This window comes from Seriola aureovittata, chromosome 11, assembly GCF_021018895.1.
Source record: "Seriola aureovittata isolate HTS-2021-v1 ecotype China chromosome 11, ASM2101889v1, whole genome shotgun sequence".
Classification (NCBI taxonomy): domain Eukaryota; kingdom Metazoa; phylum Chordata; class Actinopteri; order Carangiformes; family Carangidae; genus Seriola; species Seriola aureovittata.
The window spans coordinates 13,727,812-13,849,707 of record NC_079374.1 but is presented as its reverse complement, the minus strand read 5'-3'; the positions used below and the strand labels follow the sequence as shown (position 1 = coordinate 13,849,707).

General features: G+C 39.6%; 8 protein-coding genes across 10 annotated transcripts; 2 read left to right on the top strand and 6 right to left on the bottom strand.

The window, feature by feature from the left end:
• Positions 1–379: 379 nt before the first annotated feature.
• sp3a (sp3a transcription factor) lies at positions 380–8,935 on the bottom strand. 3 transcript variants are annotated; one of them, XM_056390023.1, is made up of 7 exons: positions 8,769–8,935; positions 8,306–8,403; positions 7,819–7,914; positions 4,897–6,148; positions 3,473–3,659; positions 3,160–3,356; positions 380–2,363 (listed from the first exon to the last, which is right to left on the bottom strand). In XM_056390023.1, the coding sequence occupies exons 1-7, from the start codon at positions 8,773–8,775 to the stop codon at positions 2,071–2,073; spliced, it is 2,130 nt and encodes a 709-aa protein (XP_056245998.1). In that variant the 5' UTR covers positions 8,776–8,935; the 3' UTR covers positions 380–2,070. The 3 variants fall into 3 exon arrangements, with proteins under 3 accessions (XP_056245998.1, XP_056245999.1, XP_056246000.1); XM_056390024.1 differs by having other exon boundaries at positions 7,819–7,905; XM_056390025.1 differs by lacking the exon at positions 7,819–7,914.
• Positions 8,936–14,224: 5,289 nt separating this feature from the next.
• LOC130177066 (obg-like ATPase 1) lies at positions 14,225–57,119 on the bottom strand. Its single transcript, XM_056388482.1, has 11 exons — positions 56,953–57,119; positions 56,743–56,834; positions 51,674–51,817; positions 50,202–50,329; positions 37,417–37,592; positions 33,642–33,722; positions 33,174–33,271; positions 22,092–22,232; positions 21,446–21,542; positions 16,948–17,070; positions 14,225–14,719 (listed from the first exon to the last, which is right to left on the bottom strand). Exons 1-11 carry the CDS (start codon positions 56,965–56,967, stop codon positions 14,618–14,620), a joined length of 1,197 nt encoding a protein of 398 aa, XP_056244457.1. The 5' UTR covers positions 56,968–57,119; the 3' UTR covers positions 14,225–14,617.
• A 3,124-nt stretch (positions 57,120–60,243) lies between these two features.
• On the top strand, positions 60,244–63,882 carry sp9 (sp9 transcription factor). Its single transcript, XM_056388480.1, has 2 exons — positions 60,244–60,600; positions 61,193–63,882. The coding sequence occupies exons 1-2, from the start codon at positions 60,580–60,582 to the stop codon at positions 62,489–62,491; spliced, it is 1,320 nt and encodes a 439-aa protein (XP_056244455.1). The 5' UTR covers positions 60,244–60,579; the 3' UTR covers positions 62,492–63,882.
• An 806-nt stretch (positions 63,883–64,688) lies between these two features.
• cir1 (corepressor interacting with RBPJ, CIR1) lies at positions 64,689–70,591 on the bottom strand. The gene is made up of 10 exons (XM_056388479.1): positions 70,347–70,591; positions 69,236–69,330; positions 69,009–69,082; positions 68,858–68,871; positions 68,700–68,752; positions 68,554–68,602; positions 67,940–68,060; positions 66,807–66,913; positions 66,413–66,498; positions 64,689–65,894 (listed from the first exon to the last, which is right to left on the bottom strand). The coding sequence occupies exons 1-10, from the start codon at positions 70,416–70,418 to the stop codon at positions 65,192–65,194; spliced, it is 1,374 nt and encodes a 457-aa protein (XP_056244454.1). The 5' UTR covers positions 70,419–70,591; the 3' UTR covers positions 64,689–65,191.
• Positions 70,592–71,025: 434 nt separating this feature from the next.
• scrn3 (secernin 3) lies at positions 71,026–74,361 on the top strand. The gene is made up of 8 exons (XM_056388481.1): positions 71,026–71,157; positions 71,415–71,584; positions 71,714–71,895; positions 72,108–72,307; positions 72,950–73,162; positions 73,267–73,429; positions 73,534–73,714; positions 73,833–74,361. The coding sequence occupies exons 2-8, from the start codon at positions 71,429–71,431 to the stop codon at positions 73,992–73,994; spliced, it is 1,257 nt and encodes a 418-aa protein (XP_056244456.1). The 5' UTR covers positions 71,026–71,157; positions 71,415–71,428; the 3' UTR covers positions 73,995–74,361.
• On the bottom strand, positions 74,334–83,347 carry gpr155a (G protein-coupled receptor 155a). Its single transcript, XM_056388478.1, has 16 exons — positions 83,046–83,347; positions 82,320–82,835; positions 81,226–81,625; positions 80,690–80,858; positions 80,435–80,590; positions 79,684–79,767; positions 79,441–79,561; positions 79,228–79,312; positions 78,825–78,915; positions 78,506–78,713; positions 77,531–77,620; positions 77,244–77,374; positions 76,725–76,820; positions 76,576–76,640; positions 76,328–76,465; positions 74,334–76,165 (listed from the first exon to the last, which is right to left on the bottom strand). Exons 2-16 carry the CDS (start codon positions 82,753–82,755, stop codon positions 75,970–75,972), a joined length of 2,466 nt encoding a protein of 821 aa, XP_056244453.1. The 5' UTR covers positions 82,756–82,835; positions 83,046–83,347; the 3' UTR covers positions 74,334–75,969.
• A 1,565-nt stretch (positions 83,348–84,912) lies between these two features.
• On the bottom strand, positions 84,913–92,806 carry LOC130178023 (acetylcholine receptor subunit alpha-like). Its single transcript, XM_056390096.1, has 9 exons — positions 92,609–92,806; positions 91,303–91,445; positions 91,169–91,213; positions 90,478–90,587; positions 89,838–90,033; positions 88,830–89,067; positions 86,176–86,399; positions 85,688–85,924; positions 84,913–85,596 (listed from the first exon to the last, which is right to left on the bottom strand). The coding sequence occupies exons 1-9, from the start codon at positions 92,649–92,651 to the stop codon at positions 85,468–85,470; spliced, it is 1,365 nt and encodes a 454-aa protein (XP_056246071.1). The 5' UTR covers positions 92,652–92,806; the 3' UTR covers positions 84,913–85,467.
• A 4,941-nt stretch (positions 92,807–97,747) lies between these two features.
• Positions 97,748–108,103, bottom strand: chn1 (chimerin 1). The gene is made up of 7 exons (XM_056390098.1): positions 107,429–108,103; positions 105,994–106,078; positions 102,766–102,939; positions 100,959–101,036; positions 100,096–100,233; positions 99,400–99,505; positions 97,748–98,637 (listed from the first exon to the last, which is right to left on the bottom strand). The coding sequence occupies exons 1-7, from the start codon at positions 107,678–107,680 to the stop codon at positions 98,466–98,468; spliced, it is 1,005 nt and encodes a 334-aa protein (XP_056246073.1). The 5' UTR covers positions 107,681–108,103; the 3' UTR covers positions 97,748–98,465.
• Between the last annotated feature and the right edge of the window lie 13,793 nt (positions 108,104–121,896).

Genomic DNA, 121,896 nt, shown 5'->3' with positions numbered 1-121,896 from the left:
TGTGACATTAACTTGTGGTTAATTGAGGGTTCACCTGCCTCTTGTTGGCCTCGGTGACTTCTGTCTTCATCTTAGCAGCAGCTATGAGGGGAAGGTCAAGGGGTCAAACATACCTCTCGTCCTGCTCCCTTGGCTGTAGTGACATCTACTGGACTACTAACCTAGAGTGTAAGCCCTGTGGGGGGAGAATGGAGCTCCTGGCTGCATGACATCTTCGAAAAGAAACAAAACAAAAGATTTCAAGCGCATGGAAAAATTCAAACTAGTCTTACATTTCGTGATTTTAGTTTGCAATATCGAGTTGCCCTCAGAAAGCAGAAACGGTACAACCAAGATATATTAAAAGAATTTTAAAATTAAACAAAAAAATCAAAGGAAATTGAAGTGTAACAGAAAAGTTTATATTGGTGTTATATTGACATATTTATACAGAAGATTTAATTGAAGATAAAACTTCAGTGTTTAGTATATAATACGAAGACGATGTTTGAGTGTTTCAAAAGCATCTTGTTATTTGACTTAAAGACTTAAGCATAATCTCCTGAAGAGGATCATGTGGCAAAGGGTGGAAAAATTCTGTTCAGTTTGCATGTGTATTTATGTAACAATTTAACAGTTGATGGGAGGGGGGTAAAAAAACCCAAAATAAAACAAAAACAAAAATTAACATGGAACAGGCAAATGCAACATACAGTAAAATTAAAAGAATCAACACAAAGACAGAAACATTGTACATTTACTGACAATGCATACAAAGCAGGGTCCTGGGAAGAATACAAAACATTTTTTATACAAAAGGATTAACAACAAACAAGATGAAAGTGATGAGAACAGTGCTGTTAAAAGAGTACCGCTTTTGGTAATAGACAGATTTTTCAACTGCATGACAGGACTGATGGAGCAAAATACTGGTGAAGGATTCTGCAAAGCTGTTTCCATAACAGGGGTTGTCCTTATCATAAAAAAGACATAGTAAGATTAAACAAGCATAGGTAACGGGGTGACAGCTTAATTCACCTCAGCTTTTGGTCCATCAAATTACATTTCTTCACAACACCCCACCATGGTCCAAGAAGCTACAGGGGTGATTTACCTTACTCATATCACACAGTCACAAGTCACCCTGAGTTTGTTGTCAAATTTGGCAATTACCTTCAAAAAATGGCTTTTCTCTTCATATTACAAGACATGTTTTGTTTTTGTTTTCGTTTTGAAGTCTTCCAAAACATGTTTAACAAAAACACATGTGAATCACATATAATGGAGCCATATGAAATTTTGGACTTTTAATATCACAAATGCATTTTCTATGTAAAGTCTGATATAAATAGCAGTTCAGTCAAAATATTTAATAAGCAAATAATGTGTATCATATCAACAGTATATGTTCAAGAGGAATTACAATAAAAAATTTTGATTGTTTTTCATTTTCACCTGCAAAATGTATTCGGTGTGAGCAACGTCTTTTTTTAAAATAAACGGGGGAAGCAGGTCTTGCTAATTTGCAAACTGACTGACTGACTGCAAGTAGAACAGTGGAAGAAAAGGAATACACATAACATTAAGAAATTTGGACATAAGCAATAACGTTACTTCAGCTGGATAAAATGATCTCTGGTGTGAGATTTAGTCTTTGCCGACAGTAAATATGGAACAAACCTTGCTGACCAAGGACATCATCAGAGTATACCATCAACAAAAGACGAGGAGAGAATCGCTCAACTTACCAATAATTTTTCATGAAAAACACATTATTAACAAATTAAAGTAGATTTAAAACAAAATGGCATCCTACACTTGCAACTACACAATATTGTACAAAATAAGGCATTTCCTTGTGTGTTTACTGCAATGTCTTTTTCCACCTTTATCTTCTTTTAGTCTCCAACACTAGTTTTTCTTCAGTAAAAACTGAGTATGGACATGGACTGACTATTTCTGTGTTAAAATATATATATATATGTATATATATATATTTATAATTTTAGTTTTTCTTCAAAACTTGAATAAAAATGCAGGTAGGAGTATACAGTATGAGAGAGTTTGCAGAAGTTCATGTGTGAGTGTAAATTACTCCATGACTTCACTGGCCGCTACTGTGGTGACGAGCTGGAGAGGGATCTCTGCATTGGCCAGGATGTCCTGGGCGGTGCTGGAGCCCTGCTGGATGTTGGTGAGGATGAGGGTGGTCCCGCCTGCCGTGGTGATGATACTGTCTGAGGACCCTGCGGATTCCATCGAGGCCACCACTGAGCTGCCAGAGTTCACACCTTTTTTGTTCTGATGAGTTTTAATGTGCTTCGCCAGGTGGTCGCTCCGCATGAAGCGCTTGGAACATTCGGGGCAAACAAACTTCTTCTCTCCTGCCAGAGAGAAAATATAGTTTGAAAGATAGTTTGATGCTGAATACATATGGGGAGGGTCAAAAACATGTCATCTATCTGGAGGATATGCTTCACAGGTAGGGAGATAAGTTTAAGACAGTGGCGCAAAAGTTCAATGTGCTTGTTTCAAGAATAAAATGAGAGAAAATGAATGTTACATAAAATAATAAAAAGGCAGAACTGTCACTGAACTCTAAAAAATAAATTTTTATGACTGTTTGTGTGGTGTTGCTGAATTCTGTATGACCTACAGCCAAAGTTAAATCACTGCATTAGTTGTCGAATGCCAACATGTTCCAAAAACAACAATAAATAAATTTGCTGCGTGTTTGACCTCATGGCTAAAGATTGTAATTACAAAGGGATATTCTATAAAATTCAAAACAGATCAGGCGAGCTGATAGAGGGCTGTGCCCAGACTCAACAGAGAGCCATGGGATAAAAATAAAAGTGAAAGGTACAGCTCACTACTAGCATCTCTTGAAATGTTTTTGTTATACAATCTCATGTTAACAAATCTTGAAAATGACGGTGCAGAACAAGCTGTTTTAACTGGAAAATTACCACTAAGTCTGTGAATTCTGGATGTTTTTCACAACGGTCTTCAATCGTAACCTGACATTTTACATGGAAATCCAGAGGGGGTGGGGAGGTGGGGGCAAACGCTGTTATTTCTTACATGACTCACACTTTGCAGGGCACAAATTAACACATTTTACTGATTTTACTGATGTTTTCCTGATGTGCAAACATTGAGGGAGCAAAAAAAGGGCACCTGTGTGTGTTCTCCTGTGTCTCTGCAGCTCATCGCTGCGTGTGAACCTCTTCCCACAGAACATCCAGCTGCAAACAAAAGGTCGCTCCCCTGAATGCCAGCGCAGGTGTGCTCGCAGGTGCGATGTCTTTCCATATACTTTCCCACAGCCCGCGATGTGGCAGATGTGCTGCTTTTTTTTCCCCATGCTGGATCCTCTGAGAAACACATGCACTGACAGTTAGGGTCCCAATATGTTTTATTTCCTGTGCAAAGGTCAGAGCTTGTTACATGTGGAGATTTTAGGAGAAAACAATCAGTCATGCTTACTCACCTCCCTCCTGACTCTTTACAGTTGGGGCAAGTACATGCCACTCTGCGCAGCCTCTTGCCCTCCTGGCCCAACTGATCCTCCTCATCCACCAGCCTGACGCGAAGGTGGGAAAGATCGCTTGTGTTCAAGGTGGAGTCGGTGCTCAGCTGCCAGTCTCCAGAGTCTGGCTCTTCCTTTATCTGAATGTCTGAAATTAATGTGTACGTTAATAGCAACACAAACTCTGGTAATTACATACCAAAAAGCCTGAACAGTGAGAGGTGTTTCATAATTGTGTGTGATAGACAGCCTGGCAGCAAATTTCACAAGTAAGACTCCATATTACGCACAGTGATAAAATAATTAGTTGATTGACATAAAATGTATCAGTGACAATTTCGATAATTAATTAAATGTACCCTGTGGACTTTTCAGGCCATGTGAGTGGCAGAAATTTATGAATGGACTTTGCTACAATCAAAAACTTCATTATAATGTTTTGATAGGTGTAATTACTCAAACTTTTAAGATATACACACAAACTACAATGAAAAGTCTAAGTGCTTAGGCAAATTATCAACTAAAGAAAAAACCAAGTCTTTGCTTTTAACAGCTTTTCAAATGTGGCTTTGTTCTTCTTCTCCTTTGCATGAAACTGTAAATTCAGAAACTTTGTGTTTTTTTCTTTTTTTACTGCTGGACAGGCAAATTAAGCAACTGTTGATCTGCATTTGTCATTACTTTATAGACTAAACTATGGACCGTTTTCACAGCAGACATTCTGACTTGTCATAGTAGGAAAAGCACAGGTGTAATTAATAACATTAAAACATTAAGAACGGCTCCGCTCTGTTCAAGTGTCTCATTAAGCCATGACAGTGTGACTGTGAGCCAGCATGAACGATACCAGGACCCTGAAACTGAAGCAGATAAATGGAATTCAGGCATCATTTATTTTATTATTTACAATTGAGATTTTCCTACTGTGACATGTTAAAATGTCTTCTGTGAAAAAGGTCTATTAATTGATAAACTGAAAAAGAGTTAAATTAATTTACAATGACTATAACTTAAATTCTTACCTGTAGTAATGATGATTTTAAAAAGACAAAAAAAAAATTTCATTTGATCAGACCATCAGTACTCAGATGTCACTATGGATTGTGCGCTTTGAGCAGCACAAACACATTTCCATTCACTTTCATTGTATTAGTGCAATAATGACAATAATTAAGTAGGGAAAACACTTTTTAAGACATTAAAGACAGAAGTGGCAGGGTTTTTTAATGAAATGTAAGAAAATAAACATTAAGTAGACCTATGCTCATGTTAAAGATGTGCACACCCACACATCTTTGAGAGGAGACGCTGTGAGTGAAAACACCTGTATGAGTTTCAGGCTGTCTCCTGTGTATATTCTGATAATAAAAAAAGAGCTACTCTACCTCCAGGGGTGTCTGTGTCTCCTTCCTGTTGGGCCACTGAGTTGACTGTCACTGTCTGCAGGTTGGGGATCTGCCCTGTGCTGATGCTGACCGGATTGGAACCAAGTGACAGGGTTTGGACTGGAGCCAGGGTTATCTGCTGGGGTGGTGTGGTGGGCAGCTGGAGGTTCTGCAGGTTCTGCACTCCCTGCACCTGAAAGGTCTGCCACTGTATCTGACCCGAGGGTGTGACTGTCTGGGCTTGGATGATGAAGGTTCCCGGGTTGATCAGCTGCACGTTTTGCAGGCTCTGCCCGCCTGTCGCCACTGAGTGCATCACCTGACCATTGGTGGTCTGAACAGGCACCTGCTGTAGCTGGATGATGGGCGTGGCTGAGGACACCTGGATGCTCTGCTCCTGATTTTGATGGATGAAGCCTTCTTGGAGACCAGAACTTGAGTCAGGTTGTTCTGTAGCCACTGACGACAATGATGAATCTTGTGTCAGCAGACCTGATTCATTTGATGGAACGTGCAGCTGAGAGGAAGACGTCGGCACGAAAATCTCAGGATTTGCATTTGAGTCATTGACTGGTATTGTTTGTGAGAGGTGATCATCTGTCTTCACATGACTCTCTGAGCCATCCACAGGCTGATTTGCCATAATTAGCTGGCCATCAGCAGTGACCCCTGTTGCTATAGTCTGAGCTCCAGACAGCCCCAGGGAGTCCAAGTCCACACTGTTAATAGGAACAAAAGTAATGTTCCCAGGCAGACCCACAGGCACATTAGTAACAACCTGACCCTGGTTGTTGAAGGTGGAGCTGCCAATAGAAACCCCCTGGATCTGCTGGACATTACCAGTCTGTGATATGAGGTTCTGGTTGTTATTAAGGATGTTTGCAGTTGATGTGACACTGAGACTCTGGCTACCATCAGGCATGATCTGAATATGCCCCGTGGCATCTTGAGTCAGAGTCGCTCCTTCCACGCCGGACGTGGAGAAGCTCAGCTGTCCATCTGCTGTCTGAATCTGAGGGATTACTTGGTACTGAATGTTAGGCACTGTATTGGCATTGGAGGCGGCTGTTCCCGACGTCACAAAGATTGGCTGACTTTGTAAGCTCTGGAGAGGAAGAATGTATTGTCCATTTGATGTTAATATTCCTTGACTTTGGATCTGTATCATTCCAGATTCATCCTTTGCTGCTGTTGTGGGTGTTAAAACCTCCCATTTATCAGTCCCAGTAAGATGAGTAGATGGATCAGATGTCTGAGAAAGAAAATGATTGACATTAAAAAAATGATCAAGCACCTGTTGTTAATGAAATAAGATGAATGCATAGCAGTTGCTCAGAGGTCTAGTTAAAGTCTGCTTTTTAAATTTAAAGAAAAGTTGAGTTTGCATCTGGCCCGATATTTTGATGGAATAAAAGGTGCTAGCAGCTCACACTGTCAGCATCAGAAATGTTAGGAGCAAAATTATTTGGGTCAGTAGATGCTGAGAGGGCAACAAATGTAGATTTTGGTTTCCTGTGAATCTATGACTATGTTCTTTCAGTCTTTTAGTTCTAGCATGCTTAAGGTTGACACCGATTTATTATGAATCATAAAGAGTTGTAAACCTTAAGCCACAACTGATGTCTGACAGTAACAGCTCAGTAATTGGACAGTGTCAGTGGCCTGTCATTCTGCAGTGCATCATCAGTGCTATACAGACACACAAGGGAAATTTTATGGCCTGCAGGAGCTTATGCTACACCTAAGTGCGCATAAAGGTTTTATTTATCTTCTCTGGTTGTCAAAAACAGCTTTTCAGGCATTTTCAGTGCATTTGTTTGTTCCATGCCAGATTTTGAATGACAGCATTCTTATCAGTGAAAATTAACCAGAGCATCTGGGTAAACACACAAGGGTTTGTATCGATAGCCAGATAAAAAACTCTGAGTTTATTATATACTCTTCACTGCCATTCTACCACAGCTGCAATTAAGTGTTCATTTACTATAAATACAAACTCACCTCCACGGCAGCTGCTTTAAAGTGATCACCTTAAAGTGGTTCTCCTTGCTTCTTGTTTTTTGTCAGAGAGAGGTAGATTTTCAGCAGCATTTTGGTTGAATTAGATTTTGATGAAATATTGAGCAATACTATGCACTCAGTACATCCATTAAACAGAACCAATTGGAAATGAAACCAAAACACAACAGGGCAATTTTCTCTGATAAAAAATGAAAACCAAAGTTTGCCAGCAGAAAATATTAAACTATGTATGTTTTTCTCCCATCTCACATACTGCAAACTTACTCTTCAAGAATAAAACAAACTTAAATAACAAAAAATGCTGTATGTGCTGTTATATATGCAATTTTGATTGTTATTAAAACGTATCACTACTGAAGATTATCTTCAGCAAAAACTTCAATTGAGCTCTATCTAAAATAACAGAAACAGTCAAATTAACTCTTGATCTACATCAACTTAATTTTCCCTGATGCATTTGTGGTTCATGGTTGATGTTGCTGTTATCAGTGCATGTAACAGAATAAGCTTGAAGCATTAGAAGGAGTTACCAGCAGGGTAAAATACAAATATGGAAGGTCTAGCTACTTTACTTTTCCACTGATAAATGTATCTGAATTCAATCTGTCATATGCAGGGGCCAGTAGGTTTAGCCCTAGCACATGTAGTACTTTAAGGACTTGTCACATGACCAAAAGGGTATGGGTGCCCTTACTGAGTCTGTTCCAATACTGAAAATGGTAAAAACATTCCAGAAGTAGATTAGTTATCCTCCTGTGTTGATGCCAAAATGCAGTGGCTGCAATACCACGAAAGCAAGTGCAAACTTAGATACACTCCCACCACCAATTTTGTTCAACTGTGATTGAAGGCTTCACTTCTGCTGTAGCTGTGTCGGATCTAGCAGAGGTGCCGACTTACCACATCAGCGGCAGCACCTCTGTCCACCTCTGACGACGGTGACCCAACCTTAGTGCAGGTGGTTGCTAGCAGGTCGAGGGGTGATGGCTGAGTGTCCTACCCACAACGGGCGAATTTAAAAGGAAGAAAGTGGGTGGCCATTAGTCTGGGCCACATATAGAAAGTGACTCATTGCTAAATAGCAAAGTCTGAAGTTTGGAGGTTAAAGGACTTTCTTGTCCTGTGTTGAGCCCCCCAGGCAGCACCCAGGATAACAGTCTGGTAATATTTAGGGCTGGTAGGAGTTTTACAATATCTCATATCAAACCCAGCAAATGAGGCAGGATTTGAAAGCAGCCTGAAAGGAAGTGTTGCCTGTGAGGTTCAAGTCAGGGTACAATACCCCCTGCAAGTTTGAAATGTGTGAACTTCAGTAAGCGCCACTCAGTTACTGAAAACACAGCAGCTACGTATAAAAAGAGTCATAATCCTTAGGGTGAAACCTTACCTGGCTGCCCCTGCCTCCCTCCTGCTGCAGAAAGCCGCTTTGACTGCTGTCCACGTCCAAGGCAGCCATATCCCCTGGTTTCATTGGTTGTTCTGGGGCTGTGTAGTGAAAAGCATATAGCTTACATAGTGGGAGCAGCCGAAGCTAACGTTAGCTAAACAAACCAGATACTCATATAACATCTGTAACGTTGCTATAACGTCAATACAGTAGCTAACAATACAGTCACAACCACATAGAGAAAACAGCGACGTAGCGATAATTAGTTTAAGGAGTGCAGATTTTACTGATGTGTCCTAGACAAGCTAACCTAGTTAGCTGCTACTGCTAACTTAGCCGGCGGTGATTAGCGTTATCACCGACAGGCATCCCTGTTAGCCTGCTAGCGAGCTAATGTAGCCATAGAATGCCTAAGGTAGCTTGTTAGCCTCTGAGAGTGAAGAGTAAGACAGATGTTACATACCAGTCATTGCGTGACTTGTCGTGAAACGGAGTCCTGATAGTCACAAGCCACCGGACATGATCAGCAAATTATAGTTATTGTATACGCGTAGCAATAAGGTGATAACTGTCAGATTTCTTTGTATTTTGATTGACGGGCGGTGGGTTACACAAAGGGTGGGGCCTGCACTGTTGACTGGGAGTGTTTGCGTCACATACAGGAAATCCCGCCGTTCTTCATCAATGTGATTGGTTATTCGCTTTGCACACCGTGTTATTACTTGTCAGTCGACATGTCAGTCATCCTTTGTTGGACTCTTCCTGTTTATTATGCATTTTCAGTTTTACAGTATTGGCGTTGATAATAATGGGGGTTGTCGTTACCAGTGAATCAGACCTGTGTAGTGAGAAACTGCTTGTAGCCTTTGTATTGTGCAAAAATAACAAGTAAAGGCCATCTTGACACAGAGCTGCAGTCACATTAACTGCCAAATAAATACATGGGATTCATCCACAGCATGTAACCCAGGAGCACTGTGACCAACAGTAATCACAAGTCCACTAAATGTCCTGTCAGATGTCACATAAAGACCTTTGCCAAGAAATACTATTTAAAGGGTCCCACACCTTTAAAAGTGCTATATGTAGGTTTTCTGTGCCATTAAACGTGGTTTCTTGCTGGGAGCAGATGGTGGTTGTGATAATGGTCGCTTGCCAAGAGCTTCAGTAGAAGAAAAAACGAGATAGAAATAGAAGCAAAACAAGAGATCACTTTGACATATTTTTCCACTGCCGGAGACAGCTCTTGGCAAGTACAGGAATAAAGTTTGATGCTGAACTTGCAACGTTTCTTCTAGACTGGTAAGTAAACAGCTGTTATGCTAATGTTGGCTATGTAGCAATAGCAAAACTTACAAAGAGTTCCTTTGACATATACACCATGAACCTGCATCCATCTCCTCATAGGCTGTTACCATTTACACCACATATTGCAATTTATAAGTTATATGCTTAAAGGTATTGCAATATTGATCAGTAAAGCACAATTGCATATGATCCTGAAATGCATATGAGGAATTTAAGTATTTAGAAACAGCATGCTATAGCACCTGGTTATTACTTTTTGGGGATGTGATTTAAGGTGAAACATAACACAAGGTAATCTAATTTCCAAGCAGACTATATTTTATAGTAAACAAAGAAATTAATTTATTTGGCCGATATCAATCCAGTGGATTAGATCAACGTATGCCCCATTTTTAAGTTTATAAAAACAGATTTACTGTGCCATGATGCCATTTATCCTCGCTTACATGTGTTTTTGAAAACTAACCGTGGTCTTACTTGTGAATTAGAAAGTCATCAGCAATTGAGTTTTAAGATGTCTTTTGCCATGATTGCTTGAACAAAAACACACTATCAAGACACAATCTGAGTTTGCATTCGACTGGATTTCTTCCCCTCCGTCTGATTGTGCACATTACAACATTGTGAAAGTGCATTGAAATGAGAACCTGCATGCTATTGTACCTGCTCTGTGCCTGTGATGCTATCAGGACCCCACTTCTGAGTATTATTTGTGGTGTGTCAGTTCCTCACAGCGCGCGACCGCAGTGAGGCTATTTCTCTCAACCTTCAATTCAAACTTGGCCCATTACAGCCAGACTACAAAAGCACTTTCCGTGCACTCAGGAGCTCACGGCAGTGAATGGTGGATATTTCCAATCACTCTGCTGTCAATCCAAGTGTCAGGTAAACACAGGCCAATGGAAACAGCTTTAGAAAAACCTTGCGTCTGTCTTACTCCAGGAGTCCTTGGAAACATATCAACAGTTTCTACAAAGACCTCCAAGTTAAAGGGAAAAGTCAAATATCCTAAAAGCAATACAGATGCAACGCCCTGGCCGACACAGTGGCCTACACGACAAATATAAATGCTGTGGTGTTTGTCTTCAGACCTGTGAGTGTTGTCTCCAGCTAGAGCTGCAAACAAAGGAAATGAGACCGTATTGACAGACCTTGTATTCACCTCATGAGAGGAATCTGTGAAGTCTGTCGAGCAATTACCCAGTGGGAGTTTCAGTACATCTATAAGGATTCAGTGTGATAGATATAACTGTAAATAGGGGCATCTATGACCTTCTCACTGCATGTACACAGACCTTCTAGCTTGCAGTATTCTTTTCGTATTATGGTGGGGAAATACGATACAAAAATATGCCCTAATAACATCTGCATGAAATTATGGAAGAGAAATTTTAAGCAAAACATTTCATATTCAATGCAAAAGCCTCTTCTCAATATCCTCTAGGAGTGGACATTGTTGTTGTTGTGGAATAGTGCAGAAATGTGAATGATAAGAGAAGTAACTGAGTGAGTCCACAATGGCTCTGAGTGTTTCAGATTAACATACTGACAGTTGTTTTCATGAAGGCCAGTCCCAGAGAGAGTGACCCCACGGAGAGAAACTGCCCTGCTGGAGGCACCTTGTGGGACACTGTAAATGGGACCTGAGAGAGAAAATTGAAACTGGTGCTGCATGGGGAAGTGTGGATGGAATATCAAATGTGTATTTTAGTCAACTCTGAAGCACTTGAGACAGGAACGATCATACTGTTCTTTGTCTGAGGTGCTGAGAATTAACCATTGTACAAACAGATGGAAGTCACAGCCAGGTTCATGGAAGTTTTTTTAATTGTATTTACTGTGGAAGTTTAAATATTTAATATGAGTATAGGGATGCATTCTGAATCACAATCATCATTAAAACTAATGAAACTGTGTTTATATTAATATTAATACACAATGTTTATGCTATGCTATATGCAATGCACATGTACAGTAAGTATAGTAAGATGAGTCAGTATTTCTGGGTTATTGCATAGGAGTTGTTTTTGGACCACATGGGTGATTTAACTGTTTATTGTTTACTATAATGGCATGTGTAAAGAAACATTTAGAAACATTTCAATGCTTAAAACATATTTTGCTGCACATTTTGCGAATTCAAAATACTGAACCTATTTCGACAAATGCTATAATGGCACAAAAAATTTTTTTTTGCAGCGCTAACTGAAAAAGAATAGCTAAATTTGTCAGCCTGAAGTTATGATTTATACGCTGCTTTGCAGACTCCTCTGAGTTGTTTAAAGGGTTTTTTCTTCCAACATTTTGCTGGCAATGTTTTATCACTCACAAAGACAGCAACAAATCAAAGCACAAAGTTGTGTCATTACAGCAGAAACACGAATGAGGGGGGAAATCGTTGCATAAACCCTCATACGTGAACATGAAGTGTTGTTTTAGTCAAATCATGATTCTATATTGATTTCTTGTCTGTTCTTTGTACAGTATATAGCACAAGTGTCAGACAGAGAAGTCACACAATGGCAATAATTACAGCATGGCAACACTTTTATTGTCATCCAAAATAGAGATAATTTCCTCTCTGTAATAATATGATACAATACATTTATAATAACCATTGAATTTCCCAACACTATCCCTCGTGCATATTTACTTTCTCTGAAAAATGCCTCAGTTATTTATATGTTTATTTGTTATAACTCAACTGTTCTTTTTTTGTGTGATTTTTCAAAGGCCTTTGGTGTGCATGTGATTTACAACAGCAGGCCGTGGTCTGTTTTGCTGGGTGTGTTTTTCAAGGCAAGCTTTCCACTCAGTGCCCTTCTTGGTTTGATGCTGCTGTGGTTTGCCTCGGGCCAGAGTGGCACCGCTTGATTGATGGTGCTGACAGAACATTTGTACCAACAGAGAATCTGTCACATTCCTGGACTCGTTTTATTCCTCAAAGAGGTTCTACCAGTTACACTGCTTTTACAATCCACCTAAGTCACATGATAATGTTTATGAATACTTTGATGCTAATTTGTTTTCATTAGTAACCACAGGTTATGTTTGCATGTATGCTCTGAAATGTGTTCCATGATGTCTGGACAGGAAGGACACCCAATGAGTGTGTAAGTCATTCAATCCTGCCTCTCCTGTGACAGAAAAATTATTGGTATCAAACCCTGAAACAGCCTGTTGAGGACGCACTCGCCGAAAAAGAGACTTTGTTATGGTGTTTTGTTTCTATACAACATCTGCGTGATTCTAAATAGCTTTATTACTCACTCTGAAAAGATTTATTGTCACTTTATGAAAAACAAAATACTCCACGACCCAGACCACTGGGAACCACTCGTCAATCTCTGAGCCTCAAGACTACAACAGATAGATAATCTTTTAGGGTTTAGGTTGGCCAACACCACCACCGCCCCGAGAAGAATGCAAAAACAGTTTTGTCTCAAGCCCCCATTGTGCTCTCCAGAGGATTTGTATGGTTTCACTTAGAAAACAGACAGCTGAAAACAGCCTGTTGTTGTACAGACGACAGTATAGGGTGTAAATGTTGGTAGCAATGACTTGATATGCTGCATGAAATTTGTGTGAGTGATTAAAATCAGTGGTTAATGCTAAAACTACCAAGCAAAGTAAGCTTAATGTTATTTGATACACATGTCGTCCGTCTTTCATTCCATCTAACCACAATAAACACTATCCTATATTTTGCCACTGATCTCAAACCTTAAAGACTATAATCCACCTTATTTCCATGACAAACACTGTGCTTTGTAGTGCTAGCACAGGCTCGGCTCCATAAAACATCCTATCCAAAACTTGGATATGCAATACTATCTCTGTAAAATGACCATTTTTATTCAATTTTTTTGTTCCCATCAAAAGGCCATTTTGTTCTCTGCAGTCTTAATGGTTACAAGATATTCAGCAAAGCACTGCTGATCTACAGCTCTTTGTTGGGACTCCCACGGAGAATACAATCTTACTTTGAAGCACTGCGGCTGCAGCCATACAATTCCATCAGCATAAACGCTTCACAAACACTTACACACAAAGTATAGGGGCAAGAAAAACACTACTTCTGACAACAGGAATCGTTTTCTGGTTGTGCTTGTGGATTGTGTCAACTTCTATTTTCATACTATACAGAATATCATAAAATGTGGACTTTTTTTGTGAAAAGATGGTTTGAATTAATATTTCTTTTCTTTTTTTTGTAGGTGTGTATTTGCTTTCATGGTTGAGGGATGGGAAAACTGTAAACATAACAAAGAGGCCATTTTTGTCAATATTTGAAGATTATAGGGACAATGGAGGAGAGAACACATATTCATTAATCATAAATGAAACATAAATTGTAAATGAAAGGTTAACTTAGTCACTTTGCAAATAATAATTTAAACTGACCAATTCTCTTGGCCGAAACACCTGCATCCTGCTTGTGCCCTTCTAAAAATCATCATCACTTAACAGATTTAATTATAATTGTCCCCTCTCTGCTACAGTCAATGTCAGCTGTGTCTTTTAATTCTCTAATCAGTGGTCGGCAGGACCGCTATCACCATCCCCATGCAGCTTCCCACTCAATACAGACATCCCAAAACACACACAGACTGGTTTTTTTCAAATGTTTTATTGAGTGTAGACATCTGGGCTACTGTAAAACATGCATTATCTGCAGAAGGGGGAGAGGAGCAGGTGGCATTGTCCCCGCTGTCAGCTGTGTCAGTGCTGGCACCCGTGATGGAGATTAATGAAGTATCTGGAGAGTAATATGCTCCTTCAAATGCTGCTACAATTTGGAGTGGGGGCCGATCCTGATCTTAAATAGCAAAGCTGTCAGAGTTTACTGAACCTGTGCTTTGGCACATGAAGGTGGGGGGATCCTACAGGACAGAAAACAAAAAGTGAGAAAGTGGCAGTGTGTATCAGCCAAAAAAAAAAAAAAGAAAAAAAAAGAAGGGTAACAATACAGTCATTTATGTAAACAAACAGATTGTTCTTGTGTCACTTTTTCTTTTGTGCATTTGGTGTGTTAAATTTGAAAAAGATGATGTCTCCATCCTCAGCAACATAGTTTCTTCCCTGTTGTCTGTATTTCCCAGCTGCCTGTAATATAACAAAGAAAACAAAACAAATTAAAATAAAAAATAACAATCAAAAAACAAACCAAACATTGTATAAGGCTCAGGTTATAGACTGTTACATACTCTAGCTGTTCAGTAAATGGCATCATAGACAGTATAGAGCCCGTAATAACATTATATTGTAAATAAAAATAGAAAATAATAGCACAGGATAAATATCCAATTGCCTTCACTAACTTTACTCCAACTGCAAATGTCATTTTCTCTTTTCTTATCATGTCATTCTCAACACACACACACACACACACACACACACACACACACACACACACACACACACACACACACACACACACACACACACACACACACACACACACACACACACACACACACACACACACACACACACACACACACACACTTCCATGTTTTGTTCAAGGGGTGCCTGAATTCCCACTGAGAGAATAATCCTCTCTTCTGCCCATTTCAGTTTCATGTACACAAGCACAAAATGTTAATAAGTCTTTGATTACAGCACTATCAAACTTGTCAAGGAAACAAAATAAGTTCTAACATTTCTTTTGTATACAGTAAGTGTTTGTTCTCCTTCCCGGCAAACTCAAAATAATTGACTTGAAGTGCTAATACGGACAGGTTTATGCATTCTGGTTCTGCACAGCGCACAATTAATTAGAAGAATCAATGTCCCTTTAAAGGCTCAGGAGACCATTTAATCCAAGCTCAATACCACCAGAAACACTGGATGGAGAGGGAGACAGGGAAAAAAAAAAAATCAATGGCTATTTGTGATTCCTGAGTATGTATTAAACCAGACATGTCTAACTGGTTCATTTGCACTTGAAAGCAGCCATCTGGAGCAGCAAGCTTGGCTTAAGCAGATATGATTACTAATAATGTGATATCCTCGTACACTGGCCCTATTCAGACAGCCTATTCCCACAACTGGCATTAAATAGCATAGACCTTAATGCCACAGTCAGAAACGCTCCATGTTCTTATGAGGCTAAAAAAGGGATTAGTAAAAGAGCAAGCAGTAAGGACCTGACACTCAGATCTCAACCTCGGATAACAATAGTGAAGCCCCCCCAGAGACCGACACATTTCACCCTCTGTTTGCAGCTTATGAGGGGTGTGGACAATACACTGCTGCTGCATTAAATATTAAATGCTTATTAAAAAAAAAAAAAAATGGACCTGAATAGTAAAGAGATTTGAATGTTTTCATAGTGCTTCCTTTCCACGCTGGTCCCCGCAGGTCTCTGTGTGTCACCATGATTACATTAGTTGAGTCTGTAAGTGGGCACATGGAGTTGATGGTGGTGATATTGGGATTGTAACAGCATGGTTTACAGCTGCGGCTCATAAAATGTCACACATAACAAGGTTAACCTCTGCTTTAATTCAGTTAATTGAGAATTAAATTCAAAAATGTCTCTATACAGAAAATACATTATTATTATTAATTATTAAAAAAAGTGAAACGAATTCTACAGTGTTGATTAACTGATTATTTACTCAGTACCTTTAATTACAGTTTATCGATATGACACTAAATTGATGCCAAACCTAAAACAATGCTCGTGGCAGGAAAGAAAGAAAAGCATTTTGAAGCATTTCGCAAAGTACCTGTGTAGCTGGCGCCCAGTTATTGTCTTCACAAATTCACCATGAAATCAGTTATTACATTTGACAGGAGTGTGCACATGAACAACCCCCAGCCCAGTTAAAAGGTCAAAACAAACACTGGCCATCATAAAAATAAGATATGCAAGTCACATTTGTGCGTTACCCATCCATGAAACAGTCCTTATTTGAGGAATTTCACACTTTATTTAACTTGCCGCTTTATATCACTGTCACATGCCTGCAGTGGCTTGGGGATTTGGCAACAGAGAGCTCTAAGCTAACAGCGCACTCTATAGATCTGATAAATGCCTGGTGAGGTGAAGAAGTGCTACCTCTGAGCGACTGTGCTAAGCCACGAGCAAGAACTACCATCAGCCAGTTAAGACACATTGTGATAAAGATATGCACAGCTGGAGCAGAATGGCAGTGTTTAGAGCCAGAATCAGCTGGCTTGTCAGGAGTGGTGCTGGAGTGTGTGCAGTAATTTCTTCCCCTGAGTAAAGGTGAAGAGCAGTTTGCAGTAGGAGCTGTGTGGTGACTGTCAGCTCCACTGATCACAGGAGACTTTCCCTCATCTCCTCTGGCACCCTGACTGCTCACCTTGACAGCGCTCTCGCTGCCTTCCTCTTTAAAATCCTGGAATTTCATTACTTCCGCCATAATGAAGCCCTTCTCAAAGTCTGTGTGGATCTTCCCCGCAGCCTGTGGAGCCTTAGTTCCTTTCTGTCACGAGGAAGGAAAAGAGAGGACAAATGAATTGTTTTGGAGAAGATGGATTACAGCATGCGAGCGACATGGTGTTTGATAGGGTGATAGCGTTGTGAGCATCACTCTGGGGTGTTTTCAGTCGGGGTATTCTTGCCTCAGTCCTGATTTCTGGATAGCTTTCCACTCGGCTGTGCCCTGCTAGGGCGGCCTGGACACCGATAAGGACCCAGCACTGCTATCAATGCCTTCTGATTCCCATTCCGTGGTGGTATTGATTTCTGTCCAAGCAATCTTGCCTCATTGTGGGTCGCTGCTCGGCTCTCTGGTCATGACAGCAAGAGGACCTGGTGTTGCAGTGAGAGGCCAGGGTGGTGTAGACCTCACTGCATCAGGCCTTACTACTGTGATACTCCAGAGTTTGGTAATTCAAATCCAAACATTTAATAATATTTCACTGTTGTAGATGCAGGGCTGTGAACAGTTTTTGATGTCTTTAAATTGACTTGAAATAGACAGTGATGATTTTATCTTCAAAACATACATTATAATATGCCCCTGCAGTTATTTCAATCCAATTTGAAAAAGCACAAAATAACAATTTAATAGTTTTATAAATTCTTTGTGCCCGGAATCCTCTTTAACACTCCAAGACACAACTGGTGACTGATGAAATGTGCAATTTATATGCACTGAAATAATGCTGGGCGGAAATGACAAATGACCCAAATAAGTGACGTGGCTGCTGTGTATCATTATGACTCCTGCCTGTCGACCTGCTCGCTCTCTCTCTGCTCCGCAGCGCTGTGCTCAGGAACTGTTGAGCAGTTTTAATTATGTATATAATCAGGTTGGGGTCAACATATTTCATGCCAAAAGAATGATGCGTATTTAATGACTCTAATACATTACCATCTCTTTGCAATCTCATTGACGGAGTGCTTGTGAGTTTAACTACCATTAATCAGCATCAAGGTTTGTCTATCTGGAGAAAAATAGATTAAGGGAGGGATTTTTTTCATATGGCGCATTACAAGGGATCCACATTGTCCTAGTTAAGAGCTATGCAGAACAGGCTGATAGATAATGGTCACCTCGAGGCTGCCTAATAAAGCATGTTAAAGGACTTAGGAACACGACATTACTGAGTGTAGTTTTTACAATGCAAGATGTATTGGCTTAATATAGTTACTCACTGATGCTTACCTGACTAAATGCCCCTCACACACAATCAAGGCTGGCTGTAATCAGTTATGCTGAGGAGGACAGGCGTGTTTTTGAGGATGCCTTTGAAGTGTTTCGAGACTTTTTTTGTAAACAGCGAGGACATCAGTCATGCTGAGACGAGTGTGCGTCTAAACACGGTGATGTCATCTGACTTCACTGTTATGTGTCCTGTGTTAAAGTGGAGGGAGTGAGCTCACCTTCCCCTCTGGCCTGGACACAGTATGAGAGCCCTAATAAAAATATTTACCAATGTCTGTGTTTGCATGTGTTTCATATCATCTACAACAATACATTTAATATTAATATAGAATAATATGTAATAAGACTTGCCCTTATTTAGAGGTTTGGTATTCTTATTACATGCAGCCGTATAACTTTCTTTTCTAGTCAGTGGCAAAAGAATCAGGACAGTTATTGTATTTTTGTACACTGATATAAAATTTGCATTTCTGATCAAAATGTGAATATTTGTCTGAAGCATCAACATGGGGCATCCTGTTGGCAGGCGGTCTGAGACTCATACAGTACACCTGCAATGCCATGTGTTCATATCCGACCGGGGGGTTTGTTACATGTTATTCCCTTCGCTCTCGCTTCCTTAACTTGCTGCTTTCTCATCTTTGTCAACCACCTTATAAAAGCAAAACACCCTGAAATAATCTTCAAAAAGAACACACAGCATGGGTTTCTGAGCTTGTATGTGTCGTAAACACAACACAGAAATATCAGAAGCTGTGGTAAATCTCCGTATCATCTGTACATGTCCTCCTCTGAGGTAACTGGTTAAGTCTTAAATGCATCTACTGTATATCAACCACATCTCAAAAAACATTTTTGACTGGTGCTTTGTTTTTGTGAGACATCCGTGGATCTCTAGTCAGTGTTTGTAATCCAGCCAGTGCTGTTCACCATAGCCTCCTTTAAACAACAGTTTATACAATGCTTCAGGAAAATGAAATGAAATTATTGAGCACAAGTTTTGTTTTGGTGGTGAATTATTAACATTTTTGGCTGCACACAAGACCAGGGTCTGGATGCTCATTCAGTACTAATGCTATTTATTCCAGTTGGTACTCACTTTCCACAGCCAAGCAAAAAGATTGGAAATGTCATGTAAGGAACATCATGAAATGTTTGTAAATGTGCTTAATTTTGTGAGACTTTGCTGACCGATGTGAGAGTGTCAGATCAAAGTTCATCACAGAGGATTTATTATTTGCTACTGAATATAAATTAAAATAAATTGAATTTGAAACGTCAGTCTTAATTCTGTTTAGCACATCAAGAACAATAAGATCCATATATCTGTAGATATTTTAAAACCTGATGCTTGTTCCTCACTTTGGAAGAGAATAAAAAGAAGACAGGTCGAGACCTTAAAAAGATCACTATAGGCTCTTTAACCTCTCAAAATAACCAAAAAAAAACCAGCTGCGTCATGTCAGAGATCTATCATGCACAATACGAACACAGCTTCTCATGTACAATCAGTTGGCAGGTTATTAGGTACATGTGGGTAACTTTAATGCAGGGTAATGCAACAGTCCTGCAATAACTCCTTCTTCATGAAGGTTATAATCTTCAGTTTGTGTGTGTGTGTGTGTGTGTGTGTGTGTGTGTGTCTGTGTGTGTGTGTGTGTGTGTGTGTGTGTGTGTGTGTGTGTGTGTGTGATCATTACGATGTTCTTTGGGGTGCTGTTGAACTGTATTGCAGTTTTTCTGTTTATGTTATTTACCCTATCCTCATTGATATAGATGGGGTGGACAAAATAATAGAAACACTTCAGTCAGTATAACTCAATACAGTCCAACAACACCCCAAACTGAAGCCCATACAATGACCATACAGTATAATCAACACCTCTCTAGACAGTGTAAACACAAACTAAACATTATAGCCCTCATGAAGGACGCTTTACTGCAGAAGTGCTTTATCAGACTGTGTTAGTTTCAGCTAGGTTTACCTAATACACTACCTACTAAGTGTATGTCCTTTGAGTTAATAAGTATTTTCAATTTTAGAGAATTTTAAAGCAATAATGTAAAGTAATAATGGTCTGAATTGTAATTCACTCCATGAGATGTTTCTGTCATTATTGCTTTCAAAGAAAGATCATTTATAGCAGTCTATTCAACGAAGATATTGAATATATCTCATAAGAGAAGCTTGAAAATTTCTTGACTATTTGTCACTAAAATGAAAACACTGCAGAGGAGCACATTCAGGGAACAAAACCTCATTGATCTGCTTAGGGGTAAGTTCTTTGAAAATTGCTTTTTGGAATTGTCCTCCAGGTTATGTTTATGGGACTGAAAGCATTCTGCATTATAAAAGTTTGATTTAAAATTGCAATCCCTTGAAATATCTGAGGGGATGGAAGAGTAGATATGATTAAGTAAAACAGGATGCAACCAAAAATATTTCATTTTTAAAAAGTTTTCCAAAAAGTTACTTTGCTGTATTAAAACCACCTACATGGATTTATGATATGTAACTCCTGACTGCTCAAATACCTTATTATATCTGCACTTAATTCTTCCATTTGCTCAAGAAAAAAAACCCCCACAATAACAGCATGCAAAGCCAACATCTGTATTGATGTAAGTCCTGCGATCCCGTTGCACAAAGCTCTTGGCGGGCCGGGCTCAGTAAACTGAGACACACAGGGAGGGAGGAGCCCCCAGCAAGGCCCACAAACAGTCGAATGAAAAGCGACATCAATTTTGGCACAGACAACCTCCGTCACACAGATTAGGCAGGCACAATGCACAGGCTCCTTATCTCCAGCGGCAGGAGGAGGGCAGGCAGATCTGCACAGGATGGAAACATTCTCATGGACGTAATGGGCAAAATCAATTGTTGCCCTCCTCAATCAATGTAGCCCCCACTTTCACTGTTCAGCAGCTCACCAGTAATTGAAGTTATCCTTGGCCTGTAATGACTAGCTAAAGCACAACCATGACAAGTTGAAACCAAGTTGAAAGTGTGTGATATCAGTGAGGGTGCCAGCAGAGTGGAACGCGGGACACTGTGTGTATTCCTTTGTGTGTGTGTGTGTGTGTGTGTGTGTGTGTGTGTGTGTGTGTGTGTGTGTGTGTGTGTGTGTACATGTGGTACACACCCTCACACTCTCATGTATGTGCACAGCAGGCAGCTGGCTCTTACCCGAATGGTCCATGCACGGACCTCATCTGGTCCAGCGGTGAAGAAGTACTCCAGCTGCAGGGCTGCGTAGCCTGTCTTGATGATCTTGCTCAGGGCGCTGGTGGAGAGAAATTTCAGCTTGAATCAAGGGGTCTGAACTGTTTAAGTATTCTTTATCGCCACTGATGCCTAGACAAAGTTCACTTCGGTGGCAAGGCCCCATTCATTCCAATATAAACTCATTAAGTGAATAAGATGGGTCACTTCGTTTCACATAAGACATTCAACTCTCCAATGGTTTCTTTGATTAATTAGAAAGCCTGTAGACTCATTTAGCATTTTTAAGAATTCAACCCGATGCCTCGTTCTGCGCTGAGAGAAAAAAAAAAAATCTGCTGTCACAATTTTTCTCTCCATAGAGGTTTTCACACAAGAACAATAAACCCAAAATGCCCAAGTTATAATTATACCTACAGATGACAGATGACAGTTAAAAACTTAATTTAGAGGAAAACCCTTTGACTGAGTTGTTCAGTAAGAAGAGGGATCCTTTGCTTTATAATGGTAATTACTCTGCCATTTATTATTCTATCAGCACATGCAATTAAAGGAGTGCATGGAGGACACAGCTGATAATAAAGTGTGGGGAGACTGAATGCTAATTAACCTCTGCGTCTTGTGCTCCGTGCAGTACTTCTGCCTCTCCTCTTCACTCATGTCCTGTAGCTGGCTCTCCAGGCCGCCGCTGAAGGGGATGACCGAGGCTCCGGGGTCGTGACTGTCCACCCACTCCTTGATTTTCACCAGCCTGGTTAAAAAAAAAAAAAAAAAAAAAAAAAAAAGAGCAGCCACAAAACTAGTTGGAGGACTTGATTAACACAAAAGTATTTGTTATCTGCTGGTGCTTGCATATTCATGAGAGCAGCTGAACATATGAGTGTTTGCAGGAGACTGCGCTCCAAAGGTGGCATTTCTTTCACAGAGTTTGACTTTCTTTCCATAAAAGTTTCCAACTGAACGTTTGATTTGACATGTTCTCAGATTTAATGTGGCCTTCAAGCATTTACAGCCTTTACTGAAGTAAAAGTTACAATATAACAATGTAAAAATACTTACAAGTAATACAAGTAAATATTGTGCATTTAGGACTTACTTAAGTAAAAGTACAGTATCATTAGCCAAATGTAGTAAACGTATCAAAAGTAAAAGTTCTCATTATGCAAAATAGGAATAGTCATTATTACTGATGCATTAATGTGTAAATAGCAGTTTACTGTTGCGTTGGACAAAATGGAAGCAATTCAAACCACTTTATGTGCTGTTAGATCATTTAATCTGCAAAAATGACACTTTGAAAGTCCTTTGACTGAAAAAAAATCTGGCCCTGCAGTAAAAATATTTAAAGCTGTTTTAGTTTAAATCACCCTGTCTAACAAATGTTGTAGAAAGAAGTGCCTGCATCTTGAAACAAGAAACAATAAGGCAGGTTGCTGCACAAGAATTATGGAAAATGAATTACGCCTTTGAAAAACAAAGGTTGGAATATCTTTAGTGAACCTGCAGATTACAAAAAAGGCTTTAAGGACAGAATTACAGACTGAAATGTCTTGACAGGAAGACAATGCATTGTTTTTTAGAGGCTGATCATATTTTATTGCATGAAAAATAACTGTAACTGTTAGATAAATGTAGTGGAGTAAAAAAGTACAAAATTTCTCCCCGATATGTAGAAATATGAAATGGAAATACTTAAACACAAGTGCATCAGAATTTTACTAAAGTAAACTAAGTTGCTTCCCACGATAGTTGACACACACACACACACACACATACACACACACACACACACACACACACACACACACACACACACACACACACACACACACACACACACACACACACACACACACACACACACACACACACACACACACACACACGCTGCTGTTTTGCCTAATTTTGACTATAAAAGACAAAGAAAGCCGTTCACCTGCTGTGTGTCCAACATTTACTGTAAGGCCAGGAGGGAGCAGAACAGCTAACCACTAAGTCTTACCTTACTTATAAATGTCGTTCTCTTAACCGCCTGAGTTTTTTTTCTCTTCTTTTTGTCTTCCAGTCCAGCAGGACACCTGACATTGCAGGACAAAGATATCCTTACACTTAATGGTAACTCTCAGTCAGAACAATATGAGGAGGTTATGGGCAATTATGAGATTAGCCCTACAAGCTCTCAGGCTGGGATTGGACAGATCTCAAAGAACAGCATCACACAAATCCATTTTCACACGGTGGCCCTGACAGAGCTCCTAGGCTGGATTGATTCAAAGGGGTCCCTGTCATTATCTGTAATCCTAGTTTCCTGTTTAAAGCCCATAACAATCAAAGATTGGGAGGGACCCGACAACCTCAATACCACATCTATTCCAATAACAATGTCACCGCTTTATCACCTACAGCACCATATCACTGCTCCTACCTAATGATTATCAATATACAATATATGACAGGCTGGGAAGAGCAGTTTTGCTTTTGATTGGATGTTTTTTTTTTTTCCTCCAACAAGCTGCAATAACACTACAGGGTAAATTCGAAATGCCTCATATGCCAGTTTGTCTGTCTGTTCAGATGCACATCTATTAAGAGCCGTAACCTCATATTTCCCTTTCTGTTCGCACTATATATGCCGAGTTGATGTTTGACTGCCACTGCAATAAGGTGGTAGCCGACGTCTCTCCAACAAAGGACGGAAAAATAAAACACATTTAGTCAAACCCAAAAAACCTGAAAACACTGGAGATGGCAGGCGCTCCAAGAGGGGAAAAAATCCAATCTGAGATAATAACAGCTGTAGTTTGTCACTTTTAGCAGCACAGCTGTCTATTTGGTGGCACGTTATTTGCATTCCTCAGGTATTGCGTTCCCTACAGGCGGCTGAATAATGATTCACAAATCACTCTCTCCACACCAGTCAAGGGCTGTGATCCTTTGAATAGACCATTGTACCTGAGACTGTAATTGGTGAAGACTTGACAGAGCTGAGCCAAGCCAGCCAAGTAACAAAGAGGCTCTCGGTAGAAGGCTGAGGGATGATTTTAATAATGTGAAGCCGAGACGGAGAACGTGAGCTGCAAATGAGCACGGGGGTCTCCGGGTCCTTGCACTGAGTGACACAGGACCAGACAAACACCTTGCCACAGGAACATGAAACACCCCCTTCTCGCAACTCCAGAAACAAAGCACTGTCAATTAAGAGCTTTGATGCTCCATCAACATGACTCCCAAAACCAATTCTGTCAACTTCACCGCTGCCACCGTGCAATTTGTATTTATGTCCTTTCCAATTATTTGCGTGAAATTTTGTTGTAAATTGGGGGAAATGTTTATGTAAAACAAGCCACGGATATTTTTCTTTTGTCTTGTTGTTATCTTTCTGTCATTCGTGAAAGTCTGAATTATGAAGGGTATTCATGTAAATCTGTATTCAAGACAAAATAAAAGTGTTGTTTTCTATACATCAAGGCCCATTCACAATTAAGTCTGCGCAATTTCAGACACAAGCTCGACTTAGTTTTTTAATGGCGGGTGTACTGGCTGTTTCTTCTCTGCTTATTAGCCACATCTTTTAAAAGAAAACTGAAATTCTATAGTAAAAACATTAAATAAAAATGTTTTTTTTTTTTAAATGTTTTACAAGTCTAAGCTACAAAAAAAAAAGCCAGTAAGAAGTGTGTGTGTGTGTGTGTGTGTGTGTGTGTGTGTGTGTGTGTGTGTGTGTGTGTGCGTGTCTGTCTGTGCCTTGTCAGTCTCCCATTATGTCCCAGCATTGAATGCCATCTCTCAGTGCTCGGTTAATAGAAAGATTCAGCACTTTCTGGTCTTGATATCCCTCTCTGAACAAATGATGCCTGAAATTTTTATTCTTTTTATAATGGAATTCCAATGGCCTTTGCTGCAAATCAAGTGGAAATTTTTGCATATCAAGTGGGAAAAATTAAATGTTAACCACGTTTTAATGTGATTAAGGGTGACAGGGACATTATTTCTGCTAATCATTCACCAGCTTGAAGGCTCAAACAAGGCTAAGGAACAAACCATGTTTGTGCTTTTCCTGCTGCTCTCGATTCAAAGAAAGAAAAATAGCTTTTGTCTGACTTTTATAACTATAAAAAAAAAGGTATGTATTATTTATTCTAGTTTATGCTTACAAATAAAAACAGGTCAATACGAAAGCAACACCGGGCAAGTCTTTGTATATCTGTTTATCTTACATCGAGAAAAAACAGCTGTCATGTTATTTGTCTAATCTTTAGATTTGATGCCTGTTGTATTTACAATAAATCTAATTTAAAGCACAAAATAAAAATCAAAACAACTGGAGCTTCCACAACAGACTGGCTCTGAATGGAGATGTCCCTCAGGGGGGCCACCCTCCGGAGCTAGTCTATTTGTCTTTTTGTGTGGGAATCCTGGGGGGGGGGTAATTCCTGTGTTTCCACATGCCTGGGGCTTCCCTGGGCTTTGTCAGAGCTTTGATCTGCTTAAATGGCTCAGGAGGGGAAAACAATGGGAGCTTCTAAAGTACAGGGGCAGCTACCTGAGACAATGACCTGGGCCTGTGTCTGACATACATTCATACAGGTTGGCTTTATTATGAGTGCTTAGCCAGTTAAGCCTGTAAAAGGTGGGCCAACACCTCCAGTCTGAGTGTTCCTTTCAGACGCAATTGAACGCTGATGGAGCTGAAGAGTAATCCACTACCTACGGTACAGCAACCAGATGCGTTACTGAGCCATTCCACATATCTTGGCAGCTGCTGGCTTGCATGCCGGGCACAGACTCATCAAGTAATAAACCCAGGGTCCCCTCTGTTTTGCTGGTCCCAGGTTGCAGGAACGAGCATCCTAGGGGGTTAGGATGCTGTGGCACACAGCGCACACTAACCCCCTCCTCTTTCCTTCCTCTGTGAAGGGAGACAGAAATGAGAGGTATGAGCTCATGTTGGCTTTTGAGGCTGGGAAGTCGGAGGCTCTGTGGGAAGCTTTTCATCCTCCCAGTGGTGAGCTCCTGAGCGACAAGAGTGCAGACGCTCTCTGCTCCCTGCGGCCGTGGCCGGATGGAAAGGCATTACACATCAGCCTCTGAGGAGGGAGATCTGACACACGCTCACACACACGCACGCATGCACACAAACGCACACACACACGCACACAAACGCACACACACACACGCACACACGCACTATCACCAATATTGTCAACTTCTTTCAGCCTTCAAAGCAATCATGAGCTGAAGGAAACAGAACGTGGTGCAGGCACAATGGGAGCAGCTTTAATTAAGGGCATCATCTCACATCATACCTCAAACAAACCTCGAGGGTGTGCTGGTAACAAGCTTTTTTGAACAACTTTCTTTTCTTTGATAACTACACCCATTAAATTTTTAAAGACAAATCTTGTGACTTTAAATGTTTGCACATGATAGATAAAAACCCCTAACAAACCATCATTCCCGGTTTTGTCTTTACGATGGTTGTTGAGAACACACTATCAAAACCGAAGCTATGGCCTTGTTTAAGTGTATTTGTGTGTGTGTGTGTGTGTGTGTGTGTGTGGGGGGGGGGGGGGGGGGGGGGGGGGGGCAAACATCTGAAATACAGTAACCTGGAGGAGTACATTCTACATCACCCAAAATAATTCTCTATATGGGGTATCCATGCTGTCATTCATGGCAGTTGACTGGGCGAGAGAAAATAGGGGGGCTGGGGTAGAGTGGGGGGAGTCATCACGATGTGACAATTGTGACAAGAGCAGGCAAAGTGTAGCGCCAAAGAACGCCACACGGATTTCTCCATCTCTTCTTTTTTTTCCAGGATGACAGCTTAATGTCTACCACATGCAATATTTATTCTCATCGTGTGTCAGACTGTCTAGCTGTCCTAGGGAGTACAAAGAATGCCACTTATTAGAATAAAAGCAGAAGGAAGGTAATCAAGGACATATGTAACATCAGCCAATCATGCCCCCTTCCAATCTGGCATCTTTTTTTTTTTTTTTTCTCTCCCCCATTCACAACAGTTCAACAATAATCCTCATAATAAGCATTCAGGAGCTGTATGTGGCAACACTAAATTCATTTATTTGTCTCATTATAGCTGCCAAGGCTGCAGGCTACTTACTGTGGCATGTGTGTTCAGTCTTAACCTTATCACAAAGATAATAAAAAGCACAGCTCAACAAAGCCAAAGCTATCAAAATGTATCATTAGACAGACTCGAAACTCGCAGACATTTCTTTTTATGTCTGCGATGCCAAACTACAGGTTTTACAGGGGAACAGTTCCCAGGGCGCCCCCAGAAGAAAGCGTGCATATGTTGTGCTGCTACAGAGGTGTCTCCATACATTGTGAACTGCAGGAGACTCACTCAGCATCGGTGTCCTTGGGCTTGGGCCTGATAAATGAGGGAGAAGTGAAAACCTGTATTGGATTTTGTGGAGCAAACTGATTTCTTGCAGGGCCATTAAAGAAGTATCTGTTAGTCTCAAGTTTAGGGTCTGTCTCATTAGTTACAACAACAGTGCTACGTCTTCACAACCAGGACACACCAAAGACAACTGGGTGACACGTGACATGTCAACAGTGTCCTTTCATTACCTGGACTCAGGACAGTCAATAACCAGGCAAACTGTACCGACAGGACTTTATTAGCACCATCTGTTTCAGTTTTAAAATACAACCTCTCCTGTTGTTTTCTCTCATTGAAAGCTAGCTAAAGGCATCCATTAGACCGACTGCAGGCAGTAGGGTACACATCTTACCATGGGAAAGTGTTTCTCAGGATCTCACACTGCACGAGGAGAGAGTGGACGACTGTGCACAAAATATAAAGGAGCGAGTGATCGTATATCTCCCACACGGCTTTGAAAAATGAACTCTAACTCCCCAGATAGTAGTTCCTAAAAACTTGGATGGAGCCAGTGGTTTTGCACTCAATAAAGTTTCAGTTGTGTTTATGGGAATTATGGTTTGGAGTAGCTGAAGTGGGCTGCAGTGACTGCTTTCATGGAGTGGCTTTCAGTGAATCATAATAGTCACCCCCTCCTCCCTCCTTCATCCCAGTTTTTCCTCTGTCTGTAACTCTTGATGGATACTCAGAAATGGCTGGCTGTTTGTCAAAAAAAAAAAAAAAAAAAAAAAAGCATGCTTAACTTATTACAGGGATTCTTCAAAACCCTGAAAAAATAAAATGGAAAGAAGAAAAGAAAATGCGTTTAACAAAATAAAAGTCAACATTGAAGCTGTGCAGATGAGGGATCTTTTCTCCATATGTTCTGTTTGAAGAAAGCTTGGGAGAAATAGGTGTAAACTCTCAAGAGAGAGGGTCCACAAGTGACAGTGCTCCCGTCTGGGCTTCCTTTACTTTAATTGTCAAAGCTCCTCCTACAGGCCAACTATAGTAACTATCAGGCATTTTCCTGCCTCTCTCCTCCTTCTTCAACTGTGGTTGGATTTCTTTTGACTTAGCAGCACCGATGTCACCTCATGTTTCCACTGCATTAGTCTCTACAGTGACACCTCTCCAGAGCTGAAGGATACGGCTGCTTTTGTCCATATTTTTCTTATTTAAAAAAAATTAACTGACCAAGTTCAACCCCAGCAATGAGTTAGTCTCTTAATACTTCCCACCCACCTGTTCCAATTCAAGGGATAAATCTTTAAAAAAAAATGTATTACAAACATTTAGTTTAATTAAAGAGTAAACAGTGTATTTGTTGAAGACTATTTTCAGCAACAGATTGATACACATTTTGTCTGCTAGTGAGTATTTATAGCAGCAAGACAGTGTATGTGGGATTGACTCAAAATAAACTACATTGTTCATGTTCACTGCAATAAAGGAACAAGCCGCTCACTGCATCTGCGTGGCTCATGTGTTTTTACTAGTTTTCCGACAACAATGGAGCTCTGAGGCACAGAGGAATAAACTACATCATGCTCCGGGTACACAAACAACATTGTAGGATCAATTCATTGTTGGTTTTGGTCTTGTTGTGGATTTGTTGACAATAGAAAAAATACTGAATATTTCCAGCTTTATACTTTAACTTCTAACAAATGAAGAGATAGTGAGTCAGTGTCTTGCTCAACGACACTTCAATAAAGTTGTTTGCTGAAATCAGACTGGGACTTGTAGAATAAAGATATGTTTGCTGAAGCACTGAGACAGAACCACTTGTCCATAAACAGGCAGCCTTTTTTTTATAGTTATATAAAATGGCTGATGAGATTATAAGCATGACATGAGATTTTTTTGAATTACACCATGCCAGACAAATGTCGGGAATAAAAGTAGAGATCATGCCTTTGTGGTTCGGAAAAAAAACAACAAAAAATTAAAAATTAAAATGTTGACTAGCTGTAGAATGTAAATGTTGTTTTGGTTTTCCTGGCATATACCAAGACAGAGGGACCTGATGTAACACAGGTACGAGGCAAATAATGTTCAAAGAGATGAAGTATTAAATAAGTTCCAATAACAAGACTCAAGGAAAGTCAGACTGAAGAAGGAAGCATATACATAAATACACACACACACACACACACACACACACACACACACACATATATATATATATATATATATATATATATATACACACAGTTAATAAAAGCTTCAAGCAATGGTACCCTGCAGTTCTAACACTCACCAGGAGAACCCACACCAGAGAGGCACTCACAGACAGGTCACGCTTGCTAGTTTCCTTAAAGGTCAACTCATCTACTTAAGAGGCACCAATTTACTTTAATGCACATTGTCCAAAAGAAGAAGAAAAAAAAATAGGGAAAAAAAACACAAGAAAGAAAAACATCACTGCATATCTGGAGTATTCTCAACTGTGTCTCTTGCCTTTATAAAATATGACTTAGTTTGCTGAGGAGGATTAAATAAATATCCGATATCAAATTTATTAGAAGGAATGAAAATCGTTAACGATGATCATGCCTCATGTTTAATAAAAAAAATATGTTAACTTACAAGTGCAAACATACTAATACTGGACAGGTTGCAGCCACCACAGCATCAACAGTGCTCTAATGACCCTCTCTAACATACAAACCACGGATACGTGACGCAGAGAAAAAGTCTTCCAGGCAGCTCGCTGACGCCGAGCAAAGAGGAGAAAGCCTCTTGATAAACTCTTGTAGATGCCATTCCCTATCACGCAATGCCTCTCAGTCATAAACACATGACAAATGCGGCCTTAATCATTTTTTACGAGCGGGGATGTGCAGGGGGCAGTGCATGGCTAGAGGGGAGAGGGGAGCGGTGAGCAGCAGGCGGCCCCCTCTGCTCAGAGGAGAGGGCTGTGTGGTAAAGTCTCCTCTGGAACATCACTCGGCCAGCGAGCCTTTGATCTCCACACCGCAATTACGCCAGCATCCAAATGAGCATGGAGTCGCCTCTGAAACAGACTTCAAACATGCACATGTACGCATTCTCATACACATACACATACACTGTATAGGATTGGAGCCATGTGCTCCTCTCAACAGTAAATGATGTACTGTCTCCAGCAGAGAACCTGGGGATGAAAGGAGGCCTTGCTCCTCGTCTGATCCCTCCATTAATGATGGCTTGCTAAAGCTAATACTGTGTATTCTTGTCTAAACAAGGGCAGCTTGGTATGTGGTTCCCATACTCCAAACAGGATGATCTTGGTTAACAATGAACTGTTTTTGGAGGCTCAAAAGGTCTGATAAAACTACTGTAATTGCCCATGTGTGTCCAAAAAACGGTGCAATATTCAATAGTATTCTCCTAACTGTCTCTACAACCTGCTATTAAGTATCGGTAATAATAACAAACAATTAAATAATGTTTGGTGGAGCATGTTGCTAAAATAAATCACATCAAGCTAAGGCCTGACTGGCAGCGTGCACACAACAAAACACAGCAAATATAAAACAGTGCTTTAGAAATCGCAGGTACTGAACCTGTGAAATGGCCTGAATGGGTGTCCTGAGAGACACTGATAAAATTGGCTTATTTGCCTCATTCTAGGAGTCGCCTTCTTTTCCTCCACACATTAAACCTGAGATTGCAATTTGTCTTGCTGTTTGCTTTGAATAGTCCTTAACCGTATCATCATCTCAACTGTGCTGGTGGAAAAACACGGGAGCATGGCGACAGCCAAATGGCAGTCTGGCGTCTCTGCTGCAGACTAGCTGCCATTAGGGCTGAGAGCAGCATTTATTGTACAATTAGGGCCAACTAGATCTACCTGTAATCATCTCCATACAGGTGTGAGCTCCTCTCTGGACAAGGGAAGTGACTCATCACTTGTCAAACATCAACACTTTGATGTCGGCATTGTTCACCGTGGAGCCCTCAGGACACCTGAGCACTACAGTTTGCCTGTTTAAAACACACAAAGATTTATTGCGTTTTACCCACTTAAAGAACACACACACACACAAACACACACACACTTATACACACACACACACAACACGAAAAAAAAAGCTCTCTTCCTACTGATGACGGATGTTCCACATACCATGAATCATTTGATTTATGAGTTCTCCTCCTCCTCCTTCCCCTGTCTGACAGTCTTACTTTCGTGTCAGGAACATTTTAACAAACAGTCACAGGTAAACAACTTCCCTTGTAATACAATGCTGCCAAGTAAAGCACTAAAAACAAATTTTGTAAGAACTGACACTACAAGCCTAGAGGGCAATTGGAAAAGTGCGATAACAATCCACAAGTTGGTGTTATTGACAAAACGGCTGTAGTGTGGCAAAGTAGCCCTTTCAGCTATAATGGATGTCTAACACCAGCCTTCTAGATCATCTCTCACTGTGGCCAGATGACAACATTACTATAAAAAGTGTTTGTAACAGAGCAGAGGATCGTAGAGCTGTAAACACAGTGAAGAAGTTTATATTAGTGCATTAAAGGTCATCCTCAGTCAGTTCACATTATAAATAGTGTTGCCCCTGCAAAGTAAAAAGTACAAAACCCTGTATATTAGTGTTGAAAAGCAAAACACACATGCATTTGCCATTTTTCTTCTACGCACCTAATACACATAAAGTTGTCACTGTGATCTGTGGGAATTTCATGGCTGTAAAGTGAAGCTTGTAATGCTACTTGAGCAACAGCAAGTGATGACAAATATTTGGAGCAAAGTTATTCGCCGTCTCCAGATGATATTAATTATTTGTTTGGTTTTGAATGTACATATGGGTTTTTTTGTTTTTTTTTGTCACTCTCTTTGATATTATATGGAAATGAGAAATTCTGATGGATAATTGAGACCATATGCCAGTATGTGCTTAATGAAGTGGAGGATGGTTGGGGTTTGCAGAGCTGGATGTCGTGTTAGAGCTTACTTAGTGTCACCTCCAGGCAGATCCTCTCAGAAAGATATGACTGTTTCTGTCAGCAGGAGACCACAGTCAGTGGATCAACAAGGCTAACTCTCACTCACACACACACACACACACACACACACACACACACACACACACACACACACGCGCGCACACACGCACTTCCATCCCACACCTCAGCACATGCATACCCAGACACATGCACACACACGCTTTTTATAGCTGAAATGCAGTTTCAATCAAGGTTAGTAGAAATCAACGTCACCCTGTACACGAGTAGAAGAAAAGCTCTTTGGTGTTGATTAATTAGTGCAATGAGTTGAGTCCAGTCCGTCTTCGAAGCACTTACCATTTGTTCTTTCTCCTGATGTAGTCTTTCTCAGAGAGGTTAACAAGGTAAATCATTGGTTTGGATGTCAAGAACAAGTATTTGTTCAACACTTCGATCTGTGATAAAGACAGACAAGGCAAGTATTGAGAATCCAAACTTTCCAAAGTGAGGACAGCACAGACAGAGATAAGTCAAGCCAAAACAAAATGAGGGTCTGGTGTATTAGCCTCTGTGGGAAGCGACTATAAAGCCTTTAAATCAAGATCAGCATGGCCGGATGTCATTCAATTGCACGAACGTTATGTCAAAATACAACCAACTAAATAATGTACATTATATTAACTTGTGATTTGCATGAAAGACATGTTGCTTGAGAAAAAAAAAAAAAATAAAGGCAAGGAAACTGCAGTTGTACTTTTAGATGAGATGAAAAGATTCACAAGGTAAATCCCATTAATATATTGGACTGTAACATCAAAGGCTTACCTCCTTGTCGTTCCAATCATGGTAGTAGCGGACATTTTTCTTTTCATCCACCACCCAGCTCTTGATTTTGCACATAACGTCCTGTTTGGGGTTAAAAGAGAATGAACAAGAAGCCATTAAAGGAGATGAAAAAGAATATAAACCCAGCAGGGTATGGGGTAATTATTTCCTAAATGCATGGCATCCTGATGCCAAAATGAACAATGGCTGTGCTCGCATTCAAGCAGGAGTGGCCTGGCTTTGACGGGGATGGCATGCACAAGACCCCCTTCCCTCCTTTAAATCATGACAAAATGCCTTCTGGGGTGTCTCGCTTAGAGTCACAGTTTTATACATCAATATTCCATCGGGACCATTTAATGAAAGGGATAGAGAGAGGAGACAAAATTGGAAAGAGCAGGAAACTAATTGGAAGTTGGTTAGTTAGGTGTAAATTATTGGTCCTTCCTCAGGCACTTTGCAGAATGCAGTCATACTGAATAAGTACTAGTGAGGTACAGAACAAATTATTAACTGTTTCCTCTGGAGAAAATATTGAGCATTTCCAGCTATGTATGCCACATTCATTACTGAGGTACTTGTGGGTTGAGACCACAGGCAAGACTGGGTCTTGACAGGATCTGGAAGCGGAAAAGGGTGGGAAAATGGGAGGGAGGTAGTTATAAAATTTGTAATAAAGAAATTGAGCCTATTATTGTTGATCCAGCCCCACAGAAATTAGCGGAACACATTCTTTTTGTTCCTGTCAACTTGACCTCCCCCTTCATATAAAAACTCCCCCACCCCCTGCAACACTCCCCCTACCTCCTTTTCCCTCCCCAAACCCTTGCAGCACTTCACAATCACACTCCCTTTTGAAAGAACTGAGGAAAAAATCCTGCCAGAGCCTCAATTACACAATGGCAGAAAAAGCTCCACACACTGACCCCCAGCCAGCTGCATTCACTCTCTGCACATCTCTCTCCACAGGAATTCTAAAGGCCTTTTAGTCAGGCAGCCAGAGTGCAGCCAGCGGGAGAGAGCGCAGGAAGAGCTGCATACACTCCGCCCGCGCCAGCCCAAGTCTTCACAGAGAGATTAATCATCTGTGAAATGGAAACAGCAAACGGCCGGTGACACAGGCTGAACCCGCTCCAGGTTTCCCTCATCAGCTCGCAGCCGCCGTGCAGTGTTCCTCTAACAGGCAGGTGTTAATAAAAGGCATATAGGTCCCACAGGGGTCAAACACATACGCCTGCCACCATGAAGCGCCACTGGTGGCCCGGCTTCTTATTATTGTTTTGTAAGGATAGGGATTTTGAGGATTCATATGGACAAAGGCGATGAAACATTGTTCTTGTAAACACAGCACCAGCAAAATGGATTTAAATCTTTATAACAATGCATACATATGAGCATTGTGCTCCTGCATGCAAATAAATACAGCCACAATGAAATTATATTAGGTAACTCTTTCAGAATGATAGCAGAATGTTACTACAATATGGTATTTTACAATAAATTCAAAATTCCTGATTTGGTTGTTTTTTCCTCACAAAATCACATTTTCTTTAACACCATATTTTCAGCTGTGAGCTCATTCTGCAGCAGCTAGCGCATAAAAACTGAACCAATATCACCTTATTACGTTTTTTCTTTTGTATTCATTTTGCCCCCTATCTATCGGATAACCTCAGATATCCTTTTTAGCTTACAATGTTAATGCTCCCCTTATGTGTTTTGTCTCGCTCCAACATCCTGTTTCAGCAGGAAGTACATTAAAACAAGCTTCCCTAAAAACACTTTGTGTTTCATTTGTGTCACAAAGGACAAATATTCAACATTATTCTTTTTTGAGAGCATGCTCGATGTATCACACTATACTGCGTAATTATAAAGTATAATTATTCCATATAAGTATGGAATACTGTTTCTGTATCTTGCATGACAATGTGCAGTGCATTTCCTACGCTGCTTACATTTCTCTAAACTTTCATCACTGGACTTGATGAGAACAAACACAAGCAAAAATGCAAAAGTGCATTTACTCAGAGTCCTTCATTTAATTGAGTTGCATTTTTTTAAGCATACAGTATTTTTAGCAACACAGTGACCTGTGGTTTTGACATGATATTATTCTTATTTGATTTTCACTGTCACGACATAACACAACATGCATGTTTAAACCTCATTTTGGATTTTCAGTATAGATTAATGTAAACTACTAAACTGGTTCTGTTTAGTGTTGAAAGTTGTGTCATCTCAAATTATATCAGATTTACTAATGTGATAATAATCAGATATCTAAATGGTAAATTATTACATTTTAATGTAATTTTTAAAAAATTTACTACAAGCAGAATAAAAGCAGTTTTTGCTCATGAAATTTCAGTTCTACATAAAAATCTGTGTATGAGTGTGACAATTGAAATTAGATCTTATTTCAGATGACTCAGTAGCGGGAAAAATCTATGGCAGTGATCACCATCTAAATAGTTGCACAGAATTTCCCTTTTATTTCATAGCATCCTGTGGCTCAATGAAAGAAAGTACAAACACTATTGTTTCTTTAAAACTGTACATTTTTAGATGCAGGGTTGATGCACATGTCTGCATATAGATGCTGACAATGTGTATATATGTGTCTGCGTACAGCTGAGCATGTCAAACTCCAGACTCAGCCTGTGAGACAATCATACACCCCCCCCCCCCCCCTGCCCGCCCCAATCTAAAAGCTTGGTGCAGCCTTTGAGAAGCACCATTCTTTGCCATCTAAAGAGGTCTTCTATAGATTGTCACTTGCCGACGTGTGCACAACCTTTGACAAGTAATGTAGATCATTTTTATTCATTGCCTAAAATTGTTAGCAATTATGTGCGTAAGCGGCCACCTGCCTAGCCTGAATGGCTCCTGTCTGTGGGGCTACAGGGGTGTGGGGAAGTGCTGTTGGCTGCAAGGGTGTGTGTGTGTGTGTGGGGGGGGGGGTTAGTCTGAGGGGAACCAACCAGGCAAGGGGCCTCTGCAGCAGGTGAAATAGCCCCTCTCGTTAGCGTAATGAGTGGTCAGAGCCTCGGTGTGTTGGGGCCTGAAATTGGGCATGCCGCTCCAAGGGAAAGGCCAGATCCCCTCGCGTGCTGGCCTATCTTATCCTGCTCCGATGATGGAAGGGCATCAGGAGACATTTACAGCCAAATCGTTGCTAAAGTTGGGTGCTAAGCCTCATTACCTTAACAATATGACCACCTGAATGTGTGTGCATCCACATGCATTTTGATCTGACATCGAGGATATGGATTTCTTTTTTCTGATCTTACCCTGCATTTTGCCCTGCACCTCGGTACATATAACTGAGAATCTCCTGTCAAAGAATATTCTAAACATTTACGGTATTCATAGCGAGGTATATGGCATATGTGTCACCCACTGTATGGCCTTATACAATTTCCAAGCTGCTGTAGGTGTATAAGCATGAGCAAGAGCTGTGCCATGATTTGAGTATTACTTTAGATGAAAAGAGCTGTGTGGAAACACTTTCATTAGCCCAGTGCTGTGACCCAGGGTCAGCAGCTGAATAAGTAACTCTCTATTAATGATTTCTACAGCAGAAAACCCCTGACCCCTGATCACTTTCAATCTCAGAAAGGAAAAAAAAATGGGGCAGGGGGAGGGGTGAGACCTATTGGAGGGAGATTAAAAAAAAAATACTTTTTTTTCTTCTTGGCCATGTGTGTGGGAGGGTTATTATTTGTGCCTTGCTGTGAGGGAGAGCAAAGGGCCTGCTGGGACATTGACTCACATATTCTGGTTTGAGTTTCTTGTCACCGCCTCTAATGGCCGTCTTCTCCAGCTTGTCAATAACAGGGCCGATCATCTCCTCATCCTTCAGCCTCAGCTCCTCATGGATGATCTCCATATCCCTCACTGGGTCCACCGTCCCCTCAACATGGATGATATCCTCATCCTCAAAAGCGCCTGCAGCGATGGGAGACAAACACACAGAGAAAAACATCAGTATAGAATTTTTTTTTCTTCTTTTTCAGCAACAACACTGCTTTACATGAACATATATAGTACAAGCAACCGAATCAATGTCATTGACTTCTTGGGATCGAATGTGAAACGGTGATTAGATTTAGCCCAGAAAATCGTTAGCTTTTGCAGAGAATGTGGGAAAAATAAACATCCACATGAAAAATCACAGTGGGAGTCACAGGAAAATCAAAAGAAAAATAATAAAATAATTAGGAATATATTTTCAGTGTGCAAGTGTCAGAACTGTGAGAAACCATCTTATAGTGTGAAAGTCTCACCAAAATTGGCTTGAAGTGCAACAACCTGCATGAGGTAGAGAGTGTCTGGTCGTGCATTTTCTACCCTACTGTCTTAAAACTATTAGCTATTAAGTAAGCTAAAAATATGACAAATAAACAAAAGTGAGTGAAAAGTGATCTAACAAAAAAAAAAAAAATCAACAATTACAAAGAAAGAGAACAGTCTTCCCCTAATCATTTGTGTCATAGCTGTGGCTGCGCTGGTGATTAGGTAATGAGGCTCTCAGACCATTTAGCCAACGGCAGCTCTCAGGACTCCCTCTGATTCTCCAGCAGTGCTCAGGGCTGAGGGGGGCGGCGGGTGGGGGGGAGGGGGGTGGGGGGTGGGGGGGGACATCTGTCACACGAGAGTGACAGCCATTCACATTACCGCTGGCAACTGTAGTGGACTGTTCTCCTGAATGTTATTCCAATACATTCTTTAAATTTACAACCCACACAATATGTGATCTGTTTGTTTTATAATATGACTCCTTAAGTAAAAGTAGAAATGATGCAACATAAAAATAATCCAATACAGACTGTAAGTACACGCCCTGCAATAAAAATGTCACTTAAGATAAAGCATTGTTAGCAAAATGGGCTTAATGTATCAGAAGTAAAAGTACTCATTATGCTGTTATATATTGATTACTATTATTATTACTGGTGCAAATAAGTTACTACCATCTTGTAGCTGAAGAAATGGAGCTAGTTTGAACTTTATGGTGTGAAAAGCAGTTAGTTAATCTACTACAGCACATCATTATTTTATTTAAGTCTGTTATTTACAGTATTCTGTATGTACACTTAATCTGTAAAGTGTCTTGTAAATAAATGAATAACTAATTAATGTAGAGGAATAAAAAGTACAATATTTTCCTCTAAAGTGTAGAGGAGTAGAAGAGTGCAAAATGGAGATACACAAGCAAACTACAAGCACCTCAAATGTGTACTTAAGTACAGTGTTTGAGTAAATTTATTATGTTATATACCATGGGATTTGGAATATACCAGCACACTCTTTCATAAATCAGTCAACAACAGCGACTTGTGAAGTATCACACTGTGGCATAATGGGAATACCATGTCATTCAACAGGGAAGCGGATGTCAGGCGAATGATGACTTGGCTTTAAGTATTGCTGTGTTGAGGGACACTATGTTTGGAATGTACATGTTTGAGTCACTAAATGTTATCAACAATCTATATTCACGTGTTGACACCTGAGGAGGACTGCAGACAGGTGAGGCCCTGCGAGATAATAACGTCACTGCAGTGATTCACATTACTCATCACGAGGCTGTCACATCATCTCTCAACAAGTTCTGACAGTGATGCATGTAGAAAATGTTGATGATTCACGTTGCTGTGCGCAGTTGTCGTGTAGGGAACGTGGTCGGGTATCATCAAGAGCGTCATCAAGAGAGTTTGTTCAGCATTAAAGTTATCCCCTGCTCCACCACTCAGATCAGTGTCATGGTTGTGTACACAGATTTCATGCTAGGTGTTTGAAACACTAGCGACTTGGCTTTACGACTGGCAATCTTGGTCCGTCACGTTTGTCCATTTTGCAATATTGTAGCAGCTATCAGATGAATTGCCATTCAATCTTTTATTACATATTTTCATTCGTATCTTGATATTCTTCATCACTAATATGACCCCCTGACTTTTCCGCGAGTGCTAGTCCAATTTTGCCATTGATTTAGAGGGAAACTTCTCAACAACTGGTGGAATGGCTGCCTTGAAATCTGGCACCTTCACGTCACCACAGGATAAATTATAAAGACTAGCATGCAAACATGCTACATTGTTAACATCAGCATATCAACATGGTCGTTGTCAGCTTGTTAACATGCTGGCATGTGTATTTAACTCAAGTACTGCTGTACTGTGCTGGAAACTACAGTCTCACAGAGGTGCAAGATTGTTTGTAGCCTCTTAATCTTGTTCACTTATATGAACCCGTGCCTCTGAGACCGGTTTTGAGTGTTGTGAAATTGAAAGTGGCACAAAACTGAACTGATCCAATATGAACTCCCCAGTGATCCCCCACATGCACAGAATATCATATCTTGTTCCACTACTGGGTTAAGGAGGGATAAGTGCCTGATTTTCCATAGAACTAAACTACAGGGCTTTTGCAATCTAGCATCACTCACCTAAACATACACAGCTCAACAACAACATGACAGACAACCAGAAATCCTACACCAGTGGCTTTATTACTCATGCAAGTCAACAGAAGCTGTAGACTTTTGTGCAAGCTGTCATCCTGTGCGTTGTCCTCATGGTGAAATGAACTTATCCAATTACTCTTTGCCTAATCAGGCTGTTTTGGTTCCTCTCCTCTTGCAGAGGTACTCCACAGTATAAACAGTTCACTTACGCCACACAGAAAGGGGCTAATCAGTGGAATTATTGTTTTGCTGCTCCAATTTACCAGCTCCCTGTTCAGCACTGATTGGAATGAAAATTTGCCATTGTGTCTGCATGAACTCAGAAAATATAATGCAATGTAATCATTTTGTTAGCTGCAAGAATATACATACATTAGAAACAATTATGATGTACAGTTTTGATACACTGCGTCTCCAATGGAAAATGCATACGAGTCTTAGTACTTATTAATTAGGAGCGGTGAGGTTTAAAAAAGGTTCACATGGTTAATAAACCTCTCATGATTGGTGTAAATCACTGTTAATGAAAGCATAAGAAATTATTATATGGACAATCATTTACAAAAAAAAAATTTCTTACTTAGTATTCAACAGTTTCTGACCATTGTTATATGTCCTAATAAAGAAAAAGCTGATATATCAACAATTCAAAGAGGCTTTGAAAGAGCAGGAGCAGCTGATCACTCACTATTTAGTCATCAACTGACACTCTCCTCTGACGACCACATATTCCAAAGTAATTTGCTTTAATTAATTTCGCCTAATTTAACATTCACATCTACTTTACCGTCGTCCCATTCAAGGCTTAGAGCTGGAGAACAAATGCATGAGGTGAAAGAGAGGAGAGAAATCTGAGGGGGCAATCTCCACAATTAGTCCCTTAACAACTGGGCCTGGGTAGGGCTCTGTGAAGACAGCTCTTATGAGGCTGCAGCGCCACACAAAGCCACACGCAAGACAGTAAAAACACACAATAAAAAGAAGAAGAAAGAGGTTGGAAAGGCCCAGTCTCAGGAGTCAGGTCTGTCTCACAATTTGAATGTTACTGCTTCATTTCAAATAGTGTATGTTTTGAAGACATTATTAACAGGTGCTCCTTTATTGACAGAACAAAAGGATTAGTCTCTCGAGGGTGAGTGGTGTTTAATGGCCTGATTAGGGATCAGGCTAATCTCTGCAAAATTATGGACTTACAGCGGCACTGCAGGCTGGTATATCCTGAGGAGATAAAACTCCATGAACTGACATTTAAAAATGAAAAACATTTTGAGAGAAAAAAAATATATAAAAGAATATGTATCATTTACTTTGTCAATGTTTTTTTAAATTAACCCCATCATACAAACATCCCTGGACCACAGGTAAGAACATACAGTATAAACAAAGGAACAAATGGTGTTTTCTTTAATTAGCTCTGTATTTTCAGGTAGCACAACTTTAACGCCTAAGAGCACCAAGCAGGCTCAAGCTAGTTTATATCATTGCTTTTCTGTCAGGTACACAGACAAGGCAGTCATCTGAGTCAAGTCAAGATCAATACTGATTGAGCTGCTTCCTCTGATGTTGCTACCTGGGAGGATATGTGGTCAACATAATTCAGTTAAATTACAGTATTCATTGACTTCTAACTTCCTGTGCATGTTTTCACATGCAAGATGGGTAAGAGCACATCTAAAGAACTTGCATTCCTCTCACTGCTTTTAAAATGTTCATGCAAACTCAGTGCCGCAATTCTCCTGGTATTCAGAGCAGTAAAAGCTATTTTATGAGTCTGTCAGGAAAAGCACATTATGGATGTCTCCCCAGCATAAAAACACTGGCAATGCACACAAAGGTATTTATGTTCATTCAGGAAATATCTTTCATTCATTCACATTCATTTTTGGATACATGAAATTAACAGCTATTTGTAGTTCGTTGCTTCTGTAACAGAGTTTGTGGCATATTCAGCCTTGTTTCTTTGCATGTGTCAATTATGGAAAATACACTGGCTGCTAAAAAGCAGTTTCACACCAGAAAATGGTGGGTTTGAGCCCCTCAGAGATACACTCATGTTTTCTACATGATCCCATCTTTCATAATAGATCACAGTGAAATCACAGTGCTCGATGGTATGAATCAGTACCTCACAAAGTGTCTCCAATTCCTATGTAATCTACTGTCAGATGTAGTGTCTCATACCAAACTGAGTATTAAAGGTGCATCTTTCCACCATGTCTGATATCACTGACTGACTGAAAAAAAAAACAGAGAAAGCCGTTCAGACAAGCCTGTTCTGTGTGCAGTTGAGAAGTGATTGCATGGGGGAGGTTTCCGTTTTCATGAACTCTGACTGAAAACAACAGTGTTAATTCCCTTATCATTAGCTTAACCTCTATCATTCCATTTATTTTGTTAAACCACGGAGCATGAGAGTGCCTTGATTGAAAGGAACCGTCATATGCACACCACTGTTGTCCCACATCATTCAGCGAACAAACCTTTTTAGATCCTTAACTACTATAGTGCTGCTGATTGCACAGGCACCAGCAATTTCCTAACCAACCGCCACCTGAACAATGATGTGTTCAGCTTTCAGGCCCTCCAGCCTTTCAAAGGTGAATCATTTCACAGTTTGGAACGAGATCTCCATAGCAACTCCTCTTTGAAGGGTTTAGAATCACCATCCAATAATTCTATGATCATCGGGCCTTGCCATTCCCAGTGGTTCTTTTCACAGTGGACAGGCAAGGGGGGCATGAGGAGGAAGCCAGAAGATTCTACAGTCTATTTCAGGCAATTCATCTTGCAGCCCCATTAGAATTCAAAATATTGCGACCTTCAATCACCGAGCATGTTATCTGGAGCTGTGGTGATCTCCAGTCAAGATGGGTAGACATTTTGCTCTAATCATCCACGATGAGTGGAGGCTGACAAAAACGCTTCATTCTCGCTGAAGCAAAATGCTCATTTAAATGCTGTGACAGCACCTCAGCTCAGCCCCAAAACACACAAAAGGAGGATGATCCCTACAGCTCAATGAGCTAGATGTAGAATTGCAGTATTGGTTAAAACAACAACTAACATAAACAAAGAACTGCATGCAACAAAGGGCAGCTTATATTTCTGGCTAATTTATAATGCAATATTGCTATTTTTACTCATGAACAACAACACACAGGAGGGGGGCAGGTGCTAGGACCCAGCTGAGACTGTCATACAACAAAGTGTCTTTTTGTCTAAGTACAGGGAGGGAAGCGCGTTGCTTGATTCTTATAAACAATATAGCAAAATAGCAACAATACAGTGGATCATGGCTGAACATAAAAAAAGACATATGAACAATATGTTGACATCTGTCACTTACATGCTACAGTATACCCAGTATCTGTAGTTACTCAGACTAATTTTAAACTTTACACACATTAACAGTCCAATACAAGCACATACATCTGCAAATTCATCGTAGAATAAGAGATAACTAATTTGATTCTTCTCAACACTTGACTAACATCTTGGCATTTATTTTCTCTTTGATAGTTTTGTTTTCATCAGAAGTGTTTGCTTGATAAAAAATTACAATTGGTCGCTTGAATGTACCTCATCAGAAAACAATGTTTCATACAGGCTTCAGAAGACTTTGCAACCCCATTCTTTTGTATTAATATACAATTGTATACTATGTGGCAATTACTAATATGAAATTACTGATATGGATTAATACAGCATTAAAAAAAAAAACAGTTCCAACTATAGGTGAATGAAAGCCTCTTTATGCAGGCTAAACTTGTGTAAATGTTTGCTCAGTGTACCATCACTGTATACTGTTATGTTTGCTTCCCTTTTTAAGAGATGCTACTCGATCCTATAAACATCCACACAGTGAGCGAAGCTTAAAAAATGAGCCACGTGCTGTCTGTGCAGCTTTTACACCCATAGTTTTATTGTTAGGTGACATGTAGTGGGCGCAGTAATTATGACGGAAGCAAAGGAGGAAGTCACGTGAAATAGCATATAGCGCAAGCTGTTAGACACGATAACTGTGTGTTTATTATTGTTACCATGACAATCAAGGTCAGATACGCCTGCCGCTAGTACAAACCTGCAAGGTAATGTTAATATTCTATATTTTCTATTGTCAACAAATCCCTTGAAAAGACTGAAAACTACAATGGAATGAACCTTCTAACAACCTAAAAGTCGATATAGCTTGTCCCTCTGTTCCATAGACCTCCATCAATGGCCAACAACTATTAAAGACACATCCTTGAGTCACACTGTTGCACAACGCGACATGTTCCTTCCTTGCAATGAACATGGCCACTGTCGGTTATTGTGAGTCAATGCCACATACATTATCCTGGAGCCAAATGTGTGTTAATCTGTTGCTAAAATAGTCCCCAACAAATGTGCTATTTACTCCTAAGTAACATGTGCTAAAACCTACATTGCCCAGCTGTTTCAGAAGTGAAAGTGTTAAATTGTTTGTTTCATGGGATCTGTTGACAATGATTAAAAAAAAACAACAGTATCACTCATATCCTTTAAACTGCATTTGAAGACATTAGAAATGTTACATAAATGAGATATCATCCTTAGGAAGGGTAACAAATAGTTTTAGTGAATATGTTGAGTATCAGTGAAATACACTCAATTACTTATAATAAAATCATACATGTTTTCAATATTAGTTTTGTATTTGCAATGATGATACTTTCTCTCTTTAAAACAATCTATCTGCAAAAGACTTTCAGCAAAAATAAATTGGTGGTTAAATTAATATATCAATGCAACAACCAATTGCGCAACCCAATTACTGACAAATTCACTCATTGCGTGATCTGTTTAGATAGTCACATATATGGAATTCAGTGGGCTGCCTGAGGTATTTTGAATGTGTGTCAAGTTTGAAAATGTGTGAGTTGCTGAGTGATAAGGCAGAGGTCCTGGATAGCAGCCACTCCTGGCGTCAGTGAGGAGGCAGTTTGGCCATAAATCTTTATCTCTGTCTGAATAGTCAATACAGTTTGCTCTTAATGCCTGTAGCTTTACAATCACTTTGATTTGTTGACTATAAGCGATTAGATTATAGTGTGGGCTGACAACTGAATGAAACCTACCAAACACAATTAAAACATCTTAACTGTCAAACATCTTACTAGGTTCAGCAAAGTCGCAGCAGGTAGTTACTAATGAATCATATGGAAGGCGCTGAGGATCTGGGAGATCTTTAAAAGGGAGAGTAAATAGGACCAATTTCTTGAGAGGCACAATTGTTGTCAATTTGCTGTTTACCGACATTTTGATTTGACCCGGCACCAAAACGTGAAATAGACAGTTACAACCTGGTAACACATTGACACTTTGACAGGTCTTTTAGTACACAAACTAACACTAGACAGCGAAATCTAAGTATTTTCAATTGCATTATAAATACTAAAATACTTATTTCCTATTCCTATCCACTGCTCTTGAAGTGTATTGATATGATCATAAAATACTGATTGGACCTTTATACAAGGGACTAAGAATTTTGTCATTGATTACTTTCAGAAAAAAGCCACACTGTACATGTACATGCTAGTTTAGCATTCTCCTCTGAGCTAGGAGCCCAGTAGTATCTCTTGTGGGCACAAGTCCAGGGTTACATTCACAGTTGGTGAATATTAACTATGTATTACCAATTTTTATTGGAAATATTTACAGATTTGGTAATATGCATATTCATAATCACGCCAAGCATTACATGAATGGATTGATACCACTCTCCCATCTGTTCGGTAAATATGAAGTGACCATGAGCAGATGGTTAGCTTAGCTTAGCTTAACATCTTTCAGCTAGCCTGTCAACAAAATCCAGTCCAAGTCAACAAAATCCACCTAACAGCACCTGTAAGCTTTGTAAATAACATATTATGTTTTATGTGTTTAATCTGTACAAAAACTGAAGTGTAAAAACAACAATTTGTTGGTTTTAAGGAGTTATAGACAGTGACTTTCTAGGGTCTTGTCATCACCATGAGGTTCAGGCAACCAGAGGAGACTCCAGGACAGAGACAGGCCAGCTGTTGCAAAGGATTTGGGCTTCAACTAAAAACTAAAACATGTAGTCAATTACTTGTTTGGTAGAAAATAATGAAAGATGTTCACAGCTGCACAGACTGTAAGCTGATGTCCTCAAATGTTTTAATTTGTCTAACCAACAATCTAAACCCCAACGCTTGAAATGATATGACATGAAAGACAAATAAAATATTTGGCCTTTTTGCTTGAAAAATACTTTAACAATTAATGTTAGCAAATTAGTTGCTGTCAATCGACTAATCAGTATGTAGACTAAAGTATTAGCTCTACAAACGATTCATTTATATAACACCTGCCCTGCTCTATTGCTTAGATCTCATTTAACTGATCAACTTTATTTCCCTAAAAACTATGAGAGGACTTTCTTGTGTCTACTTCAGGCAGTAGAGGGGGAGAGGGAAGAGCCTCAACTTAACCAGGAGTTCAGGTGCTGAAAGCATGAATATCACAGTGAGAAAAGAGTCTGCGCCAAAAATAACAGCTACTTTCCAGTCGGCTGCCCACAACCACAGCCAGTCCCTTAAGATTAAATGTGCTATACCACAGTGTCTTAAGGCTAGATTCTTACTGAGTGTCGTGCAACCGTAAATAAGTCTTCATTAGAAGTGAGCTAGAGGTTTCCTGTGATGATGTGGGGGACACTGTGTGAGCATTCAAACATCTAATTGCTGGAAACCAAACATCTGGGAATAAGGCCAGGTGAGCTGGCAGAGTTGCTAGCGGGGAACAGAAGAGTAGATGAAGTAGAACATGTCTATGTCTGGTCTCAGACAGTGAGGATCCAGCTACGTTCCAGTCACTGCAGAAGCACTGGGAACACTCAGCCTGCAAACCATTTGGTTATGAGACCAGGGAACACCAGGCAATCTACAGAATCAGCTTTCAGGATGTCATCATGTGCCCTTATAATTTTTGGAAGGTATTGTTGAAAGCAAATCCACTGTTTACACAGGCTTTTTAAAGACATAAAGGGTTGAAAAATATTCATAACGTGCACACCACTGGGGTAATTTTGTGAGCAGACGTCACGAGGAAAATCCAGTCAGTCTACTCCCTGGAAAAAGTTTCATCTTTTCAAAGGAAAGATGGTAAAGTATTCTGCCTTCATGTCTTTGTAAAACTTTGTAACTGCTCACTATTTCTCAAATTTCACAACCTCTAGTCAAAGATCTGTAAACCAATATAGGAAATAAACAACAAAATTATTTCATAGATAGAATTGGCAGAAAGTTAGGGCGCATCTCTAAAGTTTAATAAAACTTCGAACTCCGTTTCATCAGATTCAGGTCAATTGCTTGTGTCTTCAGTTGGCACTAACAATCACATTGAGCCGTTTCACTTTACTAACACTGTTCATCTCTCTGTAGTATCTTTACAGACCCTTTCACTAATTACCAGACAAAAAACGTAACACTCCAGACACGGAAAAGTGCGATCCCCCCACAACCATATAATCAAGCTATATAAAAGTAGCGGCTTCAGCATTGCAGTCTGCCTGCTACCAGATAGATATAATTACAAAACAAAACCAGCTATGTTTAATGGTTAACTTGTGAAACATACCACATTGTTTCCAAGGACTTCACGAGAGTGGAAACAATGGCATGCCAGAGAAGATAGATGTAAACACACACACACAAGAAGCTTTCGTTCATGCTATTTCCGATCGTTGTGAATGTTTGTCTTCTTTGTGTGGACCGAAACAAAAGAGTTGGTTTTGGGTGAGGATCTGTCATATACATTTGGTCCACATCAAAGGGACTGTGGGTGTTTTTAACCATCTACATGTAATGTATATAAAAATACACATAAACCACATATGTGACAATAACGTAATGTAGAATCATTACCTAAATTACTGAGCTTTTTGTAAAAAAATTAAACTATATACACTCAGTTACCAGTTCATTAGGCACACGAGCTGAAATGAATGCCGTCATATAGAACAGTCCGAAAATAAATTCAACCTTCACGAAGGTTATAATCTGCAGTTCTTATTGAAACTGTTTCCGAGAGATGTTGATTCAACTGTATGATCATTTTTGAGGATGTAGTTTGTTGTGCTGTTGAACTGTATTGCATTATACTGCAAGGAACTGTTATTTTGTCCACTCTATATATATTGATGAGGGCAGGCTAAATAACACCTCTCTTTATAACATAATTCTGTCCAACAGCACCACAAACTACATCCTCAAACATCATAACCTGCATGGTAGAATTTATTTCATTTATTACAGTGTATGTGTGACCTGTTCTTAAATATTTCCATCTGTGGTGGGGATGAATCGGCTTGGGACTGAGCGCCACACAGGATTGGAAAACGTAGCATTGAGAGGTGGATGGACTAATACATTGTTTGGGTCTTTTTGTGGGAAGAAACATTAAGAATAATGGCAGACTTATCCTTTTAACTTGTATTTTAGCAAAAACTGAACTAACAACGGAGCCGTTTATCATATCTTCTGCTCTCAGTAAATCATTACTTAAGTCTGGGTGGCCCTCTACTTCTCACAAACTACAGTCATCATGCAGAAAGGCTATTTGAAAACTGCACTGGAACAAAAGTAGTGCACTTGTCAGTGAAACACACAGACAACTTTGGAACAATACAGGAAATTGGCCATAATCTTAACCCTTTCTATCTGGCCGTTGTATACCTGCCACCACCGACTCTCTAATCAGAGCTCCTTTCACACAGAGTGAAAGTCAATAACAGCACACAATCAGCAAACAAATTCAGCTATTTTTAAGAAGGGCCTCTGCATTCATTTCAGTGGCTGCATGTAATTTGAATTATTCTACCGTGTAACACTTTAATTGTGTAAGACAACGACCATGTCAGAGACACAGAAGAACTTGAGGCAGAGGGAAACTTAGAAAGTGATTTGCCTTGTGAGGGATATGGAGTGTGATATATTCACGGAGTAAGAGAGGGCAGTTTTTCTCATCATTCCAAACATATAAGATGATTTTTTTTTACTATTATTACTAAAACTATTGTCATCAGCATAGTTGTTTGTATTGTAGTAGTAGCTAAAGTAATATATTATTTTATCTATTATTATTACATTTGTAATAATTGTTACAAAACAACAGGGTGTAAAAAGCAAAAAGGAAGGGAAAAGAAGAAGAGACCCTCATTCTCATATTATGCTTATTAATAACTTACTTACCTCCACAGTATTCAAACTTAATCAAAAGTGGCGTTAGGAATCATATTACAATAACATGTGGTGGTCCTCCTCAACCGTCTTGTAATGTTTCCAAGCCTCAGGACATGATACTGAGTGTGTGAAGCTTAAACCAGACGCAGGTCCTTTCACTTCCCACTTCTGTGATTCTCATTCAGGGAGCATCCCAGTAGGAATGTGAGGTTTGGTCTGACTTCATTAATCCTGACTCTTATGTTGATCTTGGCACCCACCACACAAGATGCCCTAGCGGCAAAGCTACGGCACAGCTAAGGCCTTGTGGTGGAGTCTTTTAGCGTTGCCAAATGTTGTCAATGGAATTGGTTCAGCTACAGTACAAAATATTTGATATATATAAATATTTGAAGCGCTGTCGCCTCACAGCAAGAAGGTTCCGGGTTCGAGTCCCGGCTCGGCCGTGGGATCTTTCTGTGTGGAGTTTGCATGTTCTCCCCGTGCCTGTGTGGGTTCTCTCCGGGTACTCCGGCTTCCTCCCACAGTCCAAAGACATGCGAAATGGGGACTAGGCTAATTGGATACTCTAAATTGACCATAGGTGTGGATGTGAGTGTGAATGGTTGTCTGTCTCTATGTGTTTGCCCTGCGATGGACTGGCGACCTGTCCAGGGTGTACCCCGCCTTTTGCCCGAAAAGATGCTGGGATAGGCTCCAGCCCCCCCGCGACCCTACTAGAGGATAAGCGGTAGAAAATGGATGGATGGATAAATATTTGATACAACTGCACGCACAGTAGCCTATATGTTTAACGTGATTTGTTGATGATCTGGAAATCCTATGGGGGGGGGAAGCAACCCTCCACCTGCCACTCACGTGTCATATGGAAGATGCTGTCACAGGCGCTGATATGGGACAGGAAGGCATTTCCCAGGCCTTGGCCAGCATGAGCACCTTTCACCAGGCCAGCAATGTCTACAACATTAAGGAATGCTGGGATTTTGCTGCAAGCCAAGAAGTAAAAGGAAAAAAAGGTCAGCCGTTTTAATATCCTTTTTAATAAAACAGAAACCACTTTGCATTAGTTTGTGCTGCAATTCAATACAACAGTCCTGTTATAAATAGTAGTTTGAGAAACAGTTTGTTTTAAATGTTGTTGATCCTGTGCCAAAGAGGCGCCAGCCCTGAGGAGTTATTGAGGTTTTAGTTTGTGATGTTGTTGAATTGGATTGTACTATAATGTGAACAGGTATGATTTTACTCTCCATGTGTGTGAAACGATGAACAAAATATCAGAAATCCCATTACAATAGTATAACATCACCACAAATTATAGTTGGAATATGTACCATGGTGTTGAGTCAACAAACAAATAACTAAAGTGACCTCAACTTTAAAGAATGTTTAAGAATTTTTCAATAAATCCAATGAAAAGACCAAAACTGATGGTAGATTAGTCGGTTTCACAACGGGACCTCCCTGCCCCGACTGTGGCACTCAGCCCCACACCCATTGGTTCATAAATATGTAGTTTCACTTTTTAAAAAAAGACTCATGTTCGTTATGAAGGAGCAAGTCAACCAGTGCAACAGCGAGGCTCACTGATGCATTATTAATCATCTTTGATCAGCAATGGATGTCTACAATACACATGAATAGTCTATATGATGCTTTGGATACTGTGAAAGTATTTGTTTTGTAAGATCAATTATCAATTAATGGTTTTGGCCTTTTCCTGGGATGTTTTGTGCAATAAGAAATAGATACAGGTAAGCAGGGTAGACAGGTGGGTACTGTGGAGATGCAAAGCTGCATGGCATTTAATTGCACAAGTGTTTTTTTATTGCTATGGTTATTAGAGTATTTATTTATGAACAGCAGTGGAATCTGTTTTGCATGTGTTTAAGTTAAAGAATAGTTCATATATAGAATCGAACTGAGTACACGCATGTAAGTGAGACTCATGCTGCTCTTTGAAAAGCAGGAGCTCAGTTCTGGTCACTAAAATTCATGTACTGAAATGTTCTGTGGTATTCAGAAAGCCAATTCTTGTCAGTCAAAAGAGATATCTTGCGAGTAATTTGTCAGTATAGCACAGCAAATCTGAATTCAGCCCGCTTTAACAGCCTCTATAAATGTGTATGACAACCAGGTGTTGTGAGGTTCAGATGCTGCAGATTTTTTTTTAAACAGAAAACCTTAGAATAGAGCAGCAATCATACATCATACAGAACTGGCAGCTACATGTCAACAACATTGTTATGTGTTTTCTCATACCTATAGCAAGAAGACCGTCAGAGACTACAGATCTGAAGTGTGAATAATACGTGAACGGTGAGACCCCATACCTGGCAGGTTTGTGGAATTGGCAGAGGAAATCATAGCGTTCATCTGGAATGGGCACTCTGCTTTCATTTGGGTCAATGGTGCAGAAGGGGAAATTTTCAGCTGCAGCCTGACTCTTTGTCAGCACGTTGAAAAAGGTTGACTTCCTGAAAATAAAAAAACAGCAGTGAGGTCAATCCATCTAAAAGTGCTGGTGTGTAGAGCCTGATAGCTTGATAGAATGATCCTAAAACACTTCAGTAAATTATGCGAGATTGGCTTTTTTTATTGTCTGTGCAAGAAGGACAAGGTTATTCTAATAGATTGAATATTTGAGCGCTTGAAACAAAACCTTAAAAAAATACTATACCCAATTACAAGGTCAGATAATCCCATAATAGATCAATTGTACGTGGAATCGAGGGTCAAATTACACTTCTGATAGATCTCAGCTGTTGAACTGGATCGTCCAAACGCTGCCCCATGTTGTGATCACAGAGAGATTTATTTTCTACGGCACAAGCAGCTCAAGTGTACTTCAAAATCTACAGACAATGGCAAGTGTCTAGGAGTAATAATGGCATGGCAGTCAACTATAATCCAGGACTTTCCGTCTTTATCCCCTCACTCGGTGCTTCACATTGAAATGATTGTTTGCTAAGTCCCATAGGCATGAAATTGCTTGAGATTGCTAAAGTGCGTGCATTAATTCCTTATATAAAGCTAGATTGTTTCTCTAACATACTTGAAGGCTTTTCTTGGGTCACCTTGGGGAAAAAAAGAAAAGCCTTCCACAGTAATACTGCAACCACTGTCAGCTGTATAAAGTGACTTAATAATGTATAAATAGAAAAAGTGTAATATGTTGATCAGTAATAGGAAAGTGATGTGTACTGAGAAGTTTGCAGCAGGAAATTAGACCAATGATTTTCCACCAGTGGGTGGTGAAAACTCCTTTTAATACAAGTAGTTAAAAAAAAACACTTTAGGCCCAGTATGAACCTAAAAACTTGGACTGGGTTTACTGTGACAACTGGGAATGTGACAGATAGAACTATTTATTATACCCGTATACAGCTATCACATGACCGAAGTGTCATACTTTAGTCATGTGATGAGCAAACAGAAAATGCTGAATTTGTAAAATCACCAAAAAGAGCAAGTAACTTAAATAGAAATCACAAAGACGGGCCAGGGATCGTTTAAGATTATTCTATTGAAAAATATCTTGGTGATAAAAGTCTAATCAAAAGTTAAACCAAAAAAGAAAAACACATAGCCATTACTTTCTAATATTTATAATTCCAGTGTCAACTGAGTAACATTAAATTGGAAAATCAGGTGCTCCTAATGTAGACTATTCACTGCAGTGTTCATTAAGTGTGCAGTTATTGTTGGAATTCAATAGTCACACATACACTTTTTCCTACTTATACTAATTTCTTCAAAAGGGTCAGAGGTCAACCTGTATGACAATACATGATAGTAAATCTATGTTTTAAATAAACATGCACATTTGCAGCATCTCAAATGCATTGATGTTTCTAATAAATTACATGACCTTTGTTATGGTTGATGCTTTTATTAACACCATAGTCCATATGAGAAATGATTACTCTCTAGGTAGTTTGCTAACCTGAAATTGTTGTTCTGCATGAATGCTCTGTTAATCTTTTAATTATCTTGTTTCTCCTTATGCAAGCTGTCTAATTCAGTCTCTTCGTGACACTTTTAGATTGTTTCCCTGAGCTCATATATATCTATTCTGTATAAATGGGAAAAAGAAAAAACATAGGATAGCTTATTTAAGAATAACATACATGAGAACCGTTTAAAATCTCTTCAGGAACTGAGCAAAAAAACATTAAATTGGTCTTTTGGGATTTAGATTTACAAGCTGATTAATTGTTCACATTGGTTTCTTAGTTTAGATTTGCTACATGTATAAAGAGTCAGACAGGAGAAACAGACTGCGCTGATGCACGAGGTGAAAGGCAGGTACCCCTATGTGTCGCCATTAAATTCATTTTGGTCTAGGTAAGTGAACTGGAGGAGAGCTTTAGAAATGATTTGACTTGAGGCTGTTAGGCCATATCCCGTGTATACTGTCAAGTACTGTATGTCCCAATAGAGGGTTAGATGGAGAAGACTAAACTTTTTTTGTGTCTATGAGCAGGAGAATGGCAGTAAATAGAACATGCACTGGTCTAAGAGTAGAAATAGCTGCAAAGTTGGCTGAATCAGACTCTCAAGTTACCCATGTGTGTGGAGAATGGTCAGTTACGCCCAACTAACAGCACGCTGGCATGTGAAGCACATTCATGGAGAAACCATGAGAGGGTTCACAAGTTGTACTTTGACACAAATGTGGTGCGGCAGGCCACAACCTCAATGAGTTCTACTTCTTATACCAGGAAGAAATTGTGGTTTCTCTGCGGTGAGGAACTAAAACATTGGACATTAGAGAGATCTTTGTGGAATAAGCTCCAAAATCTGTCAAAACAGCTAAGGCAAACTACATGTGAAGAAGCACGAACCTCTTTAGTAACCTGAATCTATACATCATTGGCCTTTATCTGTCCTTTCAAAACCTGCAATGTTCATTTCTTAAAACCTTTCTGTGCTGCTTGGAAACAACAGTTCTCTTAAAAAGAAATTTAAGTTGCTACAAAAAGATGAGGACCTGTCAGCTGAACAGAAGATGACCTTTCACCGTAACCCTTCCTGTAGCTCTGCGGTGGGGAACAAATCCTACAGGAAAGTCATGTAGGATCTGCCCAGTGATTATGTCCTGTCAGTGATGCTGCTGAACGTCTAGGTAGATGCTGACAAAGTGGAGTTTTCTGGCCAGGTCTGACATGCAGACAATGTGTCAGCACACACATACACTATGACCCTGCGTGACTACAGTACACATTCTTGTCAAGTTGTCCACCTTACAAATAAAAATCTCTTGCCAATAGATGCTCCATCCCCTCCTACCTACCTTACATTCGTTCTGCCACCCTTCACATTCATGCATTGTGTTTGATTACGTCCACCTATTGACCAGCAGGAGTTTGAGAACACCTCAAATAGACACTTGTACACACTCCTCTTTATGGTTAAGTAACACGTTTTTAATTTCACCACTAGTTGCTCACTGTAAACTTCATTTACATAAATTCCTCAGACACATCCTCACCACTTACATAATACAGGCATCCTCCTCCTGCCCTCCTATAATAACACCTTATACCTGGGGACTCCGTTTCAGATCTCGTAACTTAAAAACAAACACGCTGTATATACAAGAATCTGATTGGGTTTTAGCTTGTATATTTTTGGTTCATTCAGCTGCAGATTTTTAATTTCAAGACACCAAAGCATATCCCTTGTACATCATGAAACCCTGCATGAAACCCTGCTCTTATAAAAAAAAAGAAAAAAACATTAAAAATCAGACTGCCCTCCCCTCCTCATAGAGGAAAAAATACACAAAGACATATATAATGACACAACATGGTACTTTTATGATGCTGCCCGTGTCCATGCTGGACTCTTTGTCAGTGTCATTCAGTTACAACACATACGTATGATTTTTTTTTTTTCAGTAGTTTACAATTTTATTAAAGTGAAAATGTAGAAAAGTTGCCAGACTTGCAAATTATCTCTCGTGTTATTATTTGCCACTAGCACTGATTGTACCTGTGAGGCTGGGGAGTAACAGTGCCTGACACAGTGCAAAGCTGAAGGTTATGTTGCTTTGAACACGGCAGAGACTTTAACAGTTTCCTCAAACATACGCTGCAGGTATTGCATTGAATCTCTGTCAATATTAGAGTCATATCATTTGTTAAATCTGCAGCAGGGCATGGCAGGTCATTGGTACGGTAAGCAGTGAAAGTCCTGTGTTTACGTGTTCACTTTGTGATGTCGGTCACCTCTGGTTTCTCAGGTTTTCCTCCACAGTTCAAAGACTAAGGCCACAGGTTAGGTGAACTGGAAACTCTAAATTGCCTGACATATGAATGTAATAGTGACTGTGTTGGTGAGTCTACAGTATGTGTTTTTCCTGTGATTGACCGGAGAGAGCTGTCTAGGATGTACCCTCACCTTTGACCAGTGCATGCAAGGACGAGTGATAAGTGGGTATTTAAAATTAATCGACAGCAGGGTTTGTTAATGCTTTTCATTCATTGAATGTTCTTTTCTGCAACCACAGCAGAGTGGTGGGAAGAATATAGGTTCATTGTTGATTGCTGTCATATGGTGTTATTCAGATGTAAATGGATCATGACAAACTCTCATTAATAAGATGTAACAGAAAATGAAAGTGCTATTTCCTCTAATTGAAAACACACAATACACTGTAATAATAAAACCCCCATTTTTAAATTCAAGGACACAGGATACAGAATACAGATCACATATTCACATCATATAAATGATCATAACTTATAGTATTTCATTTAAACCATTTGTTTAGGTGTTTTACCCTCAAGTACAACATTAATCTGCTATAACACCCGAAAAAATAAGCAATGTTTGAAGCATTTTGTAAAAGCTCACACACTTAGACGAAAGAAAGTTTTAGACACATGGAGAGAGAGACACGGGATGAAAAGCCCTTGTGGGATTTGATCCTTAGTGAGTGGGGGCACACATGTTCCCAGACACTTAACAGCCTTAGGAACACTCTTCAGGTTGTTAAGGAAAATTGAAAATTTTTCCATGGACAGTCATCTAAGGAGCAGGATTTTTTTTTTTTTTTTTTTTTTTTTTTTTTTTTTTTTTTACTTTTTGGCTTTTATGTACATCTAAAATGCTTTTGCTTGTTTCAGTGTGAAGTGTTCTGTGCAGCAGGTGTTGAACAACTCCTGTCCAAAATTTAAATTAAGTCTGAAGTTGTCTGTGTATCTACATTCACACATTTAATTTCAACCCTTTGGCCATGCACTTGACTGTGCTCGGTTTACATTCTGCCTTACAGAAGCTAAGTATAGTTCATATGAGCCAAGTGTACTTCAAATGTAGACCGAGCACATGTTGGTGCATGCAGTGCATGGTAAGAAGGCCACAGTATCTGTACAAATAAAAACCTTTTACTTACCCAACATTGGGCAGGCCGACAATTCCTATTTTCAGTGAGGTGCCAAACCTTCCAATCAGTGGTGGTGGCTTTGGTGCATCATCTCCTTTCCCCTAATAAAGACAATGTGGAGACGTCTACAGTCAGAACAAGCACTTGCCATTACATAATCTTCAGTGCATTCTCTGATATTTTTTTTTTTGAATGGAGCTATTCTTCAACAAAACGCACCTTCTTCGGAGCCATTTCTCACACTTAAGTTTGTGCTGACTTCCACACCAGCTCACCAGCTCAGAGGAAGAAACCCACTCATTGACAGAAAAATGGGCTAAGCTAAGTCCTCAAATGTAACCAGTCGACTGCACTTCAACTGGCTCGCTCCCCGCGCTCAAAATAGAACATGCAGCCTGTGGAAATGGAAGTTGACACTGTAAACTGGCAAGCTGACCTGTACTTCCAAATTTAGCAGTCGATACTATCAATGCAGGTTGATGAGCTGCTATAAGATCAGTCTTACAGAGGACTGTTTCTTGAAAAGTGGGTCTTGAAAGCGTAGTTAATCTTTATCAGAGGCTTGACAACAGCTGCATGCTTTCTATTAACATTTGAATTATCTGTCTGACAGTCGTCTCACTGAAGACACCCACGAGTTGAATCTCTATACTGACAAGTCCGAGCAATTTTGCCACATCCCCTTGCTTCATAGCTTATTCACTCCCTATAGAAATAAATCCTTACTCTTTATTTCACAATGCACTTTAATGTGTGTCGATTCAGTTTCCTTGCTGTGGCCTCTGTACACCTGCCACCAAAATAAATAATGACCTGGCAACCTTAAAGTGCAAGCAATAAAACAAACTCATGGGAAACAGCAGATGAGACAAAGACACCAGTTTGGAGTTAAGACCACCAATAACAAATTGAAGAGGAATAAACACTGTTTTTAGCATTGTTTGTATTTTGCAAGGTACGATCACAACCCAAAAATATCTGTAAGTAATAATATAATATTATAAGTAAAAGCATCTTGTGGCTTTTACTTATAATATTAAGTAATTTAATAAGTTGTTTTTTTTTTTTTTATTCAGTAAGCGCTCTCTGATCAACTAGTCATCAGACAACAACATACAGCCTCAGCACCAGAGAAATAAAGTATAACATCCTTGCACTCATAGTTTCCTCCAACCCCCCTTTGGGAGAAACAGGTGTAGCCACATGAACACACAAAATCACTACAATTAGTTAAATGTCCTCAAATAAACTTCCTGCAGCAGAAATACAAATTAAAACACACAGGGGCACAACCAAAAACCATCACCCAATCCAGCAGCCTGTCTAGTTTAACATGCAGAAAATGAGGCTCTAATAATCTGGATTTGAGGCAAGTGGGGCTGGCTTTGTCGAAAGAATTTAAATGAATAGGTCTGAATTAATCATTTATCTTTTGTTGATGGATGCACCCCCACTTAGACTCATCACAATAGGTGCAGAGCGTTTTGTTCGACCATATAAATCATTCCCATTGTTTAAGGTACATTGATCAATCTAATGGCTTGTAATAGGCTCCTAATTGCCACAGAGAAGTGCCCACGAATGGAGTCCAGAATTACAGATTCAACTCAAAATTCTCACTTGAATGACAAGGTAAGATCATGTTCCCTCCTTTTGTCTCAGGTAAACATCCTCTGAAAAAGCACTATTATTTTATTATTCTAGGTTAAAGTGACAAATAAATTTCCTTCCAAATAAATTTAAGGCTGGGTATATAATAAGACAAGTATGTGTATTGTTGTATTAAGATTCTGTGATTCCTATGCAGTTTTCTTTGTTAGGACTAAGAGGCATCATTATTCCCAGCTGAACAGGTCACACTGCTCCTTATTAAGATGTAATACTACACAAATAATCATGTATAGAAGAATATTGACATCTGATCAAACGGAACACTGGCTGTAATATCTCTCTAATATTAATTTCAAACTAAAATGGTGAAATTATGTTTTTATTTAGAAAAAATAATAACAATGTGAACTTCATTGAAGGATAAATTTATTTTCCGATTTCTCATAAAGGAAATATACTGAAAGGAAATCTGCGTTAATTTTCATTTAACGCTCGAATTAATTGAACTTCTTTCAGCAACAATCAACTTTGTTTATGTAGAGCAGGCATTTAATACTGTTAACAGCACTCTGCCAAATTGTCATGATTGCAAAAATGATTCCATTTTCTTGGCAGCGCTCAGTATTTGATGAGACTGATTTTTATTCACCCTTCCAAAGGTGGGGTTTTAAAGAAAAAAAAAAGGAGTATTTGAACAAATTGCGCCTGTGTTGACTGGCAGCATTCATACTCTATAATGGAGCATTATTTGCCCGTTTTGAATACTGTAATGCACATCTTTCGGTCAAGCCTTTCTCTGGAAAATTGCTTTAACTTTTAAAGGGATGATGATTCACATCAGAGCAGGTCAATTTTACATTGTGCCATTATCCCTGAGCATTTTAACAAGCTATGGAATATGCTGGCTTATTGAATCGTGATAATAAAAGACAAAAAATACAGAATAAGAGTCGCGAGTTTAGGAAAATTGGTGATACACGGTATCTTCTTAATTGTCCAAATTTAATTAAATGTGTGATTAGGTTGGCATTACATTTTATTTCTCGGCTACAAGACAGGCATCGCTCCTCGTGTTAAATCATTTTAATGGAGATGACCGGCCTGACAGCAGGTACCCCCTGGATGCTGAAACTTTTTTTGCCGCCTATAAAATACTTGTCTTTTAAAAGAGACCTGCAACACGCGCTGATAAAGCAAGCTGTCATTTTTAATTAACCCCTCACCTGGACCCCCCCCCCCCCCCAACAAGTAAGCAAGGGGGGAGTGAGGGGGCGTAAGACACTGCCGCGCGCGAACACGAACACGCGCACGAGCACAGCCGCCTGAAGATTTTTGGCTGGAAGTAAACAAACTCTATGTTAGTTTATCAGTTGCAATCTGTTTTTACTTCATCTGTTTGTTTTTTTTCTTCGCGTCTTCAGTGACAAGTCGTTTTATTCAGACAGCTCGTAGATAATCTAACCGCGGCGAGAGAAGCCAAGTCAGGCCTGTTCCCGGACTTCTTCACTTAACTTAATCCATCTGTGATTTCCCCATATGAACACGAGCACAAATTTAAGATGGAGCATATAACATCGCTAATATAACATGCAGCATGCACCGGCTATAGACTGTTCTGATAAAGTCATCATCTACAGCAGCGTCGCGCACATTGTTCAGGATAGTCTGGACTCACAACTATTTCTCTATGACGTGTTGCGCATGATCTGAATATTGAAAATCAGAAGGGAAATCTGGCACTACACAGAGGAGAGTGGCACCACAATCCACAAACGCTTTGAAATTAGAGAAAGGCTTACCTCATGGAGAACTGACTTGTGAGCTCAAATCTGCAATGAAAGGAGACATTGAGCCTCCGTGTGAGAAAACATAAAAATAACTGTATGCATTAAAAAAAAAAAAAAAAACATACCAAATCGTGTCTTGTATGACAGTCTGAGCAGAAGCTGCACAACAGATGATTGACGGCGGGGTTTTTGGTGTTTCTGTCTGCGGTCGAGTCTCTCATTGGCTGACTTCATCCCCCAGCCATGAATGCAGCTATTAGATTGGCTGCACGTCCTCGCCAGCTGTACTTCAAAGAACACGCTCTCTACAACTAGGTAGTGTTGAGAGCTGCGAGCCAAGAGAGAAACCGTGTGACCCGAGTCAAACACGGTGAGTCTGAATCAAACTGGAGCCGTAGGCTACAGCACTGAAATCGCGAACACTCTCACCACAGCACAGACCCTGGATATGGCTACGTCTATACTTGGGGTGAGTCTGATTTTGTATTTGTGCGCAAAAGTTGTGCGTAAAGTTATTGTAGTCTACTGTCCACGGCGAAAAACAATAAGCGTTCACTGCTTTCATAAACATGCATGCGTTAAAGTTTGGAGTCAAGCTTTACCACTGTGTTGTTTACCATTATTTTACGTGTTTCGGTGGTTATCTATTATTGAAAGGTAAAATGTTAAATATCAATAAAGCTTGGCGGCATCTTAACCAAACCAGACCTGGTCAAACTTTGCAGTGTTTTAGTATTTCCTACTCCCTTCGTTACAGTTGATATCTGCTAGTTAATATTTTCAGAAAGTTTATAAAAATGTTACGTAGCCTACGTTATGTTTCATTTATGTTATACACGGGGTAAAAGAAAATTTTATGTAGTTCGCCTCCTCTCTTTCCAAACACATTAATTTCGGTTCAAAATATATTTCCAAGAATTACAGTTGCTTTAATTCTTTCCTCCAAGTTCTGTTTTGCTGTGAATCCGTCGTCTGCTCCCCAGCTGCCCGGGTTAAACCACAATCCTTTAGCCGTATTTGTCGTGCCTATTTTAAGTCCAACTTTTTTGTGTGCTTTTCAGGAAGAACCACGGTTTGGAACTACACCTCTAGCTATGCTGGCTGCAACTTGCAACAAAATTGGTAACACCAGTCCTCTTACAACTTTACCTGACTCGAGCGCTTTCTCAAAAGGTGGATTTCATCCGTGGAAAAGATCCTCCTCCAGCTGCAACTTGGGATCCAGTCTGCCCGGTTTCACAGTAGCAACAAGCCGCGCATCGACAGGACTAACACCGACCAGTGGCACAGGCAACAGCGCCTTTTGCTTAGCCTCCACCTCCCCGACCTCGTCTGCATTTTCCACAGAGTACAGCGGTCTGTTTTCCAACTCTGCCAGCGTCACATCCCAAGAGTCTGGACAGTCGGCTTTTATCTCCAAAGTCCACACATCAGCAGAGACTCTGTACCCGCGGGTGGGGATGGCGCACCCGTACGAGTCGTGGTACAAGTCCGGTTTCCACTCGACCATCTCTGGTGATGTTGCCAACGGAGCGTCTTCGTGGTGGGATGTCCACACTAACCCCGGGTCGTGGCTCGATGTCCAAAATCCTGCAAGCACCCTCCAGACCTCGCTGCACTCCGGGACGCCGCAGGCTATCCACTCCCAGCTGAGTGGCTACAACCCGGACTTCTCCTCGCTGACCCACTCGGCGTTTAGCTCCACTGGAATCAGCCCCTCTGCGTCGCATCTACTGTCCACCAGTCAGCACCTGTTAACGCAGGACGGTTTCAAAACAGTCATCCCCACTTACACAGACGCTTCTGCCGCCAACGCCATGATTTCTGGGGGCAGCTCAGGAATAAGTAGCTCCTCCAGGTCGTCCAGGCGGTACTCCGGCAGAGCAACATGTGACTGTCCGAACTGCCAGGAGGCTGAGCGGCTGGGACCCGCCGGGGCCAGTCTGCGGAGAAAGGGACTCCACAGCTGCCACATTCCCGGCTGCGGCAAGGTGTATGGAAAGACATCTCACCTCAAAGCGCATTTGAGATGGCACACCGGCGAGCGGCCTTTTGTCTGCAACTGGCTTTTCTGTGGCAAAAGGTTCACTCGGTCCGATGAGCTCCAGAGACACCTTCGCACCCACACCGGCGAGAAACGGTTTGCTTGCCCGGTGTGTAACAAGCGCTTTATGCGGAGTGACCATTTGAGCAAGCACATCAAAACGCACACGGCCGGTGGAGGAGGCAAAAAGGGGAGCGACAGTGACACCGACACCAGTAATCTGGAGACCCCGAGGTCCGAGTCCCCAGAACTTATTTTGGAGGGGGTAAATCCCAGAATCACTGTTAAGGATCCGTCTCCTCACGACGAGCCCTAATGAGGCTACACCCCAAATCAAAACAGATTCAAAACTGCACAGCATTGAAAACGGGTCTTATCTGACAGACAATAAAGGAGAAAATATTTCAAGAAGCGATTGCAATGTCTAAAAAATATATTCTCCACAGGCGTAACGAGTATTTCATCCGTAAATCCATCTAAAGAAACCACAGAGAGATTTACTGTAGGCCTCTGGAAATTTTTAGGGACAACTTGAAAATGAAATGGATGATTGCTAAGGGTGCGCGAAAACCTGTTGAACTTTGGTTGGACAGTGTGAGTTACATCTTGTATATTGACGACTAAACTATGTGTTATTTTCATGTAAATGTTAGGCTATGATTGTTTTATTCGTGTTGGTATCCTGGAAATCAGGGAGTTTACTTTGGACGCACTTTGTGGATATGTATGTACACAGCTTTTTCAACTTTGGTTAACCATTTTATTTCTTTGCTAAAAAATATATATATATAAATGTTTACCTGTATAAAGTCACACGTATAAGACTTTCATTTTATCGTAATTAAAACATCTTAAAAAAGGCTGTAATTGTGTGATGTAGATTTTATATTTTTTTTTTCTTGATTGTTAGGTTTTTAATTGGAAAAAAAAATGTTTTTATTTCATTTAGAAAATTATTTTAAACCGTGAGTGCTGTTTCTATGCTATTTTTCTTTAAATCACCTATAATACCTTGACTTTCACTATTTCCCCTATGGAATAAATCAATGTTTAATGCCCCGGAAAAGACATTTCATGCCTAAATGAAAATCTTGTTAAATGGTATTAATTATGACTTGGAGCACATCGCAGCCCCATGTGTCTTGTATTTGCGATTAGGGATTCGTGTCTTATCAAATATCTAATTAATCTCCGAGACATCTTTTGTTCAGTTTCACTTTATCGGGGGGTTTCCAAGGGGGTTTGATGACAAAGGTCCCTGAATATTTATTCTAATTGTCCAAATTAACTGCTTTCATTTGCATACCAATCGATGGACCGAGAATAAGGATATGGCTTCCCTCTCTTTGCCAGAAACCACATACATGTTATGGGAACAGTTTTTTAAACTTTAGAAAAAGAGAGGGCAAAGAGTCACATGCAAATGTTGAATTTCAAATGGTCCTTGCTCAGCGCAAACAAATGGTGCCTGCATGTTATTTGAATATCAGTGGCCCCGTATTGAAAGGGTTCAAGGATGCTCTCTGACTTCTTTGTGCTTAGCCAGTGCAGCGTCCGACTCTCAAAGAAAAAGCCGGGGAATAATTACAGCGTGAGTCCAGGATTTGGAATACGTCAGGGAAAAGCATCTCATCCAGACACCCTCTTTTTTTTTTGAAGAGGATGTTAAATTGACCAGAAGGCAATAGAAGGAAATTATTTTCATTTCCTTTTGTGCAACAGCGGCTTCAAGGAAACGACCAGAAAGTGAAAACTATCAAATTAGATTGCCAAAACACTAGCAGCATCACTTGAAGAAAAAATGTTGAAATTTAAGCTCTTAGACGACACATTTAGCACCTCACATATATATATTTTTTTGATATAAAATTTAATTGTAGATATATACAAAGGCTGGGATTAATCAAAACTGTTCTTCGAATTTTGGAGACTGAACATGTCAAATTAGGTATATTCCCATATTAGGCCTTAAACTGTAAATAACAGGAAGAATGTAATAACATGTAATATATATATATAAATATATATATAGATAAATTCTACACGATTTATCCATATCAAAATATAAAATAGTACTGGTCAGCATTAATTTAAAAAAAAACAAAAAAACAACAAACAAACAAAAAAAACATAGTGCAGCATTACTTCATCTCCAAGCTTTCGATGCTAGCTTTTGCTTCCTTTCTAATATATTCTGTATTTACGCTGGATGTTTGGACAAAAATCATATTTATTTTGTTTGAGTTTGACGCCAGCAAAAAATCCAGGTGTCACAGCTTTAGGGATGACGCACATTATTAGGGAAACCGGCCGGTATTTTTTTTCGAAACATTAAAATATATATATATATATATTGCGCTAAAGTGTAATAATTAGCCATCAGTTGTCCACAGCTTAAAGACAATTTAGAGGGGATACGCCAATCAATCAACTGAAAAAATCCACATCTTCATTTTCCATCTCATCTATGACGTTGACGTTCATTTCATCCACGGCAAATAAACGCATTAAACTGAGAGGATTAAACATTTAATCAGAGAATAAAAGTCGTGAATTTGCAGGCGTCAACAGCCGATAAGCATTACAGCTTACAATGTCGATATTTCTCCCCAAAAAGACACAATAACGAAAGGAAGATAAAAAATTGCAGCAACAGAAATAGTCTTTGTAGCAGCCAACTGACCATGAAAATGAGTCCAACATTTTCCCATCAACAGATCATAGCTGCAAATTGCCTCCAATGGTAATCAATTAATTTAGACCCTTTCATACAGTACAAGACTACCAAAGAGTGCAATGAGCTGCATCTAGAGATTTTCTGTCCACTGCTTCCCTCTACTGGAAGAAAAGAAGACATATACACAATATTTGCTATTTGAATTTTAAATAGAGGAACTCTGTGTGATTACCAAGAGAACTACTTAACAGTAATGGCAAAAAAAAAAATTACAAATTCAAAGCCTTTTCACATGTTGTTCATAGTTACTGTACGAGAGCAAAGAAAGTCTTAAAAAAATCAGCGCTGTCTTTTACCTCTGTCTTGACTTCTCTCTCTTCTCTCCCTGCTCCTACTTCTCCCTCTGCCCTCCCTTTCTTTCCCCCTTTCCCTGCTTCTGCTCCTCCCATCTGCTGTTCTGCCTTTTCTTCCATCTGTGCTACTTCTGTTCCTCTCACCATCTCCACTGCGACGCCTGTCTTTACCTCTGTCTTCCCTGCCTCTCTCACGGCTCCTACTTCTGTCCAAACCAGACTTGGAGCTGCTAGGTCTCTGCCTGTCCCTGCTGTTGTGTCTCTTTCTCTCTTGACCTCCCTCCGACTTGATCTTGTTCTCCGGGCAGCGATTTTGACTCCTGCTCCTTCCCCTCTCTGTCCGTGTTTGTCTATAATCTCGGGGCTCCTCTTCAGGCCGCCTCTGTCCTGTGTGAGGGCTCGGTGACCTGCTCCTGTGAGAAGAGGCCTTTCTCTGACTCTTGACTCGACGCTCGCTCTTGGAGCTGTTATCCCGACAGGAATCTTTTTTCTTGTTCTTCTTTCTCTTTTGGCTCTTGAACTTGCCATGACTGTCTGAATCTGAGTCACTATCACTGCTGCTGCTACTAGAGGAGTCACTGGAGCTGCCACTACTTTCATGCTTTTTTGTGTGTTTTCTTTTGCTTTTCTTCTTCTGCTTTTTGCTCTTCTTTTTCTTGGCCGCCTTCTTCTCCTGGCGATCTAATTTTCTGTAAAACAGCAACAAAACATCTCTGTTCAATTAACATTTTCCAACACGGCAGCTGACAGATGTCCAATATTAGTAAAATTAATTCTATATATCACATGTTGAAGGACACGTAAGCTAAACAAAAAGCACCGCACCAGAAAGGAGAGCAAATGTGATATCAAATTATAAATATATTTATATATTTTATAACACCTGATATGTAAATACATGTATAGTTTGATATCACATTTGCTCTCCTTTCTATATATATATATATATATATATATGTGTATGTATACACATAATAATAACACATAAGGTGCTTAAATTTTATAACAAACATATAGGACAACATCATGGTAACCTTGTAATTCGTCAGAACATTTATCGGGGGATTTCCTTTCAGCTTACTGAGTCAATATGAAGCTTAAAAATATTCAAACCATGTTAAAAAATATCACTTAATTTTGGCTCAATAATCACAACACAAATAAATTCCTTTAAGCTTTAGTATATTAAGAGCTGCAACATTTTTACCTGAGGAGCTTCTGTTTTTCCTTGGTCGATAATGACTTCAGAAATTCCACCTCAGGATCTTCTTCTTCATCGCTCGCAACATATTCCTACAAAAGTACACAGCAAATTGAAATCTGCATTGAAATGAAAACAACAATGTACCGCTGTCAAAAGCAAATCTGAGCAAATCTATATTTGGTTACATCAGCTGAACAGCTTTACACTGTGAGGAAATTTGTATAATCAAATCCGTTCACTTGACTTTTGTTGCTCTAATAACTGGACACTTTGCAGCATTTATACATGCGAGGTATAGATATAGTTAGTTTTTTCTCTCTGAAGGGTAGAGTATGTGTGTGTGTGTTCGTATAGCGTCCTATGTGTGCAATGATGGGGGCGCGAGAGAGACAATTACCTGCGATGGATCACAAACAGTAGAATTCCTACCAAGGACACATTTTTTCAGGGCAAACCCACTGTTTCGCATCTCCGCCATTAACTCTGAGGGGTGCATCGACGGACCTGTTAGCACAAATCACAGCCTCAGAGTCCCATTGATGTCAAACCCATGCCAACGACTATCTCCACAGTGGGAATTTCAGGGGCGGCTTTGTTAACAGAATGGGACATCAAATCAACTCACTCCACTTCCGGCTGAGCAAATCATACAATATCATTCTCTGCCAAAGCAGCAGTTAGGGGAATCAGAATACACAATAATTACATTTTTTTCTTCCAGCACAGGAGGGGGACCATTACAGCACTCCACCATCAACACCATGCACTGACTGGACTCTCCCAGGGTAAACATTATTACTTTACTACTCAACTCACTGATTGCAGAACTCAGAATCAGCTCAAGACTGGGAGCTCCAGCTGAAACCTGAGGAGAGGTACAGTAGGTGTACCTGCTGCAACATCTGTGACAGACAAATCCTAACCTACGGGCCTGGAATATCAAGCCGCACAGATATTCAGAATCCATGTTCTTATTGTACACACATAAAATGAGTCCACTGTTTTTAAACTGCGAAAACACATTTAACAGAAAAAAAAAAAAAAAAAAAAAAAAAAAATATATATATATATATTATATATATATATATATATATGTACACACACACACATACACACACACGCATACATATATACATATTTGTAATGCAAATTTTAGCAGGTAAAATGTATATATATATATATATATATCACTTAAACGTATAATGATAATTTATCCTATTTGATCCAAATATTCATACGTGCTTATATGCTGATTCTTATTTCAATTAATCAGTCATGTTTAATTCATGTAAATAAAAATAAAAATAAAATAAGATACAATAAAAATGAAATCTGTATATGAAATCATAGTGGGTTTTTTTTGGTGTTCTTCTTTTTTTTTTTTTTTTTTTTTTAGACGTACATACCAAAGCATGTTAACATTTTATTACATTAATAAAATTGTCACACATAAAACAAAAGAACTGCAGAGGGATATGTTAACAATGATGTATTACACAATTATTGTATGAATTATTGTGTGTACTCTACCTGCTGCCTCCTCTGAGGCCACAGAGCTGGCATTGATACCCGACAGACCATAGAGAGGACACTCTCTGTCTGTGTTCACATGGCCCCATTTGTGACATTTGATGCATCTCACGTTGCGCACCTATGAATTTAACAACAGACATTACTTGCAATTCTCTCAATACTGGAGATACACGCATAATGATTTAAACCAAAGCTTACTCTACATATCATTTTAAAAGGCAAAATACATTCCACTTCAAATTCACAAGCTCTGGTTTTATTTTTGAAAAGGTGCAATGTGTAATTCATACACAGTGTATTTTGTAATACAGTAGTTCACAATCTCGATCCTTAAAAGAAATCAATGTCTACATGCGAGCCCCTATTCACAGGTTATGGCTTGAGTGTGAACATGTGCTGCAAACACTGCAACTAAAGAGTGACTTTTTCTTTTCAAACTGTCTCATTTATAGATCCGGGAAGACATGAAAGTTACATGGAAGTATTACACAAGAAACAAAAAGCAAAAATCTGAGAAAAACAAAATAATTTTGTTAACCAGACATAGTGTTTGTCATTGTTTCTCATTCCTTTAATCAACTTGTTATATATTCTTACAAGACATCAAGTACCTGGATTCCAAACGGCTGATCCCTAATATTCATGTCATCTTTTGCATACCTGCATAAGAAAATGAAAGACACAAATAATACATATTTTAGAGGAACATTGGACAATATGCCAGAAAATGTTATTGCGTATAAAATCAACCACTGACTTCTCACGAGGAGCCACCTTCTGCCACTCAAATTTGTACTCTTCTTCCCCATCCTGACAAATAAAAACATTTCATTATGAATTTCAATATGTAAACATATCTTGTTATGAATGATTGGAAAGTGATGTAAATCAAGTTAATTATTTTCTCTACTTTACCTCTTTCTTTTCCTCTTTAGGAAAGATGACAGTTATGAAAAAAGAACAAGAATTAAAATTTTAATGCCTTATTTTCTTAATAAGAAAATGTTTGAAACTGCAAATACTATTTAGTAGGGATCACAGATGATTAGCTCAAGTGATTATTTACCTTTGGATGCTCCGGGTGGAGCCTCGTACATGAAATTGAGGCCATTTTTAACACGATCATCTCCCATCAACAACCTAAAGGTAAGAAACCAATATTATGAACTTTATTACACTTTTTTAATGGTGTTTATCTGCATTTACAATTACAGATTTGTTTACAACAAATCTTACATTAAGACAACAGTTATTGTGTGGTACAAGATATATCATCCTTTAAATTTATCTGACCTGTTGTTGTAAGTGTCCTGCTCTTTCAGGTATGCCTGCATTAGATCTTCTTGCTTTTTCTTCTCGAAACTCAGTTTCTGCTCTGCAATCCATACCTGTAAAATACAGAGAAAAGGAGGATAATAGCGCATATTTGACCTACTTCTTCATACATGTCCAACAATTTTTTAGGGCCAGCTTGCTTGCCTTACACGCAAATACTTACGTAAGTAATTTGGCTATAAGAAGGTTCAGTTCGTGCACACATATGCAATCACTGCCCTGTACCTACCCCATGTTTTGTACTGGAGCTGAGATGATTAGTCAGTTGACTGAACAGTTAATTAGTTGACCAACTGAAAACTGACAGTAATATCTGAGGGTTTCAGCTTTTAAAATGTGAAGATTTGTTTCTTTTGTTTGTTTTGCACAGCAGTAAATTGAATACCTTTGTCTTCTGCACTGAATTGTGAAGTGTAGCGATGTGTATAAAAATAAATTTCGATTACTAATATGTAGCAGAGTGGACTCACAACCTATTTTCATCTGCAGACCATTGGCTGCACATATAGCTAGAAATACATGAACTACTACTTCTAAACACAACACTTGCACATACTGTATATGAAATTGCATTAACAACCAGCAGTGGGTTGTATAGCACAAAAATACCAAGACACTTCGAACTTATTATGGAATACGATCTCACTCAATCAAAAATCTTTAGTACAGTTTATTAGATATGACTGGTCAGCTTCTGTTTTCGAGCGTAGACACAATTTACGATTTAAAACTAGGATGTCTTGCTCAGAACATTAACAATGGCTCTCCCTCGAAAGACCAGTGAACTTAAGAAAGATTAAGTGAAGGTTGTGACTTTAACTTAGTTACAATTTACAACAGTCATGGCTTTATTCAATTACACCCTACCCTTGTCTACAGCCATGATTCATACAGAATAGAGCCTCTAGACTGAGGACAACATTTTTTATCAAGTAACTATGAAAGCGGGTCACGTTGGCTCTTGCTAACTTAGCAACCTGGGCTAGCATAAGCAATACACAGTAGGCATAGCTCGTTAGCTAGTAGGCTAATCGGCTATCTTACAGTCCTCACTGTAACTCGTACTCACCTTTTTGATGTTTGACTTCGACGCAGGATGAAAATCTTTCTTGCACATGAAATTTGCAAACGACTTCCCCATGGCTGACGGCCTATATCGTTATCTAAATTGAAAACGTAGTGTTAAAATTTAGCTAGCGGAGCCGTTGGCGCAGATTCCCCCCGCTTGTAAACAAACGTTCCCGCATGAAGACAGTTCTACATTGGATAAAGGAGAGCCAACCGGACTACAGAAGTAAATTTAAGTAAACCTATGATTTGAAATGGATTTATGAAAGTTTTTTTTTCTTTTTTTGAAACTGCCTTAAATCCCCCTGTATGCCACACACATTATGACACAGCAATCATGGAGCTACATTATTTGGAAAATATAAAGCAAAAACGAAATTGTTTCATTGAAAATAATAATAATTAATAATAATTTTGCACATGTAATGAAAGAGGAGTACATTTGCTTCACAGGCAGATCTTATATTATACTATGACTGGTTAAATTGTCAATCATTATTTATGTTAAATTATTCCCTATCTGATCATCGAAATGTTAAAAATACAAAATGGATCTGTTGGAGGCAAATAGTAAAGGCTCTAGGAATCCCAGCAGCCAAAGTAATAATCTAGAATGAGGAGTACAGGTTAAAATGTGTAAAGATGTGAGCCTGATACTCGCTTTACTACGAATATAAAACGGACTTCATCTCGGTCACGTGACTGCTGTGCTTCCGTGTCAGAGAGTGAACTGGTGAAATCATATGGAAACAAAGATGAGAATAGAAACTTACGCTGACAGTGACAGTGCCCGGTAACACTGGCAAATATAGGTAAGGTTACTTTTTGTACTGGTCACAGCATTACATGACACTGCACACTGGCTAACTGGCATTAAATAAAATACTGAACACTTATTTAGCTCTAAATCGGAACTCATATCACTGAGGTGTATTCAAGTTAGTGTTGTTGCAGTTTTTGCTTATGCTAAGGTAACCATGCTCTTTAAATCTGACCATTAGATAGGCCTATACATTTGTGTATTTGTAACCTAACCAGTGAGTTGTTCTCTCTGTTTTACTCTCATCAGTTTTGTGATTCAAAATGCACCCATCCTCATGCGATACATTTGTGGCTCTGCCCCCCTCCACTGAGGGACAACGCATAATCTTTGGGAAAAACTCTGACAGGCCTTGTGATGAAGTCCAGGAGGTGGTGTATTTTCCTGCTGAAAACTACGGTGCAGAGGAGAAGGTTGAGGTAGGTAACACAGACAGCCTGTTATTACCCTCCAACCTTCACTTTCCCACATTGTGTCTGCTCTTTGGTGAATGAGCCATCAGATAAACATTAACAGACTTTGCCCCTGTGTCTTGTTTGTCTTCTAAGTGTACGTACATAGAGATTGAGCAGGTTGCCCACACTTATGCAGTTGTGTTGAGCAGACCAGCATGGCTGTGGGGGGCAGAGATGGGCGCAAATGAGCATCAAGTGTGTATTGGAAATGAGGCAGTGTGGGGCAGAGAGAGTGCTGATGGTGACGAGGCGCTTCTTGGCATGGATCTTGTCAGGTAAACCCCCCTCAGAGTTGTCTGTATTTCCAAGCCTCTGTGACTTGCCAAATCATGCCCATCTTGTGGTGCAAAGGGACATTTAATGACATAGTACCAACCAGAAACGATTTCATGTAATTCTTTCTTCAGCAGGCTTTTGTCAGTTCAGAATAAATTTGTGTGAAACACTCATAGACAAAACATGAATCTGTTACCCTGCAATTTCACAGGCTTGGACTTGAAAGAGCCGACACAGCTGAGAATGCAGTGAATGTCATTACTGAGCTGCTGGAGAAATATGGTCAGGGAGGATCTTGCATGGAAGATGAGTGTGGCTTCACCTACCACAACAGCTTCCTAATCTCAGACAGGAAGGAGGCATGGCTGCTGGAAACATCAGGGAAGTACTGGGCCGCGGAAAGAGTGGAAGGTAAGACAGACCTACAGAAACAGAATGGGAGCCTATTTGTTCTGCCCCTGGAGGAAATTAAACCTGCTCTGTTTGTGCTGTAACTTGAAACTTAAAACACATTGCAAATGCAGCCCACCATTTAAATTATGTTACTTTATCACAGATAAACTGGTATCAGTGCATATGTCATCCACTTGGCAAGAAGTTGCAGTCCAAAATGCCAAATACACTGTATGTTTGAGGTAGTTCAGAAACAGTGTCTCCATTACAGAGTGTGACCACCAGAGAGCGCTGGCAAGTTTGTTTTTCAACTGTAAAATGTCCCACTCAGTACATATATCGATCACAATTCTTTAATAACCAAATTTAATGGGTTTTTAACTCTCAGACTCATTAATGACATCTGCCTTGAAAACACAGTCTACAGTAGCATTTAAAGTTTTTCACTTTTCTGCAGTTAAGGGCCACCTTCCTTTTGTTTTTGTGCTCCTGCAGTCATAACTGAAGTCAGCTTAAAACAGCCTTACACGATTCTGCAGTAATAGAGTTTTCTAATAACACACAGCACTGCTTAGGTTGCTGTTGAATAATGGCATTACATGCATTGTTGCTGCATGTTTTCATTTTGATGGCTAATCATCACATTTTACCCCTCTCTAGCTGGATATCGCAACATCTCCAACCAGTATGGCATAAAGACTAAGATAGACAAGGAACATCCAGAGATGAGGGAATACGCACGAAGCAAGGGCTGGTGGGACGGAGAGACTGAGTTCAACTTTGCTACAGTCTACTCCTTTATGACTACAGCCAGAATAGAGGCCTCTGGGAGCCGATACTGTGAGGGGAAGGCGTTGTTGGAAAAGAGCAACGGTTAGTTTATGCGCACTTCACTGTGGAAATGTGGGACTGCATCAGGGGAAAACATTGAATGACTTCTACCACTGTTTATGCATGTCTTGATTTGTTTACTCAAGGCCACATCACCGCTGAGACAATGATGGATATCCTGAGGGATAAAGATAGTGGCATCAACATGGAGGGCATGTTCATGACGACAGGAAGTATGGTGTCAGTGATTCCAACGAATCCTGCTCTGCCAGGCGTTCACTACTTTACAGCAACTCCAGACCCTGAAAGGTAACGAACGTGGCCTTGCTTGGTAAAGCTGGTAAAGCATCCTTTAAAACTTATTTTCACAGGAGTTTATAATGATTTACAAAGTGATTTTTTTTGTCTGACAGGTCTGTATTCAAGCCCTTTGTCTTTGTGAAACACATTAATCCGCTGAAGGCGACGACCTCTCCCAGTTATGGTCCAAATGACCCCGTAAAGAAGAAACCCCGCTTCCAGAGCAAGCCCGACCGCAAACATGAGTTGTTTGTCAAGCATGAGCTAGTGGCTGCCATTATTGACACCTACAAGGTTTAACAATTTAATTCAACTCTGCATTTTACCTAAATTTGTCATTTAGTTTACTGTGGTCACAACATGTATTTATAAATTCTACATTTTCTTTTTTGGTTTGTCTTTTTGTCTATAGGACAGAGGAAAGAAGATCACAGAAAGCATGAGGCAGCTAGAAAAGGAGAAGATGAAAGAGATGGAGAAGATTCTTTCAGATGGTATTGGGGACCCTGATTTATTGGCAAATCAGTTCCCAAGCTCTGTCCAGGAGGAGATGGCTACGTACAGCAAAAGCTGAGAGGACTGCAGCTTGTTGGAACCACAAAACAGGTTTCCAGAGTGAAAGTAGCAGTAAATGTCTCTGAGGTTTGTTTGACTTTTAGTCTTGTAAAAGTACAACCATGCTTGCATAATTAACCCGGTGAATCAGAACATAACATTAATTAACATCATTATATAAAAAAACATGAAGCAGCACCGGATACCGGGGCAGTAAAATGTTGTAGAGGATGTGTGTGTAGAATCATAGGCCAAAAATACAGGACAGTACCTATTCATTATGTCATACATGATTTTAGGGTTCAGTTGCAAAATGTATTGATTAATATGAAGCCTTTGACAGAAATTGTGTTACACATTCTATTAAAGTATTTTTATTAAAAATATCAACAAATGTTTTTACACATTTTTTTTATTACACAAATAAACACAAAACTTTGCACTTAAAAAAAGATTTTTAATTATATTACTATAAACCTGAGAGAAATTTAGAATTACAGCAGCTCGCACTTAACTCACTTTCATGAGACTTCCAAGTTCATAATGTTTATGTGGAGGATACTGTGTTTGACAGAGTCAAGGTGAACACTTTAAAATAACCATATCCATTAACACTTAGATCTGACACATATTCAGGTATTCAGGTATTCAGTCCTTGAGCCTTGCTACCACATTATGGTCAGGACTTATTCATGGAGATGGCCATTTTTCAACAGACAGTTTGCTTTTGTTGTCATTAAAAAATAATTAAACAATTATAAGAAGGCCATGGAAATATGGAGAATACTTTTTTTTTTCAAACCAACCAGTTACTTTGTGTATACTGCTCGCATAGTCCTGGTAAACAGTGTAATAACTGTTCTACGTCAGTGTCAAGTCACATTAAGCTGCAGGTAACCAAAGCAACAATACTTACGCTGCATGCTACATTACCAGTTAACTAACTGGTGAAAGTCATTTCATTATAAATTAAACTGGCAACAAAAAAAACATAAAAATGGATAAATATTCAGACTCATCTTCCCTTCTTTCCTCTGGCAAGTAGCTTTGATAGAAGAGTGAAAATACGACCTGAGGTGTATGAATATAACATAAATGCATTCACTGGATGAGTGGGAGTTTTCACCTGCACCTCTAATTTGGTATGTTAGGGCACCTTTTTTGTCGATTATTTCTCACATAATGGCATGAAATAAATCTACTCAAATTTCAAGTACACATATTTACTGCATGACAATAATTCAAGTCTAGTCTAGCCTAGTTTTAGGAATAAGTCCCATCATGTTAAAATATTACTAAACAGCTTCATTGCAGATTAAAGGATGCAGCAACATTACTACAAGAGTCAATCAGGAACATGAACAGACATGTAAATAAACTGCCAGAAAGTGACAGACCTTAGCATTATTGCCCAATCTGTCTGTGATAGATATTTGTTAGAATTTGAGGACTGACTTCCTGATGAAACTCTTAATGCACTGTATTAAGCATTAGGTCCATGTTTCGATTTTCCACAAAAGAGATTATAACTGCCACTTCTGTTAGTCTCACTTTCAGTTTCAGGCAGCCCTGACTGACTAGCAATGGTGCCACAATACCAAAATGTGAATTATTAAATGTAAAATGGCAGAAATAACAAGGAGGTTAAAAATTTCCCCATACATTGTTCAGGATACATGTTCTACATGTACTTTACTAATTCCCTTTAAGACCAACTCCACACAATGCATAGTACCCTGGCCTTTTAGTTTCAAGTCTGTTGTGCTTCTGACCACACCTACATCACGGTCAGATGTGTTCGGTTCTAACATCCAACTGTGATGTTGTGCCACACAACAGTGCAATGTGAAATGCTGTACTTGTACAGGGTGTGGACAAGAGCATGGCAGTGCAAACAGAATTTTAAATCTGGGTGCTAATACTTGTTCCTCCTGTTACACCACCTCAGGATGTACCTTTAGGATTAAACAGCTGTCAACTTTGACCTTTTTGACTTATGTCATGAAGCGGTAATACAGGCGACTGTCTTGGAAGCTGTATTCCTCCTTGATGTGCTGGAGCACACCGCCCTGTTGTAACCGCATCCCATAGAGTACCGCCTCACCATGGTCCTGAGCCAAGCCCACCTGCTGAAGCCACTCCACAAGTTCACAGCCAAGAAAACAGTCCACCATAGTCCTCTTTCCACACCTGAAAGTCAAAAGAAGCATTCACCCAAAGGTCTATTGATTTTTCTTTATGGGTAGCCACAAGAAGCAGAGGAGAAGCAGACAGAGCCCACAGACAGAAAATGATTTATGAAGTATTGTGGTTTGTGAATTACGGCTAGTGAGTAAAACTATGCGCTCTCACCTTCTCTTTTTAACAATATCATGAAAACACTGGTCTTTGTGGTATTTAGTGAACTGCGTGCAGGTCATTCTGACATCCTCTGGTAAATCACTCTGCAGCTGCTCTTCTCGCTTCTTTCCATACCACAGATTGTATAACCTAAGACCATTCACAAAAACAATTTTTAAATGCATGTACACAGTATACTATTTAGTGTAGTATGCACTATACACAGTATATTGTGTGTGTAATGTGTAAATGTTCTTTACCTCTTCTTAAATGGTAATAGAATCAAATGCTTGTCCAGCCCAAACAGAGCGAAGGAGAGAAAACCCTGGCAACAGAAATCATGTCATGACACTGATATGAAGTGACAACATATACTCACAATCTTAGTACTACATTATTTGAACCAAACCTGTCCATAGTTGGCCACAGCACAGAAGAACTGCAGCTCCAAGTAGAGTCTACCAGGGATGGGGTTAAATAGCAACCACAAGCAGCTGGACAAGTTCTGTGATAACAGCAAGTAAGAGGAATTTCAGGTTGGAGATATCAAACTAGCAAATATTGTTGACAAGAACAGTTGTGTGAACATGACTGCATTGGAACAATTCATTTAGTGTCAGTGGCAGATACTAAACTGCCTTGAAAGTTGTGAATAGTTTTTTCAATATATTTTAGACTCACAGAAATGCATAAAAACACACGCCACAAGATGTAATGGTATTTCTATTTAGTATTATTTAATACGTTTTTATTTAATGGGTTTTCTGAATGGGTTTCTTTGGAGAAGTCCTCCTCTGACACTAACAGGAGGTAGAAATTACACAGCTCAGCCATTTGTGTCTGATTTGGTTTGTGATGCACTAAATATAATAATGCAGGCAGAAAGGCCGACTTCATGTGTAGAAGTGAAAGGTGGTGGTTTACTCACAGCAAGCAAGCTGACAGTCAGAAGCAGACATAAGAGCACATGACGGGCCACTTGTCTATCTGCAACCTGTTGAAGCTCTTCCACTTGGACAAGCAGACACTCTGTTGACTCACACCTGTTCTCACATGGACCTGTGAGGGGGAAAGAGAACAGAGATTTAAAACATTGTATCTTAGTAATTTTAGAAAAAAAAAAGCAGTGTATTCCCCCAACAAAGGTTTAATAATTATGGTTATTTTGTGCTGATATGAGTGAAAATGCATGTCATTTGCTTATCAATACAATACCTGTGAGTGTGGTTGGTATGTTGTTCATATTTGTGCTGATGATCATGTCAGGCATGGGCTGCGGCTGTTCACAGTCACATATGAGGCATGCTAGTAACAAAGTGACAAAAGTGAAACTGATTGCAATACCATCCCTGTTCACACTAGTAGCAGAGAGCAGACACAATGTGTAAGTAATTCAATGAACTAAGTAACACAATAGTAAAGCAGAGTGTAATTCAATACATGCTGTTATACATTTTACATTGACTTGGTTTACACATTAACACATTTGCAACACTTATGCTGCTGTAAGATATTGGAATCCTCTTATATTCCAAAAAAATAAGTATCCCACAAATCACATTCATATCACAACGCTTTCCCCACTGGTTTGCAGCTATTAGTAGTCGTTACTCACGCTGTTACTGTCTCTAGTTAACCACTCATTTGCTAACGTTCCTTTCTTGACATCTCCTTTCAAAGTAACACAAACTTTAGCCGTGGAGGCTCAATTATAAGTCAAAGTCATGTGACATATTTTCAACAGCTTGATTTCTGGGAAATTATGTGTTCCATAATGCATTATTCATTCTAAAGAAGGAACTAAACTTATCAACACTTTAATGTTTCCTCCAGATTATGACATCCAACAAGTTTTCTTCCTACTTTCAACATTTCAATGTTTACTTTTCGATTGTGTAGTTGCAGAGGCTTCAGACATCAGACAGAAGTTGCATTGCCTATGCAGAAGTTTGCTATAGACAACATGTAGATAAGGGGTTAGTCCTCACTTTGGATTATTGATTATTCTCGTCCTTTCCTCTCCAACTTGGATTTTGACAACTAACAAGCCATTTTAGATGTTAGTATCATGTGCTGTGATTTTTATCACCAAACTATTGTACTTGGAAACTCATCAAAGTGAAACGATCAAACGGATCATAATTAAATTAATTTGAGTCTGAGTTCCCCTATTTACCATAGGGAAAGTACCTCTGTTGAGATCTCCTGATGGGGTGACTGGCTCAACCAGAGTCTGGTTTTCTGGTTCAACTTCAGTCACAAGATTCTCTCCACTGCCAGATGAAGAGTTTCCCTCTTGGACTTGGTCACTCTGGGCCCAGCTTCCTCTACTGAGACACACAAGTGAACCCCCTCCCAGCAGTATGCTGAAGGCGACTACGACTATGGTGCAGATTATCTGTCAACATACACAAACACAGTATTCAAACGTTTTAGTAATTCTCAGCTGGTACCCAAACAGATGCTAACCATCAGAGGAAAGGAATATAATTGCCATTCATGTTGTTACCTGCTGTTTGCCATAAAAGAATGTTGAGTCAATCGTGCCAGACATTTTTTCCCCAGATATGAGCAAGACAGCAGTTAGTAAGGCTGGTATCCTGTTAATAGAGACAATATTTACATACTGACAATATCAAAAAGTAAAACATAAACCAGCTCAGTGACACTGAATTGTACATGAAATTTGCAGGAATGTTTGGTTTATCATTTACATTCAACTGAGGTGTCAGCACCCCAGTGTAAAACCACCCCCAGTACTCTTGATCCAAGTTTTAGTCAGTATCTGTTAACATATATAAATCTAAGCTAAACTGTGAATTCTATTTTAGGCTTCATATTGTATTATTATACCTTTTAGTGAACTGGAAAAACAAGTGTAGTTTCATTTCTTTGTTCATAAAGTGACTCACCCCCAGCCTGCAATGACGAACATGGCTGGTGAAACTTTCAGATCCTCAAACCTTTTCAGGAGCACAAGTGAGAGTGCTATTAAACCTAAAACAACAAAGTATGCATTGCAACATTAGCAATCAAACTTAATATATCCATACCTATCTGGGTAATGTAATACAGTTGAATGTGAGGCTAATGTTGGTGGATGGTCGTGTGCATTCACAACATACCTGGCCACACATAAGTACTGTAGAGCGAGGTACATATTAATGTGAAAGTCAAGACCTGCCCGATGAAGTTGTCTCCTTTCACCACAAAGTTCCACAGGATCATCCCAATGCAAGTCAGAAACTAAAGACCACACCATAACAAATGTTGGCATTTGTGAAGTTACACTAACAGTTACATTTCTTTTGTTGGTTTAATTAAAGGCTAATAAAACCAATTTAGAGTATATTTGCACATGTGCTCACCTGTGCCAAGAAAAGGTTGACAGTAAACATGTGAGGTAGCCTCTTGAATTTCTTGCTTAAAAACATGACAGCAATTGTCCACACCTGTCAGAGAAAACACATAGATTTCAAATTATTCATGTTTACCAACACAAAGACTTTTGCACAGATGCTTCGTACAACTAATATTTAACTTTGCTGGCTGGTTGTTCAATGTAACATCAAAGGATAGGTTGAATTATTCCACAAAATGACATACTTAAGCAGTAGAAACACTGAAGAAGAAGAATTAAAGAATATGATACTGCAGAATACAAACACAAATGTGAACATGTTTCACTACTGCATTGATTATAATTTCATTATATATGGGTTTCGTCAAAGTTACACTGAAAGTGAGAATAAATGAGGAAGTAAGTCTGTATCTCAGGAAAGCGTTCGCTCACACATCCTCTAAGTAACGGAGCCTTTTTATGTTACAGTAAGCCATGTAAATGTATTTTCCCTTTACTTGTCTGAAACAATTCAACATTAGCAACTAGCAAAAGTGAACCATGTCAACATCAATCATGGCAGGCCAAACTACTTGCAATTATGAAGTAAAACGTGCTCTATCAAATGCTTTATGAGGCTATTTTAACGTCACTGTTTACCTCAGTTTCCACATACTGAGATAAAACAAAATAATCAGATGATAGAAAGTCAGTTATAATAACTTATAAAAGATTATCCAACAAAAACCATATATAGGAAGCGGCTAGTTGTGACTCACCAGTGCAACTAAGCTCACTATGCTTATGTTAAAGCTGACATTCTGCAGTGCATTCATCAAAAACTGAGGATCCTTCCAGCGGATTGTAAGTAACCAGGCAGAAACATACATTATTGGAGCTGAGAGAAAAGTGCTGATCACCATCCCAGAGGTTACCTGTTAGGAGGTAGAACAGAAAATAATGTACAGTGAGTTACAAAGACACAGTATCCGAATGGCAGACAGAAGGTTGGCGGGTAGATGTAAACAACTCACAACTTCTAGCTCTGCGTTATAATAGACAGCATAGATAGCCACACTTGGTGCAGTAGGAAACACTCCATAAAGAAAGGCATAATTGGAGAGGCTTGAGTGGTTCAAAGTACTGGTGTTGCTGTTGTCCAACAGATCCACCATGTCCTTACAAATCAGGGGCATTAGCAACCTGAAACACAACAAAAGATTGGTGTTATGTATCATTATTTGAGGGTTAGTTCACACTATACTGTAAAATGCAATTGTGTTAAAATATTTACATACACAAGCTGTTATCATGCTACACTCTCCTGACACCTCTTAACATGTCATGCATTTGGTAAAAGGCTTGTGGTCTGAGAAAGGTCTGAGTCATCCAAAGCATCAGCAGAAAGCATACGTTCAGAGAACTTTATAAACCTCTAACTTGCTGACTCTTTCAACACTGCTAGAGGATGTCTAATTATGAAAATGCAAGGTCATCTATTTTAAAAAAGGTCATCTCTTGTACAAAATGGCCATCAGGTGCAATGAAGACATTAGTGTTTTCCACTCACAGTTTTGCGGTAATGAGTAATATCAGTGTAACAACGGTGGATCTGGTCAGTTTCCCTAACTGCCCCACCATGGACAGACCCAAGTAGAACAGAGCTGCTCCCCCGAAAGAATTGGCCAAGCCATCCACAAATTCAGCCATGAAGGCAGGAATTGTCTGGTGCAGGACAAAGTGGGCGATGATGCCAATGACAACCATGAATACAATAGGGTTCTTTAAGACCTGTAAAACTACAAGTCCCACTATCATAAGTTTGCTCTGCTGGTGGTTTCCCTCATCCTTCCACTTCTGGATCTCACAGAAGGCAAAGCCGATGGGATTTAGAAGCATCAGGGACACAGGTGCAACCAGGTAGATGTACTGGAGGTACTCTGGGTATGTGCTCTGATATAGGGCTTCAACTATGGAGAAAAGTGAAGGCAAATATTTCAGTATGTTGTGATGTGGTGCAAATGTAGTCAAGAAAATCAAGAACATCAAAAATATAATATTGACACGATTGCATCATACCCGCCTTGATAAACCCCAACATAAAAACTGCTCTGCTAGTGTACACAAGTCTCTTATAAACAAATGGCTTCAAGGTCTGCAGATGTTTGGATTTAAATGGCGCTGGAGTCTGAATAGCTGACTATGAAGAGATTTCAGCCGCAGAACAATGGTTCGAATTGGAAAAGTTCCAGACGTTTTAGTCAGTGAAGTGAAAGCAAAATAAAAGCTGTTTATTGGAAATGCCAACACTGAATTATGAATAGAAGGAAAATATGGCTAAGGTCAGTTCTTCAGGAATGCTTAGATGGGTTTGTTTTTAATTTGATAACAGCCTGAGAAGAATACTTGACTATGAATACAGCAACATTACTTTCTTTTTCCATTTCAATCACTTGTGGCTTTGGGGTTTGAATGCGATGTTGATAATTCAGGGCCCTGACAAAGGTGATATCCAATTTGGTATACTAAGGTAGTTTACAGTGTAACAAATAGATAATTACACCTTTGTTTTGATGGATGAACAAGCATTAAGACAGCATGATTACAGTTGCAGCAGTAAATGAAAAGCACTGTGGGCGGTAGGCTTTAAGGCATTACACTTACCTATTGGATATCCCAATGCAAAGTCATTGCTCTGTGTGGCAAATATTGCAAAGAGCCCAGCCTTACTATAGCGACTCTCAGGACTGGCGACTATCAGTGTGAGTACGCATACTATGAAAAACACAGTCACTTTGGCGATGAGGATGCTCCAGAGAAATGACCAGATGACATTACCAAAGTCCAGCAGTACCATATTTTTGAACAGCAGCGCGGGGAGGGCAAACTTGGACACAAAATTCCCCAATCCTTTGGCCTGGGTGGAGGTGATGATGTTCGCCCTCCCGGCGATATATCCACACAGGATGATCCCAAAGCACTCCAAGAGAGCCGGGAAGAGCTTGTCAATGGACATTGCGGGGGACAGAGCAGGAGAATCCGGGTCTTCCTCCTCCTCATATGAAAAGTTGAAGCTAGTGATTCTGCCCGGTGTCTCCATCGTGCTGATCCTCCCTCTTGTGACAGTTTATCGTGCCTTGTTTGTGGTCATGTTAATGTCAAGGCCGTCCCTGCTCGGCACTGCCAGATACCAAAATAGGGAAGATACGGTCAAAGAGTTGCCGTAGTTACACCAGCTAAACAGGTTCAACGGTAAACAGATAACTTTTCGTCATTGACCCGAAAAATCATCACAAGGTGGAAATAGCTCATTTTAGAGCGGTTGTAAAGTTGCTACCATATAGCTAATAAGCACGGCCATTTTAATACAGTTATTAAAGTCACTCTCACCTCTCTGACAGCGGCTGTGCTCTCTCATGAACCATGTGTCGTCAGCTCTCCGGTGGTGGGAGAAGCTAACAGTTAGCCAGCTAGCTAACGTTAAGCTGCTGAAGCCGTGTCGACAGGCACCGCACGGAGCTAACTGTTGACAAAAGTTTATCCTCAGTCTGTCAGTCCACGGTTACAAGGCTGTTCACATAACTCGGCGAAACACTTGATATTTTGTGTTAGATAGCTGACACTTCAGGTTCACACCCAGCAACTTTCGTAATCCGCGATTTGTCAACACAACTTCACCAATCATGTTTTCAACGCCGGGGCAGAGGGGCGGAGTTCACCACTGTAGCCTACCCACCCACCTCCGACTGAAAGGACGTGTCTCTGCGTTCAATGTGCAATGTACAAATGGGATGCAGTTGTGTAATGAGTCATAATCACTTATGATAAAATATGATTTGGACAGGAATACAGAATCCCCCAGGCGCCCCAACCTCCTCCTTCTCCCTCTGTGTGTTTGTGTGCCTCCTAGACGTGGGAATGATGTGCTCAGGTCCTTGAGAGCTGCCTTCATTCGTGTTTCCTATCTATAATGATGTCCATACTTTAAATCTACTTTGTTGATCTGTTCTGTACGGGGAGTGAATCAGCTGCAGGTCCACCCTCACCATCTAATCATACTGAGGAAGTCAGACAAGCTGGAAGTGATTACTAAGTCATTTCTAGCATGCAGCTCTTTACACTGGAAGATGTGCAACACTAAACTCAAGCTGTCTATACAATATTATATAAATTTAAGATGGTTAATGAACAATGTTTTTTTAGTAACTTTATTTATGAGAATCAAGACCATGATCACATGGTCTGATTGCACAAATAGAACATACATTAATAACAAAATAGCACACAGTTAAAGTACAACAAATGTTACGACGGACCCTTTATATCTCTCAGTGACCTTCTTGAGCCCAGTTTTCTGCTTTTGCAAGAACTGATATTACAGCCTCTGTTCAAGTTTGTTTCAATCAGTTAATATTGTTACAGTTTTGTGTGAGCCAGAGAGAAGACAAACCACAGTCATCCCAGTGTGTGCTTAACCTGCAAGACCAATGGTGACAGATATACACCTTATCCAGGCTTAGCAAATAATTGTACATTATCTGACTGAGTTTAATTTCTTGGTCAATAACAACAACAAATTAATGCAGCTTTTAAATGCTGATTTACATTTTCTACAAAGTATTTTGACAATATGAAGATCTATGGTGTTTCAAAGCAATCTCCACAGTGAGAGAGAAATACTGAGCCTTGTAAAGGGCTAAACTTAGATTCAGTACATCCTGAGAACAAACCACATTATGTTTATAGCATTGAATATCAAAAACTGTCAGCTATCAGAAGTATGGAATGCTTGGTCAGAAATATTTCTAACTTTCGTCTATATTGTATTTAGGAAGTGCTTTTTATTAAACACTGATATATTAGCGGTTTGATAAATTTTGTTGAATTATAAATTCAAAACATGTTTAAAGTCCTAACAGAAAGGTATTGTATATGGAACCAATACTGCCAAAACCAAGATAAAATTAGATTAGATAAGCTTAGCTAATGACTGGCCTGTTTAACACACAGTTGTCAGAGCAACTAGACTCAGAAGGCTTTTGTTGTAACTATCCTTCCTCTGTAATTTCATCAGAAGTTGAGGAAGTAACCAGGCAGAAACATCTGTTAGAGCTAATAGTGCAAAGATAGAAATTTGCATTTGTATTTGAATGTACACTCAAGGGTTGGTGGAAAAATTTACACAAGTAGTGCGGTGGGAAACAGTAAACACTCTAGTAGTAGTAGTCACTGTAGTAAGAGTATCTGAGCCAGAACATCAGCCTGTTACACACAAATTTTATTGTCAGAATTCATGTACGATTGCATTATAGGTAACTGAATTTCTACATCTACTACTAGTATATTACAATATTACACAATTACATACAGTATGTCAGGAAAGTGGTCATAAAGGATTTGGCAACATACAATAATCAAGACAACATTTCAGTCAAATCAGTTGCCATGAAAATGGATGAAACCTTTTTATTAACTTGTCCCCTATAAACTGCACAATATTCCAAAAAGTTACATTTCTTTTGAACTAATTAAACATTAAAATATGCACACATATATTTCTTAAAAAACAAAAACACTGTCATAAAATATGCGGAAATAAACAGTACAAAATGTTCTTGTACATATTTGAAAAAGAACAACTCTTCAAACACCAAAAGGCAAACAAACAGGGAATTCCACAAGCCTTAGAATACACAGTGAATGCTGCGGGACAGCATACTGCAGCTTCAAAAACAAAGTCAATACGTTTTGACATTGAGCAACAAACTGGTCATTTGAAAGGTTAAACAGGTAGAACAAGAGCCACTGGCCTTTAGAGCATGCTCAGCTCAATGAGACGTCCTGCGAACACACCTAATGTGCCGATGAGACACACAGCCATGAAGACGCACAGCAGAATATGATCCAACACCATGGCCACAAACTTCCACTCTTCAGCAGCCTGGAAAGAAAGAGGGACAGTATGTTATATATATATGTAATGTCTCATTCAAGAACCATATTAGAAACACTCTCTGTGTGAGATGGATTACATTGTTGGATTCCTCATCTGATTTCATGGTTTCTGCGATGTACTTGACTCCTTCAATGGCACTGCGGACATCAGGATTCTTGGTGATGGGCGACTGGTAGGGAACACTAGAAGTCTGGTTGCCAGAGATGTCTGAGATATCAAAATCACCACCGTAGTTGTTTTTAATCGGTTTTTCTTTCCCGGGACGCTTCATTGTCGAAAAGAACATGATGTTGGGAATGGTTTCAATAAAAACCTGCCATAAAAAGACAGAGGATAAGCATTGTGTCAAGGAGTATACAGCATCAGAGCAGCTAGATAAAATAAAAACATAGCTATTCTATCTTTCTACCACTAGATGGCAATGTAATGCAGAGGAAAAGGGATAGGAATAGTTTTCCCAAGCTTGCCAAGCTTGGAAATGTGATGGATTTATTTCTAGTCGTTCAGCTCCACAATCAAAATGATATAAGTCATCGTTGTGTTCCCCTCTGCTCCCGTCCTCACCGTGCGAACCCAGTCTGGCATTGTGTGAGTGCTTGGGGAGCGGTGGTGGGTGTTGATGACAATGACAGTGATGATGATAGAGGCAATGACGAAGACCATGGTGAAGAGCATGTACTTCCCAATGAGTGGCACAGCGCTGGAGGTAGAGGGGATCAGCTCCACAATGACCAGCAGGAACACAGTCAGAGAAAGCAAGACAGAGATGCTGAGAGTCATCTTCTCACCTGGGAGACACAACAAACCATCGTCACTGCTCCTACTGGCTTTTTAACTTCTCTAAAAACCCCCATGAGGCACAGAATGTCATGCAATATGCACTTGTATAACAAATATTTGCGATCAAACAACATTTACACGGGTGGTTCCGAGCCTGGAGGTCAGTACCCAATTAGAAATCTGCAGAAAAAAACATTTGGCAAAAAAATCTCACCTCAAGGTCCATTTAGTAGCACATGATCTTCATCAGTGGACGGATTATGCTCATGTGAAAGCTTGAAGGACCTTGATGTGAGATTCTTTTACATGGGTGATGTTTCTAGTGTCACTAATGAATTTATAACATTTTTGACACAGTGTTAAATTTTTATTTTTTTTTCTTGTTATTTATTGAATAAAATCAAGGAATGGAAAATCCTTCAAATATCATCACAATGAAATAATTCCTGAGTTGAACGGGTCACCACTTAATTGCGGCGTCACAGGGCAAAAGGATTGGAAACTGTTACATCTCTGTTCCGTATGCTGAAGAGCTGATGTTTCTTATCAGTAAAGTTTCAAGTAACATTTCCACCCACAATAACACATCCTGTTTCTTAAAGACATCTGCACGGTAAAGGAAATGTTGAAGTAATTATGACAATGAAGTGGAAAATGTGGATCAGCCACTTTAAACTACAGTATAGAGTGTGTCCTCATCATATGTCAACATGCAATCTCATTAGATTGCCACAAGGGAGAGCTGTTTCTGTGAGTCAGATATGTGAGCCCTTTCCCAGTCATCCAATAAGGAGTCCATGTCTAGTGTTTACACAACAACACAATAACTGCACGGTTCACCCACACAAGCAAATCATATTTAAAGCATGAGAGGCAGCTCCTTTTCTTTTCTAGGACCAACAATAGAACAAGTAAACAGACTCTGACTCCATTTCACACAAGTAAAAGGCAAGACATGTTGTTTTTGTTGCTCAGTAACAGCAGTTATCCCTAAGAGAGAGACTTTTGGCACCAGCCTCTCCTTCAGCTTCACACTATCCTGTCAGCAGCCATATCAGAAACAGGGATCAAGTGATGTATTATACATTAAAGCAAAGGCCTGCTTTCAGACATGACAGCACAGAGGGACCCTGGGTAATGAGGCAGACCTACACACTGGGAACACGGCCAGATGTGCACACAAGCAGTGCAGTTCCTGTAGCTGCCAGAGTAGAGACACCTCCGACTGACAGGCAGTATTAAAGAAAAGGATTTTTCCAACATGGTGTTAATATTATGAAAACATCGATAATGAGGAAAATGCTCCTTCTAATACGCAGTGTGCATCTGTGTACTTGCATCAGTTCTTAGCTATTTTTACCTTGATTTAAAAGTGTAACCAGAGACAGGGCTGCCTCAGCTAGACACCCTATACACACTACATCTGATATATTGCTTATCTGTCTGGTACCTGTTAAATAAACAAATAAAGAAATAAATAGCACATCACACCTTGATACTTGGATGCACACTTAAGCAGTGATTGTGGCTTCAACATGGATGATCTTTAGTGTAATCCATGTTAATGTTATAGTCAGATATTTTGGGAAAAACAGTTATTTGCTTTCTTGCAGACAGTCATATGAGAAATGTCTGTCTATCAAATACAAACATACTAGTCAGCAGCTGGTTAGCTTAGCTTAGCAGAAAAAATGGAAAGAAAATAACTACTAGCCTGGCTCTGTCCAAAGGTAACAACTGCCAGCACCTCTGAAACTCACTTATTAACATGTTATGTCTTATTTGTTTGTTCAAAATCCAGTCTAAAAACAACAGTTTGCAGATTTACAGGAGATTATGTGCTGGGCTAAATTTTGCCTGGGCACGCAGGGTTCTCCTGGAGTCTTGTCATCACTGTAAAGGTGGATTTTGCTACGTTGACCAGGCTAGCAGTTCCCCTGATTTTAGTCTTCGAGCTAAGCTAAGCTAACTGCCTGTTCGCTGCAGCTTTGTATCTACCATAAAGGCTTGAGAGTGGTCTCAATCTACTCGTGTAACTCTTGCTTCAGATGTGCGGATTCTCTTCAGTCCAGTGACTTTTGTGTATATATATATATATATCTCAACAAAGAGAATTGCTGTGCTAACAACAGACATATAAAACATATGATTTGATTTGGGAAAGAGGATTTTGGACATTGTAACCCCACACCTCCCCCTGTATGTTGTTTTTGGTATATTTTTAGGTCCGTAATGAATGAATGTTTAAATATCTGTCTGTGTTCCCTGTACATGTCATGTTTTATTGCTTTTGGTCGGCAAAAATCAGACAACTATTTAAAAAAAGCAGTGATTGTGAACTGCATCTTTTATGTCGTAATTTCCCTATTGACTGATAACTGAGTCTTAAATCACTGTGAAAGGACGCAATGTTGAATCAGTAGAACTTATCAACATACCAGAGTCTGTAGGAAGATAGAAGACAAGGCCAGTCAGGAAGGAGAAGAGCATGCAGGGGATGATGACGTTGACGATGAAGTACAGCGGGAGCCGCAGCATGAGGAAGTGGTAGGTGATGTCCAGGTAAGGGGTTTCTGGGCAGCAGGCATAGTACACCCAATGCTTCCAACTGCGGAAATCCTTCATCACCCACTCTCCACTTTCCATAAAGTGACTCAGATCAGGGCGGTCATTGTCCTGGTGAAGAGAAGAAGTAAACAGGGTGATGAAAGGATGATTTTAAATTCAAAGTCTTTGAAATTTTCATTAAGTCTTTCACTTTTATCATTTCTATTTTCCACATCTGTAAAGCACTTTCGCACTAATAGGTGTGTAAAGTGCTAAACAGCCAACAACCACCAGGCATCATTCAACCATTTGTTGTTCACAAGTGAGGATTTACACCATTTATATGCTTAAAGGAATAGTTTGACATGTTGGGAATTACACTTATCTAATCTTTTCCTTTTTCCTGATTCTCATATCTGTAGGGTAAACATGAAGCTACAGCCACTGGGTGGTTAGCCTATCTTAGCGTAAAATCTGAAATCAGAGGCGACCGAGAAATACAAAATTACACGTTACATCTCATTTGTTTAATCAGTACAAATACATACAATAAAAAGGGTAAAAGTAATAAGTTGCAGTTTTTTGGGACTCCAGGAAGGAACTACACCTGGCCAAGCTACTGCAGAGTCTGGCACATAACCCCCCCCCAAAAAAACGGAATTTGTTGCTTTTACATGTTGGTTTTACAGATTAATGCAAGAATATGCACAGTAACTTGTTAATTAGTGAGTTTTTGAAGTGGTGGTGGGGCTGCTCTCTTTCACTTCATGTTTAACTAACAGACACGAGTGTCGTATCAATTTTCTCATCTAACTTTTAACTCTCAGCAAGAATGAAGGTATGTGTGTTCCCCAAAATGTAGAACTATCCATTTCAAGAATTGGTCTGAATGGAATTACAGGATTGACAACGACCAAGTTTCCGTCATAGGTCCAGGTGCCCAGCTTCATACTGCAGTTCTGAAGGTCAAAGGGGAAATGCAGCACAATAATTTCACAGTAGCTCTTGAAGATGGCAGGTGGGTTCCACGTGATCATTCCTGTGTACTCTAGCAGCACTTTGGTCTCATGAACGATGGCAAAGTCACCGTCAGCACTGCGGGCAAAGACAAGCACAGGCAACATCAACATGGGAGATAATAAGTTAAATGTTAACGTAGGGGGACATCAGTGCCTGAGGATGGGTTGCTGCTGCTGTTGCACAGCCCAGCCAACCAGCACTCTGGTTGGCACAAGATGTTGTGGTTGGTGTGTGGTTGTCAGGGAAAAACAGCAGTGTGTAAGATACAGCATATGGTGTGGGGAGGGGGGAGGGAGGGGGGCTACTGAGGCCAGATTTAGCCTGATGAAATCTGAGCTTTCACACGCCCAATACTGAGGCATAGGAAAATGTAAGTCAAAACACCACTGACAGGTGTGCTGATTGTTTCTAGAGGTCTGGATGCTTCAGGTCACATAAAGCTTATTGTAATGAAAAATAAAAGGATTTTAGAAAGAAAAGAAGGACATGACATAGAACAAATATAGCCTGATGACATACTTGTTGTAGAGAACCAGATCAGGCCGCCAAATGTCAGTGGAGGGAACTCTGATCTTTGTGATGCCACCGTAATCCTCTGGGTTCCAGTGCAAGTTCACATCTTTCCATTGCTGAAAAAACAGATGACAACCATTATTAATGTTTTGTTGTGGGCAAAGAAAAGCAAACCAGAAAACATTGTGCAGACTGTGATACATCATTGTCAAAGTGGGGACACATTTGTAGAGATGAGCATTTAATAATAAATTTAGAGTTTCACAATTGCTTAAAATTTTCTTTCTTAAATTTCATCTGTGAATTTTTCAAACTCAAAGAACAATATTTCACTTTATGGGTTATCTTGATCTTTTAACCATACTAAACTTTACTCTCTGTAATTTACAGTACATGTGGTGTAAAAGCTCATTATTGTAGTCAGTCCTGAGGTTTGTCTTTACTTGACATGATGAATCTGTGTGTTTTCAGCCTGCCTTAAATAAAATAATTGTGCGTTTTAATTCAGTTTCTTGCCATGGATGTGTTTTTCCACATATAATTTATTGCTTGAAGCATAATTATGTATTTTGCCCATCGCTTTCTTACTCAATTAGTAGATTATTGAGGAGCTCTGCAATACGTTGATGTGTCCACTGTCTTTTTTCTATGACATTGCAACAACAAAAAAAAAAAGAACATATCAATGTATTCAAACCTGTTTCAGTCTCACGTTGCTGCTGACGATCTGGTTGACCTCGTCCTGTGGAGACACAGATAAATGTGTTTAGACAGTTGATGACAGTGAGGTCTAATGCAACTTGGATGATAGCGTGTGACGTGAGATCTCACCACACTGATCAGCTGGATGAGCTGAAGGCCCACAGTGACAACCACGGGGTCCTTGAAGTGATTGACAGGACGCACGACCTTATTGTAACCGGTGAAGAGAGTTTTAACTAGATGTGTTTCATCAGAGGAGGCCCAGGCAGCGCCTACAATAAACAAGACAGTATGGATACAGGCTTATAGTTGTTTACTTGAAATGATTCTCTTTCTTGAGGGGGGATGGTACGTGTGACTCTTGGCTCCACAAGGTGCCACTTCAGTGTGTTGGAAAATGTTGTTTGCCAAATGCTGTGCCAAAGTAGAATATTCCTTTAATGCCATATGATACTTGAGGTAAGTGATTTTAATATGAGCTGAAAATAGACGTGACAAGTGCCATACTATAGGTGTAATATGTTTGTGAATATACGTGTATGTACATAGGCCTGTAATTTTTTTTTTTTTTAAGTAGAATGAAATTGACCCACTTTTACATGGTGTGTTTAGTGCGTGCGTGTGTGTGTGTGTGTGTGCTTAAGCTTTGATGATTTAATGCACTTCTCATTAATCAATTTTAATTTAAAAAGGAAATGTTTAAAATATATGAATATATTTGAAATTTCTAGGCTATATAACAGAGATAATTACAAACAAACTGAAGTCAAATACATGTTCACAAAGCTGTGGGCCTGTGATGAAAATACCATTTATATGTTAGTGTGTATATTCACTGTGTTGGATTTGGGGTTTAAATTTGGCAATACAGCATTTAAACATGTGATGGCAGCCCATGTAAGGGGGCGTTAATAGAGATATTCTTCCGCTATTTCCGCAGCATATCTGTCACAAGCCACAGCCGGATCCCCTTTCATTTTTCAGCTGACCTTGAAATGGAGGTCATTTTACAGCAACACGTTATCCGTATGGTTGTATGGTTTCTCAAGACATTCAACTCAGTAAACTAAGAAGTCAACTAAACACAATTAATTATGCAGGTGAGTTCATGTGGTGACAAACACACAACAGGTTGAAAAGCAGAATGAACAGTACACGTGCCCTTGTCAATCAAAGAGCTCGGTTGCACAAATTTAAATTTGCTCATTAGTTTTGTTGTTTGAATTGCACCAGCTTACACTGACCTGGGAGCAGTTTCATTAAACATAATTAATGAACAGAGGGTTTCATACTTTCTTTTCTAACTTTTCTAACTTCAATTTGCTTGAAATTAAAGCTAAAGCTAATTCAAGTAAAAACACACATATTTCCACAGATAACAAGCACACATTTCCTGAAGTTTTGAAGTGAGTTCTTCTATAATGTAAGTTCTTACCTGCTAGGATGACTAGATGAAAAATGAAAAACACAGTATTCATTCTTGTCAACAAACCCAGGCATTCAAAACCAAGATCCAACTTCAACACGCTGCCTGTTGACCACTTGAGAATTAAAAAGGTTTGACCCACCTAAAACATTCTTTCAGCGCTGGCAATTGACTTAATGTACAACCCCCAGGCTCTCCACTGGCACCCTTTCTGTTATTGTCTGACAGCGGATGTGAGTGACTGGCTGCCAATGCTTGTCATTTGAGACGGCCGCATTCCTCGTCATGTGTTATAAGATCAACATGCCAGAGTAATCCACCACTGAAATATCTCATCTTGAATTTGGCCACACACAAACACATGTTCTCTACCCTCAGCATTAATAGTGTATCACTGATACACTATTAATGCTGTCAGTCCATTTAATAATGTTTAGCTCCTTCAATAAGATGTCTCCACACTGAATAATGATTTACTTTCCTTATGTTCCGCGGAAAAACCAAGCATGTGTTATGGCTCATTTGGGTGATGTATGACATATTAAATTTAAAAATGGGGTTATGGTCAAGCTCATTTTTGACCTTGGAAACTGTAGTTGACAAAACAATTTCATAACAATGTCCATTTAAAAGCTGTTCTAGAGCTTTTGATCGTATCACCTGATCTCCATCATGTTCAAACTCCCATTTCTTAAGCTCTTTGTGTGTACGCAAGGCATTTGCTGAGGAAAATCTGATCCACAGTTCCAGAAACAGCTGCTGGACCTCATCCTGAGACAGCGCATGCATTTATATTGGGTATATAAATGAGAATTGCCTTTAGCACTTAAGATTTTGTCTGATAAGGAAAATCTTAACTATTTGCTACGCCAAAGGCTCTTGGCACATTGAGATATTGCTCAGCTAGCACGCCAGTGCAAGATTAAAAGAGTTACTGGGGAATAAATATCAATTTCTTGAAGCTGTATGAATTTTCAGTGAATACACTGTATATGAGATGCATGTATATATGTATTCATGTATGCCTCTGCATATTTATTACAAATTATTGTGTATTTATAAAGTTTCCCTGGAACATGAATCTCTAAACACTTTATAATATATATATATATATATATATATATATATGTTTTACTATACTGTCATTCAGTATCTGTTTATACAGCAACCTCCACTTATGGGTGATCACAGTAGTTATGATCAGGAGTTATAGTAACACTTATATCTGCTTACAGTTTAATAATAGTGGCTTATTGAATGTTTATGAAGGGACAAAGGAAACTGTTAATGGAAAATCTAATACAGTCATATCTTAGCAGCTTTTCTGTGTGAATGATGAATACTTTTATTTTGAGATTATTCTCACAGTGCGCCTCAAATCCAGTTGCCCCCCGAAAAATAAACAACAATATGATGTTAGATAACTCAGATTGTCAAACAGCTTTGTGTTTCCTGGGGGCCAGGTGTTTCAGCCATGTCTCCTTTCTTTGCTCTGCTCTACCCCACCCTGTCAGGCCTGTGATGGGTCAGGCAACTCAATTTCCCCACATCCCCAATCCGTTCAATCAGCCAGTCACTCAACCACAAGCCTCATTCATCTCACTTAGGGACAAATGACCATTTTGGCAATGTCTGAATTAAGAGAGATTTGTCTCAACCACCACCACCACCACCCCCCAAGTTCCCAGTCACTCAGGCCACCTGAATTTACACCATGCAAGCACCGCTTTGCCTTCCTCCAAGTCCGTCTTGTAACACGTGACAAGCCATCATTGTGTCTGCTCAGTCGACCTCATCTCAAGCGGACACATTTTGTACTCCGTCCAGTGTTCATTACAACACTCTGAAGTCTCACACTGGGATTCCAGCCTCTGGAGGGTGTTAAGCTGTGTGTTTATATTTGCTCTGTAAGTGATTAAATGTTCATTGAATCTGAATGAAAGCGTCTCTGTGTAATATCTGCAGGGGTTGGATGAAAACTGGACAACATACTGGATGTTTATGCATCGATGAAGATTAAGAGGATTAGAGTTTTCATATAAGAGATTATGATGCGTGTTGAATTATATATTTTTACTTGATGTTCCAAACATAAATATAGACACACTGAACAATGGGCATTATTCCTTAGATGAGAAAATCTTATATATTCATTATTTTTTAGGAAAATAATTCGGCTGGTTTGTTAAAATGCACTGTTTACTCAAGAAGAGAAACATTCACGATTTACCTTTAAATACAATTACACTGGAGCTGTTTAATGTGAAACACAAATATTATTTTTATATAAAGCCTTAAACAGAATAAATAAATATTTCCATTTCTAATACTTCACATGGCTGAATTTAATATTTTTTCTTTATATTTCAACATTTGAAAATGTATTCAGGTCAGCTGTTCGCAGCGAGGAAAGCATTAACATCCAGTCAGCAGAGAAAGGTCAGTTATCTCACGGATCACAGCCTTTCAAATTTAGTCTCATTACTGTGAATAAGGCACATTCACCACACAATACATTTTGTGGACATTACTCCAGCATGGTGTTATCACGGCGTCTGACGGAGAGATATAAAGCTCGATAGCTTTATTGGTGTGGTTTACCTCCTTTCACAGTCAATACATAATGTAGATGAAGGTATGATATATTTAAAATTGCTGATAATGGCAGGGGAGGCTAAACGGTTGGATGAAAATCCAATTTTGCCACACAATCACCGCAGACAAGACTGAATTCGGCTTACATTAACTCAGTGTGATGTGGTCACAAAACCTGAGTGATTAAGTGTCAAGCAGTGATTGCTTCTCAGATGCTTTGTTGGGAAAATTGAGGCACAAAAAAAATCTAAACACAGGGAGTGGCTGAACGTGAACCTGCCACAATAATACAGTTTAAATGCTCATATGTCCACATTCACTGCTGACAAAAACTGGAATTTAACATAAAATGTGGTATATGATAAACATAGTACCCAAACAACTTAAATTGAGCTTAAACAATGTGCAACAGCGATCATGTAATAAGCCACCGATGGCTGTGCATGGCTGGTTCTTGGAAATTGCTTGGAAAGACATAAGCTTTGGGTAATTAAACCTAAAATGCATAAATTTCATGTGACAATGTTTGCACATATATCCAGTAATTAACAGTCTCCCCTGTGCAAGAGTGCTGTTGCTTTAGGTATTGTGTGATCAGTTTTAATCTCACAGAGAATCAGTGTGACTGATGTGTTGTTAGAGGGGTTTATGTACAGTCACATGACGTGTGGCTTTTAGGCACAACCTGTCATTCTGAATATGCACAATGAAGGACTATCATTCTTATCTGCCAGGGTCATTTTGTAGCCTCTAACAAATATGTTGCTCATGTCAGTTTTCTAAAGCAGCATTAACGATCCTAATTTTTTCATTTTTATTTTAAGGATCAGGCTGGTGTTCTTGTCCTATTGTCAACAAATCCCATAAAAAGACCAAAACAAACAATAGCCTATATATCTATGCTTTACAGCTTACATTCCCTCTCTGTATTACTAAACCTCAAGCCCATAGCTCCTACACTGAAGACAAAAAGCTTTAAAAGTGGGTCGCGAATGTAATTTCATTTTTTCTAAAAAGACAGTAATTTCACCTGGGTACAGCTTGTAGCAAACATTACTCAAACAGGAACAGAGAGCGCATTTGTTGGGGACTATTTTTAGTGGGGGATTAACACATATTTGGTGCCCTATAGAGTATTTATGGCAGCAGGACAGTGTATGTGGGACTGACTCAAAATAAACTACAGTGAAGTTCATGGTAATTATGGAACATGTCACCTCTTGAGGGCACAGAGTAATAAACAATAGCTCTGGCTACAGTCAATATTTGTTAGTGAGATAAATTCATCATTGTTTTTTAGGTCTTTTCTTGTAATTTGTTTCACAATATGACAAACATCAAATATTGCCAGACTAATCTTTTTAAGCAGAGAAAAATAAAATAGATTTTGAGGAGGTTAGAGTTAGACACAGGCCTTAGTGAAATCAACTGATTTTAGAGGCAGCATCAGGCTAAATCTGTATCACTCTTGACATCACCATCTCTGCTCCTATAGGTGTATATGATTTTTGTTTACCACTATGAACCATTTGCTGAACAAAACTATGACATTATTTACTTTTTATAGTGTCTTTTAGCTCTTTGTTTTGGATGTTTGGCTCGCGCTTTAGTGTTAATGGCTCAGATGCAGCCAGCAGACTGTCACAGGAAAATAATACATAACATCTTGTCTTGTCTCGTCCAAAGGAACGAATCTTTTGGGTGTACGAACTGAACTAAATCACTTCCTGTAACGATACATTCATTTCTCAGTTCAGTTGAGCTCTCGGTCAGTTGCGACTGAACTTAATGATTCGTTCGCAGGAGTCATTTGTTCACAGGGAAACACTCACATGGAGCCCATGCTTTTCTCCGGCTAGCGGCTAATGTAGCCGGGAGTTACCACGAGATCATTAATGGCCTTATCAATCAACGCACAACTTCAAGTTCCCCGATAAACACAAACTTAAAATGGTTGGCTTGACTGTGTGAGAGTGAAATGAACAGACTCACCGGTGCTGCTGCGGCTGCGACCAGAGTCAGGCTCAGACACTTCGAGCGTTATGCCGAACAGTAGCTCACTTAAAAAGGCTTAAAATGAATGGAAACCAGCGTTCATCTCCGATATTCAACAAGGAAACATTTCAAATATCAACATTTATAAATGGAGTTTGGCGTGTTTGTCAAAGCAAGAGCACTTCCGGTTCAGGAATCCAGCGGTCATGTGAAACCAGCTATAGGTCTTCAGTTCAGTGAGTGGGACGCATCTGGAGGTCCAGTCAAGAACTTAACAATCCTGTGAGTGAGTCTTTCAAATAAATTGATGCGAGTGAGTTCGAACACTGAACTGCTTTGCTCATCACTAATAACTTCCCTAGCACACTGACAATGACTACCTGGTCATCATGGTGGTGCTAAAGATCCAGGAATATCCCTCAGGAGATGGTGGAGACCAAAAACAGGAGTAAATGAACATGAATTTTGGACTTGCAATTGCCAGGTGGCCAGAAACATGACCTAAACATACAGCTTGTTTCTGCTGCCCCCGAGTGGATATAAAATAGTTAATGCAGGTTTAACAATTAGATTTTTTTATTATGGTAATTCAGCTGACTCATAAAGCATTTCATTTCTCAGAGTAAGGTTTAATAAATTAAAGTGACCATGCACAAGTTGTGTACAAAAACATTACAGTAAAAAATTAAATTCACAAATAATGCTGTTTATAACACAATAAAAATGTTACGGTCAGGCAAATGCACCAGTGTGTACACTTTAACAGGAGAGGCTCATTCAACTAAGAACTGCAGGTTACATAAAAACTGTCAAAGAGATAAAAAAATACAGCATCATAAAAATTACCCCAGAAAAATCAGTAGCTTATTTTTACATCCAGCTATACAATGTTTCACAGAAATAACTGCGCAGCAGGCAGCTGGGAATGTGGACTATAACCTCTAGAGAACAGACAAAAGCAAAATCACAGCGTTACACAATCTTTAACACATGCTAGGTTACGACTACAAAGCAACAAAGACCTCGCACCATGCATGCTGGCCTGTCAGCTTCTGAAAATCCCCCGACAAAAATGGGGAGACATAGAGTACGTACAAGTGTAAGGTTCATCATCCACACCCAGTACAGGGGAGGACAGATGTTAGGTCAGCACTAGTCCATACACAGGGCATTTAAAAAAAATTTATCAATAAATGTAATACAAACAGTCAATCAAGTCTTTACACAAAAGAATCATTAGAGAACCGTTCTAAAAAAAAAAAGTCCTGATCTGTGTTTAGAAGAGCACATCTTCCTTTTTAATGAGCAACTCCACCACCTGTCTCTGGTAGCGGATGTCATTGAGGGCTGTTATGGCGTCCAGGTTTGGTGCGCGCATGAGGGTGGGCCCGAAAATGATGGCCAGGTTCTCTGCGTTCATCAGGTTGAATTTTTCATTCTGTGTTACCCTGCAAATATATATTAGTTATATTAGAGTTAGATTTTGGGAGTGAAAGAGTTTCAGGAAGAGTACGAAAATGACTGTGGTCGGGAGGGGGGCTGAACATTATGTTTTTTTTCAAAGCATGGCCCTCCCCAGCGTTGTGCATTTTATTTGGACCTTCCCCTTGACTAAGAGAAAAGTTGCAACACACTCCCCACAATATCTCGAAGTAATCCAACACTATTGACTGAGTAATCATTTTTACCACCAAATCGCACAAGAGAAGCAGGATCAGCAGTCGTTAAAATAAAAAAGTGATGTGTCCTGTTTACTGAATAATTGAGACTGTCCTGTAAAAACTGAGCCCTTGGGTCATCTGTGGAAGCATCTTTTTATAACCCATAGTTATGTTTTATTGTTTGGAGACCTCTAGCAGTCGTAGTAAATAAAACGGGAGGAAGTTGGGTAGATAGCACATAGAGCGGCAAAGTCTCAGGTGGTTGGGGTGTATCGGTGGGTAATACCAATAGCCATTGTTGTTTTCGTTTATCCATGACTGTAACACATTTCTAATTTTTGAAAATTTACTGTAGTAACTTTCCGTTAAGATGCAGATGAGTGTGAGAGCTGCTGTAGGATAGTAAAAAAAAAAAGACAAATAACAAACTCCTGACTACCCAACCCCCTTCAGCAAAAAGAAAAAATACACAACCAGCCACCTTTTCTGAAACCCCTCACTCGAATAATTTTCACACACTCCCTTCACTTTTGCGACTGGGTTGCTCACCTTTTTAAATGTGCCATGAGGTACTTGAGAGTTTCCCTGTGTGATGGCGGCAGCAGAGCGAGAGCCTCGCGGAAAGCTTCCAGCTTCTTTTCTGGGTCTGTGAGCTCTGGGAAACATAAAGGATCGTGCTGTTAGAGTGGCCAGAAAACACAAGGACGCAATCAGGAATCAATGTAGTTATTTCCTGTGGGGTAATAAAACCCATTAATCTCTGAGAGGAAGTCTGAGGAGGGCATGCGGCTTGATATAGTTAAAGCAAATTAACCCTGTGCTTTTAAATGTAGAGTTGTTTTTTTTGCAAGTTAGGGACACAAATTAGATGCACAATCAGAGTGGAACATTTTACTTCAGGTCAGAGCTGAGCTCTGAAAGTCACTGACTGATTCTGAGAGGTCGGCTGTACAAGGCTGCAGTTTCATAGTTCTGCATAATTAATAATGAACACTTTCTTTTCACTCGATAACCATAAAATCTGCATGACTGAAGCTTTTAATAACAGCAGATTATTGCAGTTGTGATGGGTAGCTCCAAGAGGGTAGATACAATAACAACAACCAGCAATATAATGTAATCTAATACAACAGCACTTTAAAGTTTAACATAAAGTTTAATAGTGACCTTTTGCCATCCTCAACTGCGGCAAAGTCAAACATATTGAGGTGTGTTGCCAACTAATTTGACTAGTTGTTGACTTACTTGCAGCCTCGATGAACCCGGGGTAAGCATCATATGAGATGATGGGAACAGGCAAATCCCTGAGGTACAGTTTCAGTGCACCCGTGATGATATTGATGTCTTCATAGGCGTTCACTGAGATGTCTGCCTTCTCGCCATCTGTGAGGATGTGTGATGGAAACAGGGAGATAAGAAGAAGAAAATAGTCAAACTATAAAACATGTCTGACATAAGCACTTTCACATCACAGTGTGAATTGGAGAATAAAGAGATTGTGTTACAGCTGGTGGAAAAAAAGAAATACTACTCTCGCTCTGTCTTTTTGCAAAGTAGCTGCTATCATCCGCCTGGCCTGTTTTATTCCGACTTTCCCTGGGTTATGCATGCGTTCCAGAGCAGGCCATGGCCTACTTGTGCTGGCAGACTGAACATCACAGTGCTGTGAGCTGGAATGACACTCTGTCATGGATGATCTCCCACATGCGGATCTGGCTAAGAGTTTAGCCCACTGCTGCAGGGTTTTTCTTACAGTTAAAATTCACACAGCGTTGGGCCAAGACAGGCTCATTCTCACTAAGTCCACTACTGAATCCCAACACAGCAGAAGAGGTTTTTTTTTACAGCTATGTTTAAGGCAGTGAGAGTACAATCCATGGTTTGTATCCCCTCAGGTCCTCCCTGTCTGCCCACACTGTGAAACCCTGCGTGAGAGGGACGTGTCAGGACAGGATCTGCTCTCCCAGATGGACACTAATCCCTCACTAATGTGTCACTTTCTCATTAATCTGAAATGTTTTGTGTGTCTTATGCAAACATATGTAAGCATGTAATGTCAAATGTCATGTCGTGAGCTGACAGAAATCCATAAAACAAGGAGGACATACCTTTGTCAAATGCCATCTTGACTTCTTCCACTGAATCACTAAACCCAGATATTCTGTAGAGGCCTTCAGACTTCAGTCCTTAAGGAACAAACATAAACAACCTTTCAGACATCGGCAGCGCTGTCAGAAGTAATGTGGAGAAATTCACCTGCACAAAATCGCCGTGGGTAATTTAGGAAATGCCATTAAACACTTTTAAGTATGCATAAGAAATTAAGGGTAAAATGTCCACAATGTCTCACAATGGAGCAACATGGGCAGATGCAAATAGTTTTCTGCATCACTGGGTAAAATAATAAAGACATAAATCAAACTTAGCTACAGATGTATATTAGAGGGGAGACAATAAGGGAGCAATGAGTTTCCTACATAGTTGAATGATTTAACTGAAACGCAATCAACAAAGGCAGCAGGAAACAGAGTAATGTATTCCTCATTACAGGTTTACAATTACCAGCAGCACACTCATCAGTCCTCCCAGTCAACCCCCCCCACCCCCCCCCATCCCCCCACCCCACCCACCCCACCCCATCCAAAAAAAACGTTAATTCAGTTAGTAATGATATCTAACTTTTAAAACCTCAATCTCAACCTCAGTAGTATATATTATAGATCACTTACTGTAAAATCAAAGGAAAGCTGTTTTACAACAAAGATCATATACACAATAAACAGGATCCAAAAACTAATATAAACTAATACAAATAGCATTTTAAAGGGTTTGTTTTGAGAGACTTGTTTTTCTTCTGTGTAATATCAGCTAAAAATGTTAAAAATGAATGTTCTTAAAGGAATTAAATTTAAAGTTCTGAAAATACACCATTTCAGAATAACGGACATGAGCTCAATAGGTTGTCCCAGAATAATCTTCTAAATGTCTTATCGAAGCAAAGAAAGCAGTAAGGATCTTGTAAGAAATTAAATTGAATTAATTAAGTAGTATTTAATTCATAGTTTGAAAGACTTTAACAATGTTATATCATAATTTATATGGTTTTATTTTCTTTAAAATTTCCAGAGGCTCATTTCAAGTTGTACAATTAAAAAAAAACTTGATATGCAGTATTATTGTAGGTTTTGATTCAGTTGTTTGATATTCAAGTTGCTCATATTCAATTTGTAATTTTCAGATCTAAAATTTAAGTAAAAAAAAATTAGGGTGCTCAAATTGGATTGGGTGAATTCAGACACCATGTTCAAGATAAACATTTAAACTTCAGAACATTCAGACTATAATGGATAATCAATCAAGCTTGAACTAATCAATCAGACCTTTTTCAGGTCATCAGGTTGCATTATGTCAGTCACATGATCCCTGAAGATGTTTAGAAAGGAGACTTGACACTTTGATACCTGAATGTTCAATATGCCCAATGTGTGAATTTGTCAACTTGGAAAAAAAGAGCAAAATTTCTTGGAAATTACAAGACTGCAAGAGGAAATGAAAAAATAGTAAAATATAAAAACATTTTTTAAAAAAAGGAAGAATGCTATAAATTCAATGTCATTTAAATTTCAACTGAAAAGTATTCAGTAGTGACTGAGTTTCACAATTAGTTATTCAGTTACTTGAATTATTATGGCTGTTCCTTGCTTCCATAATTCTTCCTCTTTAGTTTGCAGCATTTCATCCTTCAGTGCAAAGCCTCCACTCAGCCAATTACTGTCTAACTTTAAAGCTGTTAGGGCTTAAAAGTGATTCAGTTGGCATTTAAACTAAACTGCATGTATCACATTTACATCTTGGGGAGCTGTATATTTGAAACAAACATACACATGTGGACGAACGCGCATGTCCTGAACTCACCTCTGGACTCGATCTCTCGTATGCACATGTCCACCACCATGGGTCGCGCTGTATTATAAGCTTTCACCAGGGTCGTGAGGTCACAGCTGTAGACTTTACGGATGTGTCTCAGGTCTGGTTTGCAGTCGTTGGGTACCAGAGATTGGCACTGTTTGTGGACGTTCAGACCGCAGTCTACAAAGAGAGATGCAGCAGGTTTAGTTCATGAATTTCTGCAGCATATTAAAAAAAAACAACAAAAAAAAAAACGGTACACTGTAGAGTTAATTTTACTATAAAATTTGTCAAACAGCAAACAAAGTCAACTAAATGATTTCTCATGGTTCAGTCGTTTTATCTCTGAAGTGATGACTATTATGTAAATTCACATTCAACATCAGGTTAATTTCAGGCTGGTTGGATGGTTTTGTGTGTGTTTTGGCTTGCACTGGAGTGTTAATTCCCTTGATCAATATTTGTCACCTAGATGTCATGAGGCCACTGGAGAGCTCCTTTCTCTCTACCACACATGGCATTGGAGTCACCTTGAGCACCAAAGTCACCTCCAGAGCGCTATTTGTTTATCACAAACATGAAAAATATTAAAATAAAACAATAATGAACCAGAAGACAGGACGTTAATCTTATTTATTTATTTTTTTTGTTAAATCATTTCTTATTTAAATATACTTTAAATATTATTAGATAAATGTGAAGAAATCCCATTTTTGACATTTTTTCTTCACTACAACATATTTTCAGAGATTAAATTCATGTCTTTCGGTGTTTAAATAGCACATTAGTCATGGTGCCAGTGAAAGTATCCCACATCGTGTTTTGTCTTCAGACACAGTGGACGGGGCCTGAGGCACAGCTGTTTCAGGGCAGGATTCACCTTGTCGGGAAAAGAGGAGCCCGTGGAGAGCAGAATCACACAGAGAGAGAGAGAGAGAGAGAGAGAGAGAGAGAGAGACTGCAGCTCTGATGTAAGAGAGATGCATGGAGGGAATTAGAGGAACACTGAAAACGCTGTGGCCTGGAGGAGGGACGATCAGCGCCGCTGCTGCACTCTATTCTTTTCCATATCCAAGCTCACACACAATGGCTGTGGAAGCAGCAATTGAGGCGCTGCGGGCTACACTAGACCTAGTTTCCCAGACTAAAATGGGGCAGCTCTTCAAGCTCTTAGATCTTTTGAGCTGTCTCCAAGTTCTGAAAGGGTTTTTTTTTTGACAAATGCCATGTGCTTTTTGATTCCTACAACATAAAAAGTACTGCTTTGATTCCTCAGAAGATTTACTAGTTTTTAATTAAAAAAAAAATCTCTTTCTTAAAGCCAAGAATCTAAGCCTCTGCAGGACCTCAGACAATATTTTGATTAATATGGGTCCCTTGAGAAATTCACGCGGTCTGCATTTATATGCATTGATGCAGAAATGTAATTACCTTAAGAGATGATTCTCTTAAGGATATGAGACAGGCAGTATAATCGAGGAGGCCCTGTCATCAGACACAGGTCTGCTGAGCTCCTGGTGTCCACGTGAACACACTGATGGCCCTGGGTCCCAGGTGGGGTGGGTGAGGGTGAGGCATAGGCCCAAGGGACACCAGGAGACAGGGGATGCTGCTTTACTGCACCGTCAGCTCTGTCTGTGTTGCTATGGAGAAGAGGCTACAGCTCGGTTTTGGCTAAAGGGCTCTGAGAAGAGGTTTACTGGTGGCTGGCTGCTAATTTCTAATCAGCACATTATCACTGTGTCTAACCCACCGAGTTACCAGTTGAAACCAGTCTCTCTCTGACCGGATCGGAAAACAAAAAGCACCACTCGTACTTGTTAGATGTTTTGGTTTTTCTACCAAGTGTTTAAGTTAAATAGGGGTTGAGCTGCGTGACCTAGCTCTTTAGTTGAAGCTGCTGAATTTTAATGTGTGTGGAAACAGAGCTCCTTCCCCACGCTCCGAGCTCTGCTCCTCATTAAAGAGACATGCCAGCTTTGTTTTCCTTCATGGGCATGATGGGATGAGGCTGGGGGGCGTACTCTGATGAGGAAATGTGGCACAACAAGCACAAGCAGAGGCTGGCTTTCTGGCACTCGGCCAAAAACAGTTCACACATACAAAAAGAAAAAGGGGGTGGAAGAACATTTTTTGGTATGCAAATTTGAGCATCATGTGAGACTTCGCTGCCCTAGATTCTGCTAGCTAGTGTTCGAGTCTGAAGGAATGGTGATACATATGAGTCGATAAAGACTGGCTCCGATCATATGTGCCTTTATTTCAATTGCTACAAGCTTTCAAAATCAAAACATAAATAATTAATATCAGAGCTCCCACAGATTTCTGTGACACACTTTGTTTTATCAATAAAACATCAAAGACACACATCAGACTGTATTATAGCACTATTCTGGGATGGGAAAGGAGTTCTAGAAACAGCCACAGTGAACTAGAAATCTCATCAGAGTATCTGACAAGCAAACGGGTGAATATAACAACCATTTCCCCAACAGTGACAGGACTGAATGCCTGTATGTTAAATCTATCACACACAGTAAAGACATATTTAGAAAAGACTGAACATCCTCACAGAGTTGCTGTGAATTATTATTCTTCTTTTTTTTTTTTTTAAATGTGTAGCTCATATTGACATAATGCATTCATCAGAGTACAGAGAACTGAGATTAAAAAGACACATATTTTCATGTGCATGAGAATGTAATAGCCGTCTGTTGTTTGTGTGTTTTCTGGTTTTTAATGCAGCTGATGTTTAACCATTAAAATCGTGGATGTATACTGTATAGCCCTTGTTAATGTAATAATGACATGATGATGTGAGGAACTGCCCAACCATGTGCTGAAAAAAATCAAAATCAAATCTAAATACTTTGCGTAAAGAATGATCTTTTAGATTGTTGAAATAATCTGTCAGCACAGATAGAACCGCATTCAAAAACCCCCTGAAGAAAAATGTAGGTCAAAAATAAGACCTCAACATCGTGTAACATACGTACCTGTTACATCATAGCTATAGAGCCATAATGTCACTCTGTTATACAACCCATAATCCACAAACTACTGTTGGGACTTTAGATTAAAACTGAATAATCCAGCTCCAGATGCACTAAAAACCAAGTAACCCATATACAGTAACGGTCACTATGTACGCCTTGAATGTAATCAGAGAGTGCTGTGATGGGATCAAGCAGTTTATATAACACTGTGTTAATGTAGCATGAGAACAAGATGTACCTGCACATTTGACCCCCTGGGCCATCAGTCCCCACATGAAGCTGGCACAGTGTTCACACCAGTGAGGCCCTCGAAAGGTATGGACCTGCAACAGAGAGGAGGACAGTGACAGATATTAGTGATGAAGAGCAGTGACAAAACAGAGGGAGAGCAGCGAGTGGCAGCGGACATTTACTCCATAGATAGCCCATCCTCTTCCTCAGCAGGCCAGAACACCCATAGGTGCTGCCATCTTAAATGAGGCAGCGGAGGAGGAGGATTGTCTGTGGGTGGAGGAGGGTTGTTGTTCAAACAGACCCTCAATCTGACAATACTGAGGCGGGTGCAGCGGTGACTGCAGCCAGGGGAGGCTTTGCCATCATGCCACAGTTAGGATTTGACACTTCACCGGAGTGAAGGTGAAAGTCGTCAGGGAAATTCGCTATGGAAACAGTAGAGGGCCACCACGCTCGTGTGGGAAAGGGAACCCCCAACTTTTCACCAGGCAACAATAGCTCAGCCAATCAGGGAGGCCTCTGGGAACCAGAGCAAGAGCAAGCCACAACTCCCCCTGCTCCTGACCACCTGGAGTGATGTCAGGTGCCATTTCTTTTCATGTTTACAGAATCGAAGGATTACAATTTAACACACATCTCATTAGTTTGTGCTCACTCACTGCTTAATGCATTGACTTAGAGTAATTATTTCAAGAAGCCGGGATGTGAAAATGTCAAACTGAAGTGCTGGTTTAACTGGTGTACAGAACCTGTAGTCCCAAGCAAATCATGTAAAAGAATTCAAACGAGAAGAAGATAAACTTAAAGATAAAACTGAGTGCTTAATTTGCAAAACAGATCTATTTCAGCTCCAAGATGTTACTGTAATGTATTATCTGTTTGGTACATTAATGCATTAAAATACTCTCTTAATAATTCACACAAATGTTACACTCCTGCTTGGTTGTGGAGGCTTTAAACAGTGGCTCTTAAAATGTTGAAATGCAACATTCAGCAATTCAAGGGAACAAAGCAGCAGAAATAGACCAGTGAGCATCAGCAGTTTGAAAGCCTTGAAGGCAATATTTCACCCCCTGCTCTCCATCCCATTAACCAGCCAAACTAGGAGAGAGAGCCTGAGCCAAACAGGGATACACTCCTCCACTGTTTCCCCTCTCCACTGGCCTAATCTGTCCATCTGGTGCTCAAACCAACAGCAGTGGTCCACAGACCACCCAACAGATTTTCTTTTGATAAAAGCTCACTGGAAAGTCCAAAACAGCTCTGTTTTTCATCCTCTCTCCCACTCAGTAACAACCCCCCCCCCCCCCCCCCGCCGGCTTCCATCTTCCACAAGGGAAGCACAGGAAGCAGCCCTCTGGCCACACATGATGAAATTAAAAGAAACATTTTACAGATGCAACAGCTGACAAGACTTCCTAAAGTTGATTCAGTCTCACCTTGAAGTTGTGGACTTTCTCAGATCTGGGTGTCCGGTCGCTCTCCTTCAGCGTGGCTCTGCGTACCAGTGAGGTGAGCTGTGAATAGGCGAATAGTTTAAGTGGCTGCCAGAAAGTGGCTGGAGGTTTCTGTGGCCCCATCCTCATCCCCAGAGCAGCCACCAGAATATCCTCCTGATTGGCCTCTCGCTTGGCCTTTTGCACCAGGGACTTCTCTTCCTTGTGAACCTCATAGGACTCTCTAGATGGCATTCTGGTGCTGCTGTTTCCCAAACCAGGTGAAGGAACAAACCCAGTAGAAAAGTACAAAAAGAATTAGGGTAAAACTCCTTGATGCTCAGAGCAAGTCTGTATCAAACAATATTACTTGCATTGTCCCAGTTGAACAGAGACATCACAGACAACAAATTTAAAATCTAGAAATCATTTAAAAGAGTCTAAAAGAAAAAAATACAGTGGTCCTTATTAAATCCTCTCACAGCAGTGACAGTAGATCAAGTGGCGCCTCTGTGATAGGAGTGCCAGGTTTTATACAAAAGAGGTGCAGCCCCTCGGTGCTCATGTGGTTCTCTGGGAACGTGTATGCGGATGAGCTGTGTGGCTGCGCTAATCCTCTCCTCCCTGTGCAGAGCTGATATTCTCCCTGGAACAGAGACAGCACAGTGTTGTGTATGGATGCTGTCAGGGCGGTCGGAGTGAGGGGGAGGAGTACAGGGGCGGACCCTGTAGCAGTCACAGCAGATTAAATGGATCCCACCAGCCAATCGTAGCATGGATACACCGGCTTTATAGTAGCCACTACCCCGCCCCCACACAACCATCTCTATCAGATATCCAAGCAGGGGAGCCTGGGTAGTATGAAATGAGAGTGGGATGATAATGAGCAATGAATGAGTCATGCATCAAGAGTGGGCTGCAGGCTGCAGCAACTTGCGACAGCAGTGGGCCGTTAGAGAGGGGAGCTATTTTCAAAATCATGTTGCCACAGAAACTGGTCATGACTGGGACCACAAAGAGCAAGAGCACAAAAGCACGTAAGCAATATATGACATCACTGATACAGAGTGATGCTCCAGCTTTCATTCAGATAAAAGAAATTTCATATTCAGCAGCGTTTGGATGAAAAAGTAAGAAAAACTAAACATGAAATGAATAAAGAAACAGAAACATAAAGGGACTCTTGAAAAAAAGTAAGAGCTTTGTTGATTAAAAGGGCACATTGTTTTTAATCAGACCATTGATGATGAAACAGCTTTGAAATTTCCACTGTGACACAGATTAAAATCCCAGTGCTCTGCTTGAGAAGAACTATTTTGTGTGTGTGTGTTTTTTTTAATGCCCTTTAATGCTAGATTTTTCTGGATTAAATGAAACACTTTGAATTGCCTTTGTATATGAAACATGCTTTACGCCTTAGCGATAAACAATATAAACATCATCCGAAAAGAATCATAAAATGCATTCTAAATTTCATATAACAACATTCAGTTTAATAATTTGTTTTATAAATCAATATTCCCTGTCACCAGCAATTTATTCTTTTTTTACATCATGATAAAATATACAATGAAGAATTTAACAACATATGTCTGTAGCAGGCGTGTGATCTGGAAGCAGGGAGCTCTTTTCTGTCTTCGCAGTCTTTGTCTGAAGGTTCATTTCCTTCAGGTTTATACTGATGTTGTGTTGTGTGTATGCAAATGAAGTATCAAATATAGCATCGCAACAGTGATGCGGGAGAAAGGATCCGCTACCTGCTCCTGCAATTCACACTGCACGACAAATGTGATTATGCTCCCACGTCTCAGAGCCTGTAATTCAGACTCAGCTGTTAAAGTGCGACGTTCTCACCTTTATGGAAGGCTGCTGGAGAGAGGAAGTGACTGCACACACTCTCCTTCCGAAATCAATGAGGACCGCCGTAGCTTCTGCTGCCCCAACCTCAGCAGAGAGGTATAAAAATGAGAGTATGAACAGTGGCAGGGAGCAGAAAACGGCCTTTGAAGATCAGTGTACTTATGTAGAATGGCATCCCAAACTGTGGTGTCTGACAGGAACATGAAAGACGTGAAACAGAGGGCTTCCAGTGCAGCGCTCTCGCTCTCATGCTCAGTGATAGTCTCTGCTCAGGAGGGTACCTGAGAGTGGTATAGATAAAAGACAGTAAGAGCCCTTTATATGCACCACTTCATCCTCTCAGACCCTGAGCACTTTAGAGGGTTTTTGCCATGTAATTGTGTTGCCTGCTGTTAAGTGCAGAATGAGCGTCTGACTCCCAGGATGTGGTTTACTTTGAACCCAACTCTAATTGACACTGATTGATTTGCTTGTTTCCCAAACATGTCCAGAGACGGGACTCTTGGAGACGGATGTATACAGTGCAGTATCTTTTCCATCTCTGTAATGTCCATCTGCGTACAGCCTGGAAATCTGAGCTTTATCTGAGTCTCTGGATCCTGCCACATGTAGGATTTATGCAGTAATTTACTCATGTTATTCAACAATTTGATTCTGCTTTGACCCAGAAACCAGCACGATCACAAACTTTCACATTTGTTGTTTAAACTTTATTTCCTCACTCCCCTCCCACTCTCTTTTAAGCCACTAAGCAGCTGAAGACTGCTGACTATTTCTGTGGGGTAGGAAGGTTGTTACGTTATGAAATGTTCTTCTAATGCACAGCTGCACAACACTAAAAGGCTTCGAACTAATGCCAAGCGCTCCTCATCCACCAAATTCATCCTTCAGCAAAGCTGCAAATCACGTAGTTACATAATGTTACATAAGCGGAAAGTACAGCACGATGATGAGAGTGAGAGCCAGGAATTTACGATAAAATCCAAGAATATAGATGACTGATGTCAGCGAGTGGGAGGCCTGCACACTGATAGCTTTCAGGAGAGCTACATGCCATTAAATGTGTGAAATGACCACAACAAATTTGAATCTTGTCATGTACTGGTGGGTGCTGTGACAGCAGCAGTGTTACTTTTAAATTTTGTAACCATTTGAAATGCAGCATATAATACCTAAACACACATTCATTACACAGTCATTCAATAAGAGACTGGGAGGGAAGAGCTGAGTACAAAGTGAATGGGAGATACAGAAAGGCTCCATATGGTTGAACCACCACTGCCAGGAAATACCACATAGGGAGAAGATGCAGTGCAAATTGTTGCCGTTTTGCTTGGCTTGCAAGAAACACGGAACAAATTACACCACAGTTACTTGGACGGTTAGATTACCTGGATGTGGCTAGAACATCCTGTGCTTTGACAGTGATGTATGGTAGGTTGCTATCAGTGTTTGCTATTCAAGCAGCAAGGTCAGAGCATGCGTAGGACACACTCTTTACAATGCATAGTGTGACGGTTCATCCTAGCCTGTCCTTTTTCCTCTTGAGGAATTAAAAAAACCTGCACAAATACATTGCAGTGGTTAAATCAGTGCCACTCGTCCGCTCCTAAAAATCCATCTAAATAGAGGAATATTTCATCACTGAACCATTTCTGATGGATGCATGGTTTTTGCCTATAGCAGGAACAGCGTAGTCTGAAAATGTCAGATACACAGAGGCTGAATGTAGCAGTGACTCAGTGCTTCAATGACACAGAAGCAAATCAGCAATCACATTACTGCTGTCAGACTCCACACTCACAATAAACAACATGACTTTGACAGAAAGCTTTTAGACTTCTATGGAATCGTGCTGCTGGTAGAAAGAAAAAAATTAAAGTTACACAAATTCCCCACTGCACCCGTACGTCCTGGAGATGAAATACTTAAATATAAGTATAGATATATATACTTTTAATCACAAATTAGCGGTGGACCCACAACCAAACCTAACCTCACAGCTACAGACAGTCAAGTGTAAAGACTGCCATTAATCCTATCTTGAGAAACTATTCAGTTACCACACAGCACAATCTACCTGGGTATCACCTGCTTTTATGAAGAACGACTGGGTATAACATGGAATGACAAATGCTTGTGAAGAATAATTAAAAGGCTTGAGTGGTCCTTTATCTCTGTGTGAGTCTGTGGAGGCGGTCCCTTTGAGCTTGATGAATGACTCATTGTGCGTCGGCTATTTTGGCAACAGGGTGATGATAACAGGATAGAATGATTTAGTTAATGCCTGAAATATTTCACATATATTCTTAAAGGATTAGTGCGACATTTTGGGTAACTAGTTTCTTTCTTTCCGAGACTGATATGAGTAAATCTATATCAGCCTCATGTTTGTGCACCATGCTGTGTTCCCATATTCTGGCACGGATGGTAGCCATGGGAAAGATTCCTGTGTTTACAACATATTGTCAGACAACTCAAGATGTCTGTATAATTAGTTTTACAGTTTGTTGTTTGAGGGTTTAAAATATTGTGCACAGGCAATACAAAAGTACATCCATTAAATCTAGGTATAATTACCTTGAACAACAGACGTTGGTTGATATGAAGCATCAATGTTTGGTTTTCAGGCACTTCTCTATTATTACAGGCTGAATATACATCCAAACTTTCAGAGTTTTACCGTTGTAATTATGATTTTGATGTTGAGCTAGCAAACCTGTAATCAAGGTAACTCACAAGGTAACAGTAAGATATAAATGCAGTGAATAATATGTTGATGGTATTTTTGCCTTTATGTAATATTAAGGGAAAGTCAGGAGTGATGACATTTAACAAACTGTATTTCAAATGAAAAAAAATGCCTTTAAGACTGTGAAAATCTTTATGTTTAACATTGTAAGAAATACTATCATTAGCTGTTGGAAGGTGTTTTTTTCCTACGTTTGGGCTGAGGCAGGCAAGCTGTGCTAAGCTATGCTAACCACATGCTGGCTCCAGCTCTGTACAGATATATTTATATCAAAGAAACGGAAGTATATTTCTCAGAGTGTTGAACTATTCTTTTCAAGTCTCTTTCTATTCCCCTGAAACTTTCTGGGTTCAAACGTCACCACACCTGACTTTCCCTACATTTATTTGGGCGGCATAATCTTTTCAGATTTTCTTTTTTGTATTCATTACCAGTAAATAGAGATATAATTTTTTTTTAAAAACACAAATTATTCACTACTTCATATTCTGTTGCGAAAAAGTTAAATCATGATATGTGCAGGCACTTCTGTGAAGGTGTACTGATGCTTTATATATTCATGAAAAGCTCCCTGTGTGAGCGTCCACAGTGGGAATATCTGAGTGCAGAAACATCACACGCTGTTCTCATAATCATTGATGACTAGAGAAGCTCCAGTATATATTTTTTTCCACTCTTATGTAACTGTACGTTACTCCTCTGCAGCCCTGGAAAGACGAAGGCTGGTCCCTGCAGCTTCTTAGAGGACAGAGAGGTTTCATGATCAGCTCTTACACAACCGGCTTTGGTCTTATCAATAAAAGACACCAGGTCAAAGGTCCTCCCTCAGTTCTCATCAAACAGGAATCATAAGACTTTGGAAAAAAGTGATGCACAACGGGACATTTACTCTTTCTGAAAGACGTCGAGATTAAGCAGCTGGGTGCGCAGCTGGGCCTGGACCCAGAGGACCCACAGATTACCCACAGATTACAGAAATCCTGAAAGCAATCTGAGCTATACCAATTACATTACTTTTAGTCATATCATGGGTCATGTTAGTTGTAATAAATACAATATGGTGCACTCTGAGAAGACCCTGCCACCAGATTAAAAGATTTCAACATATAGTTCAAATGTATAAAATAGAAGTAGATTCACTAAGTACATGGAAACTCTATTCCAGAGAGAAAGAATTATGCAATTTGGCTCTAATGATAGATGCTATAGAACTGATGTTCAACACATTCAATAAACTTAATTGCAAAGTTCGTAACCAAAATATTTTTTAGTCGGCTCACAGGTCAGTTGAATTTGTCCAAGGCTGGTGCATAATTCAGCAAATGTGAAGAATTAAGCTTCAAATAATAAATGAAAGATTGATAACAGGCTATTGGCTTGTCTTTCAGTGTCTTTCAATGAAATTCTTCTGGAAATCATCAGCTGTTTCTAAACTAAATAACAGCCTCCGGCCTCTATCTTCCCTCCATTATCAAATTACGCAAGTTTATCCAGGAAACTACCTACTACCATCAGAAGAACATAACCAACCTGTATGTTATACTTTGAAGGTGGTTGGCAGTGGAAGCGGAAAGGAGCGACCAGCAGCAGGAGTTGATGTTCAAAAAACCCTATTTATTCAGACCAGCCGCACAAAAGAATGACAAAAAACATACAGTAGATCGGAGCTGTGATCTGCTGCAGGAGAAAAAAAAACTAAAATTAAATTGTGGAGAAGTCTTCTGTCCACACCGCACTGATCCTCCTCCATTGTCCTGGAGAAGGAAAACACACACGTTTTGTCCCCTGTCACCTGCTCTCTGTGGCCCAATCAGGGAGGCCTATGTAATGATGGCCAATTCCACACAGGTGGCAACAATCAGTCAGTAGGTGCTCCTGATGTACCTCAGCAAAAATACATATTAATCAAAATATCAAATCAAGACATATTGTTAACAGTTTGGGAAAGATCCTTCCAAAGCAAGGTCTTTAAAGAATAGTTTTGTGAACTTGATTTTAAGCGATTTTAAGACAGCTGAAGAGAGCCCTGACCTCAGCCCCTTTATTCTGTGCCACGCCTTATCACCAATATAAGAACCCAAATACAATAATTCTGCAAATTCCCACAACCAGGGTCACACATGAGTGGAGGCTGTTGTAGCAATACATTAACACACCACTTTTGACTTTAGTGAACATTGGCAGTGTGGGATGCAAAGTGCAATCCTTGTACTTCTGGTGAGCACGACATACATTTCAACAGTAGTATAAACATAACACAGAAATGAGAAAGAGGTGTGTGTGTGTATGAATATAAATATGTGCTTGTTACAGTTCATAGATAATGGAAAAATCTATGTTTCAGTATAAAAACGCACTGTAATACTCCTGTAGCTCTGTTTTTCAGTGTTCGTGGACAGGTGGCCACGAGTCGCATCTCAGCAGCAGGGCTCGACTTTCTGATCAGTAATCTGTTCACTGTCCACTCCGGCACAAACCTGTGGATTACTGACCATATTGTGTTTCACTCACTGTAGAAGAACAGCATCTGTTTAGAGTGCCACGTTCCCATGAGAACAATGTTTCTGAGCCGCTGGACTTCTTTTATACACCACCGGTTATCTTACTGGCTGAAATAATCTGAGTAGTCCCAGGAGGAGGCAGTGTTAATAGATATTTTAGAGGTGCTGATGTATGAATAATTTGATTAGTGCGCTTTAAACTGAAAACATGTTGCTTTCTGAGGAACACAGTGCAGCTGTATGCTTAAAGAAATGGATGTCAAAATGCATCTCACTCTCATTTGTAAGTAATGCGGGGAGGAGACAGAATGAAAATCATGACTAGTAGAAAAAATGAGACATAATTATGTAACGTTGCAGCACAGAGCTCTCCAAAACTGTGGCAAAGTAGCCTGCAGCCCTAATCATCCCTGAAAACGTTCTGGGCTCAGCTCATTAAAATGCCTGACAGATTTATAAACAGCAGTGTGAACACTTCTGTGGTGAATGACAGAAAAGCTTAAGGATACACTCTCTATTCTCATCATACAAAGACATCAGCATGCTGACATGCCAGGCATAATCTGCAGGCATAAAGTAAGTTTTTAACATCTACGCTGTTATGTTCACACATCAGATCAGTCACATTCAGTAGTTTCTTTCCTATAATCAGCTATAAATTGAAGCCTGTATGTTTGATCCTTATTATCATTTATCAGTTTCTGCTCTTCACACCTGACAAACAAGTGGAGACTGGAGAAGTTGTGAAAATCATTTAATTAAAGGATTTTCTTTCGTAGCAAATCTCACATACAGAGACTTAGAGTTTCTGAGCTTGATTGTGTGCTGGATGTTCAAACTCTGAACTATAAAACGAAGGAAATCAGATTTGCTGAGATCCTGGAAAAAAACCAAAACAAATTTTATATATATATATATATATATATATATATATATATATATTTACATCAATGCTCTGTTTTCAATAGACTCTCACATGGAATGATGCACAAACTAGAAAGGGCACGCGCTCTGACACACATGATGACATGACGTCATTGAAGTGAAGTGCAAATGTCACTTTTTTTCACACATGGTTTTCTGATTCTCTTATGTTTCTTTCCCCATTGGACTTTTTATTGTTGCCGTTATTCATCATTATTATCATTATTGTTGTTGGACATTTTAACAATGTTGCCCCCAACTCTCAGCAGTTAACTCTGACAGTACGTTTTCATAATCCATAGAGACATATCAAAATAAGCCTCAATTTGTAATTACCTGGAATTTTCCTTTAGTTGCAGTTAACAGTGCTACACATGTCAAACTAAGAGTATTCCTTGTACTGCGGTTTTGTGTTATCATGGCAGGTGGCAAAGACAAAATGATTGACACTGATTGCTGCATAAACAAGCCGGCAGATTGAAATGTATATGAATTTATGTTTGTTCAAAACAAGGCATTTGGCTCGAGGCAGTTTTCAAATCAGCAGGCCATGAATATCAAATCATTCAAAATTACACAGAGCAGAGCGACTGGTGGACATCTGGTCAACCGGTGTCTGCGGATGATACTCTCCCCATGCTGCCTGCTCCTTAGCATATCAAAGACAGTAATGTATTTCTCAGACAGCAAGAGAAAAGAGAACCGATTTGAAAGGAAAGACTGAAAAACAGAAACAGGGAAAAAATATAATTTTGTTTGGATGGTTTATTCCATAGAGAAACACCTTTAATTTACATAATATCCAGAATAAGACGTTACACAAGCAGTGGGCTAATGAGTGTAATCTGCCAGGATTTTCAGACAGAGTTGCTCTTTGTTTTTAACCGCTGAGGTTGAACACCCCCACACCCCCGGCCACTGTTATCCAACCTTGTTTATGAGCTCCCTGCACAGTGAGAACACAGCACACACTGCAGAAAAAAGGGAAAGTGTGCTGCAGACATAATTCAGCAGCAAAGATCGCCCTGTACCAATCTTCCTTCCCTGAATACAGTTCAAAGCGATGTGAAATTGTCAAATACGTCATCTCCTCCTGCGCTGTTAAGCAAAGACAATCTCGCTCATTGTCGACACGCTGTCTCACTTGCCTCTGGCTGGTTGTCTGTTTTCAGAGGCCTGTCTCTCTGGAGTCAGAGTTCATTTACCGTCCTTTGTATCCATCAGATGAGTAACTCATGATGGAGCTGTGTTTAAGTTCAATGAAAATAAGCAAAGGTCTAACTTGCCCATAATTAAATTAACGAGTTTGACCCCAGCTATTTGTAACATCAGAGAATCTGTACAATGCAATACAATCAGGTGGGTTAATGATACCCTGCTGCCACTGTTACATCATTTCCAAAAATAGTTTGAATTATGCTTCAAGAGCACTTCTGCAGTTTAACTTTCTAATTGCAGTCACACTTTACAAACCCAATGTTACCACATGGTCCATTAGGTAGCTGTTCTGGAGCTTTCCATTACATCACATGATCTTCATTAGCAGATGGATCTTGTCCATTTGTCATAGACTTGTGGATGTTCGTATTTTCGTAAAACAAAATAAAGTTACTTTCTGGAGAAGAGATAACACATTGTTGCTCTAACAAATAGTTGTTCTAATATGAGCAATGGTGGCTAATGTTAGCTAAATATTTTTATATAATGCACATTACTGAGTCCGCTCTCTTAATGACACTTCCTCACCTGTGCTACCGCTATAGTAGCATAGCATTTTGGCTAAATGCTAAAAACAAGTTCAGCTAAACAGTAGTATAGCATTAGTGTTATTGACCCTTGCAGCAACAGCGGCCACTGATCAACAGAAGTCGAGTCATTCTTGTTTGCTTGAAAGCTGAGGTTCATTCTTGACCATGGAAACAGCATCTGATGATGAGAATCCTATAATATAACCCAAAGCTCCAGATGGATCTTGTGTTGAGATTCTTTTCTGTTTCCAAGGTCAAGAATGAGCTTTCAGTCTCAACTGGAATTAATCTTTTAAAAAAAAAAAATTAATAAAAAATAAATTAAAAAAAATCAAATTTTTTTCTTACTTTTCTATCATGTGAACTAAATGAATATATGGATATGGACTTGGAAGCACTGATGTGGAAACCGTTTTTCATTTTGATTATAGAGGCCTCCTCTTTCTGATTATTCACTCGAGCTTCTCCTCATGATGAGCAGAACGGAGTGCCACTGATCTCACACTGATTATTTACCAAGCAGCCAGTCAGAGGCTCAGGAGCTGAACTGATTATAAATGGATCAAATTAATAATACTGAGATACAGTGAATAAAAAAAGAGCTATTTTTTTGCATGCAAAATAAAGACACTGTATTTTCCTTTTCCTTGAGCATTTCCGTGTTGTTCTGTGTTCTCTTTAGACCATATTCCACCATGTAACAGCAGAGAGAGCTGTGGCATACAGTGCACAGTTCACTGAGCAGGCTGGCAGTCTTTACAAGACGAGGCTTATGAGGTGGACAGAATGATTGTGGTTAAAGTCGCCCTAATTCCCCATTATTGCTTTACTGACCAGGGAATAGTGGAGAACTGCAATTTTAGATTTGCCACAATGTGGAAAGGCATTAGGTGTGTTTGCACTGAGACATAAATGTAATGAAAGGGTGAAAATATCAACGCATGTCTGGAATGATCGATATCTGTCATGGCTTACATGTACCAGAGATGCATGTTTACACTGGGCAGTCCAGACTGTGTTAGGACAACAGGAGCAGTCGCTCACATAAATTTATTACAACTAGAAATGTAACAGTTTTATCAAAAAAAATAAAATAAAAATAACATTGCAAATTTTGTCATAATCGCTCACAATTAAAGATACCAAATGTGGCTGTTGAATGAGCAATATTATATAGTGAATCATCTCTTTTTCAGAAAAAATAAAACTAAACAGTTACATCTACCGATACATTTCCACTGTCATCTCATGGCCATTAAATCTCTTGAAAGAAAATTCAATTTTACATGTTTACCAATTGTTTAAAATCTCACTTTAATGACAAAAAAAACATATTTCTTCAATTATCCCTGGTTGTGTATCCCACTGCAGATAGTAGTGATTTGATTTGCCCTCGTTTGGAGATAATCCGTCTATGAGATTTCTTCCTCCACACAAATACAATGGCAGTGAATGGAATTTAGTTTAGGGTGCACATGAAAATTAACACTGTGAAAAATTACATTCTAAAAAATGTACAATAGTTTGTTTTTCCTGGTTACTCTGGATAATGATAAAATGCACTATTAACAGTAGTTAACAGGAAAGGAAAGGAAAATTTTATATTCTGAGCAGTCTTGGTACAAACAATGTCCTGTTGAGACTAAAGTTCATTCCTGATCTTTGAAACCGTAGCTCACAAAACAGTCCATTTACCACATGGTCCATTTAGTGGTTTCAGTTTTCAGTAGCTCTGTTTGCTAATGAAGAAATCGTTTTTTTTATACCGACTCACAATCCGTTCCGTGGATTATACAGAGTAAAGAGATCATTGTTTCTGGTAAGAGACTTGAATGCTGAACAGAATGCTGTTACTGGCACAAAACAAATTCTCCTCCTATGGGTTGCATTGGAGACATAAAACTCAGACATGACAAAACCTGGACAAACACAAGCAAAACTATTTGTGTGTCTGACATCATTACAGCTAAGTGGAGAAATGTGTTTTTTTTGGGGGGGTTTTTTGGAATTCGTGTAGCTTACCCTTTAAAATATCAAATGTTCTGACATAATGTAAATATGTTGTTTTGTTAATGTACATATCACATACATAGATTAAATTAAATTTGAGGATTGTGTATCTCTGTGCACATAAACGGAAAAAGCCCTGATACCATCAGTGTAAGGTTAGAATAAGAGAGCTTTTAGAAATCAGAGATGATATTTGACTTCAAAGCAATTTAAAAATTCCTGAAAGCCTGTCTTAAAGCACAAACAGTAATTAGCCATCACTTCATTTAATGGGCGAATGTTAAAACAGTGATTAGCTTGTCTTTGTTGTCTTGATTAATTCATTCAGTGGTGTGAAAGCAAGCAGCTGCAAGTCTGCTAATCAGTGGCAGCAATCATCACAACACGGCAATCTCCATGACTGTCTGGTGTGAGGAAAAGATATTATAGTGCACACAACTATCCACCAAGACTTCAGGACGATCATATCCAAAATCCATTGTTAAAGGATCAATTATAGGAAATACCACCGATATATTTTTCCATATGTCAGTAATGGTGATCATGTCTTTGTTGCTTACAAATTTTAATTATAGGCTTCATGCCAGGTATTGTACTGTTTTTTCATACATTTACATGTTACACACAGACAGATAATAGGTCAAATTAACACGCAATTCAACATTAAATTGTACGTGAAAGAAGGGAACGAAAATGGAAAATGTGAAAGAAGTAAAAATTAGGAACACATGAGAATAAACTGATTCCTAGAGCCAAATCTGACTACTCTTTTAAAAATCACCAGGAAAGATTTCAAAGGTTTACATGACAGCTGTGTTTGTGACAGGTTAAAGAGATGACGTCTTTTGCTGTCATTTAAAAACACAGGAGCTTCTCATTTCACAGGTTTGGGAACGATCTGAGGCTTGTATCTGTTGAGTTTCTGTGACTGCAGCGTCTAAAGAGACATTTTCAGTTATTACGTATAAACCGTTTCTTCTTAGTTAGTACGTGAAATGTTCTTTGTAAACAACTGTAAATTGTGCATGACCACCAGTTTAACAAGGTCTGTTTCCTCTTTACAGTGGGTGATCTAATTAGCATCATCAGCATGACAGTGATGTTACAGTGAAGGCAACCTCCATATTCCCCTTGTCCAGATTTAAAATGAAGCAAATCCCTACAAGATTAACCAGACACCCAAGGCCATAAATGTTTATCTAAATAAATTAAACTGAATGAATTATTAAAATCATTTTAAAACATCAACAGACAGACAGATAATTGCAGGAAAAGCAGAGGTGTGACTAAAAACATTGATAATGGTTTCTCTGCTACAGACCTTTCTCACAGCAGACAGGTGTGGTTTTGCATTCAGGCGAGCTGGAGTCCGGTTACAGCGCACGCTGGCTCACTCTCACCACTTCCTGGCACATTTGATGCAGAACTGAACCATCATTAACAAAATTAGCTTCACCTGTACTTCTCCTGCTGCTGACAACGTGCTGTGGCTCACCATGGCACTTCAACTGAACAAAGCTACTGCTAATGCTATTAGCTACACAACGTCCCAGGTACTTCGGCGTAATTCACAGACCTCACAGTGCAGAACACAGCTCACAGTTAAAATAGAGAAGAAAACTCGAGCCATTGTTATGGTTTAATAGGGTTAGTTAAGGTATCAATATCAAGCACTAACAATACTGACCCTTATCTTTGTGATGACATAAACTGTGCTTGGCAGAATTAAGGTGCCTCAATGCTAAATATTAAGTTATTTAAAATTATTTGCACTAAATAAGGCTGGGAAAAGGCTGCGAGTATTCAACCTTTTCCTTGTTGTCAAAAATCCCACGAGGAGACTGAAACCATTGATATTAATCCAGATCTCAGTGTTACTAAGAACCATTTCTTCAGGCTGAAGATGTAAATCTTTAAGAACTGGTCGCAAATATTTGGTTTTATTATTTTAAAAATTGTTGGTAAAATTAATTTATGGTTGGTTTTATACTTTTCATGGGATTTCTTGAAAAAAGTTAGAATGTAGAAAGTCACCTGACTTATCCTTTAAAATAACTGATTATGTAAACAGTGGATACTTGTCATATGTCAACTGAAGACAATATATCTCCTGACGTCATGTCCCTCTCACAGCCAAGTGTTTGGCTCCACAGCTTTGTCAACAGCTGGCACGGCCGAGCTGAGGAGTTTATTTAGTCTCTGTAGGCCTGTCAGACAGGCCCGATCCTCGTTTCACCTCGATAACACAGTTTATGAGCATTAGAAGCATAAGACAGACTTTAATACCGCCAATAAAAGCGGTGACCTCACAGTCCCTGGTGTCATCTGATAAACCACAGTAATCACGCTCCCCTTCATGTGTGCCCTCATTAGCTCGGCGCTGCTCTTAAACATTTGATAGTTAAATCCTGGGTTAGCAGTCTCATCTGTAATCCCATTAACTTCATCAAGCTCAGCCCCGACTTAACTGTTGGAGAAAATGTGTGTGAGACCATGTGGGACCTCGCTGAGACAGAACTAATTCTGTCAAATTGTGTGCATCTTGAACATATTTTTAAAGTCCACATAAGGATTTCTGAAATCCACCCCAGACCCATTTAGTAGATTTATGGAAATCCCATTAAAGGGTGACTGACTTGAGTTAGTGCTGTAGAAATTGGAAAATACAGCTGTTGC

What these genes read in the sequence shown, in the direction of transcription:
- sp3a (XM_056390023.1), bottom strand. An exon ending in AGACACAGACACCCCTGGAG is followed by an intron (nt 3,660 to 4,896) that starts GTAGAGTAGCTC and finishes CATTAATTTCAG; the next exon opens with ACATTCAGATAAAGGAAGAG. An exon ending in ACACAGGAGAACACACACAG is followed by an intron (nt 2,364 to 3,159) that starts GTGCCCTTTTTT and finishes TCTCTCTGGCAG; the next exon opens with GAGAGAAGAAGTTTGTTTGC.
- LOC130177066 (XM_056388482.1), bottom strand. An exon ending in GTCGGCCTGCCCAATGTTGG is followed by an intron (nt 51,818 to 56,742) that starts GTAAGTAAAAGG and finishes TTTTATTTTCAG; the next exon opens with GAAGTCAACCTTTTTCAACG. An exon ending in ATCAGGAGAAAGAACAAATG is followed by an intron (nt 22,233 to 33,173) that starts GTAAGTGCTTCG and finishes TTTTTTAACCAG; the next exon opens with GCTGGTGAAAATCAAGGAGT.
- sp9 (XM_056388480.1), top strand. Translation starts at nt 60,580, where the DNA reads ATGGCTACGTCTATACTTGGG. An exon ending in TGGCTACGTCTATACTTGGG is followed by an intron (nt 60,601 to 61,192) that starts GTGAGTCTGATT and finishes TGTGCTTTTCAG; the next exon opens with GAAGAACCACGGTTTGGAAC.
- cir1 (XM_056388479.1), bottom strand. Translation starts at nt 70,418, where the DNA reads ATGGGGAAGTCGTTTGCAAATTTCATGTGCAAGAAAGATTTTCATCCT. An exon ending in CAGGACACTTACAACAACAG is followed by an intron (nt 69,083 to 69,235) that starts GTCAGATAAATT and finishes TCTTACCTTTAG; the next exon opens with GTTGTTGATGGGAGATGATC. An exon ending in CTGTTTGTGATCCATCGCAG is followed by an intron (nt 66,499 to 66,806) that starts GTAATTGTCTCT and finishes GTACTTTTGTAG; the next exon opens with GAATATGTTGCGAGCGATGA.
- scrn3 (XM_056388481.1), top strand. Translation starts at nt 71,429, where the DNA reads ATGCACCCATCCTCATGCGATACATTTGTGGCTCTGCCCCCCTCCACT. An exon ending in GTGCAGAGGAGAAGGTTGAG is followed by an intron (nt 71,585 to 71,713) that starts GTAGGTAACACA and finishes TTGTCTTCTAAG; the next exon opens with TGTACGTACATAGAGATTGA. An exon ending in CTTGGCATGGATCTTGTCAG is followed by an intron (nt 71,896 to 72,107) that starts GTAAACCCCCCT and finishes GCAATTTCACAG; the next exon opens with GCTTGGACTTGAAAGAGCCG.
- gpr155a (XM_056388478.1), bottom strand. Translation starts at nt 82,755, where the DNA reads ATGGAGACACCGGGCAGAATCACTAGCTTCAACTTTTCATATGAGGAG. An exon ending in TGCATTGGGATATCCAATAG is followed by an intron (nt 81,626 to 82,319) that starts GTAAGTGTAATG and finishes TTTTCTCCATAG; the next exon opens with TTGAAGCCCTATATCAGAGC. An exon ending in TAGTGAGCTTAGTTGCACTG is followed by an intron (nt 79,768 to 80,434) that starts GTGAGTCACAAC and finishes TTTCTCTGACAG; the next exon opens with GTGTGGACAATTGCTGTCAT.
- LOC130178023 (XM_056390096.1), bottom strand. Translation starts at nt 92,651, where the DNA reads ATGAATACTGTGTTTTTCATTTTTCATCTAGTCATCCTAGCAG. An exon ending in GATCTGGTTCTCTACAACAA is followed by an intron (nt 90,034 to 90,477) that starts GTATGTCATCAG and finishes CTTTGCCCGCAG; the next exon opens with TGCTGACGGTGACTTTGCCA. An exon ending in CTATCTTCCTACAGACTCTG is followed by an intron (nt 86,400 to 88,829) that starts GTATGTTGATAA and finishes TGTGTCTCCCAG; the next exon opens with GTGAGAAGATGACTCTCAGC.
- chn1 (XM_056390098.1), bottom strand. Translation starts at nt 107,680, where the DNA reads ATGCCATCTAGAGAGTCCTATGAGGTTCACAAGGAAGAGAAGTCCCTG. An exon ending in CCAGGGGGTCAAATGTGCAG is followed by an intron (nt 102,940 to 105,993) that starts GTACATCTTGTT and finishes CTCTCTTTGTAG; the next exon opens with ACTGCGGTCTGAACGTCCAC. An exon ending in CAAGATGGCATTTGACAAAG is followed by an intron (nt 100,234 to 100,958) that starts GTATGTCCTCCT and finishes ACATCCTCACAG; the next exon opens with ATGGCGAGAAGGCAGACATC.